This window comes from Camelus bactrianus, chromosome 8, assembly GCF_048773025.1.
Source record: "Camelus bactrianus isolate YW-2024 breed Bactrian camel chromosome 8, ASM4877302v1, whole genome shotgun sequence".
Taxonomy (NCBI): domain Eukaryota; kingdom Metazoa; phylum Chordata; class Mammalia; order Artiodactyla; family Camelidae; genus Camelus; species Camelus bactrianus.
Window position 1 is genome coordinate 54,980,541 of NC_133546.1, and position 144,179 is coordinate 55,124,719.

Below are 144,179 nucleotides of genomic sequence, written 5' to 3' on the forward strand. Positions count from 1 at the left end.
AACTTTATAAAAAACTGCCAAATGGTTTTTGAAAGGTGAAATATTTTATACTACCCCTAGAAAAGTATGAGAGTTTTAGCATTGTCGGTAATTGTAATTTTAGCCATTTGTGTGACTGTGTAGTAGTACCGATTGTGGGTTTTTAAAAAATACATAGAAAATTCATCTGTTCTTTGTGTGTGCGTGTTGGCGGGGGAGTTGTATGGCTCTGTCAATTTTGGCAGATGAGCAGACTCAGGTAATCACTACCTTAGTCAGGGCACAGAATAGTTCCCTCATCTTCCAAATTACCTTGTGCTGCTCCTTTGTAGTCAACCTCCGTGCCTCCAACTCCTAAACCGTGATGACTACTAATCTATTCTGGCTGGAGTTTTGTCTTTTCCAGAATGTAGTGTAAATAGAATCATAAAATACAAAATCCTTGGAGGCTGACTTCTGTTACATAACATAATGCATTTGAGATTCATCCATGTGGTTGTATGTAGCAGTGTTTAGTTACTTATCATTGCCAAGCAATATTCTATTGTATGAATGTACCAGAGTTCATTTATCCTTTTACCCACAGCAGGACATTCGGGTTGTTCCCATTTTGTTGTATAAAGTGACAATAATGGCCAACGTTTGTTAAACATTACCATCTTCTAGGACTGTTGTAGGTACTTGCTTTGTATTAATATATTTAATATCCACAACAGTGTAATTTGAAAGGAAAAGACTTGAGTTATGAAACATTGAGTAGATGACAAATGTTAGTTTTAAGGTTGGTATGGTTTTATAGAATTCTTCCCCGCCCCCAGGCAGATTTTACATCTTAATTATAGAAATGCAGATGTTTCTTTCTCTTTTTTTGATGCTGTTGATAACATTAACAGATAAACATTAACAGATAAATAGTGCTGATTACCAGTCTTAGCCATCATCCAACCCAACCCCCTTATTTTAGATATGGAAACTGGGCAGATCAGTTTTTGGTAAACATTTTGGTTTATTTTTTATTAATGGTGAGTTATGGTTATTACCAATTCAGCAAATAGAAATCTTTATATAAAATTCTAAGCTATATAACTAATTTCATTTTTCTTCCTGGAACTAATATATATTTAACTGACTCAAGTCCCTTTCATTTTGATTACTTATGAGAAAGGCTCTGTCATGGGTATAGCTGATTAGATACAAGGAATCAAGAAGTATAAACTGCATCACCTAAAACTTAATGCTTTATCAGTTAAAAACTAAGCATCTTGAAAGAAGAAAGCAACTTACTTAAGTGTATATCGCCTTCACCACTACATTATCTGGAAGAAAGTCAAGAAATATTTAATTAATGAATACCCAAAAAGAAATCAAGGGAGAACTGCTTGAGGGCCATCCTGCATATAGATGGACGGACAGATGGATAGATAGATGTATGACTGCTTTTAGTAAATGGTGCTTTGGCATGATTCTGTAATCACATACTATAAAGGTATTTATTAAAAAGTCTTATGAACTTTGATCTTGATGCATTATAGGGAAGGTGCTGATAAAGATATTGTTGTAGTATAGTATCCCCTTTATGAGAATCCTCAGAAGAAATTCCTCTTAACAGCAAAGCAGCTATCTTTTTCTTGAGAAATTTACTTGTGTCTTACACTATGGGCACTGCACAATGTGTACATGATTAGATGTCCTTTTTCACACTGGCTACTCAAAAGCTTAAATTTGTGGCCACCAGTATAGCAGTATATTTACCACATTATTCAGTTTTCATTTAGTGCTGGGCTCAGTAAGTGTATTTTTATTCCTGCTCTCCTTTTGAGACTGTATTGTCACATATTATGTATCCTAACAAATCATTAATATCCTTTTTGAAATAAAGCTGGTAAGAAGCCAGGTGAGTTGAGGCTCAGACAGACAGGAAGGCTGAACAGCAGGTAGGTGGGCAGAGGCAGGCAGGAGGCAAAAGGACAGAAAACAGGTTGCAGAAGTGGACACCAGAATTAAATGCAATTACCTATAGTTTTTTCCTACCTACTTGCTAGGCTTCAACAATGGATCCGTATCTAAAAAGCAACAGAATAAAAGCATTTCAGGTCCTTCTCAATAAATATAAATGAACTCAAATCAGCTACTCAACAGTAAATTCAGGAGGAATAATAGAGAAGACTGGCTAAGAGATATGCACCTAACTCACTTGTCTGGTGGTTTAATTTCTGATCGGACAAGACCTGGAGAAAGCTATCACATGATCAGAGCCACATGGATTAACTTTTACTGACTTGTCTTTTACTGTTATATACTTGGAATATATCCAATAATAATCACAATAACTAGTCATCTGAAATCCCTGTGAATGTTATAAAATGTTGAGGACATTTTTCGTAATACAGTTTTACATTCTTTACATCAGAGGTCAAAAACTAGTGACCAATGAGCTGGATCCAGCAAGCAAATATTTAAAAACTCTTTTGCAACATTTGCCAACAAATTTTAATTAGAAAAATTTACACACACGCAGGCATACATACTTCCTCATTTTAGGGACCCATAGCTGCAAAGGGGGCAACACTGACAAGAGCTGTTAGCAACTACTCCTATTAGGTGACAGTCGTCCACAGTCCCTAGGACTCTACAGGGTTTAAACCTAATGCATTTATTAATGTTGCCTGACAGTTTTGACCTTAGGTATAGTGCCTGTTTAAGATATGTATTTTAAAATGTATCGACAAGGTGAAGTTTGCCTTGCATAGGAACGGAGGTGCTTCTTTTCTGACAAGAGCCATATAACACCTTGTGTTTCAGTTCAGTACCAATGCAGTCGTCAGCCATACATGCTAGTACCGTATATGTACATCCTTTGTTAAATTCCGTTCTTATTTATATATTCATTGTTAATTATTTCTTATAAAAATGTCAAATCTTTTTTGCAGAGTCAGAGTACACATATTGTAAGAGGAAACATTACCTAAATTTTATTTTAAAATAACTCAAGTAAAAAAAATGACATGAGAAACATGTGCACTAAGGAAATATTTTATTTGAGGATTAAATTAAGACTTCAGCTACAAACCCATAATACTCATATAAGGAAAAATAAAATAGAATTTGAACTCAACTACTGTTTATATGATTGTCACCAACTATTTTGCTTATAAAAACGCCTCAAAAGTCAAGAGCATAATTTTCAAGAATGCACATTAAAGTATAACAGCAAATTTTCAAGTAAGAATTTAGCAATCAGATTTGCTGTTGACTTTACAGGAGTCAGATTAGACTGCTTCATTTTAATAATGGCTTAGTCTGCCACATGGATGTTTAGGTATTAAAAAATGATATATATAATGGCAGTACTCAATAAATATAAATTTAGTACATATAAACAAAAAAGTGGCTGCTAGTCATAAGTGACTGTGTTCAGAGATGTACATTTCTAAAATGTACTACATGTACTACAATTGAATTTCTTCTAAATATTTTTCTCTTTTTCATTTGATATTTTCAAGGTAAGGATAAAGTTTACATTGTTAGCCACTATAATCAAATTAACATGGTGCTATACAGTATTTTGAAAACGGCTTTTGTAAAACTGACTCAAAAATACTTTTGTGCACAGACATAATGTATTTTAGATGCCACTGAGTAGCTGAAGACTGCCCCTTTATTTTGTGTTGTTTAAAATGATTGTTTAGCTTTTTAACCTATTCTTTTAAAAAGTCAAATAAAAACACAAAAGCATGATGATATAATCATATACCATTAGCTGACTTGTTCACAGAATTATAGCTACCATGGTATATCATTCAGTATCATGAAATATTTATTTCAGTGGAATAGACTCAAAGGCTTTTTAAATTTATATAAAAAATTAACCATAAACAGAGAAATTTGAAGTACAATACATAAGATGCTTTAAATGAAGCCTAGAACATATAAAAAGTGCCAGTATGTTTCAACTTTAAGCAAATAATCATAGATCTAAAATTTACTAATTAATCTTAAATTATTTTATCTTTTGATATTATAAATACTAATTTTATAATAACAAAAGCTAATCACACTGAAATGTGTTCCCCCCTTCATTGATACCTGGAATATAACAGCACTGCGACTACATTCTTTGATTTGACTTAGGATGAATTGAGTCTCTGTATGTAAAGCAACGTAGTATACCTGAATTCTTAAGAATAATAATCATACATTCAGCATACAATAACATTTAGCCTTTATGTGGATATATAACAAAGTCAGTATAAAATTTAAAGTATATTAAAAAAAAAAAAGAATATCTATCTAAGCCAAAAAACTTTTTGGCTTGGTGTTTCATTTTGAAATTGTAAATGTTTATGACCAGTTAAATTTCAGTTATTTTTATAAAGTATTGCTTCTACGCAGTGGGACATGAGACTGTTCAACCTTTATTTAAATCTCAAATTAAGACTTTTAAGGACTGTTTCTGTAGGCACTATATAAGGAGCAGTCACTGTGTTTAAACTGAGTAACTGATCAGTTTCAAGAAGTGTTTAGTTATGAACTTGGTAGGTTCTCTGGTGGCTTGTTACTTTTGTTTTAGGGGAAGATAAATTTCCTAAAGAATCTAAACTTTTTATGAGTCAAATGGTATAAGGCAGCTGTAATACATACCTGAGGAAGATTGTGGAAGCATTCCTCCCTATTCCTTCTAATAACTTTTATGATAGTCAAATAATTATAAATCAGTTAATTATCATGAGATGTGACTCCAAACATTCTTCCATTGAGAATAACTTTCCGAAATGAGAACCTATCTTATCTTTCTTAGAAATCTGGCTGTTTGGGGTAATGTGTTGGGAACTCCAGCAAAGCTCAGAGGCAAAGTTTGCTGTCACAGATGATCTATGTCTGCAGTGGGAGCTGGAGAGACAATGGTGTCCATATTGAGGATTTAGTTATCTTGTTTTTATGAAATAGTTCTAAGATTCAGAGAAAGTGAATAAAATTTACTGTCATGCTGGGCTCAAACATATGACATACGCAATGCCAAAAATTCCTGTGTGGTAGATATTTCTCTAACTAAACTTTAATAAAATATGGTATGTTATAAACAATTATTAGGTATGACATATTTAGAATTTATCCCTAAGATAATATATAGTGGCTCACTGGATGTAAGGAAAAAAAAATCCACAGGTTATAAATGTATGAGTGTTCCTATGAAAATGCTTGGTTATAACATTATAGTGATTTATTCTTATAATTTCCCATGGCCTGAGCATTCTGAGTAATGGCAAATTCTTAAGTTACAGATAAGTTTAACATTAATCATGCCTCTTTACAAAGCCATGATAGTGAAATCTATTTTTAAACAGTGCTTTTGAAATAAACTGATGAGTGTCTTTATACTCTGAACATTAATATATATATTGTTTAGTATTTCCCTATTGTTTACCTTTAGTGAATTAAATATCTAAATAATATTCATGTAATAGCATATTAGACTTTTTACTATAGTTCTAATTACAAATATTAACTATATGATACAGTGCTTTTTATTCTTTAGAAATTAAACATTCATTTTAGCATTCAGATGATTACTTCATCACATTATGACAACTGATCACAAATCTTTACCCTGATTGATAGGTAACATTACCATTTTTAGATGGGGATATTATTGTATATATTTCAAAGACAGTACTTTAAATTAAATTCAGGTATTATTTCCATCATTAGGTATTTAAACCCACTTAGTCAAACTTCAGGAATGAATTTAAGATGCAAAGGAATTTTCATTTCCATGTCTTTAAAATTGAAAATGCTTAGTAAGTTTTCTCCATTAATGTTAGTAAAAAATAGCTTAAAATCTTAAAAGGCAATCTAATGATAGTATCAACTTTTTCTTATCTAACAGTGGGGCTCTAATTAACATTAAATTTAAAAACATGCATAATAACAAGTTAAAGATTGACTTTAAAAACAACATTTGGGGCATTATATTTTCATAATAACAACTGTGAAATTGAGAAGTAGCTGTAAATATTAGACATGCAAAACAGCATGCTATATAGCTCACCAAAAATGTGCAGATGATTAGGTATACTGTGCTGCAGAAAGCAGGTCTTCCTCACATAATATGGTTCACAGTAAGGCAAAAGGCATATGATTTTACTTTTCTTAAGAATTATCATTGGAGAGTTATCCAAAGTCTGAACACTAACAAATTTAACATAGTTGACTGGATCATTTGGAAAAAAAGAACATGTACATTATCTTTCAGGTCTTTTTTTTCTTCAACACACACCAAATATACACACGATCCTGTTTCTTTGGGCCCAGAACACAGTAGGATTTAACTGTGTGCTACTTTAGGGAACACAAGCAATTATCTAATGTGGAATAAAAAGAGCTATCAAAGCAGGATTTCAATTTCAGTCAGAAATTCAGCAAGTTATGCTACAAGGAATGTTATTTGCACAACTTTTCTCTCAGATATTTTCTCAGTGCAACACTGTGTAAGGTGGCAATCATAATATTACTATCTCTAATAAAAATAATCTGCACATTTTTAGAGGTGATAGTAGTAGCATATTGACAGTTTTCTTTCTGTAACTCAAAACAAAAGGAATGTCTTGAAATTAGGTGATTTCCATAGTTATTAAACTTTAATCAGTGCATTAAAAAAGAGGTAGCTGGGGATCTAATGCATAAGCTGCTCTTTCCTTCCTGTATTTTTCAGACCATTTACGAGTTAGCTCTAGATAAAGGCTTGGTTTATGAGGCCGGTAATCCAGGTATACAGTATTACTAGTTCTTTTGGGAACAGCCTTTTCAATCTGAGTTCCTTCATGCCACTCATTAAAAGAGGTGATGGAAATTATACTGGGTTGGGCTTGGAGTGCAGCACTCAGAGCGGTCTCGTAGTATTTCCCATTGATTCGGTTGCGAGTATTCTGAGTGTTCCATGGACGGATGCTGGTATCTATGTATCCTGGGCCCACACTTGGGATAAATATCAGGTTGTACTGATCACAAAAATATTTTAGCTTAGCCCAGTTCTCATATGATGAGCCATAAGTAAAGCCATTTGTGGCAAAATATGTGTAAATTCCATCAAAACCACCTCGAAGAATTTCATATCTATGTTTGCTGTCCACTAGAAGTGCAATAAATAATGCATCATAAGGAGAATTGCGAATGCTCCGAGACCCTGAGCTGGTTAACAAATTGGCCCATTTTTCAGGAGTTGTGATATAGGAATCATAGACATAAAACATTGGAAGAGCTTTGCCAGTCTCAGTCTTATACCTATAAAAGGCTGGGTGATTTCCATATCTAGAATACAAACATAGGTAAAAAGCAAAGTGAATATACGTAACTCATTTGCTATAGACAATTGTTTATGTATTGAAAATGAAGGTAATCAGTACAGTTTAAGCACTTTGTTCACCTTCTTTGATGAATTAGCTCTAAGTGTAACATTACAAATGCATTTTTAATTTTACACATTGGGAAATGAGATACTGGATACATTAAGACATTACCAAACAAGGAAGTAATTATCTTATGGTTTAGAAATGATGAGTAACAATAAAAAGCCTACTTTCTACATAAAAATACCACTTTTTTTGTATAAGTGATAAATGTCCCACTGTTGATGACATGTTTGTTTGTAAGAGTATGGCATCTGTCACAGACTATTAGTGAAACCGTAGTAATAAATTCTTTCCTTGTGATCATACTAAATATAAATGAAAACATTAGATGTGGGTGCACCACTATAAAAGCAGTTCACATTTCATACGCTGAACGTCCTTTTAAAAAGATAACTAGATACTCATAAGATTTACAGAATTTCAATTTAAAATGTCAGATAACAGAATCATAGTCTAATAAAACAATAAAAACAGCAACCTTTAACTGCATTATAAGGAAATTCAGAAACGTTCCTTAAAATGATTGCAATGTTCACTATCATTCAAATCTAAATATACTTGTAATAGTAATTATAGCATAAAAGGAACTCACTTATCTATAATGTATTTGACATTTGTGTACATGTTTTGCTCATCTCGATTCTTATATGGTTCAATGTGAAAAGTAACCTACAACAAAAAAACACTGATTAGAGAAAAAATTATGGGATATGCTTTCATTTTTACATATTTTTAATAAACTGACCAATTTAATAACTTCAAGATGAATACGTACCTAATAGTAATAAGAAAGCTTTCTCTGTTAAATAATATCCTAAATATTTTATACTTTTTAACTTCAGTTAATTAACTTCAGTTAATTTTCTCAACTCTGTAAGGTAGTTACTATTAGAATCTTCATTTTCTATATGAAGCAGTAACAGTTTAGGTTCGTGACCTGTCACCTAGCCAGCTGGAGGCAATATGAGCAATCTGAATTCAAAGCTCAAATGTTCAACCCGTGTGCAATAATACTTCTTCCTATGTGCTTATTCTTTTTAAAGAATAAATAGGGATATATTCTGTTTTTAGACATAACCTTCTTTAAGGCAAAACGAAACATGGTCTAGAAAAACCTGGATTCTTTTTTCAGCTGTGAACATTAAGTTTACATTTAGATGGAATCAATAGCAAATATCACGAAGTGACAAATTCCCCAGTACCATTAAAATAGCACTTTACAAAATAATCTGCATTTACTATATACTATTATTCAAACAATTTATAACCAAATTACTTAAAAAATCTAGTACTGTTAACAATCATTTTTAGACTGCTTGTTAGTGATGTGGTTTATATATCTCTACCATAATAGTAGAAAGCCGTAACCAAAAATATTTTAAAAATACTGTACACAGAAAATTCCATTTCTTAACATAAATTATATATCAAGAAAAACTGGCTAGCAAAACCATTTTGTCATTTCTAACTAGTGGGGTAGATTGTCGTTTAAGGGAAGTATCATATACACTAAGATCTGCAAAACAAATACAAGAAACCATTAAAAATCTTTATGGCAATCTAATAAACTTATTGATATTATTTTAATTTTAGAGTTTGGTTTCTATGAAGCATGTATGGAATTACAGACTCCTATGCTACTGCAATATAAAATGCCTTTGTTTTCAACCACCCAGTTAAAGTGAAATGTATTTTACATTAATCAGTGCTACTAGGCTTCACAGAATTAATTTTAAAGTCAGACAGCATTTAGTGAGACTATCATTCCATACTTTTAATAAAATGAGATTTCAGTAATATTATGCATGAAAAGTTTTAGTAATAACAAAGGTCAATTCCATTTCTGCAGTATATTGTACGTACTGCTAGGGCAGTTAGATTTTGCAGTAGCTCTAGCATTTGCTTTTTAACTTCAATTGAAAGAAAATTTGCAAGGGTATAGGTATTTTCATACTCTTACATAATCTTGGGTAATCTTTTAGATGCAACATTATATTTTCTAAGTACGTTTCCATTTTATATATAAAGGACACCATATTTAAGCAAATATCCTATGTTGAAATAAATTTACTTTTAAAGTTGCAGAGTATAAATGGCACCCTTTTGTAAAGTGCAGTGCAATATATTTATAATAATTCAAAAGCCATTATTGATAAATACATAACATTTAAAATATATAACATTTAAAAATTTCCCTCATATATTCCTAACTTCTTAATTGTAATATTTGTAGGCTTAATTAATATGATGTAGTCACCATTTCACTATTCCATTTGGAAAAATCTATTAGACCAATACTATGACTTTAAAAATGATAGAATACTATATATAAAATCAAATGTTTGCATTATCTTTAGATGCAGGAGAGTTATATAAATGTTCCCTCATTTCATGCTTCTAATTTTGACCATGACCGTCTCTTCTTTAACCTGCACCTAAAGTGAACTGTCTGAAGTGAAAACCTGATGATACCAGAGAGAGGTATCAGCAACATGATGGCCAAAAATGTTCCTCCTATTTATTCCTTTTTAAATCAATGAATTAGACACTCATCCATGAACAAAAGTACCTCTGCGGTGTTTTGGGACCTCATATCTTACTCCAAGGAACCCGGGAGTTGTCATATCCACCATGAAGCTGGTAAGAGACAAATAAACCTGTTCTAGCTGGGGTAAACAAAAGGGCCAGGCAAAAACTGGGTGAATGAACACCCAGGCAGGCACTCACACAAAAGACAGAACTTGCAGAATTCTAGTCTTCCCAAAGAGAGACTCCAGCACATAAGTGAAGACAGAAAAAGAAAAACATCAAGTTTGGTGGAGGCAGGGGCAGTAGGAAAACTTTCCTGGCACCATGCCTCTGCCCAAGGCAACACTTAAAAGGGAGGATTTACCTGGTGGAGGAGACCTGTCCTGCAGGGGAAAAGGAAAGCAGTGACTGCCCAGCTCTCCCAGCTGGAGGAAGGGGCTGGAGGTATCTGTTCTCTCCACTAGCACTTGGACTACTAAAATGGGAGTTTTAAAGCTGGGGGGGAAGGAGAATATTAGGAAACATGCAGGTGAGAACCTCGACTGGTGGTAAAGGGATTGTTTTTTGCAGATGACCACCAAGGAGCCACTGGGCTCACCCTACTGGATCTGTGGGCACCCCAACACACCCAGTGTTAAACCCAAACTTTCCCCCACTCTATGTGGGCCCCCAGCTGCCGCTGCAAAATGAAGCTCTAGTAGACTGACACCATACTCAGAAGCCTCTCTTTTGTCTTCCCAAAGGTTACAAAGGTTCAAAATTCACCCAACAGAGGGAGCAAGAAGCTGCAGCAGGTACAAATTCACAAAAACAGGGAAAAATCAGATAACATCAACATTATGGAATATAACATACCATCTGCTGAAGGCAATAAGAGTTAAGGTATCTACTTATCTTAAAAACAATGCACATCTAAAAAGAATATGAAAAATCATATCATGGAGACATGGCATCACATAAAAATTACGTATTTCTAGTAATCAAGTGCAAAGGCACAGAATACTGCAGTTTATCTGATAAAGAATTGAAAAGAGATGTTATGAAGAAACTCAACAGGTTACAAGAAAACTCAGAAAGACAATTCAATAAAGTCAGGACTAAAATATAGGAACACAATGATTCTCTATTAACGAGAAAGAAATGATAAAAAAGAACCAAATAAAAATTGTGGAGCTGGAGAGCATGCAATAGAGAGAATATGTAGCAGAGCATATGAGGTAAGAATAACCTACTTGGAGGCTAGAAATTTTTAAGTAACACAAAAGAGGAGGGGGAACTTAAAAAAAGAGCAAAGAGAGCCTATGTGATCTATGGATATCTATCAAAAGACAAATATCAGGATAATCAGGATTCCAGACAGAGAGGAGGGAGGGGCAAGGAGATAATTTAAACAAATAATAGCTGAGAACTTTCAAAACCTAAGGAACGACTTGGACATACAAGTCTATAAAGTTAATAGATCATCCTATTATCTCAATGCAAAAAGACATCTAAGACATTAAAGGCAGACACAGGAAAAAAAAAAAAAAAAAGAGGAATCTACAAAGGACCACCATTAGGCTATCAGCAGATTTCTCTACAGATTCAGGCCAGGGGACAGTAGAATGACATATGACATAAAGAGTTGAAAGACAGAAATGGCCAACCAAGAATACTCTATCTAGCAAAGTTATCCTTCAGATATGAAGGAGCTTTCCCAAACAAAATCTGAAGGAGTTAATCATGACTAGATCTATCTGTCTTGCAAGAAATGCTGAAAGTAGTTCAGGGTGAAATGAAAACAGGCTAATAAATCACATGAATACATACAAAATTAAACAATATGCTGGTAAAGATGAGAAATATGCAGTCAGAAAACTGTAACTCTGTAGTAGGATGGTGGTTTAACTATTTAATTATAGTATAAAGGTTAAATGAATGAGTAGGAAAAATACCTGGCTACTAAAATTTGTTAATATGCAATAAAAAAGAGGTAAATTGTGACATCAATATATGAAAGGGAAGAGCAAAATGGTGGAGACTTTAGGATTAAAGGTAAGTTTCTATCAGCCTAAAATGGATTGTTTAATCTGTAAGATGTTTTATGTAGCCCTCTTTGGTAACGACAAAGCAGAAACCTGTAGCAGATCTACAAAAGACAAAAAGAGGGAAAAAGAAATCATGGAAATACAAAATCAGAATACAGTTAATAAGATTACATGTTAATGATTACTCTGAATGTAAATGGACTGAATTCACCAGTCAAAAGGCACATGGCTGGATGGGTGGAAAAAAACAAGACCAAACTAAATGGTGTTATCAAGAGATTCAGTGAAGCTTTAAGGATGCACATATACTCAACGAGAAAGGATGGGAAAGATATTACATACAGATGGAAACTTCAATAGAACATAAATTTCAGATTAAATGAGAAGTTAATTTTTTTATGGAAATGTTTCCATGTGTATAGCAGTGATGCTGTATTTTAAAATTATTTTTGTGTTTCTTCTGGTTATTTTCTTCCATATCAACAGATCTTTATAATCATTGTACTTATGCTGATTACTGTTAATTTTCTTATTGTCTAAGTGATTGTCCAATATCTTTATTTCTCTGTAGTTTTACTTTATAATTTTGTTAAAATAAATCTCTCTCTTCTATTAGGAAAAATAAAATGGCTCTGGTTCAAGAGGGTGATGTAGGAAGATCTTGAACCTACCTCCTTCCCTAGACAACCAAATCTACAGCCATAAATGGAACAATTTCCTCTGAAAAGAAACTGGTAGAGTGACCCCATCATGTCTGGCAAACAAGAGGGAAACCACATCAAAATGAAAAAAGGCTGAGACAATCTTGCTATAAACCCCATCCCTACCAGTGACACATGATCAGGAGGGAGCTCAGAACCCAGAGTTTTCCCCCTGAAGAATAAAGGGTTTGTATCCCACATTTGGCATACCAGCTTCTAAAACCAGCACCTGAAAGATGAGTCCCCAACACACCTGGCTTTGCAGACACAAAGGGCTGTAGCTCTTAAAGGGCTTGCATGCAGACTCATCCATCCCAGGGACCAGTGCAGAAGCAGTCCTTTCAAAAGTACCCAAATTTTATGTAAAAGTCACTTGCTAATTTTAAAGTAGTGGTTGAGAGGCAAGGACCTGCTGGGATATTCCATGGGGAAGGAGACTGGAGGGCTCTATTTACTCATTCACCCTCTGCTTGCAGGTGTCATTTTTTAACTTTCTTCCTTTTTATCTTTTTTTTAAGCAGGTGCCATCTTTGCACCCCATCAGCCTCACTCTGGGCAATGGGTGTCATCTTCTAGCTCTCCCTCTGTCACGCTCAAGAGCACCAGTATTTCCCAAAGAGGAGCTTTTACATGTCTGGTGACCTAGATTTTGTGGCTGCCACAAAGGGACAAATGATCATGTGGCTCTGGAGGCCAAGGGAGCTTGTGTTCCTGGGTCCCATGGGACTGTAACAGAGAGACAGTTCATGGCAGACTGCCACTCCCATGGCACTGTACAGACATCTAACTGGAACATACCCACACTCTTTCTGAGAAAGACGTCTATTGGTGCTCTGGCCTGAGGGGCAGACTTCTGGTTTTGCATACTTATAGGAGCCTATGGAGGTCCCTGTGGGGAATGGAGGCAGTGGGCACAATCTGCACTCTCTCTGCCTCACTCCAGGTCAGTTATCTTCAGGAACGTAGACAAAGGAAACATAGCCTTAGATCCTTAGCTGGTGCTCTGCTTTTTTCAGCTTGCCAGCAGATACCTCTTTATCACTTGGCACTTGTGGCCAGGGGGGCTTCAGGTTTACCACAATTCTAGAGTCTACAGAGGTGCTCAGGGCACATAGGTCAGAGAATGCCATCTTTGTGCTCTCCCTCTACCTCACTACAGCTCACTGGTATCTACCAGAAAAGAACTTACACTCAACTGGAGCCCCCAGTTTTCACCACTGCCACCCAGCAAACACCTCCAGATCACCTGGCTCTGGTGGCCAGCAGGGTTTATACTGTAATCCTACAGGACGAAATATATTTGCACTTGCTAAAATCTGCTGCCTCAGGGTCTGACTTCATATCAGCCTGAATAGAGGTGCTACCTGAGATCCTCCCCTTAAAGACACTGACTGGTCTTGGCATACCTTCAACTACTATGAGGTAGTAAAAAAAAAAAAAAAAAAAAAAAAACTAGGCTGTTTGGACAAACAGAGAGGTTTGAGACAACCAAGAGCTAGGGCAGGGTTGAATGACAAGGTTCATCTTATGCAGAAGGCCAGTGCTTCGAGACAGAAGTGTTTCATCAAATGCAAAGAAACCAAAACAGAGTCAAACAAAATGAAAAAACAGAGGAATATGTTCCAAATGAAAGAAAAGATAGTATCTCAGGAAAAAAAAAAAACTTAACAAAACAGAGATAACTAACCTGATAGAGCTGAAAGTAATGGTAATAAAAATGCTAACCAAATTCAAGAAAAGAATGGTTGAACACAGAATGTCAACAAAGATAGAAAATACAAGAAGGGGGTCACAGAGCTAAATAATACAATAACTGTACTGGAAAATGCACTAGAAGGGTTCAAAGCATACTAGAAGCAGAAGAAAAGATCACTGAACTTGAAGACAGGGCAAGAGGCACTCACCCAATCAGAGAAGCAAAAATTGAAAAACAGTGAAGATAGGTTAAGGGACTTCTGGAACACTTATAATGTGAATGCTAGTTAGCTTGATGTTGTCCTCTAAGGAGCAGAGAAAGCGGCAGAAAACTTAATTGGAGACGTACTGACTAAAAAATTCCCTATCCTGGGGAAGAAAATACATTTAGATTAAGGAAGCCCAGAGAGTTCCAAATAAAATTAACCCAAAGAGACCCACACCAAGACACATTATGATTAAAATGTCACAATTAAACGTAAGAACCCAGACATACTCAAATAAATAGGTACAATAGGTAAAGGACAGCCTCTTCAATAAATGGTGTTAGGAAAAATGGACAGCCAAGATGCAAAATAATGAAACTGGATCACTATTTTACACCATAATTTAAACAAATTCTAAAAAATTTATCAAAGACTTGAATGTAAGACTGGAAACCATAAAACTTCTAGAAGAAAACATAGGTGGTAAGTTCACTGACACAGGTCTTGGCAATGATATTTTTGGATTTGACACCAAAATCAAAGGCAACAAAAGCAAAAATAAACAAGTGGGACTATATCTAACTGAAAAGCTCTGTACAGCAGAGCAAACCATCAACAAATAAAAAGGCAATGGAAGAAAACATTTGCATATCATATATCTGATAAGGGGCTAATATCCCAAGTGTATAAAGAACTCCTCCAATTCAGTAGCAAAAAGGAAAAAAAAAAAAATCCTACTAAAAGTGGGCAGAGGATCTGGGCAGTCTCTGAATAGACATTTTTTCCAAAGAATACAAAAAAAGGCCAACAAACACATGAAAAGTTGCTCAAAATCACTACTCATCAGCGAAATGCAAATTAAAACCACAATGAACTATCATTTCATGTATATCAGAATGACTATTATCAAAAAGATAAAAAATAAGAAGTGTTGCCATACATGTAGAGAAAAGGAAACACTTTTGCATTGTTGGTGGCAATGTTAACTGGTATGGCCACTATGTAAAACAACAGGAAGGACTATCATACAATCAGGCAATTCCACTACTGTCTGTCTATTTGAAGAAGACAAAAACAGTACTTCAAGAAAATACAAACATTCTAATGGTCAGTGCATCACTATTTACACAGCCAACACATGGAAACAACCCAATGTCCATCGGCACATGAATGGATTTAAAAAATGCATTGTATGTGTGTATCTATACAGTATATTCCACCATAAAAAATAATGAAATCTTGCCATTCGCAACAGCATGAATGGACGGACCTGAGGGCATTATGCTAACTGAAATAAGTCAGAAAGAAAAAAGACAAATACCATACCATCTCACTTACATGTGGAAAAGACAACAATAAAAAAACAAGCTCTTAGAAATACACAACAAACTGGTGGTTGCCAGAAGCTGGGGGTGGGATGTGGGCAAAGGTGTTCAAAACATACAAATTTCCAGTTGTAAAATAAATATATCATGGAGGTACAATATCCATGGTGGTGTAGTTCATAATACTGCATTAGCATATTTGCAAATACTTGAGAGAACAGATCTTAAAAGTTCTTATCACAAGAAAAAAAATTCTGAAACTATGTATGGTGATGGGTGTTAAGATTTATCATGTTGGTCATTTCACAGTATACCTAAATGTCAAATCTTTACCTTATACACCTGAAACTAATATATTAGGTGTCAATTATACTTAAAAAGTGTAAAATTAAAGAATATCTCAAGTGAAAAATGGAAACATAACATACACAATCATGGGATATTGCAAAAGCAGTACTGAGAGTATGAAATGCATATATTAAGAAATAAAGACTGCAAATATGTCCACCAAGACTGAATCAAGAAGAAACTGACCATTTGAACAAACTGATCACTAGAAATGAAATCGAATTAGCAATAAAAAACCTCCCTACAAATAAAAGTCCAGGACCGGACGGCTTCACCAGGGAATTCTACCAATCATACAAAGAACTCATACCAGTCCTTCTCAAACTCTTCCAGAAATTTGAAAAGGAGGGAATACTCCCAAACTCATTCCATGAAGCCACCATCACCCTGATACCAAAACCAGGCAAAGACACTACCAAAAAAGAGAATTACAGGCCAATATCACTGATGAACACAGACGCCAAAATCCTCACCAAAATATTAGCAAATAGAATCCAACAGCACATAAAGATTATACATCATGACCGAGTGGGGTTCCTCCCAGGCACACAAGGGTGGTTTAACATACGCAAATCCATCAATGTAATACATCACGTCAACAAGAGAAAGGACAAAAACCACATGATCATCTTAATAGATGCAGAAAAAGCATTTGATAAAATTCAACACCCATTTATGATAAAAACTCTCACCAAAGTGGGTATAGAGGGAACATATCTCAACATAATAAAAGCTATATATGACACTCCTACAGCCAGCGTAGTACTCAATGGTGAAAAACTCAAAAGCTTCCCACTAAAATCTGGGACAAGACAAGGATGCCCACTATCACCACTCCTATTCAACATAGTCTTGGAAGTCCTAGCCACAGCAATCAGGCAAGAGAGGAAATAAAAGGGATCCAAATTGGAAAAGAAGAGGTAAAGGTGTCACTATATGTCGACGATACATAGAAAACCCTAAAAGGTCCACCCAAAAACTACTAGAGCTGATTGAGGAATTCTGCAAGGTAGCAGGTTACAAGATAAAAGTTAAAAAATCAGTGGCATTTCTCTACACTAATGATGAATTAACAGAAAAAGAAAGTAAAGAAACAATCCCCTTTAAAATAGCACCCAAAGTAATAAAATACCTAGGAATAAATCTAACCAAGGAGGTGAAAGAATTATACACAGAAAACTATAAACCACTGATGAAGGAAATTAAAGAAGACTTTAAAAAATGGAAAGATATCCCATGCTCTTGGATTGGAAGAATCAATATTGTTAAAATGGTCACACTGCATGAGGCAATCTACAGATTTAATGCAATCCCTATCAAATTACCCAGGACATACTTCACAGAACTAGAGCAAATCATAATAAAATTTATATGGAACCATCAAAGACCTAGAATTGCCAAAGCATTACTGAAGAGAAAGAAAGAGGCTGGAGAAATAACTCTCCCAGACTTCAGACAATACTATAGAGCTACAGTCATCAAGACAGCATGGTATTGGTACAAAAACAGACATATAGACCAATGGAACAGAATAGAGAGCCCAGAAATGAACCCACAAACTTTTGGTCAAGTAATCTTTGACAAAGGAGGCAAGAATATACAATGGAACAAAGACAGTCTCTTCAGCAAATGGTGTTGGGAAAACTGGACAGCAGCATGTAAAACAATGAAGCTAGAACACTCCCTTACACCATACACAAAAATAAACTCAAGATGGATCAAAGACACAAACATAAGACAAGATACAATAAACCTCCTGGAGGACAATATAGGCAAAACATTTCTGACATACATCTCAAAAATGTTCTCCTAGAACAGTCCACTCAAGCAATAGAAATAAAAGCAAGAATAAACAAATAGGACATAATGAAACTTACAAGCTTCTGCACAGCAAAGGAAACCATAAGTAAAACAAAAAGACAACCTACGGAATGGGAGAAAATTTTTGCAAATGAAACTGACAAAGGCTTGATCTCCAGAATATATATGCAGCTCATATGACTCAGTAAGAAAAAACTAAACAACCCAATCCAAAAATGGGCAGAAGACCTAAACAAGGAATTCTCCAAGGAAGACATACAAATGATCAAAAAGCACATGAAAAAATGCTCAATATCACTAATTATCAGAGAAATGCAAATCAAAACTACAATGAGGTATCACCTCACACCAGTCAGAATGGCCGTCATTCAAAAATCCACAAATGACAAATGCTGGAGAGGCTGTGGAGAAAGGGGAACCCTCCTACACTGCTGGTGGGAATGCAGTTTGGTGCAGCCACTGTGGAAAACAGTGTGGAGATTCCTCAAAAGACGAGGAATAGACTTACCATATGACCCAGGAATCCCACTCCTGGGCATATATCCAGAAGGAACCCTACTTCAGGATGACACCTGCATCCCAGTGTTCATAGCAGCATTATTTACAATAGCCAAGACATGAAAACAGCCTTAAGTGTCCATCAACAGATGACTGGATAAAGAAGTGGTATATTTATACAATGGAATACTACTCAGCCATAAAAACCGACAACATAACATCATTTGCGGCAACATGGATGCTCCTGAAGAATGTCATTCTAAGTGAAGTAAGCCAGAAAGAGAAAGAAAAATACCATATGAGATCACTCATATGTGGAATCTAAAAACAAACAAACAGACAAAGCATAAATACAAAACAGAAATAGACTCACAGACATAGAATATAAACTTGTGGTTGCCAAGGGGGTGGAGGGTGGGAAAGGATAGACTGGGATTTCAAAATTGTAGGATAGACAAGATTATACTGTATAGCACAGGGAAATAAATACAAGATCTTATGGTAGCTCACAGAGAAAAAAAAATTTGACAATGAATATCTATATGTTCACGTACAACTGAAAAATTGTGCTCTTCACTGGAATTAGACACAATATTATAAATCAATAAAACAATGTTAAAAAGATTCCAAATAAATAACCTAACTTTACACCTGAAGGGACTAGAAAACAAATTAAGCCCAAAGTTAGCAGAAGAAAGAAAATAAGATTCTAGCAGAAATAAATGAAATAGAGACTAGAAAAATAGAAAAGATCAATAAAGACATGTTTTTTTCAGAAAGCAAAAAAAAAAAAAAAAGGCACATCTCAAGCATAACTAAGAAAATAAGACAGAAGACTGAAATAAAGTCAGAAATGAAAGTCGAGAAAATACAACTGACAGTACAGAAATACATCTATGATGAAAAGAGACTACTATAAATAATTATTAGCCAAAAAATTAGATAACCTGCAAGTGGATAATTTCTTATAATCATTTAACCCTCCAAGACTGAACCAGGAAATGGGAAGTATGAACAGATCAACAACATTTAAGGAGACTGAATCAGTAACCAAAACCTGAAAACCCCAGGACCAGATGGCTTCACTGATGAATTCTACCAAACATTTCAGGAAGAATTAATGCCAGTCTTTTTCACTTTTCTAAAAAACTGGATAGGGGGGAACATTTCCAAACTTATTCTATGCAGACAGCATTACCCTGCTACCAAAGCCAGAGGAAAGAACCCTACAAAAATAGAAAACTATAGACCATATCCCTAAGAACATAGGTGCAAAAATGCTCAATTCTAGCAAATCAAATTCAAGAATTCATTAAAAGGCTTATATACCAAATTGGATTTATTCCTGCAATTCATGGATGGTTGGACATATGCAAATCAATAAATGTGATATACCATATTACCATAATGAAAGATTAAAATCATATGATCATCTCAATAAGTACAGAAACATCATCTGAGAAAATACAGTGTTCTTTCATGAAAACAGGTTGTGTATAGAAGGGTCACACCTAATGATACTGAATGCAACTACTATACTCAGTGAAGAAAAAGAAAGCTTTTCCTCTAAGATCAGGAACAAGACAAGGGTGCTTTTTACCACTTATTCAGGCCAGAGAAGGAAATAAAAGGCAGCCAAATAGGAAAGGAAGAAGTAAAACTGTCACTATTAGCAGATGATATGATATTATATATTGAAAATCCCAAAGACATTACTATACTAGTAGTTGAATTTAGTAAAGTTGAAGGTCATAAAATCAGTACAGAGAAATCAGTTGCATTTCTATTACACTAACAGTGAAACATCTAAAAAGTGAAAAACAAACAAACAAACAAAATCCCATTCACAGTAACTTCAAAAACAATAAAATACCTAGGAATAAATTTAACCAAGGGAGTGAAAGACCTGTATGAGAACTCTAAGACTTTGCTGAAAGAAATCAAAGATGCAATACAACGGAAAAAAATGCCATGTTCATGGATTAGAAGAGTTAATATTGTTAAAATGTCACTACTGCCCAAAGCCAATTATAGATTCAGCATAATCACTATCAAGATCCAATGGCATTTTCCACAGAAACAGACAAAAAAGATCATCAAATTCGTATGGAAACACAAAAGACCCTGCACAGCCAGAGTAATCCTAAGAAAAACAAAGCTGGAGTCATCACATTCTCTGTTTTCAAACTACATTGCAAAGCTATAGTAATCAAAACAGTAAGATATCGGCATTAAAAACAGAAACATAGATCAATGTAACAGAATAGAAAGCCCAGAAACAAACTCACACATAGACTGTCAATTACTCTATGACTAAGGAACCAACAATATACAATGAGCAAATGACAGTCTCTTCAATAAATGGTATTGAGAAAACTGGATATCCACATGCAGAAAAAGAAAATTGGACCCCTATCTAACATCACTCACAAAATTTGCCTCGAAATGTATTAAAGACTATTTTATACTGTGTGTTGGATAAGGGAATAATATCCAAAATTTATAAAGAACTCATACAACTCAATTTTTAAAAATCTGGTTAAAATAGGGGCAGAGGACATTTAGAAACATTTTTTCCAATGAAGACACCACAATGGCCAATTGATACATGATAAGGTGTTCAATATCACTAATCATCAAGGAAATGCCAATCAAAACCAAAATGAGACAGCCATAGTAACAAATGTGAAGTGCTATCATCAAAAAGGTAAGAAACAAGAAGTGCTGGGTGAAGATATGGAGAAAAGGGAACCCTTTTTCTTGTCTTGGGAATTTCTTTGAAGGAAATCACCTGCACTCTGTTCTCTGCAGCATTATTTACAATAGACAATATGTAGAAACAATGTTAAGAGTCATCAATTGGTAAATGGATAAAGAAGATGTGGCACATATATACCATGAAAAGCTATTCAGTCATGAGGAAAAAGGATATGCTGCCTTTTATTGAAAATACATCGGACCTTTAAGGTCACTATGCCAAGTGAGATAGATTAGACAATGAAAGACAAATATTGTAGATCTTTTATAGTGAAATCCCAGTAAAATTAAGTTGAAAAACAGGACTGATGGTTACTAGAAGCTGGGGGTGGGAGGATGAAAAAGATGTTGTTTAAGGATATATACTTGCAACTAGCAGATAAACAATTGAGGTCCAACACACAATACAGTGATGATATACAACAAAACTGTATTACATTCAACTTGCTAAGAGACTAGATCTTAACTGTTCCCATCACTAGAAGAAATGGTAATTGGGTGACATGATAAAAAGTATTTGCTATCAATGGCAATGGTATTGCAATATAAATGTATCAAATCAATGCTATATACCTTAAACTTACACAATTTTATATGTCAATGATACCTCAATAAAATAAAAAATTTAGTGAAAATCTGCTCATGCTTTTCTTTTCAAACTCCTCCACTCCCTCCATCTTCCCCTACAATTAGAATGAGGCAGATCTTCCTACTCCTACGTGGTGACATCATACTCTTCCTGCAATTACTTGTGTTTGTCTCTGACCTCCAGTAGATCGCAAGGATTCAAGTACAAAGATAGTATCTTATCCTTCTTAGTACTATCAGCATCTCCAATAGTACCTACCACATAGAAGGCCCTGAATGAAGGAATACATGCATGAGTGAATGAATGATTTCCATGCAATAGATAACAGTCAAACTCTAGGTCTGCCATTTATATTCCTCATTTAGGTAAGTTTCACCAAGTTTTAACCACAAATTTGTATCATTAATTTAAGAACAACGCAAAAAGGGAAAAAGAGAAGTCATAGACAATATGTTTTTCAATGGAGCTGAAAAATCATTTGGATCTTTACCACAAGCAGGTTTCACATGGTCAAAAATCTGCAGAAGCCAAAGAAGCAGATACAGTGGTAACTCTAGAGCAATAGGCCAAATAAAAAAATGGATGCTGATAAATCAGTAGTATGGTAAATGTTATCTATATATAAAGTAGAAAAAAATATGCTCTTTTACAATATGATACAAAATTTATTAAAATGCAAGAATACCACCAGTGGCTGAGTGAGTTCTTTCCCCTACAATCCTGAGCAAAGAGAAAGAATCACTGTATCTGCCTGACTTTTTTATCTAGATGGATGGTTTTACTCTGTCCGGTTTGATGGGATGATATTTTATAATAATGCAAAACTGAGTGGCTTTCAAAGGGGAACATTTGTTTATTTCACATAGGTCTATGGATTGGCTATGATGACTCTGCTCCAGACTGTGGATCAAGTTCAATTCTGCTCCTTAGGTCTGTCATTCTGGGTCCTAGGCAGAAGGAGCACCTGGGGCATGCTGTTCTCATAGAAGAGGAACACAACCATGGAAGCACATATAATACTTCTGCTCAGACATGTAATGAAGTTTTCTTACATCTCATTAGACAAAGCAAGCCATCAGGCCAAGCCCAACATCAATGAGGCAGGAGGTGAACTTGCTTGTTCCATAGAGAGAAAGGAAAACAGGAATACTGGCTAAAAATAATACAATCTACCAAAACATCTCTATCATGTTTCATACACAAGATTATTTCACTGTGGTGTTCTTAATCGTGTAAGATGGGGAAGATACAGTGGTAAATATCCAGCTCTGATTTTTATATTCTCTACAAAACCAACCTACTCAATGACAGGTAAAAGTGCTACAGTGCTTGCTCCAGTGAATATGCAGACAAGTATATAAAAGAGCAGATACCTAAATCTCTTTGAAAAATCATGATTTACATTTTAGTTGTACTCAATTACTCTTCTAAAAAATAGTCTACATTTGCTAAAGATAATGTAAAACAAGTAACCAAAGAGTCAATTTTGTTATACTTATTTGTTTAAGACTTAAAAAGCACTCACCTAAATGACTTTTAGTTGAAGTTAATAAATCAAAACTGCAATTAAAACACATTTAGTGACTAATATTAGTTAAAACATTATGTAATCAAAACTAATGAGCTATGACAAAAGCTTAGCTGCAACAAATTTATTCCTTAAAAACTCTATTCCTGAACAACAAAGAAAACAAAGACAAACATTTTCAGCTCAAAAAATACAAGAGTAAAAACAAACTCAAGTAAAGAATGAAAAACACATTAATCAAGATTGAAGTAGGATTAACATCATTAGAGTACTTATTTAAAATAAAATAAAATTGAAGGGCTGTTTTTTGGGAAACGGACTAAGCAAATCTATACTGATCAAGTTGGGGAAAAGAGCAGATTATTTCCTTGCTTTGAAGATTAGCAAGCAAAAAGGTGTTAATATTGGGCCTACTTATTTTATATTTAAAGTTTCAGGTCTGGTCAGTTATGTGTATCGTAGACCCCAGTTTATCAGCATAGAACTCACAACATTATTGTTCATCTATTTGTATCATAGTGCCTTAGAAGTATCAATAATTATAGTAAATTGTTATCATTAATTAAACATTAAGTTTTACTTGTATTAGGAAGCAAAGGAAAGTTTTCCATTATTTACAAAAACAATTTACTACACTTCATCTAATTATAAAAAATGTTGATGCTCAAAATCAATACAACAGAAAACACACAAGAATCCAATAAATAAAACCATCTTATGGCTTCATCCTGTCATTCTACAAATGAGGCAGGTAAGCCAAGAAGATGAAGTAACTAATGTAAGATTCCAGAATTACTCAACTGAGACAAAACTCCAGACTCATGGTTCCTGGTCTAATTTTTTTCTTTCTTTCTTTTCTTTTTTTTTTTTTTTTTTTTTTTTGCACTGTATAGAGTTCATTCCAAGATACAAGGTCAAGAAATTGTTCTAAAAAATTTTGGAAAATATTTGGAATCAGACAGGGTAATTTTTCTGATCATGACGTATGCAATTTGAAGAACAGAGAGTTCAAGCATGTTGGCAATTAGACCTTTCTGCCACATTCTCCTACACAGAAGCCTACACAGGAGAAAAACCAAACTGTCTTCATGCATCAGAACATTTCACTTTACCTTTTAGAAACCTCCTCAAAGTTCTAAAATTGCCAGCTCTCTTGAGTTGTGAAGGCGTCTTACTTCCCATCTCCCAGGATTACAGTAGGGCCTGGGGACAGAAGGGTGGCTTTTGGAACTGTTTTGTGGAAAATAAATCATATTTATCCAATCTCAGACCTGATGCCAGAACCAGCAGGTCTGTCTACCTGCAGATTTCAAGTACCAGTAAGAGCTCACTGAATGGAACTGAGGGACATGGCAGATGACAGCTCTTGCCAGTCAGCTAATTTAAGAGATGCTACCTTAGCTTCAGGATTGTAAAGTAGAAAGAGAAGGCTTCATTGACCAGAATTTAAAAAAAAAAAAATCTTGCCTATTTAGCTATTCTCTTTCCCTAGAGTCCCATTTCTATTCCCCCAGTAACTACTGAATCTTTAAGCTGCAAAAGGAATATTAAGACAAACGAATTTTTCACATTTTTATGTGGAAATAAATATTTCAACTGTGATCCATATTATCTCTTAAAGAGCTTATTCAATTAGGTTACTGGACAAATCAGCCTGTGTTCCATTAGGCTATATAAACTGCAAGAAGCCTCAGAGCAAACGAAAATCTTCAGCAATTTTTAAGAGTGATAGCCACCTGAGAACTCAGGGTAAATAGTCTCTAGTTAAAAGATACTCTAATTCATGTTTTCAATAAAATTTGCAAACACTGCATTGAAAAAGAATAAACTTGAAGAAAATTGAATAATCTGAGAAGAAGCAGAATTATTAGACAAGAAAATTATTGCCCAAGGACTCAGAACAGCAGGGGGGATAATGCAAAAAACTAAACCAGTATCATGAAGCTAAGATCATTAATAAACAATTCTTTTACACTTGACTCTAAATGATTCTTGAATTACATATTAGATTCCCATATTAAGTGCCTTGTTTCTAGACTCTGTATTACATTTCACTGATCTCTGTATACTGATGCTAATGCCATACTCTTAATTTCTGCCATTTTAAAATACATTTTGGTATCTGGGAACACAAGTTTTCCCTCACTAGTAACCATTTTAAAGAAGTCTTATGTTTTTCCTAACACATTTATAAACTTTAGGATTAGCCTGTCAAATTCTTCATTTAAAATCTCATTGAAACTTTTAACTGGGATTATAGTAAATTTACAAATTATATTAAAAAATAAAATACAAATGTTAGAATGGCCACTTTTGCGATTCTGAATCTTCCCATAAAATTCATGTTTCTCCATTTATGCAAGTCGTTCATATCCTTCAAAAGGCCAGAGATAACTCTGTATATCATTGCTATGTTATATTCAATGTAGTTTTGCCCATATTTTCCCCTTTAATACAGGAATCCTATTGGCTTGTGAATTTTTTTGGTTCTAGTCACCTTACTGGACTCATTAACAGTTTTTAGATGATTTTCATGGGTTTTGTAGATATTTTCCACTTGCAAAAAATGACAATTTTACTTAGAATATGTTTTACTTTTGTATTTTTTAAATTAAACCACTTTGTTCAGAATCTCTATAATAGTATTCAACAATACTGACTATAGAGGGCATTCTTGACTGATATTGGTTTAATAAGCATACTACTGTTTCTCCATTAAGCATGGTATTTGATACAGTTTACTAAAAGATACCCTTTATCAAGTTAACTTCTGTTAAGTTTTATTAGTAATTAGTTTTATTCCTCTAAAGTTTAGTATCAAGAGATCATGTTTTCTCTCTTTTAAATAATCAATGAAGTTTTATTTACTTAACTCTTAACAGTGTTTACTATGTGCCAGACACTAAGTGTTTTACATGTATTACCTCATACAATCTGTATAACCATTTTGTAAAGTATATTTTGTTACTTTTTCCATTGAGAAATGAAGAAACTGAGGCATAAAAGTTAAATATGTAGCTAGTAAGTGGTTGACCCAGGACTGAATGTAGCAGATTTGGATTCAGATTTCATACTCTTGAACCCACTCTTAAATTCTTGCTAATAAATACTTCTAATGTAAGTTTTCTTCAGGAATTTTGCATTTATTTTCACTAATGAGATCAGTCTATAAATCTCTCTCTTGAATTATCCTTGTTCAGTTTTTGAATCAGAATTGTGCTATCATTATAGAGTAAACTTGCCAATCTTCCCTGGTAGCCAGTCTCCAAGATGGCCACCAATGCCCCCCCCCCCATCTCCTGATATTCATAATCTGTGCAGTTGCCTCCCACATTATACCAGGGGTGGTTTATCAATAAACCAGTAAAATTGGGCATAAGTGATAGTCACTTCCTATATTAGGTCAAAAAAAGATTGTAGCTTCTATACTGAACTCTAATCATTCATTATGGGGAAGCCAGCTGCCATGTATTAAGGAGACTCAGGGAGTTCTGTGGCGAGGCTAACCAAGAACTAAGTCCTGTACACACTGAAACATAAATCAACTGTACTTCAGTTAAAACAGACATAGCTAGAACAAATAATCCTAAAATTTATATGAAATACAAAAGACCCAGAATTTCCAAAGCAATACTGAAGAAAAAGAATGAAGCTAGAGGACTAACCCTCCCAGACCTCAGACAATACTACAGAGCTACAGTAATCAAAATAGCATGGTATTGCTATAAGAACAGACATATAGATCAAAGGAACAGAACAGAGAGCCCAGGAATAAACCCAGAAACTTTCTGTCAATTAATCTTTGACAAAGGAGGTAAGAACGTACAATGGAATAAAGACAGTCTATTCAGAAAATGGTGTTGGGAAAACTGGAAGCTGCATGTAAATCAGTGAAGTTAGAACACTACCTCACACCATAAACAAAGATAAACTCAAAATGGCTTAAAGACTTAAATATAAGACAAGACACTATAAACTTCTTAGAAGAAAGTATAGGCAAAACATTATCTGACATACATCTCAGCAATGTTCTCCTAGGGCTGTCTACCCAGGCAATAGAAATAAAAGCAAAAATAAACAAATGGGACCTAATTAAACTTATAAGCTTTTGCACAGGAAAGGAAACCATAAGCAAAACAAAATGACAACCTACAGAATGGGAGAAAATATTTGCAAAAGATGCAACTGACAAAGGCTTGATCTCCAGAATACATAAACAGCTCATATGACTTAACACAAAAACAACCCAATCCAAAAATGGGCAGAAGACTTTAACAAGAAATTCTCCAATGAAGACATGCAAATGATCAATAGGCACATGAAAAAATGCTCAATATCACTAATTATCAGAGAAATGCAAATCAAAACTACAATGAGGTATCACCTCACACCAGTCAGAATGGCCGTCATTCAAAAATCCACAAATGACAAATGCTGGAGAGGCTGTGGAGAAAAGGGAACCCTCCTACACTGCTGGTGGGAATGTAGTTTGGTGCAGCTGTTATGGAAAGCAGTATGGAGATTCCTCAAAAGACTAAAAACAGACTTACCATGTGACCTAGCAATCCCACTCCTGGGCATATATCCAGAGGGAACCTTAATTCAAAAAGATACACGCACCCCAATGTTCATAGCAGCACTGTTTACAATAGCCAAGACGTGGAAACAACCTAAATGTCCATCAACAGATGACTGGATAAAGAAGCGGTGGTATATTTATACAATGGAATACTACTCAGTCATAAAAAATGCCATTTGCAGCAACATGGATAGACCTGGAGACACTAATTCTAAGTGAAGTAAGCCAGAAAGAGAAAAAAATACCATATGATATCACTTATATGTGGAAAAAGAAAAGACAAACTTATTTACAAAACAGAAATAGACTCACAGACATAAAAAACAAACTTATGTTTACAAGGCAGCAGGGTGGAAGGGGGTGCGAAGGGATAAACTGGGAGTCTGAGATTTACAGATACTAATATACATATAATAGGTAAACAAGTTCATACTATATAGCACAGGGAACTATACTCAATATCTTGTAGTAACTTACGGTGAAAAATAATACGAAAACAAATATACGTATGTTTATGTATGACTGAAGCATTATGCTGTACACCAGAAATTGACACAACATTGTGAACTGATTTTATATATATATTTTAAAAAGTCAGTATCTGGGTTGCAATATACACAACACACACAAAAGAACTAAGTCCCATTCCAATAGCTCAAAGAAACCGAGGACTGTCAACCACCACATAAGGCTTGGCAGTGGATCCTCTAGGCTTCAGATGACTATAGCACCAGCCAACAGCTTGACAGTAACCTTCTGAGAGGTCCTGAAACAGACCCACCAGGCTAAGCCACTTCCAGATTGCCGACCTTTAGAAATTGTGTGAGCTATCAAATGTTTGTTGTTTTAAACTGCCAAGTTTTGGGGTAGCAATAGATAATGAGTAAATTCTCCACTGTATTTAGCTGTCACAAGAATCAGCTGGTTCTTGAAGGCTGAATAGAACTGACAGGTAAGATGTGCTGCTCGGAGGAAGACATAGTTAATAAACTTGTAGAATTTTTTCTAGGATACAAGTCAGTTTAAATTTTTTAAACTTCTCTCTGCACACAAAAAAATTTTTTTTTGTATTTTCCAAGAATACGGCCCATTTTTTATATATTACAAATATGGTGCTAAAAAATCTTAAGTCTCTTCTGTCCCTATAGATATATTTCCTTTCAATTTTTAGATATTCTGTTTTCTCTTTTCTTTTTTAATCTCACCAGTGGTTTGTCTATTGTTTTCTTACCCAAAGTGGAAAAATAATTAATTTATCCTGGCTACTGATTTTGGAGGTTTTGCATTTTATTTAATTGCTTACTTCATTCTTATTAATCCCTCCTTCTACTTTCAGTTTATTTCATTATCCATGTCCTACTAGTATTGATAATTTCAGTGCTGTTTATTTGTAAATCATCCTAAATTTTCACTTTTGATCTTTACTTTTAAAAGAAGTGTTATTTTTAGTTATAATGTTATAATTAAAATTGTAGATAACTTTGTACTTCTTAAATGTTTCTTTTGGTCTTATTTTTAATGTTCAGTGGTACTGAATATTATCAGAGAATGCAGACTGTACAGTTATATTTTTATGAATTTATTAAGATTAATGTTGCCAACTACTACATAACTGATTTTTGAAAAACATCCCAGGGTTTAAAAACAATTCTTATTCTTTTGCTATTCGTTATAAAATTTTCCTTTGTAGTCCTATTCAAAATTCTTTTAATCACTACTTCTATTTGTTTCCATGATTCATTAATTTCTGAAAGAAATACAATTTTAGACTGTGAGATATTTTTCTCATTTGTTAACATACCTTACTATCTGGGTAGAATGTACTTGGCCTTGCTTAATGCTGTCTTGAGAAATTCATCTGCATTTTTTATGTACTTGGGGGTGTGTGTGTTTTATGAGGTTTAAATGAAAATCAAATTTTGACAGATTTTTGAGCAGCAGTTTGTTTTCTAACTACTTTAAAAATAAATTCACATGGTTAACAAAACTTGCTTTTAATACATCTTTGACATTCAAGATACTTAGACATGTAAATTTCACTAATTACTGTATTATCTTCATAAAAGAACACTGCAATCCTCTTTCTTTTCTGCTAAAATAAACAATAAGTATATGAATATAAAACATACATAGAAAAATAGTAAGGAACTTTAGGTTGTAATCTAGATGACTCAGAGGGACTGTAATCTAGGGACTCAAATTTTTTAATGAAAAAATGTATTAAAAAAGATTCTAAGTCATTATTTTCACATCAAGATTTTAATTAAAATGACTACTCCAAAAATTGTTATTATTATTCTCATGTCCCAAAGAATCATTCATGAGTAGCTTGGTAATAAAATAAAATACCTTTAGAGATTTAGTTCAAGATGGCAACAATGTAGGAAGATCTTTAACTTACCTCCTCCCAGGGACACAACAAATCTACAACTATATAAAGAACAATTTTCTCTGAAAGAAATTCAAAACTTAGCTGAGCAATTCCTACATATTGGCTGAACAAAAAAACACCCATGCTGAAACGGGCAGGAGAGGCTGAGACACAATCTAACCACAAAGTCCACTCCTGGCATAGAGTTTCACAATCAGGAGGGAACCCACAACTAAGAGCTCCTTCCTGAGGTGCACAGAATTTTAACTCTACATCTGGCACCCCAACTTCTAAGACCTACACCTGAGACACTAGCATCCAAAACATTTAGCTTTGAAAGTTAACAGGGCTTATGTCCATGAGACCCACTAGGCTATAGTGAACGGAGAAACATTACTTAAAGGGCTCATGAGGACTTACTGTGTCTACCTCCCAGGGCCTAGTACAATGGCAGCCAAATAAAATGCCTAATCTTTCTGTAAAAGATACCTGTAAGTTTATCTTAAAGCTTCAGCCTAAGGGGCAGACATCTAATTTAAGGCATACCTACAGGCTTACTGAATACTCTCCAAAAACCAAGGAGGCTGGCAAGAGCCATCCTGGTATTCTCCCTCTGCCTCACCCCATGTCACCAGTATTTCCTGGAAAGAAGCTTGTGCACACATCTGGTGGCCCAGTTTTACGGCTGCTACTAAGGGGACACTCTGATTAACTGGCTCTAGTGGCCAGGGTGGTTGACATTTGTGGGTCCCACAGAACTGAAACAAATGGAGAAAGAATTCATAACCAGCAACAACTCACAGGACAAAGCAGAGAGGCAACAGACAAGTGCTCAACCTTTCTGTGAAAGAGAACTATTGTCCTATTTTCCTAGCTTTGGCCTAAGGGAAAGACGTCGAATTAAACACACACCTAGGGTCCAACTACAATCTTGTGCAGAGATCAGGGAAACCAGGGGGCACCACCTTCGCAAATACCCTCTGCCCAGCCCCAGGTAGCTGGCATCTCTGTGAAAAGAGCTTCTGCCCACATTTGGTGTACTTTTGTGGTTGCTGCCCAGAAGAAATATCCCTTGGTAGCCTGGCTCTGGTTGTTAGCAAGTCTTGTGTTCACAGATTTAATAGGAGGGCACAAAGGAAAAAAGAGTTCTTAACTATCATGCAGGGCTCAGTACAGTAGGAGCAAATAGAAATGTCTGTCTCACAGGCTTCCATGGAAAGAAGTATACATGTACAACTTAAAAGCTGCTCCCAGAAGTCTGGCTTCCAATCAGCCTGAATTTAGGCGTTGAGATCCTCCCCTTTACGACACTGACATATCTTGGCAAACTCTCAATTGCTGGGAGCCACTAAGAACCAAGTGGGCTGCTTGGACAATCACAAGGGTTTGAGAGACAACCAAGAACTAGGACACAGTCGAACATTAAGGTTCACGTCCTACACAAGGCAACACTTTCAAAACTGGGAGAAGAGGATATTGGTTGTTTTATCTAATGCATAGAAACCAACAAAGAGTGTCAGGGAAACTAAAGAAACAAAGGAATATGTTCTAAACAAAAGAATTTAACAAAAACTTCAGGAAAATACTTAATGAAAAAGAGAAACGATTTACATGACAAAAAGTTCAAAATAACTAATAAAGATGCTCAGCAAGGTCAGCCGAGAATTTCAACAAATAGAAAGTATAGAAAAGTATCCCACAGAAATGATGGCATTGAAGAATACAACAGCTGTACTGACAAATATAATAGAGGAGTGCAAAAGCAGATTAGAAGAAGCAGAAGAAAAGATCAATGAACTCGAAGACAGGGCAGCTGAACTCATCCAACTAGAGCAGCAAAAAGAAAAAAAAATTTAAATGAGTGAAGATAGTTTAAGGACTTTATGGGAAAACATAGAGGACCATTATTCACATTGAAGGGTCCCAGAATGAGAAGAGAGAGAAGAGAGGGCAGAAAATTTATGTGAAGAAATAATGGCTGAATACTATCCTCATCTGGGGAAGGAAACAGACATCCAGATCCAGAAAGCCCAGAAAGTTCTGAATAAGATGAACCCTAAAAGACCCACACCAATATATATTATAAATAACATGTCAAAAATTAAAGACAAGAAGGGAAACTTTAAAGAAGCAAGAGAAAGACACCTTCTTTCATATAAGGGAACCCCCATAAGACTATCAGCATATTTTCCAGCAGACAAGTTGTACAAGAGAGTGGCATGATAAATTTAAAGTAACAAAAATAATTAAACAGCCAATTACTCTACACGGCAAAGTTATCCTTCAGAACTGAAGGAGATACAGTTTTCCAGAAAAGTAAAACATAAGAGTAATGACCAACAGGCCAGCCCTACAAGAATGTTAAAGGGACTTTTTAAGCTGAAACAAAAGTGTGCTATTAGTAACAGGAAAAAAATTAGAAGTATAAATCTCACTGGTAAAAATAAACATATAGTAAAATTTATAAAAACATAACGTTGTAAAGATGATAGATTAATTACTTATATGAAGTGCTAGTATGAAGGTTAAAAAACAAATAGTAAAAATAACTATAATAATTTGTTAACGAATATGCAAGATTAAGATGATGTCAATGGTGACTTCAAAAATATCAACAGGGAAAAGTAAAAATGTAGAGCTTTTGACTGTTACCAACTTAGATTATTATAAATATAAATTGTTTTACATAAGAATTATGGTAACAATAGACCAAAAACCTAGAGTCGGTACACAAAAGATAAGGAGAAAGGAATCTTAGACTATCACTATAGAAAATCATCAAATCACAAAGTAAGAGAGCAAGAGAAGTAGAAAGGAAAAAAGAAATTATAAAACAGCTATAAAATAATAAATAAAATGGCAGTAACTCCATACCCATCAATAATTAAGTGTAAATCAATAAAAAGTATAAAATTCTGGAAAAATAAAAAAGGAAAAACCAGAGAGTGGCTAAATGGATTTAAAAAAAAAAAAAGCCATCTATATCTTACCTACAAGAGTCTTCCTTAGATATACAAAGACACACAGTCTGAAAACAAAGGGATGGAAAAAGATGTTTCATGTTCATAGAAACCAAAAGAAAGGTGGGATGGCAATACTTACATAAAACAAAGCAGAACATAAAACAAAGATTATAATAAGAGATAAAGGACAAAGAAGGTTATTACATAATGATAAACAGATCAATACAGTAAGAGGATATATAACATTTTAAAATATTTATGCACCCAACATAGAAGCACCTAATATAAAAGCAAATATTAACAGACCTAAAGGGTGAAATAGCAATACAATTATAATAGGGGACTTTAATTCTCCACTGACATTGCAAATGGATATATTCCTAGAAAAATACAAACTAAATCATGAAGAAATTCTGAACAGACCAATTAATAGAAAGGAGATAATCAGCAATTAAAAACCTCCAACAAACAAAATCCTGGATCAGACAACTTCACTGGTAAATTCTACCAGTCAAAGAAGAGTATCTATCGTCTCAAATTCTTCCAAAAATTAGAAGAGGTGGGAACACTTCCAAACTCATTTTATGGGACAAGCATTATCCTGATACCAAAACCAGACAGGGTACCACAATAAAAGATAATTACAGGCCAATACACTGAAGAACAAAGATGCAAAAATCCTCAACAAAATTTTAATAAGCTGAATTCAACAATACAACAACAGGATCATACACCATAATCAAGCGGGATTTATTCCAGGGGTGCAAGGATGGTTTAATACCTGAAAACCAATCAATGTGATACACAACATTCACAAAATAAAGGATTTAAGTCACAATGTCATCTAAAAAATGCAAAAAATGCATTCAACAAAATTCAACACCCTCTCATGATACAAACTCTCAATGAAGTTGAGTGTAGAGAAAAAGTACTTCAAGAAAATAATGGCCATATATAACAAGACCCCAGCTAAAGTCATACCTAAAGGAGAACAGCTAAATGTTTTCCTTCATGATCAGCAACAACTCAAGGATATCTAATCTACTCTCACCACTTTTATTCAGTATGATATGGAACTTCTAGCCAGAACACTAATGCAACAACAAAAGAAAGGCATCCAAATCAGAAAAAAAGAGTAAAACTGTCTATGTTTGATGATGACATTATGTGACACACAGAAAACCCTAAACACTTCATCAAAAAACTGTTAGAATAAGCAAATTCAGTAAACTTGCAGGATACAAAATCAACACACAAGAATCACTTGCATTTCTATTCACTAATAATGAACTCACATGGGCAAATTAAGGAAACAATCCCATTGACAACTTCATCAAAAAGATTAAAATACCTAGAAATAAGCTTAACCAAGGAGGTGAAAGATCTGTACACTGAAATAAAGATGTTAATGAAAGGCATTTAGGAAACAGAAGTAAGTGTTAAGATATCCCATATTCAAGACTGGAAAAATTAATATTATTAAAATGTCCATACTACCCAAAGCAATCTATAGATTCAATGCAATCACAAAGGCATTTTTTCACAGAAATATAAGAAACAATCCTAAAATTTGTATGAAACCACAAAAGACCCTAAATAGCCAAAGCAATTTTGAGAAGAACACAGCTGAAGGCATCACATTCCCTGACTTCAAACTATATTACAAAGCTGTAGTAGTCAAATACTTTGGCACTGTCATAAAAACACATACAGATCAATGTAACAGAATAGAGGGCCCAGAAATAAACCAAGCACCTACAATTAATTTACAACAAAGTAGCTAAGAATATACAATGAGGAAAGGATAGTCTCTTCAATAAACGTTGGAAAAACTGAGCAGCCACATGCTAAAGAATGAAACTGAACCACCATCTTTCACCGTAATAAGAAATTAACTAAAAATGGATTAAAGCTTTAAGCATACAACCTGAAACCATAAAACTCTTAGAAGAAAACAAAGGCAGTAGGCTCCCTGAAATTGATATTGGCAATGATTTTTTTTGGATTTGACACCAAAGCCTCTAGGATGTGAAGTACAACTTGGTAATTATAGTTAATAATACTGCATTGTATATTTAAAAGTTGCTAAAAGAATAGAACTTAAAAATTGTCATTACAAGAAAAAAAAACCATAACTATGTGTGGTGATGGAAGTTAGCTAGACTAAACTGTGATAATCATTTCACAATATATACATATATCAAATCATTATGTTGAACACCTTAAATCAATCTAATAGATGTCAATTACATCTTAATAAAAATAAGTTAAATAAAATACCTTTAGATTATATTTATGAGCTTTATCCAAAATAGTTGGTACTAAGTCATCAGTAGGTTGTCCATTCTCATCATTTGAATTGGGTGGGTACCAAGATAGGGCTAGTACACCTAAAGCAATGACCAAAAAGAAGGGAACAGTAAGTGCAGGAACAGAAATGACTACAGGTATTGTTTTTTTTAAAAAAGGAAGAATACGGACTAAACTGTTAGCAACAAAAATAAATACATTCTCAAACAATGTTGTTTTGTTACTTTACTTACATACCACTTACGGTTATTTGATTACTTTGAATATTCAATACTTCAAAACTTTTTATTGGGCATCAGTATCTTTTAATTAATGAATATATTTTACTTCCTAGAATAAGTTTAGATTTACAGAAAAATTATACAGAAAGTACAATTCCTATTTATTCCTCTCCTTTTCACCATCCTCCCATGACACATAGTTTGTTAATATTAACATCTTGCATTAGCGTGGTAAATTAGAATTGATGACCCAATGTAGATACATCATTATTAACTAAAGACCACAGTTTACATTAGGGTTCAGTCTTTGTACTGTACAGTTCTATGGCTTTTGGCAAATGTACCATGTCATGTAACATGACCCCACCATTACAGTATCATACAGATTAGTTTTACTGTCCTCAAAATCCTTTGTACTCCACTTACTAATCCCTCCTCCACCCACTCCTCCTCAGTCCCCTAGAAAGTAACTGATCTTTCTACTGTCTCTATTTTGGCTTTTTCAGAATATTATGTAGGTGGAATAATAAAGTAACATTTTCAGAATGGCTTCTTACACTCAGAAATATGCATTTAAGTTTCATTCATGTCTTTTTATGGCTTGACGGCTCATTCTTTTTATGCTGAATAATGTTCCATTATATTGATGTACCACAGTTTATTTGTCCATTTATCTACTTAAGACATCTTGGTTTCTTACAATTTTTGCCAATTATAAAGAAAACTCATAAACAGTCATGTGCAGATTTTTGTGAGAATCAATACAACAGAAGATTCAAGAAAGTTTTTAAAATTAGTTTATCCCTGTACTACCTACTTAATTTGAACTGACAAACTACAAAAATAGTTTTAGAAACATAAGCCTGCAAAAATAAATTACTAACTGGAGAGGGAATCTTTGAAATCAACTAATTCAAAGCCTCATTACATACACAAAGAAGTGGAAGGCCACTGAAAGTATGGTCCTAATTTCTAAATCAAAGAACAGACTCTTTAAGACAGGGAGAAAAACACAATGTTACCAAAAGACAAGCATGTGGAAATACAGAAAATGCAAGGTTAGAAACTGGCAGAGAACTACACTGTAAGGCAAACTTTGTCGTCACCATGCCATGCATAGAGCAGTCCCATCTAGAGAAATAAAACAATTTCTAAGTAAGGTAACAGAAAAAAAATGTCTGTCCCCTATACACTCTGAAAATAAAAATAGTAACAAGAACACAAAGAAGTAGAAAAAAGAATCTATAATACATAGGACTTCAGGGAAGCTTTTGGCTAGCCAAGAGACCAGTCATATATAGGAAAAAAGATCGCTGATGAGTTAAGTGTTTGCAGACAACTGATCAAACATTCAAGCTGCCTACTTTCCCAGTTTATTGGAAGAACACCAATGAAGAGTGACAATAAAAATTTTCTCAACATGGGACCTATGAAAAAATCCTGAAAAAAAAAAAAAAAAGAACGGAGAAAAAGAACGTGAGAAAAAAATTATAAAGGAGAAACATACAAAAGATTATTATGCCATAGCGCTCAGGAAAATTAAGAGCAGAGCAAGGGTCCATAAAATTAAAAACAAAACAAGATTCCTGTTTCTAACAGGAGATTAGGTTACTCAGACCAAAATTCTTAATGAAAACAAATTATAAAATATGGGAACAAAAAATTTCCAAAAGCCAAAGAGCTAAAAAGAGCAAAGAATTACCTATCTAAAATGAAATGAAAATGTGAAGGCAGAGCTGAACAACGAAGTCAGTTTGCCCTAAGCATAACTGGCAGAAGTAAACCAGCCCTCAAAATCAGTGCATTAAATCCCAGGTGGACAATGCTTGGAAAGTCCTTTAGCTTTAAAGTGAATTTCAAGTGGCTAGTATTTTCTGCTGTACTGCTAAGTGCAGATATAGAATATTTTCATTATCACAGAAAGTTCTATTGGACAGCCTTGCTAGAGTATTCTAATTCATCAAGCACCTTACCCACAAACTTGTTCTTGTCCAGTGATTTTCCTTCCTATCCTTCCTGAAGGTATACTATTAGGCTTGGGGAGAATATTCATTATTGGTCCTTATCCTATCATTGTGTTTCAGTTGCTTTATTGTATCAATTATCATTTATACATGTTGAAATATATCCCCATATTGTGATCCACAATCCAATTTATCTTTGTATAACATCTTTTGGACTGTGTCACTCATGAGTTCTGAATTAGTAATGGCCTGGGAACCAGGCTAACGATGCTCTTACTCCTGAGGAGGCTCGGTGCATTTAAAATGTTAATAAATCCTTCACAGTAACCAGAAAGGTCTTTCTAAAATATGTCAACCAAGTATCATTTATACATAAAATCTACTATTGTGTTGTTCTACCATTCTAATTGCTTAGTGAAAAGGGATACACTTTAAAGTTCATTCTTAGAGTATTAGCATATTAAATATAGATCATTTCATAACGATGTCATCTCTCCACAGTGCTTATCACAGGACTTTCAATATAACTAATACTCAATAATTTTCTGTTAAGTAATGCTTCTAAACAAGGTAATAGTTAAGGCACAAGGTATGAAATCAGACAGACTTGGAGAATCCAGTCCCAATTCTGTCACTGATACATGTTTATCTTTAGGTAAGTTATTTGTACTTAAATTTTCACTTGTAAAATGGGAATAAATTCAGTTCATAACCTAAAAGTCTGTCCTAAAAAGTACACACGAGGGAATGCATTATGCAGAGTAAAACCTCCCCACAAAAGTGATTATAAAAAACATATAATAACAAGAAGACAGTAAATAAGTACATTTGCATATGTTTGCCTCCACAGAGCTTGTGATAGGTTCCCATATATATGGGGAACTTACTTAGTGCTTCTTTCAAACATCTCAAATATTCTTTCAAACTAAGACTTAATAAAAAGAAGGCAAGCCCATTTCCAGGCATAAATACTAGACAGGATGACACAATTTGAAAAAATTACAAGGCATGTAAAAAGGCAAGAAAAATAATGCACTGCCAAAGCAATCAACAGACCCACACTCAGATCTGAAACAGACACTGAATCATTAAACAAGGAATTTTAAAATTACTACGATTAAATGTTAAAAGATCTAATGAGAAATATAGTTAACATGCAGGAAATACTAGCAGAAAGATGAAAACTAAAATAAACAGAAATGCTAGAAATGGAAAAAACATTAAAAGATATGAAGAGTGCCTTCAACAGACTCATGAACAAACTCAGCAGAGCTGAGCAAAGAGTCAGGTAATTAGGCAAGTACGAGAAATTACTGTAAAATAAATATAATAAGAAAAGAAGAAAACAACACATCCAATAGCTCTGGGATAAATATCAAAGTTCTAACATACATGTAATTGGAAAATCAGAAGTAAAAGGTACATGTAGAGAAATAATAGCTAAAAATTTTGCAAAGTTAATGAGAGATACAAAGAAATTAATTCAAGAAGCTTGGAGAACACAGAAAAGGATAAAAACCAAAAAAACACAACTAAACATATCATATTTAAACTGCTAAAAATAAAAAACCAAGAAAAAAAAAACTGCATAGAAAGTTAGAGAAAAAAGACAGATACAGGAAAATCGAGATACAAAAAAGATTTTTAAAAATTACAGCATATTTCTTATCAGAAATCATGAAAGACAGAAGATAATGGAGCAACATTTTTAAAGTTCCAAAAGAAAACAAAACAAACCCCGAAAATCTGCTCAATGAGTATTCCATAGCAGATGAAACATCATTCAAAATAAAAGATACAAACAAAATGTAAAAACTTCATTGCAAGCAGATCAGTAATACAAGATATGTTAAAGTAAATTTCTGAGGCTGAATAAATGTGATAACAGAAATCCAAATGGATTTACTCTAAAAAAATGGGAAACATTGGAAATACAATAAATGAATGTAAAATTAATATCTTTAAAAAAATAATTGTTTTATAAGATGGACCTACTATTTAAAGCTGTGGTCAGCAACATATTGCTCATGAACCAGCTCTTGACCACCACAAGACAAGTCTTCTACACTCTTGTTTATGGCTACCTTTACACTACTATGGTTGCTAAGAGAGTGTAGCACATAAAACTAAAAATATTTATTATTACCTGGTCGTTCACAGAAAATGCTTGCAAACTTCTGGTGTATAATAGTAGTAATATATAGAGCCTTTTCAGATGTAAGAATTATAACGTTAGCAAACAGTATGGGAAGGAAAAATCGGGATTATACTGTCGTGAGGTCCTTACGCTACATATGAAGTATATATTATTTGCAAGTAGACTCATTACATAAAGGTATATTTGGTAAACCTTAGGTTATCAACTAAAAAAGGAAACAAATACTAAGCAATAGTAGACACTAAAGGTAATCATATATAAACTGTTCAACTAATCTGCCCAAAATACAGGAAAAAATATGAAAAAGACAAGTAATAAATGGAAGAAACAGGAAGAGATGCACAAGATAGTAGATTTCAATCAATTCAACGATATAAATAAGTCACATTAGGTGCAAATAGTCTAATTACACTGATTTAAGACAGAATTTTCAGATTAGATTTTTAAAAAGCAAGACCAAACTATATGCTGTATGTAAGAAAACCATTTTAAGCATACAAAGATAAAAGTAAAAGAATAAAAAAGATATACGAGGCAAACATTAACCAAAGATTGAGCTGGAGTTGTTATATTAATATGAGGCAAAGTGACTTCAGAACAAAGAATATTACCAGCAATAAAGAGGGATTATTTCATAATAAAGGATTCGATTACCCCCAAAGATATAGTATTCTTAAATGTTTATGTACTTTAAAAAGACCTTCAAAATATATGAAGCAAAAACTGACAAACCTGAAAGGAGAAATAGATGAATCCATGTTTTTACTGGGAGACTTCAAAATTGCTTTATTAGTAATTGATAAAACAAGAAGAAAATTGGCAAGGATAAAGACAACCTGAACAATCCTATCAAGAACTTGAACTAACTGACAGTTTTAAGATACTCTATTCAAAAGCAGCAGAATACTTTTTTTCCAGACAATAAATGAAACCAAAAGTTGGTTCACTGAAAGACTCAACAATAATAATCAAACTCTAGAAGTACTGATTAAGAAAAAAAAAAAAAAAGAAACATTATCAAAAGCAGAAATGAAAAGAGGCAACATCTATAGACTCCACATACTTTAAAAGCCTAAAACACTATAAACCTCTTAGAAGAAAACATAGGCAAAACATTATTCATTATAAATTTCAGCAGTGTTCTCCTAGGGCCGTCTACCCAGGCAATAGAAATAAAAGCAAAAATAAACAAATGGGACCTAATTAAACTCATAAGCTTTTGCACAGGAAAGGAAACCATAAGCAAAACAAAATGACAACCTACAGAATGGGAGAAAATATTTACAAAAGATGAGACTGACAAGGCCTTAATCTCCAGAATATATAAACAGCTCAAGTAGCACAGGGAACTATATTCAATATCTTGTAATAACTCATGGTGAAAAAGAATATGAAAACCAATGTATGTATGTTAATGTATGACTGAAGCATTATGCTGTACACTGGAAACTGACAAAACATTGTAAACTGACTAAACTTTAACAAATATATATACATAAAGTAAAAATAAAAACTACATTTATGTAAACAGGAAAAAAGCATAAAAAAAAAACACATATCTTTCTCCAAAAAAACCGACCAATTAGATTAAATGGACTAGTTTCTTAAAAGATAAAAAGTACCAAAACTCACTCTAGAATAGATAACATGAATTGCCTTATACCTGTTAATGAAATTTATTTTGTCATTAAAAACCAATAAAATCACCAAGCCAAGAAAATTTCATTGGTGAATTTTATCAAATAGATAAGAAAAACAAAAGCAAAAAACAAAAAACAACTCTACTCAATCTCATCCAGATATGAAAGAGAGAAGACTTAATTTTATAAGGTCATATCTAATCTAATAACAAAAGACAAAGGCATCAAAAATATAAAAACCAGACCAGTATCTTATATAAAAGGACTCAAACAAAATCCTTTAAAAAGATTAGCAAATAAGATTTAACAATAAATAAACAGGACACTAAATCATCACCAGACTGGGTTGATTGCAAGAATAAAGGATGAGATTCAACATTTGAAAAATCAATCCATGTAAGTAACTATATTAAAGATAAAACAATCAATTGACAAAAAAAAAAATCACAACGGAAATTGGAAAACACTTAAGAGATGAATAAAACAAAAACAAGACATACCAAAACTTATGGGGATGTGGCCAAGGTGATGCTAAGGGGTAAACTAATAGCTCTAAATGCTTATATTTAAAATACAAGGAAAATCTCAAATAAACAACTTAATTTTACAACTTAAGGAACCAGAACAAAAACAAATTCTAAAGCTAGCAGAAGAAAGGAGATAATAAAAGATTAGATCAGAGATAAATATATAATAGAAAAATAGAGAAATAGAAAACCAGAAAATCAAAAACCAATATTTGGTTCTTGGAAAGGATCACAAAATTAACAAAACTTTAGCTGGATTAACTAAGAGAAAAAGAGAGAAGACACAGATTACTAAAATCAAAGATGAAAGTGAGGGCATTGCTACTGATTCTACAGAAACAAAACGAATATTAAAGAGTACTATGAACAATTTTACACCAGCAAATTAGACAGCCTCAATGAAATGGACAAATTCATAGAAACACAAAACTTACCCAGACTGAATCATGAAGAAATAAATAATTTGAATAGACTTGGAACTATTAAGGAAACTGAATCAGTAAACAAAAATCTCCTGACAAAGAAGCCCTGTACCAGATGGCTTCACCAGGTGAATTCTACCAAATATTTAAAGAACTGAAACAATCCTTGGCAAATTGTTCAAAAACTGAAGAGGGGAGAACATTTCTTAGTGCTTTCTATGAGGTCTATATTACCAGGCAAAGCCAGATAAAGACACAGGAAAACCACAAACCACTATCCATTATGAACACTGATGCAAAAATCCTCAACAAAATATTAGCAAATTGAATTCAGCAGCATATTAGAAGAGTTATACAACATGATTAGGTAGGGTTTATTCCCAGAATGCCAGGATGGTACAACCAATCAATGTAATACATTGCATTAACAGAATGAAGGGAAAAACACTAAAAAAAAAACTAGGAATAAAAAAAAAATACCACAACATAACACAAGCTTTATATGAAATAGCCACAGAGAACAGTATATTCAATTGTTAAAGACTAAAAGCTTTTCCTCTAAGATCAAGAACAAGGCAAAGATGTCTACTTTCACCAGTTCCATTTAACGTAGTACCAGAAGTTCTAGATGGCAATTAAGAAAGAAAAAGAAATAAAAGGCATCCAAATTGGAAAGAAGCAAAATTATCTGTTTGCAAATGACATGATCTTATGAACAAAACTCTAAATAGGCCACACACACAAAATAAATTTTAGAACTAATAAGTGAATTCATCAAAATTGCAAAATACAAAGTCAACACACAAAAATCAGTTGCATTTCTATACAATAACAAGCAATCTGAAAAGGAAGTTACAAAAACAATTCATAATAGCATCAAAAAGAATAAAATACTTAAGTAACTTAACCAAGGAGGTGAAAGATTTGTACAATGAAATCTACAAAACATTACTAAAAGGAATTAAAGACAACATGAAAAAAGCAAACATATCCCATGTTCATGGACTGAAATGATTAATTTTATTAAAATGTCAAAAATTATTCAATTATGTGATCTATAGAGTCAATCTAATCCCTGTCAAAATTCCAATAATGTGTTTTGCATAAACAGGAAAACTCATCCATCCTGAAACTCATATGGAATTTCATGTAATCCTGAAAAGCCAAAATAATCTTGAAAAAGAACAAAACTGTAGGGTTTATACTTCTTGATTTCAAAACTTATTACAAAGCAACAGTAATCAACACAGTGTGGTACTGACATAAAGACAGACATATAGACTAACGGAATATAATGAAGACCAGAAATACACCCACACATGTATGTTCAAATCTTTTTTGACAAAGATGCCAAGACTATTCAATGGAGCAAGGACAGTTTTTTTAACAAATGGTGTTGGGAAAACTGGATGGTCACAAGCAAAAGAATTAAGCTGGGTCCTTACATAACACCATATACAAAAGTTAACTTGAATTGGACCATAGATCTAAATGTAAGACCTAAGACAATAAAAACGCTTGGAAGAAAAGCCTTTAGGGTAAAAGCCTGATGACATCAGATTTGGTGACGATGATTTAGATATGACACCAAAGGCACAGGTAACAAAATAAACAATTGGACTTAATAAATACTTTGTGCATCAAAAGACACTATCAAAAGAGTGAAAATGCAACCAACAGATTGGTAGAAAATATTTACAAATCATATCAGACACGGGATTAATAAATTCAGAGTATACACAGAACTCTTAAAACTGAACAACAGCAAAATAAACACACTAGACTAAAAACTGAGCAAAGGACTTAAATAGAAATTTCTCCAAAGAAAACATACAATGGCCAATGTGCACGTGAAAAGATGTTCAACATTACTAATCACTAAGGAAATGCAAATCTAAACTATAATGAAATACTACTTCACACCCATAAGGCTAGTAGCTCTTATCAAAAAAATCCAGAAAGCAATTGTTGGCAAGGATGTGGAAAGATTGAAATCCTTGTGCACTGTTAGTAGGTATGCAAAATGGTACAGTTGCCATGGAAAACAGTATGGCAGTTCCTCAAAATATTAAAAATACAATTACCACATAATCTAGCAATTTTAGTTCTGAGCATATAACTAAAAAAATAGAAGGCAGGTTTTTGAAGAGATATTTGTACACTCATGTTCATAGCAGCATTATTCACATACCTAAAATGTGAAAGTAACTTAAGTGTTCATCAATAGATGACTACATAAGCAAAATGTGGTGTCTACACACAGTGGAGTATTATTCAATCTTTAAAAAGAATGAAATGATGCAATATGCTACATGGGTGAACCCATATTATGCTAAGTGAGATAAACCAGTCACAAAAAGATACAGTGTACAATTCTACGTATATGAGGTGCTTAGATATAAAATCAGAGACAGAAAGTATAACAGTGGTTGCCAAAGGTGGGGTGGAGGGGGACAGAGTGTTTAATGGGTAAAGTTTCAGTTATGAAGATGGATTATGAAGATGATGGAGGTAATGATTACACAATGTTATGTATTTAATATCATTAAACTATATACTTCAATATGGTTAAAATAATAAATTTTACATGTATTTTACCTTAATAAAAATCTGAAAAGAAAAAGAACAAGCAAAAGATTGTCGAGCGATACAGAAAAAAAAGCATTTGAAAAAGCTTAGCATGAAAAAACTCTCAGGACTACTAATAGAAGTGTACTTCTTTGACTTGATAGATTACATTTACAAAAACCCTACAGCTCATACTTAATACTTAATGAATAAAGACCTCTTTCTGCTAAGATCAAAAACAAGTCAAGGCTATCCTCTCACCACTTATATCCGCATTAACACTGGAAGTCCAAACCACTGCAATAAGGGGGTAAAAAAAAGTATAAAGATAAGAAAGGACATAAACATGTCTTTATTTGCATTTGATTGTTTATAAAGACAAAGAATCCACAAAAATGCTCCTAGAGTTAATAAATTGAGCTTATCAAAATCACAAGATACATGATGGATGGATGGACTGATTGATCTACTTTTGATGGGCAAAAAATATAAATTTAAGAAATAGTATTATTTGCAATAGCACCCCCCAAAATACTTAGAAATAGATGTAAAAAAATATGTACAGGATCTGTACTGAAAATTATAAAAATCTAAGGAAATTTTTAAAAATGTAAGCCCTGTTTATGGAATAGAATATTCAATTTGTTATTGTTCAATACTGGAAACTTAATTTAATATTTTTAAAATGTCAACTTTCCCCAAGTTGACATATACATTCGTGGCAATCCCATTCTAAATTCCACCAGGGTATTTTGAAGACACAGACTAGCTGATACGGATAGGAAAAGGAATTAAATAGCCAAAGCAATTTTGATAGAGAACAAAGAGGAATGATAATACCTAACTTCGGGAAGCTAGAGCAATAAAGACAAGGTGGTACTGATGAAAGGACAGACATAAATCAACAGATCAGGATAGAGTCCTGAAATAAACCCAAACAAATATAGTAGAAGAATATGTCAATGGAGACAGTATGGTCTTCTTAATAAATTAAGTGAGAAATGCCCATATTACAGGCTTAGCAGAGAGGCACACCCATTTTCCAGAGATGAAGATTACTTGCCACAGTCTCTATGGGTCTACAAAAGATAACATGTTTTCAAGAAAAAAATCACAAGACATACCAAAAAAAAAAAAAAAAAAAAAAGGAAAAAAAGGAAAAAACCCCCAGCACAATCCCAAAAGAAAAAGCAATGAGTAGAACTAAATTCTGGTATTTACAGCAATATAAAACTATCACCAATCTACATTTATAGATATGCATTTTAAACTTAACACAAACCTAATTATTCTAAAAGGAAAATTTATGACATTGTATAGGTGTTAATAGGTTCATTTAAACTTCAAAAGTCTAATTCATCTTATTCTAAATTCTATTTCTTCTAATTTTATGTACAAATTTTAAAGGCAGGAGATACAGAAATAAAAATTGTGGTCTTTCGAAAACAGATAATTTCGACCTTCAAAAAATATTCTAATGTTAGTTTCCACCTAGCACTTCTGAAGTACCAATGAAGAAAACAAGGGAAAATCCAATAGATGTGATTTATTCATTTTCTTGTCCCTAGAATCTAGCACAAAGTTGGGACACGGTAGAAACAGTAAAGTTAGTGCTGAAAGGGAAAGGAAGATCATTTTAAATACACGGAGTGAATTATGTTTTGCTAGGTGTATTAGTTTTCTATTGCTGCCATAACAAATTAACACAAATTTAGTGGCTTAAACAATGTAAATTCATTATCTTGCAGCTTTATAAGTCAGAATTTGACATGGGTCTCACTAAGGTAATATCAAGGGATTGTACTGAACTACATATATTCCTTTCTAGAGGTGCAAAGGAATAAGTTGTTTCCTTGCTGTTTTGAGCTTTTGGAAGACACTGCATTCTTTGGCTTATAAACTGCTAGCCCCATTTTCAAAGGCAGGCATAGCAAGATGAATCCTTTTAAGAGCCCTTATCTCTGACTCTCTCTTTTCCCTCTTCTACTTTTAGGAACTGGAAATGATTAGATTAGCCCCACCCAAATAGCCCAGGATAACGCCATCTCAAGGTCAACTGATTAGCAACCTTAATTGTATCTGCAATATTAATTCCTTTTGCCTCGTAAGACAACATATTCAGAGATTCTGAGGATTAGAATGTGTATATCTTTGGGGTCATTATTCTGAATACCCCACTGAGTTTTCTGAAATTTTTATTTAAAAAAGAAAAGTTCTAATCTAGATCCTTTATAATTGTAAGATACCAATACAAAGGATGAAATATGTATAATATGTGATACTTTAAAGATTTGAAAAGGATACATATCTATCAGTGGCTTCTATCTGCTACCTGATAGATTATTGTAATAGCTGGAGTTTAAAAATAACATTAATAACTTCATTTTAATTTCATCATTCTTTCTAGGAGAAACAAAGGTTAGATCATTAGGATTTATACACATAATACTTTAATTGTAAAGCAAATAGTTGACCAATTTGTACTCTGTGATATAAAAGTGCAATTATTTCACACAGCAATTCAATTAAAAATAAAAAACAAAGCCATTTATATCACAGGAAAAATATGGATGTTAAATCAAAGCACATTCAAACATACAGCAATTTAAATAGTCTTCATTTACTGTCTTCTTCAATTCAAAAGATGCCAGAATCAGCATGACATTTCCATGGACCAAAATAGTGTTTTGTATTCAGTATTTTTACAAAAATTCTTTACCTAATAATGGTAAGTATAACAGCAAGTGACATCAGCAACATGGTGGCATAAGATGTTCCTCCTTCATATCCCCCTTTTTAATCAGTGAATTAGATATCCTTACATAAGTCAGTCACCTATATGGGTATTTTGAGACCTAACACCTTACTTCAAGGGACCTGTGAATAATCTCCCCCAACAATGCAGCAATTAAGAAACAGATTCAGCTCCCTAAGAGCTCCAGCACCAGCAGAGCCAGCAAATCTGCCTAGACCCCACTCACCACTATCAGGAAGAAATCCAATGAACACTATCCCTGGCAGGTACTCATGCATAAAAGAAAACTTGCACAAGTCCAGCCTTCACAAAAGGATCCTCCCTGAACACTACTGGAGGGAAAAAAAAGCTAAAAAAAGAAAGATCTGAATTTGGTCACACAGAAGGAAGTAAGGGAAACTTGGAGGGAGTAGGGGGTAGGGAGGGTATAGCTCAAGTGGTAGCTTGCATGCTTAGCAGGCACAAGGTCCTGGGTTCAATCCCCAGTACTTAAACTAAAAATAAACAAATAAACCTAATTACCTCCCCTCTGCCAAACAAACATACAAAACCCAAAAAACTTCGAGGAAAAAAAAAAAAAAAGAGGGGAAACTTTACTGGTGCTGCCCCTCCTCTGAGGAAACACTGGAAAAGGTTGATTTATCCAGTGGAGGCAACCACTCGCTCATGAGGAAAAAAAGCACTGTGTAATAGGGTACCCCATCCTGGCAGGATATGGCTGGAGAAACCCATTTGTCTTCATCAGCTCCTAGACTACTAAGGTGGGAGCTCTACAACTAAGGGCAGCGAGGAAGATGCAAAAGGGCAGAACAGAATTTCAAATAGCATTAAAGGGACAGTGCTGAGGAGGAAGTCCACCTATCAGCCTACTGGAACACCACCCATGGAGATCTCTCAACCAGGTCTGTGGGTACCCTCCAGGCACCTCAATGATAAAGCCCACATCTCCCCTGACTTTGCTGCTGGATCCTCATGCTTACTCCTGAGTGACCCTCTGAAAATGTGCTCTGGTAAACAAGGAGCCCACTAAGAAAATGAGCCACTATAGTCAGTGGGTAGGTGAGAATCCACAAACTTGATCTACAGTAGCCACTTTCTGGAAAACAAAAGAGGTTTCCAACAGTCAGCCTGGTGAAATATAAAAAGCCAAGGAGACATAAAAGCCTAAAAGTTTGCCCATAAGAGGTAAGAAGTACATTGGAGCAGGCACACATTCCCAGGGACAAAAACTCAAATATCAACAATATAAAGATATGTTGTATGCCGAAGATACGAGCAGAGTTAAGGAGGTATCTACTACTTCAAATATGACAGCACCAACATATATCCACAAAAACTATAAAAAATCGAGGAAATACGGCATCCCAAAAAGAAAATAGTACTTTTCAGCAATCAAGTTAGAAGGTACAGAATATACAATGTAACTAATAAAGAATTCAGAGTAGCTGTTCTGAAGGAACTCAACAAGTTACAAGAAAACTCAAAAAAGCAATTCAATGAAATCAGGAATAAAATATATGAGCAAAATGATTCTTTAGTAAAGAGAAGGAAATTATTTTTAAAAGAACTAAACAAAAACTGGAGCTGAAAATTCAATGAATGACCAGAAATATGCAATAGAGACCATGTAGCAGGGTAGACTATGTGGAAGAAAAAAATAAGTAACTTGGAGGATAGGAATTTTGAAATAATAGAAGAAAAGAGGGAATACAAGTCTACAAAGTTAATAGAACATCCTATTATCTCAATGCAAAAAGACATTAAAGGTAGGCACAGGGTTTAAAAAAAAAAAAATGGAAGCTACAAGGGACCACTTATTAGGCTATCAGTAGATTTTTTTTGTAAAAACTTTTCAGGCCAGGAGACAGTAGAAAGACATATTTGAAGAGCTGAAAAATAAAAAATGGCCAGCCAAGAATACTTTATCTAGCAAAATTATACTTTAGATATGAAGGAGCAGTAAAGGCTTTCCCAGACAGACAAAATTTGAGGGAGTTCACCATTATACCTGCCTTGCAAGAAATGCTGAAAGGACTTCTTCAAGCTGCAATGAAAACAGGCTAATCAGCTGCATGAAAATATACAAAATTACAAAATATGCTGATAAAGATAAAAAATTTACAGTCAGACTTAGAAAACTATAACTCTGTAGTAGGATGTGTTAACTATTCAATTATAGTACAAAGGTTAAATGAAAGAGTAGAATAATTCTAGCTACTGTAAGTTGTTCATGAATATACAACTAGAGGTAAATTGTTATATCAGTAATACAACGGGAGGAACAAAATGGCAGATACTTGAGGAAGTTAAAAATAAGTTGCTATCAGCCTAAATTGGACTACTTTATTTGTAAGATGTTTTATGTAACTCCCCTCGGTAACCATAAAACAAAAATCTGGAGCAGATCCACAAAAGACAAAAAGGGGGAAAAAGAACATACCACCATGGAAAATAATTTATAAATGTAGGCAGAAGGAAAGAGAAAAGGAAATAATGGAAATACAAAATCAGAATACAATTAATAAGTTGGCATTAGTAAGTCTGTAAATCCTTGCATAGTAACAAAAACTCTAAATATAAATGGATTGAATTCACCAATCAAAAGGCATATAAATGGTTGGATGGACAAAAAAGTAAGACCCAACAGTATGGTGCCAACAAGAAAGCTTTAAGGATGTATATCCACTCAAAGTGAAGGGATGAAAGGATAGTCCATGCAAGTGGAAACCAAAAGGAAGCTGGAATAGCTATGCTTAAAACAATCAAAATACCTGGAATATCTACAAATACATCGAAACTAAACAAACTCCTGAACAACTAACGGGTCAAAGAAGACATCAAAATGGGAATCAAAGATTATCTTTAAACAAATGAAAATAAAAACACATTACACCAAAACCTTTGGAATGCTGCAAAAGCAGTTCTGGGAAGGATGTTTATAGTGATAAATGTGTATATTAGAAAATGGGAAAAAACTGCAAATAACCTAACTTTATACCCCAAGAAACTAGAACAACAACAAACTTAACCCAAAGTTAGTGAAAGGAAGGAAGGAATAAAGGTTAGAGCAGAAATAAATAAAATAGAGGCCAGAAAAGCAAGAGAAAAATCAACAAAACTAACAGCTCATTTTCAGAAAGATAAATAAAACTGACAAATCTTTACCAAGACTACTAAGAAAACAAGAGATGACTCAATAAGTAAGAAATGAAAGAGAAATTACATAGAAATAAAGAGAATCATAAGAGACTACTATAAACAAATAAATGCCAACAAAATAGACATCCTAGAAAGAGATACTTTCCTAGAATCATATAACCTTGTAAGAATGAACCAGGAAGAAATAGAAAGTCTGAACAGATCAATAACAAGCCAAGACAATGAACTAGTAAACAAAATCCTCCCAATCCAGAAAACCTCAGGATCAGATGGCTTCACTGCTGAATTTTACTATACATTTAAAGAAGAATTAATGCCAATCTTTCTCAAAATTTTCCAGAAAGTTGGACAGGAGGGAACACTTTCTACTTCATTCTTTGAGGCATTACCCTGATATCAAAACCAGATAAGGACCCCACAAGAATAGAACACTATAGAGCATGAATATGGATGTAAAAATTCTCAACAAAATATTAGCAAACTAAATTCAATAACTCATTAAAGGGATTATATACCATGACTAAGTGAGATTTATCCCTGGGATTCAAGGATGGTTCAACATTAATGGCAAATCAGTAAGTGTGACACACTACGTTAATAGAATGAAAGATAAAAACCATATGTTCATCTCCACAGATGCAGAAAAAGCATTTGAAAAAATACAGCATTCTTTGATGATAAAATTTCTCAATGGACTGTGTACAGAGAGAACATACCTCAACATAATAAAGGCAATATATGACAAACCCATAGCCAACATCATACTCAATGGAGAAAAATGGAATGTTTTTCCTCTAAGACAAGGAACAAGAGTGCTGTCACCACTCTTATTTAATCAACATAATACTGGAAGTCCTAGCTAGAACAATCAATACCAAAAAAAGGCAACCAAGTAGAAATGGAAGAAGTAAAACCATCACTATTTGTAGATAATATAACCTTATATGTTGGAAATCGCAAAGACTCAACTAAAACACAGTTGGGTTTAATCAATGAATTCAGTAAAGCTGCAGGATATAAAATCAATACATAGAAATCAGTTGCATTTCTATACAATAACAATGAAACATCTGAAAAGAAATTTTAGAAAACCTATTCATTCATAAGAGCATCAAAAATGATAAAATACCTAGGAATAAATTTAACCACGAAACTGAAATGATCTTTAAAATGAAAACTACAAAACTTTGCTGAAAGAAATGAAAAGACACAAATGCAATGACATCCCATGATATGGATTAGAAGAGTTAATATTGTTAATATGTCCATATTACCCATAACCATCTATAGATTCAATGCAACCCCTATCAGAATTCCAATACATCTTCACATTAATAGGAAATCAATCCTCAAATCTGTATGGAAGCACAAAAGACCCGTAACAGCCAATGCAATGATGAGAAAGAAAAAACTGGAGGCAGCGTACTGCCTGATTTCAAGCCTTATTATGAAGCCACAGTAATTAAAACGAAGTGGGAATGTCATAAAAACAGGCACTTAGACCAATGGAACAGAATAGAGGGCCCAGAAATAAACCCCCCCCCCCCATATACAGTCAACTGATACATGACAAGGGAACCAAGAACCACCTACGGGGAAAGGACAGTCTCTTCAACAAATGGTGCTGGGAAAACTGAATAACCATTTGTGGAAAAAGAAAGTTGGACCTATCCTACCCTACTCACAAAAGTCACCTTGAAATCTTGAGAGGGATCAAAGACTTAAACATAAGACTTGGCATAAAAACTCCCTAAAGTATACATAGGAAGGCAGATCTTTGACACTGGTCTTGGCAATAGTATTTTGCATATGACACCAAAAGCACAAATAATAAAAGAAAAAATTAACATTAGTGTTAAAAGATGCTTAACAAGTTTAAAATTATAATTAAAACAATGAAGACTAAATAGTAACTAATGTTCTACAAAAAATTATTTATACATCTACTCACACACATATACATACACACTCGCATACATGCACACACATATCAAAACGCACATATAAAATAGTTACCAATTGAAGCTGAGTACATTTGTTTCATGTGAGTTTCAATGACAGAAGGATCCCGAGAGCTGTAACTTCCCAATTCAGGGTAAAAGCTAGAGCCAATGTCATCTGGGGGGTTGTGTTTCCCTTGGGAGTAATTCTTGGTTAATCTAAGGTCCCAGTGCTTCAGGATTGGATGGTTCCAATGTATGTATTTACCATCAAATTGTGGATTTCCATACCAACTATAATAAAATACATGTAAAAAATAATTCAGAGGTGGCTTTTCTTCCATGTTAGGTTCAGAGGCTTTGGAAAGTTTCACAGTGATTTCATCACTTTTTAAATTCTTGAAGTTTGTTTCACTGTTGATTGTGTCACTCTTTTGGGAATCAAAAGTTTTCACCAAATGAGGAGTTTCTTGACGAATTTCTGGGAGAAGGTCAAGTCCGAAAGGAACTCTAAAAGTAGCTTTATTTGGTCTCAGCATTTTTAAACCCATCATCAGAGAGAAAATAAATAGAATAAAGAGTGACAAAATGATGCAAGTCCTTCTTCGAAACTTTGCCATGATGTCATACTTTAAACTCCAAAATGGTAAATGTTTAGCTGCAATTTATTGAAAAATAGTAATTAGTAAGTGGCATTAACAATATTTTCCAGTGTATTCAAAATGAAAAGTAAAATCCAGTTTGTTACATTGAAAAATTTAAAAGTACATTCTATATATTTACTATATAACCAAATACAAATATCTACAAAAGAATCTATATATGTCTAGATTGAACAGCAGTATTTTTTTGGAAATATCACAACTACATTTTGTCAGATAAAGAATTTAGGAATTTTCTTTAAGAAAACGAATATACTTTTCATAATTTGGACAGATTTTGCATATACTGAATACAGAAAGAGAATATTACATACAGGGAGACTAAAATTTTCTAAATATAAAATTAAACCTTCATGTTTAATAAGGAAATACTTGAGTATATTAAAAGCCTAGTCATTAAATGATTTTCAACAAACTCATTCTTTGACTGCCTCACTTCTTTCTGTTCTTCCACCCCACTTCACCAATCAAGTGTCATACTTACAGTCTTGATCTTATTAGTGAGCTGTCCCATCAGCTTATCTTTTGGGGTCTGTGGGGATAAATGTCACTTCAGTTTTCTTGCATATCTTTGTTTTGGTTTTATTCTTTAAATGATTTCTTTTTGTGATTTCAGGAAGATTTAAACACTATACTAATGCTGTTGTGATCCCTGAACTTCTTTATGCCTTCCTAAAAATGTAGTTAATATTATAACTTTACCTCTAAATACATCTTTAGCAGTATCCCATGAGTTTTTCACTTCTGTATTTTCATGACCAGTTAGTTCAAAATGTTCTAATTTTCATTATGATTTCTCCTTCAATGAATTATTTTATAATTAAATTTATAAAAATAAATGGGAAAATATGGGGAAATCTCCCATAAATTGGGAGATTTTCTCGTTATCTTTTTGTTACTGATTTCCAGTGTAAATCAACTGAAAATATCCCCTGTGTGATTTCAATCCTTTGAAATATGTTGAGACTTGCTTTAAGGCTCAGCCTACAAACAATTCTGTTAAGTATCCCATATGCACCTGAACTGAAAATATATTCTGCAGTTTGTCATTACTGAGTTCTACATATGCCTATCAAACCAAATATGTTTAGCAAGTTGGTTGTATCTTTAAATATCCTCACTTATCTTTCTTCTACTTGTGTTAAAAATCCCTATCATTATGGCATGTCTATAACTGCTTATATTATATAATTTTCATTGAGTTAGTATGTGGAGACAGATTTAGGAATGTTGTATTTTCCTAAGTATTAAATCTTGTTTTATAGTGAAATGTTCCTTTCCTTCTCTACTAATGGGTTTTGACTTAAACTCCGCTCTAATTAATATTAATAAAGCTGTAACAGATTTTGTTTGGTTCATGTTGACATAGGACATAATTTTTATCACTTCATTGTCACCCTAAATGGCTAGTTTTTTTTGAAATATGACATTGCTTTATTGTTATTATTGGTTTTAATCTAAGCTGATAGTCTTTGTCCAATAATTATGGTATTGAGCACATTTACAATTCTACAAACACAGGTATTATAGCTTTAAATCTACTTCTTACTCTTACCGTTGAATCTACCCTTATCCTTCTACTTGCTTTCCTTTTGGTTTCCTTCTTACAGGCTCTATTTTCTCTCTTTTTGTTTCATTCTTCCCGATTTCATTATTAATCATACATTCTCTTTGCTATTAATTTAGTTAGTTATCTTAGTGATTACAGGATGCACTTGTCAAAATCTAGTATGAACTAGAACTTTACCATTTATTAAATAGTGAAAGTACACTTAGAATACTTTGATTCCTTTAACCCTACCACAACTTTTGAGCTTCTGGTTTGGTATATTTTATTTTTTTATTATCTTAAACCCCTCCAGACACTATACTGTTTTGTATAATTTTGTTAGATCAATGTTCATTATATTTACACTTTCCTTTGCCCTTCACTTCTTCCTCCATCTCCGTATTTTCTTTCAAAACAATCTCCCTTAGGGCGAAGAAATAATTGCATTTGATAGGGCCTTTAGTGCTGGTCTGCTGACAATACTCTTCTCATATTCGTTTGTTTGAAAATACATTTATTTTGCCTTCACTTTGACTTATATGTATATACTTCTATATTGGTAATTATTTTCTTTCAGCATATCACCCATTATCTTCTGCCTTTGATTATTTATGATGAAAATTCAACTATCTTTTTTTACTTGATTCCTTAATGATTCTAAAAATAATGTACTTTTTCTCTGGCTACTTTTAATATTTTTCTCTTCTTTGGTTTTCAGATGTTTTCCTATGAAATATATAGGAGTATGGTTCTCTTAATATTTATCCTGCTTTAGGTTCAAAGTGCCTCTTCAATCTGTGGGTTGGTATCTTTCCTTAGCTTTATTAAAAATTCTTGATTATCTCTTCAAATATTGCTTCTGCTCAATTACTGCTCTCTTGCTCTCTCATCACATAATACATTACACATGTCATAATTTTGTGTCCCATGTGTTGCTTAAACATTTAAAAAATTTCCCTCCTTTTGTCTCTCCATGCTTATCTGAAGACACACTTCTGAACTATCTTTCAAATTTCTAATTCTCGTCAGCTGTGACTTATTAATTTCAGTTATAATTTTAGTCTTAGAATGTCCATTTGATTCTTCTCAAAGATATCAGTTCTCTGATAAAATCTTCCATCTTCCAATTACCTGAATTTTTTATTCCCATTTGTTTAAAGTCCACCTCTAATAACCTGAATTTGGATCTTAGAAATTCTGTTTCTATTGCCTGTTTGGTTTTTGCCTTTTAATATCTGGACAATCACAATCTTTTTTCGTACATTAGTTTTTCTGTTCTTTTACTGAGTGCCAGAAATCATGTATGAAAATTTGCAGAGACAATGTGAGGCTCTATATACTATTTTCTTTCAGAGAAGGCTTATTTTTGCTTTGTGAAGACTATCTTAATATAATCACAGATTGAAATCTTTAAAACTGGGTTTAAGTCCTTGTGAATACTTGGCCTATTTCTGATTCATCTTTACTCCTTTTTACCCATGAGTTCTAAAATCAAAGCCGCAGGTATTTATCAAGTTCCCTCCTCTAGGATAGGACTTGGAAGGGCCCTGAATTTTGGTCCCCATGGAGCCATGAAACTACAAAAAGCTGTTTATTTTCTTCCCTACTACTTTCTACTTATATTCTAGGCTTCTCTGCTGCTACTTTTCAGTCAGGGGTTTTAAATAACTCCCCTATTACCTACCCTAAACTCTTAAAGAATAATGTAAATTGTAGGGCTCAGAATCATTCAAATACTTATATAATCCCACCTGAATTGCCTTATACTCTTAATGTAGCAAAAGGCTTTCTATACCTATGACTCAAAATTCAGAAGCAGTAAATAAAAAGACTAATTTAGAAAAAAATATATATCAAAAAACACTATATGATAAAGTAAAAGGACAACTGAAAAACTGAATGAAAATATTTGCAAGATTTTCTGTCACTCAAAATTAGAAAAATGTAAATTAAAACCACACAAAGATATCATTTCTTACCTATGAGATAGGCAAAAAATAAAAAGTATGAAAATACATCCTGTTGGCAAGACAGTGAAAAAACAAGCACTACCATACACTACTAGTGAATGCAAATTTGTACAATCTTTTTGAGAATTTGGCAGTATCTAACAAAATTATACATCCATTTACCTTTTGACTCAGAAATCCTACTTCATGAAATTTACCTTGAAAATACACAACCAATAGTAAGTACGTAAATTTACATATAGCATTGTTTATAATTGTAAAATGTTGAGTATCCTGTTGAAAAATAAGGAAGAGCTCTTTGAGATGACAAAGTGATTTTCTAGATACTCTGCTAAGTGAAAAAAGCAAAATACAAATAAGAAAAAATACATTTTCTCAAGTGAGTAAAAGAAACACAGAAAACAAGAATCTAATAAGGTTCATTATCTACAGGGGGTAAAGAGAAATTGGGTGGAAAACATGGGGAGATGAAAATGGGACAGAAGGATAGGGAAGCAACTGAGTATACCTTTTTATGTAGTTTTGTCTTTTGGAGCCATGTTATATTTCACATAGTTAAAAATAGTTAAATTTCAGTAAATAAGTAATTATTTTTTGCAATGATACAGGTTAGCAATTTTTTAAATTTAATGTATACTGTAAAAACAAGCAATATATGCTGGGAAGTAAGGCCCAGGTTTTTCACTGACCCAAAAAAGAGCGAGTTACAAATGTAGAAAGTGGGAAGCTAAAATGAAACTTGGGTTGTCAGGTTATAATTGGCAGAATCAGTATGGATGTATGGCTTTTAAAAGATCAATAAACAGGTGTGTTGGGGGAGTGGGTGTATGTATATATAAATATATTCCAATTATTTCCCAGCTCTGTCCACTGAGATTCTAGAACCAAAGAAACACATCTGATGCAAAGATTTTTATTTTTATGTACCCTTCTCTACCAGATTCCTTGGAGAAATGCTGATTCCAAAAATGTGGCTGGGAAAGTACAAGATAAGCCTGGGACATCTTGCCTGAAATCAGGAAGGACTCAAAAAATGTAGAGACATGTTCTTAAGACACAGGAGCCAGCTTGAGGGGGCAACAACTGACTAAATCTGGAATAATTTGTCATCAAAATAACAAATAAGAATAAATGACAGACATTAAAATAAAAATTCATAAATCTATATTGATTTTTTAATGTAAAAATAAATGGAATAAAGAAAACTCAGAATGCCAACTAATAAGTGTAGATGGAATGATGGAATTAGATGATCACAATTTTGTTACCATCACAGTAACTATATCAAGCAAGAATCATTAATGGATATTAAATTAGGGATTAAAAGTTTATGAGAAACAGGATATCTACATATTGACAAAGTATCTTGCCAAAAGATAACCAATTAACTACAAAGGGAGACAACAGTGCAGAACCTAACAGACATCACCTTTAACAAGTAACCAAAATTACTTTGTCCGTTAATTTTGAGTAAGTAGATATCATGTGTCTACAGAGAGGATGCCCTAAGAAGAAAACAGAATCACTGCTATGGCATTTCTGTCAAAATTAATCTGGATCTAATCATGAGGAAACATCAGACAATATATTAAGATACATATATACGTACATATGTACACATATTACAATATGTATGTAAAATCATACACAATGTAACATATAAGAGAGTGTGTGTGTGTAATGATAAAGCAAATGTGGCAAAATATTACCATTTCGTGAATCTGTAGGAAAAATATACAGAGAGTTGTTAAGTTGTATTATTTTTGAAACTTTTAAGTCTAAAATTATTTGAAAATTGAAAGAAAAAATTAAAAAAAGACTATCACCAGCAAACTGGAAGATATGAACTGTCTTCTGAGAAGTTTATTCCCAGGAAGAGCCAACTCATACAGTCCTTTAAACTCTGCACTGCAGGGCTCCAGGGACTGATATTCCTGTGTATGGAATGTGACAGTCCTGTGCACAGGAGTAAAGGGATGATATAACCATTTCAGCCTGCCTCTATGATTTATTGTCCCAAAATTTTCAAGTTGTCAAGATAAAAATAAATCCTTCCCTTTCCCTAAAGAAAGTGAGAATTTTGACAAGCCATGAAGTAGGGGGAAAAAAAAAAACCTATGGACGTAATATGATCTCAACTATATTAAAGATATATACAGAAGAAGAAAGAGTACTGAAACATGTATGATTTCCTCTGGGCAATCATTTACTTAGTGATATTTTCTTATGCTGCCTTCTAAAATTAGAACAGAGTATTTCACAAGGAAGAAAAGTTTGTTTGGGGTAGGTATTTTATAATCAATGGTACTGAATATTGACAAATCACAGAGAATGGAATAAACAACTACTGGATTTAGAAATTTGTAAGACACTGATTTTTGTAATGTTGATCAGCTGAATGGCGTGAAATGCATGGAGGAGTCGGGATATATAATAGGAAAAATACTGATCTTGGAATTGGAAAATCTAAGTTCAAATCAGCTATTCTGACCTACTTGTGTGACACTGAGTTTTAACATCACCTTAAAAAAATTAATTCTTCTATTTTTGGACAAAGTTGATCTGTAAATCATGCAAGATACGTATACGAAATAAAATGTAAAAGAGCAATGTTTTAATCAAATGTAAATATTAATTGGATTTTAAAAAAAGAAAAGTGAAGAAATATATGAAGCAAAGAGTGGAGACTTTTTATATTTGTTAAATTCATTTCTCAGAGCTATAGATGAACACAAAATACACTGTATTTATGAAAGCTGCCCTTTGTTCCCCCTCTTGCCTGTAAATCTAATTTCTTAAGCTGGTCTCTCTTTTCCTTTCACATTACTTATTCAATTCATTCACTTAAAATGTTTATCACCTAATTATAGGTGATCCACTGGCTCTATCCCAACCTCCTGATCTCAATGAACAATAAGTCATCTCAACCTAAATAAAGGCAGTAGACCATTGTGATTAGAAGTATGGGTTCTGCAGCTCAAATGCTTGAGATCAAATTCTAGCTGGGACATTTTTTAGCTAGTTCACCTACGCAGGTGACATGATCTTTCCCTGCTTCTTTTTCTCATCTTTACAATGAGTTACTATTACCTCACTCACAGGATTTTTGTGAGAATGAAGTAAGTTAATATTATAAAACTCACAGAATCATTTCAGACTTAGTGTAACACTGAATAAATATGAACAATTACTTATTCTGATGATGATTATTAGTAAAGATGGGTGTCTGGCAAGCAATCAATGACCAACACATAGTGTTCTCTCTCTACATACCTATTCCCCATATGGCTAACTTTTGAAATACTACTCTCATCCTTCAGGACAAAGCTGAAATGCTCCCTCTTCTTCACACCTCTAATGAATGATTCCAGAGTGCAAAGTGCTCACTTTCCCATACAGTCCATTGTTACAGCATTACCTACTTTTTTAAACTGACATTTCTTTATGCATTGCATCATGCTATTTATTTACATGTATTATATCCTCTACTAGATTGCTCATAAGGTCCAGAAATGGAGTCCTTACCTTTATATTCTAGTAGAACCCAACAAATCTTATATTTAGTCAAGGAACATTAAATGTTCAGCTTAAAAAAATTTAATTTCAGGCCCTTTTTTTGACATTGGTATCTGATCGGGCAGTATGTATATAAATAGATTCTACTCACTATACATACATTTGACATGTCTGTAGTTTATACTGAACACATTATATACGAAGAATCATAAATAGATAATTCAATAATTTAAAAAATCCATTTAAATAAAATTTATCATGTCCAACTTAGCAAAACAATGAAACTTGAGAATCCTAACAGGTCTAATGATGTTCAGGAAAGGAGTAGAGAATACTTATTCAGTTTCAACAAAATGAAGTTTCAGAAGTCACCTGAGAGAAAAAAATTCCAAAAAAACAATCTGGTATCTTTAAAGTGAAGTTTGAATGGGATAATAATACACAGAAGTAATACACAGTAGGTTCTTTTGAAACTAGTTTTGTGTTTTATGACTTGAAGGTCTTCTAATCTTTGAAATGTTTGTTTTTGACATGAAGGTCTAGTGAGGTACAAGAGCTCTAGAATCAGTACGGTATCAATTATTATCTCAGAAAGTATTTGCTGAGATCCTGTTACTCAGAAAAGCCAGAAAGATTTCCCTTTTTAATTATTTATTGTTATATTCTATAGATTTCTGGTGCTTTTTTCTTCTTCTAGCTCTTTTCCTAGTATTTTCTAAGAAGCCACTGAAGATAAACATAACTAGTACTAGAAGACACACCTGGAACTTTCAAAATCAGTTTCTGTTCCAAGGGTTCCTTGCCCAGGTCAGCATTAATGTAAACACCTGTACCCTTTCGTTAACAGAAATTCAGTTAATTCTCATCATTCCATTTTCAATCTTTGCATCAACCTATGAAGTAGAAATTCTCTTTAACACCATTTTACAGATGATTGAAGTAAGGCACAAGAGCAGTTGGTAACTTTTTCCAAGCCTCTGGGCTAATAAATGGCTAAGTAACCTGTCTGAGGTTAAGCAACGAGCCAGGAGCAGAGCAGAGGTCGAGCGCTTGCCCTCACGTTACTCCACCTTCCGCAACATTTTAAGACAAACCAAGTTCACACAACAGAAGATCGCAAATTTTGTGACACATGAAAATTGCTGACATATGGTCATGTTTTCATTTAAAGACTAAGAATTTAGAAACAATGACTATCTACTACCTACCCATAAACTGTAGTCCAAATTTAATCTGAAGAAAGCTTACTTTCTTACCATACGCTTACTACTCATGAGTAACAGCAACAACTCTGGTGATGTTTCACGCAGAGTCTGAAAATCCACAAGATTCACTGAATAACTATTTTTTCAAGGTTTACGTACAGCTAAATATTGAATGAAGTAACACTGTTATGAAAAGCTGTGCAAAGAATGTGACTTAATATTACCAATACCTAGATTTTATTTGTTTATATTTTTCTTCAAACGGTTGTCTAAATACTGTACCATAAACAACCCATTCCAGTACTATTTACCTTTTTTTTAAAAGTCATATAATTAACAGTATCCTCCATTGTTTTACTTTTTTAAGCACTTCCACGTTTTCCCTTAACTCTTACCCATAGGGTCTTGCAATAATGAAATGAAAACAAACTATCCTAACTGCCTAAATTTCAATTTGCTCCTTTGGTAACGGGGAAAGATACTACTGCAGCCTGGTTGCATCCTGAGACTTAGCAAAGGCTAACAGTCCAGAATGATGGAGCCAAAAGTGTTAACAGGTGAACGTGAAAACAGGTGAAAGTAATTTCTCTGCGAGGCCTCGCCATCCTCGCTCTCCTCTCCCGACGCCGTCCGCAGACCAGCGACCGCTACCTTCCTGCTGCAGCCCCAGCCCGGAAGGCCACCACCTTCCCACTAGCCCCGAAGGCTCAAGGCAGAGTTTGAGGACAAAAGTGCAGGGCGCTGAAAGGCTCCCGTCACTCCCCGAAATTCCCAACTTGCTGGGGAAAGGAAAACTGACGCGACCGGGAGTTCTGCTCCAAAGAAGCGGCGGAGACAAGGCCAGCAAGGAGGGGATACAGCAGGACAGAGCGCAGCAAAGCTAACCAGGGCAAAATAAGGGGCAAGAGTGTCAACGTGGGGCGTCCCGAGGCCCCAAGGCTAGCAGCTCGACGCCACCGGCCGCCGGGGCGCAGGGCCAAAGGCCCTCCGGCAGGCGAGCAGATTGACTGGCAGGTGAGCGCGCAGGCGCTGAGGATGGGCCCCGAGCCGGCCGCAACCGCGTCTGGAGAGCCCTGAATCCTCCAGCTACTCACCAGAGTCTGGGAATCCAGCCACCAACAGCACAAACTCGGCCGCCGGAGATGTTGACGCCGGGAGGAGAGGGCGCCCACGGCCGCAACGCTTCGAGCTCAAACAGCCCCGCCTCCCAAGGGCGCGCGCAAAGCGTCCCGGGAGCCCCGGGGGCGGGGCCTGGGAGGAGCGAAGGTCGTGAGTGGGCGGGGCTATGGCCTCCCGTGGCAGCCTCCTCCTTGCCGGTGAGGGACGGGAGGGGTGTGGGTGAAAGAGGGAGCAGCTTTTTTTTTTTTCTGGGCGTCCAGTTAAGAGAGGAGCAAAGGGGCGAAGTAGAATTGCGCTGGATTCCCATCCTCTTTCCCCAACTGGGGAGGGCCCTTTCCTCTCTTAGAAACTGGTCTTTAAGATCCGCTGGGATGGGAAGCTTTCACTAATAGAGGACAGCTGCTTTTGATGTGAAGCGTTCAAAAGTTGCTTTTAACTCGAGTACACTGGCAGTTTTCAAACTTTTAAAATTAAGGAACTGTTTGCCTATTTTAAAAAAAATGCAACTTTACTTGGAAGCTAAAAGTAGACAAAGATGACATTTTAAATTTGCAAATTTATAAAATCACATTCCTGTTGAAGTACTTATAGAAATAATTGAGAACAATGAGGCAGCTGTGAAGAACAAGAACTTTTGAGATAGAGGTTACAGCTGAAGACTTTCACCTTACATCAGCCTCAGGGCCAAGAGAATTCTCTATTTTGTTGGTTACATAGTAACAAGGAAATCTTGACTCACAGCCTAGAAGTTGCTTTTGTGAACAAGAGTGATGGGCTCTCCTTAAAAATCTCACTGGGTTTCTTAAACAAATTTTAATTGTGAAATATACATATATGAATGTATCCCAGATGTGCACATTTTAAAGGATAATGGTAAAAAGAACACCAAGTACCCACTACAAAGCTGAAGACACCAAAAAACAGCATTATTGAAGCCTTCTAAGAAGACCTCTTTTAAAATGTTTCCCTTGCAGTCACAGATAATCATGCTAAATTTTATATTACTCATTTCCTTGCTTTTTTGAAAATAGTTATATATATGTACAATTCCCTAAAACATAGTTATCCTGTTATTGTATTTTATATAATGAGTTATACTGAATTTTTCCTCTTAACTTCTTTTTCACTACACATTCACATTTTGAGATTCCTCTATATACAAATTATTTCATATGGATTAGGCTGGCACATCATTATAACACTCGTTAGATTTTTAAATGTTTGCGTGGTGGTAGCATCTGATTGCTGTTTCAATTTGCATCCCCTCCCTACCTTGCTAATAGAGTTGTGCATCTTTATATGCTTAGTGGCTATTAAGGTTTCTGTGGGATGTCTGTTCTTAGTTTTGGCTTATTTTTTATTGGCTTGATCATTCCTGAAAATTAATTTGTAGATAATCTTGTCTATATATATATTTAGAATTTTATTTTTTTACGTTTTTTTAGAATTTTATTTTTTAAATCTTTATATATTTTAGAGTTCAAATACTTTTCTCTGGTCATTCATATGGGTTGTAAATGACTTCTCTTAGTTTGTCAATTGTCTTTTTACATTTTATAGTGTCTTTTGATGACCAAAAGCTATATATTTTAAAGTACCATTAGTTGAATTTAATATATTTTTTAGATTATAAATTTGTGCTTTTTTCTTTCTTATTTACAAGTCTTCCCAACCAGAGACTATAAGCTATTCTATTTTCTTCTAAAAGTTTTAAAGTTTAATTTTGACGTGTTTTAGATGCAGAAAAGTACAGATAATAACATAGTAACATAATGAACACCCATGCACTCAACTCTATGTATCCAAACATTATGCAAGCCCCTTTTCACGATGATTCTTCTCTAAATTGCCTTAGCTATTCTTGGCTCTTTGCTTTTTCATGTAAACTTTAATATGAGCCAGCTAAGATCCATTAAAAAAAAAACCTATTTGGATTTAATTGGAATGGAATTGACAGAGGTCTGCTGAGGCCTATGTAGATACTGACTGGAATGTGTCACCAGATTCTCCCAGAGTTCTTAGTTTAGAGAGGCTAGTGAGGGTTGGTTCTGCCTAGTGCTTCCCATCCTTGTTCACATTTTGTCAAACAATAATATTTTCATAAAACATTGAAGCAAACATCCTACTTGCAGTGAACATGATGGATCTGTGGCTCTGACTATCCCAGACCCTACATGGTAAATCCTAGGATTAAGGAGATTGATAGCTTGGCATACCTGTAGCACATTAGTGGCACCCTGGATGAGAAGCTCTTCCCTAGCTAATTGATTTCACTTCACCACAACACACTATTATACAAAGGGTCTTCAGGAAACTGGGTTTCCAGCAGTTATCCTGGGAGGTGACTGAAGACCACAGCATATGCCACTATGGCTTGTGGATAGATTGGGAAACTGCCCATCTGTGACATCCACCTATGAGTTGAGGACTAGGTTTGGACAATCTCATCAGTGGTCTATATAAATAAGCCCTTGTGAATCTTCCATGCACTGGTGTTCTCACCCAGCTCTGCGTCTTGTAATTTTGTTTTATAGCCTAGTGCATATCTTTCTAGTTCTTTTCTTCTCTTGCAGTAATGGGAGATTTGGAAAAAGGTGGAGACATCACTGTCCTTTTGGTCATGAGAGAGAGAATTTTAACCCAGGCCTGTGTATTCCAGGAAGAAGGGTTTTCTGAGACTACAAGTTGATACTTGCCTAGGGGCAGCTGAGTCAAGCAATTGTTGGCAATGATAAAACAATAAAAAACTAGGAGGTTACTTAGTCATTGTTATTTAACCCTACTTCCTGAAACGTACTGTTTGTTCTAGTCCTAGAACTGTCCTTACTGTCTGTCTCCTGAATACAGTTGTCCCTGGGTATCTGCAGGAGATTGGTTCCAGCCCCCCACCCCTCACCAAAATCCATGGATGATCAAGTCCTTTATATAAAATGCCATAGTATCATTTGCAAATAATTCATGAATACCATCCCTTATACTTTAAATCATGTCTGGATTACTTATACTTAATTCAATATAAATGTTGTATAAATAGTTGTAAATACAATGTAAGTGCTATGAAAATAGTTGCCAGAGTGTGGCAAATTCAAGTTTTGCTTTCTAGAACTTTCTAGAATTTTAATTGTTTTTAAAAAATATTTTCCACCGAGGTTGGTTGAATTTGCCATGTGGAACCTGCAGATACAGAGGACTAGCTGTATTTCAAGTCTTTTTTCCCCCCTGCAGTCCTGGACGTTTTATTAGAGTCTTCTAGATAAATCATGCCATTGTATCTCCACTCACCTGAGGTCTCTTCTCAGTTCCTGTCCACATCCTCTTCACTCCCATTAGTCAGTTATTTTTTTTTTTAACAGAAATAGAAACTGAATATGGCAAACTAAAACACAGATAGACTTTCTGTGAAAAGGTATAGAGAAAAGCACAAAGGTGAAGGCTAGTCCTTTAGGAAGTGGCAATGGACAGGAACCCAGAAGGGCTGGGCATTGGGAACACAGCCTCATACAACAGTCCAGATTAGGGTACTGTTCCTTTCAGGGATGTACTGAACTCTCAAAGTTGTTGATACTACCAGAATTTCTCAATTCTGTTTGCATTGTTTGCCTCATTTCTTCAAGATTCAAATTTTGGGCTGAAGTAATCTGCTTAGCTATGCCTAGGTTACATGTTTGTATCTTCTTAGCTTCCTTGAAGTGGAAATCAGTCCCTTTGGCTTTCTTAATGGGAAGTGGGCACAAGACACTCACTATGGTGTTCCTCCAAAACCAGAAGGGTTTTCAGATTCTAAATAGCTAAAAGAAACAAATAAAATAAATCCCAGAACAAAAGTTCAATTACCCACTACACTATGCTTTAATGTCCCATGTCAAGTCTACCTTCTTTATGGCTATTGTATTACATCCTGATTGCTCCAGTCTTTGGATCCCTAGTACATTTATAGGGAGTAATATAAAATGCAGCAATAATTTCTTCATTAAGTAAATTGTCATTCCATTCACAATATTGTATCTGGCTTTACGGAGTTTAACTGGTATACCTCTTGACACATTTTTGAGATGCAGAGAATGTAACTCCAAGTGCCCTGCGTAGAACACCAAAACTTCCACCAGCTGATAGCAGACAATTGAGATACAAACTCTTACCTGTTTCCCTAATGTTCTAATCCTTTCACCATTTAAGTACCCAGAGACCCCGAGTACCTACCAGCATTGTGACAGCAAAGAATCCAATCTAACATAAACTCATGAATTGTGACACAGGTCAAAGAAGAAGCTGGCCTTGGCAGATCACGTATCAAACCGAGCTGTGTAAATTCCCTGGCCTTGCAGTGGCCACAGGGACTAGAGTGCATTCTTTAACCACTAGTAGAGGCTCTTCTGGGATTGACTCACAGCCCAGAATTAAACTCAGTGTTGGTAATTCTCAATTGCTATGCTCTCAACGTTTGTATCCCTCTAAAATCATATGAAGAAATAACCCCTCCACCCACCACTCTAGGTGTTAGCATTAGAAGGTGGGCCTTTGGGAAATTATTAGGTAATGCAACCAGAGCCCTTATGAATGGAATTAATGCCCTTATAAAAGAGGGTTCAGATAGATCCCTTGTTTCCCTTTCTGCCATGTGAGGATGAAACAAGGTCTATGACCCAGAAAAGAGCTCACACCAGACCATACTGGAACTCTAATCTTGGACTTTCAGCCTCCAGAACTGAGAAATAAATGAAATTTATAAGCCATCTAGTCTATGCTATGTGGTTATAGCACCCCTGAACAAATTAAGATACCAACTAAAGGGGCCAAATCCCTTGACAAAAGCTCTTTCATTCTCTGATTCAAGCACTTGCCCAGGTCATAGCACTCTTGAGTGATGGAGATGGGAGAGCGTTTCAGTGTCACTAGCTTCCCTTACAGAGGTGGCAGGAAGTTCACCTCTGGTTGGTTGGTGCTGTGAGATGTGAATGCGCCAATGACTGAGTGTGGGCCATCTCTCCTGAGGGAGACCCTGTTCTGTTCACAGGCATGGTGGTAGTTGAGACAGACGCATGCCTTTAGTTGAAAGCTGGACCAACAAGGAGATGCAACACTTCCTGAGTGAGGAAACTACTCCACAGGTTAATTCAGAGCCTCTTGGTGATTTGAGGGAAGGAATTTTCATGTATTGTGACAGTACATTAGTTTCATACCCTAATCAGCCGTGCCCCAAATGTTACCTCACTTAAAGTTCATGTTTGACAGAATCATTTCCAAAGGCATTAGGGTCTGGGTTTCTTCCTTTCCAGGATGCCTTAGGTTCCTTTACCAAATTGACCTAATCTTTCTTCTGCCATAAACCACCCTCTCCTGACATAAAAAAGGAATAGTTTGCAAAGTCACTAAAAGAAAAAAAGGCTTGCTACTTCCTAAGCTAGGTAAGCCCACTCATTCTCTATTTATATACAAGTAATTCTTCTCAACAGTATTGGCTACAAAGTGATTTTCTGTGCTGGCTCGTTCTAAAAAGTAACTGGTAATTTCTCACTAAAAGAGAAAAAGGAAAACATGCATTTATTCTTTGAGACAACATTTCTTCTGTTAGAGAACCCAATCAAAAAGGAAGTCTGTGCCTTGTACATCTTTTCTACCTTCCATAATTTTGAGCTCCATGAGTACAGATACAGAGAAGTCTGATTCGCAGCTGCATCTCCTATATCCAGCACATAGTAAGTGCTTGTGGTAGGCTCGATAATGGCCCCCAAAGATATCTAAGTCCTAATCCTCTGAACCTGTGAAATGTTGCTTTACAAGGCAAAGGAGACTTTGCAGATGTGATGAAGGATTACCCGGGTGAGTCCTGTCATCACAACTGTCCTTACAAAAGGCAGACAGAGAGAAATTTGATAGAGCAAAAGGCAGTCTGATCACTGAATCAAAATGCTATACTGATGACTTTTAAGATTGGGGAAGGGGCCACAAGTAAAGAAATGCAAGGAATGCTGCTCTGGACACTGGAAAAGGCAAGAAAACAGATTCTTCCCTAAGCCTCCGAAGGCAGTGACCATGCCAGCACCTTGATTTCAGCCCAGTGAAATTGACTTCAGACTTCTAAGTTCCAGAACTGCAAGAAAATAAAGGTATGTTTTTTAAGCTACCACGTTTGTAATTTGTTCCAGCAGCCATAGGAAACTAATGTAATGTTTAATAAATGTGTTAGCTGAATGAAGCAATGAACAGTAGGGGTTCAGTAATGACAACATTAATTACAAGATGCCAGGTTTGTCTAAAAATTGCATGTGAAGAGACAGTAGACGTACTGTATGGTTTTTTTTTTTTTTAATAGACCTGGAAAGTTTCTTGGGGTGTGAGAGAAACACCATCCTTCCAATATATCCATGGTGTTAAAACTAATTACATTGACTTAACCTGGGGTTTTTATTTATTTAATCTTTTTTAAATTTATTTTTATTTTTATTTGGAGTGGGTAATTTGATTTATTATAATTTTAATGGAGGTACTGGGGATTGAACCCAGGACCCCATACATGTGAAGGATGCACTCTACCACTGAGCTATATCCTCCCCTCATTTATTTACCAAATCTTGTTCTGGTTGTTTTAGTTGGTTTTGGTTTGTTGAGATTGTTCAGTATGTTAGTTTTATGATAATTGGTTTTATTTGATTATGCATTTATTTACAATTTGAAGGCAGGGTTGCCTACTGTCAAAATACTTCAGTTCAATAAGAAATCTCTGCCTTCTAGGAGCTTGCCATCTACCAAGGGATACAGAGATATACACTGTAAATGATTATGTTAATTATCTACCTACCACTGGGTTACTTCAATAATATTTTATGGTCTATATCTTCAAGAGTTTGTGCTCCTGTAAAGGGAGGCTTTTTTTCCCACTCACTTGTGTACTTTTATATCAACTAGCTTAATACATTTCATGTACCAAGTCCTCAAATATGTTTAATTAATTAAATATATCTATTGGCCAAAAATTCATACTTTATTGACTGAATAAGAAACAAAACACTGTGTGTGTCTGTGTGTGTGTTTATTCATGTGTGTGATGCCTTTGTGGTAACATACTTCTATTACTGCTTCTTTCAGAATAAATTCTCTCAGTATGATTTTAATCATCTTTTCAAATAAAGAAAGTACAATAGTAAAGGCAGAACTTACCAAATTACCATTTATGATTTCACAGCAGAGAAAAGAAATACATATATATTCTGTAAATCACTCTTTCAATATTTTATAAATCATTAGAAAAATATGTGCACCCCAAAAGATGTAATAAAAATACTGTTTTATACACACATTTTAACTGCTTTTGTAGGTTTAGAATTTCTTGCAGGATATGAAATATTTTCAATCTGCAACATTAACTTTTACATTTTGTACAACTTGTTCAGGAAAAGTATAAAGAGAAACATCCAAATAAGAAAACACTGACTTCAAAATTATTTTTCAGGTGAGTACCAATGATATTATTCCATTAAAAAAGCAAGATGAGGAAACTTTAGATTGAGTTTGCCAAGGAATAGAAGATTTTGGCTTCTCCCAAACTTTTCTACAAAGTTCCTTTTGATTTTGATTTCTTCTTACACATATTCAAAGGCCCCACACAATTTTTGTCTTCATAGCTCTCTCTGTGGTTATCGTTACCCCCAGACCTGAGATTTTTTTTCCCTCCAGTTCTTACTGTGGTCAGCTCAGTGATAGCTCCTACCTACAAGCACCTGCAAGTCAAATCCTGACTGGAGGTACCTGGCTTAGGCACATTAACTCCCCCTTGATTGCATCAGGCTTGGATCTGCTGGGACTTTGTTGGAGTTATGGCCACTCATAGGATTTAAGGTGTTCAGATGGTCATTTCTCTTAGCAGAACAACACTTCTTCCAAACAGGTGGTTGCCATACTTTCCTCTGAAACATCCAAGAGTAGGCAAATGGATCTGACAAGTCAGGACAAATTGCTGCAAAATTTTCCTCAAGCTGCAACAAATGAGTTTCTCTACCTCTTCCACACACTGGTCCTAGCAATTCGTGGAGCTACAGAAAGCACTATAATCCCTCTCCTGCAAGAAAGCCCTAAAAATAAAGGAATACGTTTCTGATTTTCTTTCCAAGTTTTTAGAAAGGAGTATTTTGACCTATTTAAAAAGTCTCTGTGTGACTTTGCAGCCAGAATAAAGGACTGAGTTGCCAGTGCAGAATACACTCTGTTTTGGAAAGCGTTCTTCTGTCAATGCAGCCTGACATGCCAGTATCAGGAGGAAAGGAAAAGCACCAATTCTTCACATCAACCTTACTTTAAATTTCAAGTGAAAACTTCTAGTGAATGTAACACGGGGTGAACTAACTGATGTGGATAGCCCCTCTTCCCACCCACCTAAAAATGCTGAATAAAATGTACTTGCAGACAGTTTGGTTTCAATATGTGACAGAGTTGGAAGAAAGAAAGAACTTTAAGTGTCAAAACCAGATAATTTAAAGCTAAACCACAAAGGCAACAATATAAATAATAATAGTAACAACCTGTTAAGTGCAGGCAGTTTTAGAAGTGGTACTAAAAAATATTCACATAAACAAGAAAAAAATTCTCCGGCAAATTTGACTACATTTTAACTGGACTGTGGGTATATGTATTTCCTATTTTTCAAGAATATTTCAAAAGTAAAATTTAAAGTAGATTTCAAAATATTTCATGGTTTAAAAAAAACTAAGAATCTAGGAGAAATTTGGGGACACTTGGTAAGCAAGTATAATTTTAAATAAAGTCTTCTCTGATAAAGTTTATCTCTTCTTTGTGTAAGCTGTTCTGTTTTTGTGTGAGTCCCCTACTGATTGAGGACTTCCCTTAATTCACTGCAATATTAGTTGTTACGTGTTCATAAAATACCCCAAGACCACTCTTATGTTTTTATTTAGGTTACTTAAGAACTAATTCTTTTGGAACTTGGGGTGGGAAGGGTAGCGATAGTAGGAAGAGACTGGAGAGTGGCAGAGGAATCAGGGTAAGTGTAGGCGACATCATCAACTGTGGTACACGATGTAGCCAACAGAGTGTGGACAGTCAGCTGTCCCATCAGTTGAGTCCAAGCACAAAGCTATGGGACTCAGAATATGGACCTTTTATTCAAAATTATCCTTCAATATTTTCTGAGTTAATAACTAATATTATCCTGCTAATTCATCACAGACACTAAGAAAATCTACTAGGTGAAGAGGATATTCTCATAAAATCACGTGTAGCCCTCTAATGTGTCACACTAGACATGTGAGATTCAGACAAAGAAGGAACAATGGCACTGTGTAGTCATAAAAGCAATTTCGATTCCTGGAAGAGGTAAATGCCATGGCATTCAAATGACTGAGCACATCCAGTTTGGTCTAGGATGTGGATTATGGACACTCTCATGTATTACTTGTGGAAATAATAGTTGAAAGAAACTTTTTGAAGGGCAAATTGGCTACATCTGATAAAGTGATATACCTATTCTTTGTGTGAACTACTCTATGTTTAGCAATTTATTCTACAGAATTACACCCATAATGTGCAAAGCTGTGCACATAAATGAGCCCTCTTTGTAAATGACATGAAAAGGTGTCCATGTATATTTTAATGTATATATATTATTTTTAATATATATATTATATTTGGAAATATAAAGAGAAAAATATAACTCAAAAAGACACACATATCCCAATGTTCATAGCAGCACAGTTTACAATAGCCAAGACATGGAAACAACCCAAATGTCTTTAACAGATGACTGGATAAAGAAGACGTGGTATATACGTGTGTGTGTGTGTATATATATGTATATACATATACACTTATATACATATACATATATATACACACACACACACAGACATATATATATACACACACATACACATACACACATACATACATACATACAGATGACTGGATAAAGAAGATGTGGTATATATATATACCCACACATGCACACAATGGAATGCTACTCAGCCATTAAAAAGAATAAAATAATGCCAAATGATGCCATTTGAAGCAACATGGATGGACCTGGAGATCATCATTCTAAGTGAAGTTAGCCAGGAAGAGAAAAAAAATGCCATATGATATCGCTTATATTGGAATCTTAAAAAAAGGACACAAACTTATCTGCAAAACAGAAACAGAATCACAGACACAGAGAACAAACTTTTGGTTACCAGGGGTTAAAGGGAGTGGGAAGAGATAAATTGGGAATTTGAAAATTGCACCTCTTGAGGAATGATGTAAATGTTAGCTATCTTGATTGTGGTAGTGGTTTCACTGGTGTATATACATCTATCTAAACTCACTAAAGTGTACATCTGAAATATGTGTAGTTCATTGTACAGGCACCATACCATAATAAAAGTGCTTTAAAAAGGAAAAATTAAGTAGCAAAACCATGTAGATAACTATAAAAATATACTTATATCTGTATGTCCTCTATTAAATTATCCTGTCAAATTATCACAAATCTATTGTCTTAAGCAACACAACTCTATTATCTGACAGTTCTGTAGGAGGCATTCTCGGGTCTCCATAGACTAGAGTTAAGGTGTCAGCAGAGCTGCCTTCCTTACTGGAGGCTCTGGGTTGGGTGGGGAGGTATTCCGTTTCCCTGCTTACTCAGTTTGTTGGCAGAATTCAGGGCCTCACAATTGCATGACTGAGATCTGCATTTTCCTGCTGGATGTAACCTGAGCGCAGGCTCCAATTTCTAGAGCCCATGGCATCATTGATTCATGGCCCCCTCCTTTGTTGCTGAAGCCAGCATGACATGTCAAATCCTTCTCATGTCATATTTATCTAACCCACTTTCTAAAAAAATTGAAGTATAGTTGATTTATAATATGGTGTTAGTTTCAGATGTTCAGCAGTGATTCAGTTACATTTTTTCAGATTTTTTCCATATAGTTTATTACAAGATATTTAATATAGTTCCCTGTGCTATATGATAAATCCTTGTTGTTTATCTATTTTATATATAGTAGTGTGTGTATCTGCTATTCCCATACTTCTAATTTATCCCTCCCTTCTTTCCCCTTTGGTAACCAAAAGTTTGTTTTCTACATCTGTGAGTCTGTTTCTGTTTTGTAAATAAATTCATTTTTATTACTTTTTAGATTCTACAAGACCCACTTTTCTGCTTTCCTCTTCCACTTTTAAAGACTCATGAGATTGTATTAGGCCCAAGGAAATAATTGAGGATAATCTCCCATCTCAAGATCCTTAAACTTAATTGCATGTGCAAAGTTCCTTATGTCATGTAAGGTATCATAGTCACAGGTTCTGGAAAATATGGTGTGGACATCACTGGGGACTCATTATTCTACCAACCACAATATATATATGTACATTTAATGTATATACATACATATAAATACACATATGTAGTGTGTATATACATGCACACATACACATATAGACACAACCACAGGGGTGAGGAAAGAGAGAGATGGAGAAAAGCATTGACAATAATACAAAACAAATATGTGTGCATGAGAACAAATGTTTAGAAATAAACATTCCAAACACTTTAAACAGTGGTTATTTCTAGGAATTGGGGTTTCAGTTTTTACATATATAGTTAAGAATGGTTTGTACAATAAGCACACATTAATTTTGCACTTAAGAAAGTAAAAGAACAATAAATTGATGAATGAAGCTCAAGATACTTGATCTAAATCACTGGTTAGGTCTCAATATAAACACCTAAGAAAAGAAATGGTCTCTGAGTGAAATATATGTTTCTTGAATTATTCATCAAAATAAATTGGCAGACATTTAATCACAGGTGTTATACACTCTGAATTGAAGAAATTAACCTTTAAACTAATAACTGACTGAATTGCTGCATATCTAAACAGACTAGCAATTTTTAGCATCGAATAATCACATTAGTATCACTACTATAATAATAACATGAATAACATTATTACACTGTGATGGTAATAACAGTGTAAATAATAAATTGTTTTCTATCTTAGTGTATGCTACCATTTTCAAAGCATTTCAAAAACACTCCTTTTTTAAAATTCAGAAAACCATTCTATAATATTAAGTAGGCAGAACAGATAATATTATCAATCACTTTTTGGAAGGAGTAACATTCAGAATAACTAGATAGGAGTTGCCCAAGGTCTAAGAGTTCAAAATCATACAGAAACAAAATAAATACTCCCATGTTCTGTTTTAGGAACTATTTACAATATAAAAACAAATATGAGTTTTGCGCTAATGAAGTTAACAGTGTAGAAAGGGAGATGAGACTTGAATATGGGTGGTCATACTCAAGGCAGAAAGTTATAATTATAAAGAGTATAAAAAGGGTACCAATAAAGTGTTATAAGAGTTTAGAGAAAAGTAGATTGCTTGAGTATGAAATTATTGAGAGACTTAATAAAATAAGCCACACTGGAACTGGGCATTAAGTAACAGGTATAGCATGATTTTCCCTAAATAGGAACTGGAGTAGAAGTATGGAAGTATGATCCCAGGATCGAACAAGAGTGGCCCCTTCGAGGCAATGATAAGAAGAAGCCAGAGAGAAGAAACAGTCATTTTGCAATCAGAATTAACATCAGAAGACAAATGAAAGAAACAAATCAAAGACAACTCCAAGTTTTCACTTCTGGATACATGGAATAGTGGAATGCCTAGCAAAAGTCACGAGAAACATTTCCCTGCCTTCCATTACTTCCTAGACCTACTGTAGGATGGCTACCATTTCCCATACCCCTCAGAAATTGCTTTTCTCAAGTTTTCCAGTGGCTTCCTTACACTAAATACAATAAACACATTTCAGTCTCTACCATATTTAACGTCTTGGCTGCATTCAGCTCTATAGTTGGTTCCATCTGTCTTGAACACTTTCTTCCTCCAACTTTTTTGATTCCACAATCTTTGGTTTTACATAAACCAATCCACTCAAAGTGCATACTACACTCAATGCTCAGTACACACACATGCCCACAATATATTAGCTTAGTGCTGTGATTCTTCCAATTACTTTTCTGATAACTCCTTTGTAGTCTTCTCTTTCTTGGTTGGACCCTTAAATAGACATCTGGGTCCTCTCACCTCTCGTGCAATGTGCTCACTGTTGGCAGACTCCGTCCGGCATTATGGTTTCAATAACCATTAGTGTTTTAAGGATCAATAAGGTAAAATTTCCAGTTCAGATTTTTCTCTTAAACTCCAGACCCATTAACTTTCTACTTATTATTTATGCTTATAAATACTTTAGGCAACTCAAATGCAACATGTCCAAGATTGAACTCCAAGTTTTCTCCCTAACCTACTCCTCTTCTTCTATTCCATTTCTCAGTAGAAGGCTGTAGTATAACTAAAAATAAATGTTTGGTCTTTGTTCCCCATTCCTGACATACAGCCCCTAAAATCCTTGAAATTTCTTGAGGGATAAGGGTTATATGAGCATTTTTATTCTAATGAAGTGATGCTGATGAAACCTCCATAAAACCCACAGGATTTGGAGAGCTACTGGGATGGTGAACATGTTGAGGTGCTGGAGGGTGGCATGGAAGTTCTGTGTCCCTTTCCCTATTCCTTGCCTTATGCATTTCTTCCATTGGCTATTCCTGAGTTGTATCCTTTATAATAAAGCAGTCATAAAATCATAATAAAATTTATATGGAACCATCAAAGACCTAGAATTGCCAAAGCATTACTGAAGAGAAAGAAAGAGGCTGGAGAAATAACTCTCCCAGACTTCAGACAGTACTATAGAGTTACAGTCATCAAGACAGCATGGTATTGGTACAAAAACAGACATATAGACCAATGGAACAGAATAGAGAGCCCAGAAATGAACTCACAAACTTTTGGTCAACTAATCTTCAACAAAGGAGGCAAGAATATACAATGGAATAAAGACAGTCTCTTCAGCAAATGGTGTTGGGAAAACTGGACAGCAGCATGTAAAACAATGAAGCTAGAACACTCCCTTACACCATACACAAAAATAAACTCAAAATGGATCAAAGACTTAAACATAAGACAAAATAAACCTCCTAGAAGAAAATACAGGCAAAACATTATCTGACATACATCTCAAAAATGTTCTCCTAGAACAGTCCACTTAAGCAATACAAATAAAAGCAAGAATCAACAAATGGGACCTAATGAAACTTACAAGCTTCTGCACAGCAAAGGAAACCATAAGTAAAACAAAAAGACAACCTACGGAATGGGAGAAAATTTTTGCAAATTAAACCAACAAAGGCTTGATCTCCGGAATATATAAGCAGCTCATACAACTTAATAAGAAACAACCAAACAACCCAATCCAAAAATGGGCAAGATACCTAAACAAGCAATTCTCCAAGGAAGACATACAAATGATCAATAGGCACATGAAAAAAATGCTCAATATCACTAATTTGGATGACACTTGCACCCCAATGTTCATAGCAGCATTATTTACAATAGCCAAGACATAGAGACAGCCTAAATGTCCATCAACAGACGACTGGATAAAGATGACATGGTATATTTATACAATGGAATACTAGTCAGCCATAAAAACTGACAACGTAATGCCATTTGCAGCAACATGGATGCTCCTGGAGAATGTCATTCTAAGTGAAGTAAGCCAGAAAGAGAAAGAAAAATACCATATGAGATTGCTCATATGTGGAATCTAAAAAACAAAAACAAAAACAAAACCCCCAAAACAAAAAAACAACAAAGCGTAAATACAAAACAGAAATAGACTCATAGACATAGAATACAAACTTGTGGTTGCCAAGGGGGTGGAGGGTGGGAAGGGATAGACAGGATTTCAAAATTGTAGAATAGATAAACAAGATTATACTGCATAGCACAGGGAAATACACACAAGATCTTATCGTAGCTCACAAAGAAAAAAATGTGACAATGAATATATATATGTTCATGTATGACTGAAAAATTGTGCTGAACACTGGAATTTGACACAACATTGTAAAATGATTATAATTCAATAAAAAATTAAAAAAATAAAGCAGTCATAGTATGTAAAGTGTTTTCTCATCCATATGAGTCATTCTAGCCAATTATTGAGCCTGGAAAATGAGGGTAGGGGAGTGTTGTGGAAACTCCCAATATTCTAGCTTAGTGGGACAGAATTGCAGATAACCTGGTGACTCAGTTCTTACAACTGGCATCTGAAGTGAGGGCAGTCTTGTGGACTGAGCCCTTAAACCGGTGGAGTCTGATGTTAATTTGAGGGTAGTTAGAGTCAGAACTTAGCTGAATTGTAGGACATTCAGTGGTGTCAGAGTTGGTTGGTGTTAAAAGAAAGACACACATCAAGATACCCTTATACATCACATTACTCGAGCCAGAAGTCTTTGTTTTTTATTTGCTAAGGCCTCAAAGAAGTTACCAAGTATTTCAAAATAAATTTTAAGATTCTTAGCTTTTCTCCGTCTCTAATGTCATACTTCAATCAAAGATTTCATCACCTCTCATTTGATTCCAATTGTTCTTCCCCCTGCCTTTGGCCTCTCAATATAACTTTCATCCTGCAGTTGAAATGATATGTCTGAATTCAATTGAACATGTCATTCCCTTCCTTATAATCCTCCAATATTTTCTGTCCCTCAGGATAAAGTGCAAATTCTTTAAAATAACTTAAAAAGCTCTTAAGGATTTGGCTGTTAACTACCTCTGCAGTGTGAAAGCTCACTACTTCATACCTCCTTCTCTCTAGCTATAATGAACTATTTTCTATTCCTAGGTTTGCTGGTGTGCCATCTTTCTTACTTCCATGTTTACTGTCTACCTGGAACAAGCTCTCCTTCTCCCCTTTACATGGATAAACTACTACACAAGTCTTCACACACAACTTAGAGGTTACTTCCTTTAAGAAGTTTTTCCTTCATCCAAGTCAGGATTCCATGCCCTCTTTGTTCTTTCATCCAAACTCATCACTACTTGGCACTTATTATGCCATCACACACTTGCCTGCTAACTTGTGTATATGCATCTCTCAAATTCTGTGCAAACCCTTTCAAAGGAGTGACCTTGTCCACTATTTTCACTAATATACACCCAGCAACAAGACCTGGTAGAAAGTATTCAATAAATACAATGATAAATGAATATATAAACAAACAGATGGATGAACGAGTAGATAAATAGATCTGGGAAGGCAGAAGATTATGAGCTTCAGTGCGGGACATGTTGCTCTGACTTAAAGGCATCCTCAAAACATCCAAGGCAGGAGCAGACATTCATCTGAATGCTTGAACCAGAGTCTATGGGAAATGCAAAAGGAGGTAGTAAGTTCTGGGAGTTATCCAAAAAGAAGAGATGATTGAAGCCAGAAAACTGGATGAAACTGTATATAGAAAATATAAAGAAAAAGAGAGGAGAACGGAAAATACAACAGTAGGGAATACCTATGTCTCTTTTAGGTGGAAGCATGGCGCACCTGAAATCAGGTGAGTAAAGACTCCATTAAGGACTTCAGACATATAAAAATTGATGAGGGTTTGTGTTTGTGAATGAGAAGCTATTGATGATGACTTCCATTAAGTAAATGACTCAAGTACTGGTATACCTAGCTCCTGTGCCAACCCAACATTCTCAATCAGCTAGTAATTAATAACGAAATGCCCAAAGAACACAAAATGGTGAAAAGCCTACATAGTATTAGGTATCATTACTAATCAGTGTATTTCAAACTGAGTTAATTTACTTGGGAACAAATCAAGGAAAGACTCATTGCTTCTTACTGAGATTGTAGTGTGACATTACAGAAAAGAAATCTAGGAGATTCTGGCACTTTAGAATTTTCAGCAGAGAGAGAGATACTGGCAGTGCCATGGCATGGGATAAGCTGGAGGCACCTCTCTTGAATTCCTTTTTCCTCTCCTTGCTCTGATCAGCAGCATTCTGAATTATCTGCCCTGGGAGACATATAAGAATGTAAGCTGCTCAAGGAGGATGCCAGCAGGTCATGTTTTCTCCCTGATCCGCTAAAATTTTTCTCAGTGGTTTGGACAGTAACACAGGAGAGGCAGCATGCATGGTACCTATCGACTGAAGATGACCAAATGGAAAATGAGACACACAGAGCTGGTCCTTGGAATAGAAGCCTCCTAAATTAGAGAAGAAATTATGCACAGATTAAATCATCCCACCAGGCCTGCCCCTACCTTAGTCTCTTTCTACTTTTTAGAATGCTGAATTACTAAATTTATGCTAACTGACTTTTTAGTGTAAATCATTAAAGAAATATTCCAAAAAATACATTCAGGTGTATAATGAAGACATCAAAAATGTACCTTCCCATGTGCTTCTTGGACAAATACCAAGTCATACATGACCTTTCCACATTCAAGAATGAGGAAACAAAGCAAAGACTAAAACAAGGAATAGTTTGCTCTAATAAAAGGAATAGAACACAACTCTCTAAAGGTTGTTCTTGAAAGAAAGCTTCCCTGAGAAACAAAAATTGTTTTAAAAGTGTCTGTCTCAGAAAAAGATAAATACCATAGGATCTGACTTAAATGTGGAATGTAAAAACACACAAAAAAAACAGAAAACCCCCTGAGCTCTTGAGACATGGACTAGTGGCTGCCTGAGGAAGAGGATGAGGTGGGCAAAAGTAACGAAGGAGGTCAAAAGGTACAAACTTCCAGTTATAAAATGAATGAATGAAGGGGATGTAATACACAACACGGTGACTATAGTTAATAATACTGTATTGCATATTTGAAAGTAGCGAGGAGAGAGGGTCTTGGACGTTCTCACCACAAGAAGAAGAAATTCTGTTTAATGTTTTTAGTTGGTGACAGATGTTAACTGGACTGACTGTGGTGATCACTTTGCAATATATACAAGTAGCAAATCATGATGTTATGCAGCTGGAACTGATATAATACATCACTTTACCTCAGTAAAATAAATAGCTACATAAATAGATAAATAAATATAAATACATTCATGACTAGAACCCAGTGATACATTAAAAAATAATATACCACAACACATTTAGACTCATCTTCACAGTGGAATAACAGTTTGATATTAGAGAATTAATTAAAATAGTATGCCCAACTAAGTGGTCAAATGAGATTAAAAAAAATAACAAAGTGTCTGTCTTATGCTGTCAAAACAACTCAGATGGACTCCTGAAGTAGAAAAATATAAAACAAAATGATAGTCTACTAACTTCCAATCCTATAATCCTTTATTTACTATCTCTTAGTTTCAATCATTTCCAATGCAGACGTGTGTGAGAACTGAGGCCTCACCCCCTGCCACAGGTCAACAGTAAGAGAGCACTGACTGTAGACAGTTAAGAGGAGCTACATAGGCAAGTACCCAGAGGGACACTCTGTCATGCTTCTCTGACCTGGCAGTTGGCCAGCAGCAAGGCGCGTCATTAGAAGAGGGCTGTGTAAAGCCTGGGTGCAAGAGTACACCCAAATGCTTAGACCAGAGTCTGTAACTGGAGGCCTATTGGTAAAAAGGTTCCAGTGCAGAGAAAACACGCATCTATGCAAAGCCAGCATAGAGGCTGCTTTTTTAAAAAAATCTTTCCAAAATTCTTACCAATGTGGCAAGTTCACAGCATAACGGAAGAGCAATCTATATTACACGTTTCTGCGATAGGTGGTGGATACAGTACAGATGAAATAATTTTTAAAATAAAATTCCTAGGCTCTGGTGATCTGAAAGGGTAATTCTCACTCCCCTCTCTTCAGGCAGTTAAATGATTGAACGGGTAATAAAACCTTGCACTCCATCAATTCCTTAAACTTAAGTTCTAAGTCAATGATCAAACAGGGCCCACTAAATAGAATAAGACTTAAGGAGAATTCAACCAAATTCTTGCAGCAGAGAAGCCACTTAGCTGCAAATGTAAATGACATTCTCTCTGGGCTGACAAAGTTCTTAAAGCTATCCTTTCCTTACAAACTCGGCTGAATACAAGGGAACCTGATTGATTCAGTCCACAGTGGACTTTCCCCTTCAGCACAGTGTGGGGAAAGGTGAAAAACAGACCTCCAGGAGCAAACACCATGGTGGCCACTAACAAAATTATTATACCAGATAATCAGCTTTTTGTTTTCCTTTAAAAAGATTAAATCTAAATGCAGAATAAACTTTAAAATGTGCAGGGCCTATAAGAAGAGAGAGATTATTTTACTGAGGTACATGAATAAAGTCTTGGATAAATGCAGGGCCATATCTTGTCTTCATGAATGCTAAAACACAATGACTTCTTCAGTTGGATCACCATATTCATTGTTTTGCCATCAAAACCCCAAGGGTTCCACTTCCCAACTTGATAAAACAACAACAACAAAAAAAACCGGTTAGAAAATAAACTAGTAAGAAAATAACAGAAAATTTTTGAAGGAAGAAGAATGAAAAGAATCATAGAGTTACAGTAATTAAAATAGTATGGTTTGGTGGAAAGAGCAGTCAGATCAACGAAACCAAAGAGAAAATCTAGAAATTTGTTTCTACATTCCTGTTGGCACATGAAAAATGTGGCCTAATTACTGGGGAAAATATCAATGACAAGATAAATGACATCGCAATTGAACAACCAGTTTGATGAAAAGAAAATAAAGATCTGAACTGAAGTAAACAACAGTATAAGAAGATTAAATATTTAAATGTAATTTAAGCATAAACTTAAAAATCACAGATATACAAGAAAAATTAGACAACGCTTCAATAATTTGAGTATGAGTCTATCTAAAAAGTGCTTATAAATTAATAAAAAAGATTAAAATTTTTAAAACTGGGTGAAAACCACATAAACAGTAGTCAGAAATTAAATTAACAAGGCTAATATGCATTTAAAAACCTAAGCCTGGGGCCAGATTTATGAGTGTGAAACTTTTAGAGTCATACAGAGCCCCAAGCTTATAAAGACCCCATGTTTAGTATAACAGTCTGTGTCAAAGTCTTGAAATTCTTAATATTTCTTGAACAAAGGCCCTGGAAGTTCATGTTGCCCTAGGTCCTGCACATTATGTAGCCAGTCCTGATGAATCTTCATATACAGTCCATAAAATACATATCAAACCCTGAATTTTAAAATTGTTCTCAGATTGAAAAAGATTAAAAAATTTGTATCATATGATATCCATAGTGTAGATAAAGCACTCATACATTTTTTGTTCAACCATTTGCAAACATTCTAGAACCATATACTAAAATTTAAAATGAATACTCTTGATCCAATTTTTTTTTCCAGAATTAGATCTACAGGAATTAATTGGACCAATATGTAAAAACAAGAATATTTATCAAGGTATTATTTATAATAGCAAAAATCATCAAGAAATTTAAATGTCCATAAAATTATTGCTTGTAAATAGAAAGGTACATTTAAATAGTTGCATATTAGGTTTTAGCGTGAAATGTTATATATATTGTATATACACATAAAGACATTCATATATAATGATATGGAAAGATATCTATGATCCATTGCTAAGTGAAAAGCAGCCTATGTAACAACAAAGAGAGTGAAATGCTATAGGTACCTGCAGAAAACTTTTTTACATATATATATATATATATAAAGTCTGAAAAGACAAACACAAAGATTCTTTTTCTTTGGATTACAGAAGATTTTCATTTTGTTGTTGAGTTTTTTGCTTTTTTAAACAATGAAATTTTCTTTCTATTAAAATCAAGAAAAAACATTTTATTTTAAATGAATAAGAATTAGGCCATTTAACTGTGTCTGTGATCATTAAATACTTAAATATATAATGGCAAAAATAATTCCAGTTTGGTATAAAACAAGGAAAATAACATTAAATGTTCTGAAAGAAAAGATAAACAATGTTTAAAAGTTACAGTAACTTGTTTCAAACATGCAGATTATACAATTAAAAATTAGAAGGTGACACCAAAAGTATACTGATTTCCTCATCTTAAAAGGAGGTAAATAAATATATATCACTTCAGTTTTGACATAGATAATTAAATTAAAGAAAGATAGCTTTAATTTTGTTTTCACAAAGCATAAAGGTAGTAGAATTTATGTTTCTTTAGAAGTATGAAAAATTGTACCAGACAGTGCACGATTATGAGATAGAACATAAAACTGTACGTCTCGAGTTGGAGTAAAGCATAGTACTTAATGTGAAAAATAATTGATTCTGATTCAGATTTAATTAAAAAGAGAAGAAACTGTACCATACTTAATGAACTGGAGAAAATTTCAGTCTTTCTTCTAAGAAGAAAACACACAGAATGTAGCTGAATCTAGATGATGTATTACAGTCTTACAGTCATTGAGTTAATTCATTATGTTGATTAAAATAAAGACATAATCTCCAACAAATTGCTTCCTGACATTCCTTTAAGTTGTTTTGCCTAAAAGAGATTTCAAATGGAGAAAAGTAGCAGACATCTAAAGTAAATTTTGGACCACCTGCAGTTTGACTCTTACAAGTCTGATGAGTAAATATATTTTAGTCAAGTGTCTGTGTAAAACCACATTTCTATTATCATTTTTGACTGAAAAGGAGATTCTTGGAGGGAATTCAGCACAATATGGTCATGAAACTATAAGATAACACCAATTTTATCTGTATATTTGAGCTGTTAAAACAACTTTAAAGAACAAATTAATGGACATGTACTAATGATTTTAAATGAATCCTTGCCAAATTCATGTAAAGTTTATTAAGTCATGTTTTCTTTTCATTCTTTGGAAACATTTTAACCAGAAGTTACTAGTTCCCCAGAAGTTAAAGTTCTCCAGAAGTAATACTAAATTAATGAATGTAACTTTGTGGAAAACATTGTTTCTTTTAAATAAGACTGACCCTATACAGAGGCAACTACTTCAATGACAAAAGTAAGTGACCTTAGGCCAGAAAATGCTTGTGCCAACTTCAGACAATAGATGACCAGAGGAAAAGCAATGAAAGTAGCTGACAACTTTTCAGTGTGTTTCCTGTAGACCACCATCAGCATAAGCAGGGCTTGTTGTGCTTTTTTAAGAATTCAGATGTTCAGGCCCTGGTTCAGAATGACCAAATCCAAATTGCTGAGGTAAGACCCAGAAATTTGCATTTTTGGTCCCAAACTTTACCAACACAACATCTTCAAGGAGTCTCCAAACCACTGCTTACAGGATGAGAGGCAAGAATCTCCAGGAGGGGAAAAGTAAAAGCACAGGAAACTAAACATGGGTCACTGGTTGGTTCTCTGAGAGCAGCTGCCTTCACAGGTCTCATGTGCCGTTAGGCAAAGCCCATAGATTCTTCAGGAACTGCACGAGGAAGACAGGTGTCAGGAGAGTCAGGGTGAGGTGAACAGGGTGAGGGTGGAGGGTGTGGGAACCTGCTTTGTCACCAGTTTTGCAGTTAAGACAAAACTTAGGACTATAAGTTAAGAAATGTACTTATCTTCCTACATGCTATATGAATTTTAGAAAAAAAATTATGTTTTTATATCTATTTCACCATCAAGTATAAAGGAATAAAAATAATGTTTGTACCCTTCCAACCACAGGTAAACATTTATATGAACAATTAAATATTTCAAGGAGCTTTAATTATGTCTAAGAACTGATCCCGTCTTAACTCGGCCCACTACTTGTCATTAAATCCTTTCACTAAACTACAATTGTTTCCTTTGGTAAACTACTTCCCACCCCCTATACGCTCCTGCTTTTTTTTCTGTGAAGAAAAAAATATGAAGAGGATATTGATAGACTTGGGGACTAACATTTTAACACAATATCTAGCATTGTCACTAAGTATATAATTTATCAATGAGAAATAGTTAATGTTATTGGTAAATTGCTAACATTTCCTTTATGTTTCATGTTTACCTATTTTTCCTCATTCATTGATCAAACATGTTTTGAGTCTCTTCTTGTACAAGACAATGCTAGGCCCCAGTCAGGAAGTGATGGACCAAATAGACACCATCATGAAGTTTACAGGATAATGAAGGAGCCAAGTATTAGGCAAGTATTCAAATGAATACATTTCTTTTTAAAGTTAGAAATGCTACCAACAAAAAAGCACAAGGTGCTCACAAAGAATATACCAGCAATCTAACAGGGAGGTTAGCAAGGATGTGCCAGGGGGTGTCCTATTTGTGGAGGTGCTGGTGCCTAAAGGGAAAATTCATTACCATTTGAACATTAGAGTGAAGGTGAAAGGGTTGCAGACAGAGGAGAATATAAATCTGCCTTCAAAATCCAGAAAGCAGCGCAGGATGGCTGGAACTTAATGAGAGAGGGAGAGTCTGCTGGGAGAGAGGCTGAAGCTGAAGTCATGAGTCAAAGCAAAGGCTGAAAAGCCTCTGCGGTAACATTGGGAAACCCTTGAAGGGTCTGAAGTAGGGGAGTGACTGGATCCTCTTGGCTTCTCCATAGAGAAGAGATAGCGGTACAGATATTAGTAAACTTGGGGAGCACATTGGAGGCTATTTAATTCTAGGTAAAAGATAATGGTGACTTGATTTAAAGTCTTCTACTGAAATCACACATTTTGGATGTGCGACCACGTAAATCGGGCATGGGTCAGCTGTGGAGCTGGCTGGGTGAGACAGGAGGAACCAGCAAGCACAACCCAGGGATAAGAATGTCTTGCTTATGTGACATGTTCTCATTTTTCAGTATGACCAAGTATGGCCCAGGAAATAGATTTGGATGATCCTGGAGAAATCTTGACCTCGACCCTGGTCTAATCATAATTTTGAAATAGAGCTTGCTGCCAGGAGTTAGGAAAAGTACATTTTGGGAAGCAGAGTACACTGTGGAAAAGAAATCGTAATAGGCGGTAGCTTTATGACACGATGGCGTCAGAGGAAGCCTACTGAGAGGGTCAGGGTTAGAAATCCCAGCAGGAAGGCAGAGGCCAAGAGGCAGCCAGGCAGCTGCTAAAGTGTCCTCCTCAGACCGAGAAGCAGCCTTTGAACAAGGCAGGATTACAGTCCCTCCCTTTGTTTCAGGAGACAAGAAAGCCCAGAGGATTTAAAGTACTGGGTACGTAACCAAGAGAGGGATTTGAACCCACAGAGGAAAAGGCAGAGCCCAGTTGTCGTAACTCACATGTGAGAATGAAACCAAGGCAAAATTCTCAAAACTATACCAAGACTGGAGGCACAGGTGACAATGCTTAGTGTCAGACGGTAGGTTAGAAGTTGTTAGATAGGGCTCATCCTAGAATCTGCGGTGCTGTGGGCGGGGGTTAGGAAACATCAGCTGTGGGACGACAGGGAACAGAGGCTGGCAGGCACCTAGAGCTAGAAAGTACATTCTGTTTTAGGCCAGGGAATGATGCTAGTGCAATGTGAGTTACAGAATAAATGTTACCACAAAAGCTAAACTGTGCTGAGGATTTGCACTGCACATTTAAAGTGATGGGTACAAGCATCAGAATCACGTCTATCAGCAGTGTTTAGTCAAGTCTTCCCAACTTCCAAGTACAATACCTATAAAAATATAAATATATGAACATTCACAACCCCCCAATCAAGACAATCAGTATTATCTACACAAATTACAAGTTTCTTTGAACTGAAAGAAGCACAATTAACAAGTAGTATGTTGCCTTTTGAAGGAAATATTCTCCAGGAAACAGAACCAATAGGTTAGAAGCTGATAGCCATAGATAAAGGTACATATACAGACACAGATTTATAGATTTATTGTAAGGGATTGGCTTGTGACATAACGAAGGCTGAGAAATCTCACAATCTGCCGTCTACAAGGTGGATACCCAGGAAAGTAAGTTGTGTAATTCAGTCGAAGTCTGAAGTCTTGAGGCCCAAGGGAAGCTGGTGATGTAAATCCCTGTCCCAGAGTAGCAGAAGATGAGATGAGGTGTCCCAGTGCGAGCACTGAGGTGGAAAAGAAGGGGCACATTTCTCTTTTCTCTTTTATGTTCTAGTCAGGCCTTCGATGGCCTGGCTGATGCTCACCCACTTTGGGAAGTCCATCTGCTCTACTGAGTTCATAGATTCAAACGCTAATCACTTCCGCAAACCACCTCACTAACACACTCCAAAATAAATGGGTATCCCCTGATCCAGGCAGGTTGACACATGTGATTAACGATCACAAGGGGTAACCAATGTGTCAGCCTGAAGGTCATTAGCCTTCACTGTCTGCCACAGATAGCCTCTTGGCCTCAAGGCCCAATGTCTGTACCAAATACAACACTAAACTTCTTTTCCTCCAATGTGAAGGAATCAGCTTTGCTCTCTAAAACATACAAGACCATTCAGTCCTCTAATGGCTCCTATTTTCTCTTGGTTCATTCTGGGAACAGCATTATCGTTACTCTGTGTCAGCCAGGGGCAGACACGGAAGGTGCCGGTGCTCCTCAGGGATGTGGAAGGACCCGGGCCGAGGGACTGCGACCGGAAGCCGCGGAGCACTGGCTGTTGTGTGGGGCTGCTGCTGCTGTTTCCACTGTGTCTAGCGAGGGAGCACCGAAAGAATATTTTCAATTATCAAGGTATAAAATGATCCTTTTTGAAAGACAACCAGATAGCCACAAAAGATAAACGTCTTCTGGACGTAAGGAATTTTGACAGAGGCTCTGCACATTCATAAATCCTCTGCCTCAAAATCCATCTGAGGGAAGATTGTAATAGAGTCGGATGGTTCATAAATTTACCCACAATGTGGACAAACATCGTGTTTGGATACATTTTCCTTATCAGAATAAGCAGATGTTAAAGATAGGTGGGTTTTGGAACAAATGCTGCATAAAAGACCAATAACAGTATTTAAGCTTCAAGGACATATTTTTGGAAAAAGATTGTCAGAAATTTAAAGCACCTTTTTTTTTTAAGCATTTGCTTTGTGCCCTTAATGCGACTTAAGAGAAATATTGACTTTGGTGCAAAAGAAAAAACATGAGGTGAAAATTGAACAGATTGACAAGGAAAAGACACTAATTGAGAGGCAGGTAGAAATTAAAACAAAAAAATGCAATATCAATGACTCTCCATGAAAAAAAGTTACTCATTAAAAATACTGAATCACTATGCTATACACCTGAAACTAATATGATATTGTAAATCAACTATACTTCAATTAAAAATATAAATAAATAAAGTAAAATGGAAAAAAAAAGTTACTCAAAATATGTATCAATCCAGCTAAGAGATGAATTCAAATAAAAGACTAAAGAATACCTGGTATGAAGCATTAAAACCAGTGATACAGAATAAGTTGAATTAAATGTTATAAATAGATTATGAGACAAAATACAAAAGTAATTGTTGAAATAAAATATATAACATGGTAAAAAAAAAATAACATTCTGGGCCTAAAATTCCAGATTATAACAATCCCCTATTTTCCAACTGAGAAGTGAATGGGGGATGAAGGAAGCAAAGTAAAGTACACTAAGATCCAGAATTACGCTGTGCAGTATCAAAACACAACTGAAATTGATAACTGGAATTTACTTTTTTGACTTGTATGTATCTGTTCAATTTTAAAATAAGATGTGCACTTTGTAGAACACTAATAAAAAGGGATATAAAATTATAGTCAGTGAAGAATCAGAGAGAGAGAAAAAAGAAAAATAACTAATTGAAACTGAAAGAGCACATGGACAAGCTTTTCAGGCAAAATTGGCTTAAAAGTTTTTAAGTTGGTGGGTTAACTTCTCCTATTAAAGACAAAGTCAAAAGTCCAATTATATGTTATTTCCCAAAGACATACCTCAGGGAATATGACTTAGGAAAGTAAAAACAGTAATAATTAATAAAAGACAAGAACTGAGGGGAAAAATGCATGCCAATGATATATTGTATTAAGGCAAACAAAGAGTATAATGGTAAAATCAGTTATATTAGATTTTGAGGCAAATAAATCATCAGAGAATCAGAAAAAAATGACTGTCATTTTATATTGGAAAATGATACATTCACCACGAAGATATTAGAGGCATAAACCTTTATACGACAAATAACATAGCTACAAAATATTTAAAATAAAAACTATGCTATAAAACTTTACAAGAAAAAATTGGAAAAGAAAAAAATAATGCAGCTTTGGAGATATATCTTCCAGGTTTTGAACAACCATGTAGAAAACGAAAAATATAAAGGCTATATAATACTTTAATTTATAATTTATTTAAAAGACAGAGTATGCTCCAAATAAGCAGCATTACACTTTCTTCTAAAAGCTAATGGATCATTTACAAAAACTGCACATAGAATAGGACACAAAATAGTTAAATAAGTTGCAGAAAAGCTGAACTTGTGCATGTTATGATATTAAATCACAATATAATAATAGCCATTAATAAGAAATGTTGAAAATTAATTATTTGGAAATAAACAATGCATGGCTCATTAACATGGATCAAGAGGGACTACTGATTATTTACAAAGCAATAAAAATAAGAAAATGTTTTTAAATGCTTGATGGAAGCTCTATGCCCATCAACACTTCGGCTGAAAATCAGAAGATGGGATGTTGCTAATACAGTCAGTCACACTCGGGCAATTTACCTATAATGTTTGTGGCTAAATATCAGGTGTGAATACATTTCTATTATGGACAAAAAGCACATTTTAAAAGACAAAAACGTGCATGAGTGTATTTAAAAAGTGTTACACTGAGTCTGTAGCCAAAGCCAAGTTATTTTATAAATGCTTTCAATACAAATAATAATAAAAAAAATAAGCCCAAAAAACTGAATAAAATACATCATCATTCTTACCACCTGCTTGTTTTAAAATGTAGGGTTTATTCTTTAGTTATGGTGAGGCCAACAGAAAAGGAGATGATTAACATGGAAAAGATGATTTGTTACTCACAAGAGGTGGGTGCATGCCATGATGTACATGGGGAAGCACCAGGGAGGGTTGGTCTGGAAGCAGAGGTTACATGGGGAAAAACTTGGCAAGAGCCTTTACTGTAGTGTCTGTGGGAAGGAGTGGGTGCGGCAGAGTAAGGAGGTTTAGGATTGGCTAGTTTGAATAATTTCAGCAGGCCAGGGTTTAGGGGCTATCTAAAACTGTCGGTACCTAACTCTGGGGAGATTAGGGTAGGGAATAGTGGTCCTGAGAGAGGAGGTGGTGAGGTGTGAGAGCTCTGGATGGGTCAGTTTGCATATGAAAGGTGCACTCCTGGACTAATTATTTACTGTCTCTAGGAATTGGCTAGCACCTGCAAAGTGCAATCTCTCCAGGGTCAGCAAGACTCTAAGATGTCAAAGTGTTGGAACTACAGAAAATAGGCAGGCATGATTAATACCCTGTCGACCCCAGCAGGTGGTCAACAACAGGCTTCCTTATCTCTCTTCCCTAGCCATGGCAGATGCTGCAATGCACTGCTGTGTTCCTAGCTAGAAATAAACGACTTATTCCAGCTGCTGAAAGTGCTGTCAACAGACACCTCTTAGCTGACGGGTTTTCTCACCTGCATCACCCTCGACTTATAAGCAGGCCCACATCCGATCACTGATCTGTGCTCTAAGATAGGTTTTTTTTGTGTGTTTTTTTTTAACCGTGATATGTATTAATGACATTTTGGACAGGATAATTCTTTGTCGCAGTCTGTTCTGCACACTGTAGGATGTTAGTAGCATCCCTGATCTCTGCCCACTAGTCACCCAGTAGTACCCACCTTAAGTCATGGCAATCAAAAATCTCTCCAGATACTGCCAAATGTCCTGGGAGAGGGTAGGGAGGGAAAATCTCCTCGGGCTAAGGACCACTGGCCTAAGAGTATAAAGGCTCACGCACTCATCCTAATTCTGGACAGCTCTAACATGTCACTCTTTCTTCCTCATATCCTACTGAGCTCCGTACAAAGCCCACAACAGTGGTCACCCCACCCACTCCTCTGGGGTTAACTCATCCATGTCCATGCATTCATGGGCATGGATATACTGACAGCTTTCATATTCATATTTCCAGCCCAGATCTCTTGCCTATGCATCAGATCTGTATAATTAACTGCCTATTGGCTGTATCTTTTTATCAGGAGACATTATTTTTCTGTGCTCAAGAACATGAGCTCCGGAAGCAGCTGCTTATATAAGTATTTTGACTCACTGAGTCTCTCCCTTTGCTTAAGTTTTCTCATCGATATAATGGATACAAGAATAAGATCTACTTCATAGGTTTGTGTCAGAATCAAATGAGTTACTGCATGTAGAGAATTTAGAACAGTGCCTGGCGTACTGTAAATTCTCAATAAATGTTAGCTGTTACAGTTAGTCACTAGGTTATCTTGCCTGCACCAAAGGGAGTAGTTCAAGTCCAGACTACATGGTGCTATCACTGATTTTTCCATCTCCTACAGTGACTACTTCAAATTAATCACCAAGTCATAGTGAATCTCTGTTCTTAGAATTGGTTGAATGTGCCTAATTTGTTCATCTCAGTTGCTACTACCTGAGTTTAATCCCATATCTCTTATTACAAGATCCTAGTTAAGAAATAAAGAACATAAACTATGGGATCCCAGAGAGCTGGGCTGAAGCTCAATTCTCCCAGTTGAATATTATTGGGTAAATTACATTTCCTCTTTCCACTTTTTGATCATGCTTAGAGGATTGCAAAGAATATTACAAGAGAATCATTGTTTGTATTTTACCCTCAACTTAAAATAATACAAATGATCATTCATAAGAGTTTGAATTAAGTAAATTGTAATAGTTCCACATAACAGAATACTATATAGCACTGAAAATAAACTATCACTGTATACTTCAGCCTGATTGAATCTTAGAAAGATAATATGGAGCTCCTTCACAAAAAAAAGGCAAGACATAACATACATATAGTATTTATATATTTATATTAAAGTTAAAACAGGAAAATGTTTATTGTCTAGTGGTGCTATACCTAGTGGTAAAATTGTAGGAAAACACATGGTTATAATTTTTATGAGATCAAACACAGGAATGAGGGGGCCAGGAAATACTAAGAAGGGTGGTTCGGGAAGTGATGATTTAGAGGCTTTTGAGGTGCTGACAATGTTTGTTTTCTCAGTCTAGCAGGTGGTTGCATGGGTTTTAGATATAAATACTATTTATTATACTATGGATCATTATTTTATGTATTTTTGTGTGATAGTTGTATTTTACAAATTAGGAAAGTTTAAGTAAAAGGAATGTAATAGATGAAAACTAAATATAGGCATGGAAATAAGAAAATGTGAATAATACATTGATAATATATTATATATGTGTATTATATATATGTACATATATATATATATATAATTTTGTGAATAAAGGCATACTGGCAGGCCTGTTTCAGAAGGTCTCTGATTCTCATAGCACTGTTTCCTTGGAAACAATAGCATTAAGATTAATGAGGAATATTTAGCCTGCCTCATTTGCTGTGTGGAACACACATCTGCCTCGGGCTAGGGAGGCTGTGAGTCAGCACAGGACCTATGTGATAACCATGACCTACAGCTTGGTGGGAATAGAGGCTGAGGTTTCCACGTGTCAAGGTGACCCACATGTACCTTGTTTCTCATCTGTGGCAGCCATGTGTGTCCATGTTGTTGAGGCTGCAAATGAAAGCTCTTCCTGTGTATACTTGAGTAGCGGCTGAGATGAGGATGAGAAAAAGATGATGACCTTACGGCAGCTGCATGGTGCTATGTCATATCCTCCCTGTGTCTCTTGAGTCCGGTTGCCAACTCATCCCCACAACCATAACTGTGGTGCTAGAGTGGTGTCAGAAGTAGGCTTAGCTTTCAGATCCTTGAGTCAAAACCCTGTGGTGCAGGAAACAGAACTGGACAGGGGTAGGGAACAGATTCTGTTGAGAATTTGATGCTGAGGTAGCTGCATTATATAGATTTATCTCCTGGATGCCTTGTGAAAAAGTGAAGGAAAGGCAAAGTGGGACAGGTGAGGAGAGTGACAGCTAAAGAATTAAAGAAAGGATGAATTGGACAGACCTATTATTAGGTGGCAGGTAGGAGAAGGGATAAAAAGGGAAGAAATGTAATGAATTCTTTCAAAAGATTTACTAGCTCATTAACAGGAGTTGGAAAGAAGAAGATCTGCTCTACATCTGGCAGCTGCCTTCCTTAATAAATCCCACGAGATCTGCTCCCCTTTTCCCAGCCTGGATATATTTAAATTCAATAATACCGTTAGGGAACAATGCCAAAAGGTGTTGACTCAGGCCGCTAAATGGTACTCTGAAGGCTAAGGCAGTAAAAACCAAAGAGGACTGATTTGAAGCCTAGGATAGTTTGCCCTACCCCCAGGGGAATTTCCAAGGCCATGTGCTTTGGTTTAAATAGAAGAGCCTAGGGTTGGTAAAACTTTTTGAGATGAGTGGTATTGACATGTAATATTCTATAAATCTCCAGGGAGCAAGATGACAATATCGAGGCCCGAAAAGAAACCAAGTGGGGATAGAGATGCTGTGACAGGAGGTACCATGGTCCCAGTAAGATTCCAGATAGGAACATGATAAAGGAAGAGATATCCAGTAGTGCTGTCCCCTTTGCTTAAATGTATAAATGGAAAGGATGTGATACAGGAACAGAGGTCTTGCACTTACTGGTCTGTAGGTGAATGTTTGGGATGTCTTCCCTTTGCCAGGTTTTAACTGGATCCACTAAATGGGAATCCTTACAATTTCCCTAACTTTCTTTTGTAGTAAAGACTAAACTCTCCCACCTTCCAGGAGGGCAAGAGGAAATCTCAGTCCTGGTTAAAGAAGTCTCAGAATCAAGTGTCCTGATTGAACACCAGTTCTCTCCATCTTAGTCCTATCTGGCCTGTGAGAAAATCCAGAAATAAACAAAACAATTTTCCCCAAAGCTTCTACCGTGCCAGACATGGTAAAAATGATCAGGAGGTTAAACAGGCCAATGTTGATGGCATGTGGTCATAGACTCATTATCTCCAAAAAATGTCAAGCACTGTGTGTATCTACACCAGAGAGCTTCCATTGCATAGATTTTTACTGTCTTCCTTTAAGGTTACTCACATTCTGCAGGATTCAGTTACTGCCCTGTCTATTGACTCATGAAGCTGATAATATAATATTCTTTCCTTCTCAGAAAGGAAGCTGGGACTAGAGGGAGGGTAATTTAAAAGCCGTCATTGCACTAAGACAAGCCAAGGATGACTGAATAATCTGGCTAATATTCAAGGCCCTGCCCAGTCAGCCCTTTTTCCATGAATAATCTGGACTAGAACTACCAGAGCCATTTAATAAACAGTAAAGGGCAAACTGCTATCCTTCCTGGTCAATATTAGTAAGAGACAGTTGCACAAAGACTCAAAGGGCTGTTTGAGTTCTGGAGGACACATATACCATATCTGAGCATCCTCTTGGCCCTCATATACAAAGAGACTAGTAAAAGAAATGTGAAAAGGGTGTGAATGTGGTCCGGAGCAGCAGGTCACCCCAAGCTGCCCCTCTGGGATTTATAATCGTGACATGGGTGCTTTTAGAGATGTCCACTACTAAGAGACACATAGACACGAGTCCCTGGCCAGAGACTCGGAATGCTGCTTGAAGGTGATCGCTAGACTTCTGGACTGAAAAACTCCCTGATCCTATGCTGAAGAACAGCTCATGTGAGAGACAGTTATTGGCACTCTTTGGCTCTAGTAGAGATAGCCCTGATATCTGAAGAGCATCAGATTATATTGAGGCTTGAGTTATCCCTGATGTCATGAGTGATATCAGAAAGAGATTCCAATAAGGAAAGAGTTATACAAGTCGTCTGATAAGATATAAGTGGTATACTTGGGAACATGCTAGAGACCAGCTCTGAGGGAGTGCGTCACATCCGCACATCCACCCCCAGGCCTGTCTAACTTAGACCTCAGATCATAAGAGGGACAGATCATCTTTTTCTTTGTTTATTTGAGTAAAAGTTGATTTACTTAGAGATACATCAAGAGGCAAGGGAAAGGCCATGATGTGTGTGAGCTGGGTGCTCAGATTAGAGTAAAAGTAGGTACAAACTCCATAGTCAGAGTGTGGGCTGTCTCTGAAGAGGGAGAGAGAGGGGGCGGTGGCCGTGAAGCGCTGTGTTGAAACTTTTTATGGGCTCGGAAGCTTTATATATTAATAAGTGGAAGGACCAGTCTAACTAGCCTGGGGAAGGGGCCAGGATTCCCAGGAAACTGGCCATTTCCCACTCTTTGACCTTTTGTGGCTAGCCTTGGGACTGCCATGGTGCCTGTGGGCGTGTTATTCACCATGCTAATATATTACAATGGGCGTATAATGAAGCCCACGGTCTGCTAGAAGTCTGAGTTACATTGAGTTGCTTTTTTTGCTGACAAATTTGTAAAAGATATAATTGTAACAGAAGTATTCTACTTAACATTGATGTCTCTAAAGACATGTTTATATTAAATAAACCAACGCACTTAAGCTAGCTTCAATACCAATACCAGTACTGAATACTTTTTAGACAACTGAACCTGAAATTTATTTTGGCCAGTTTTCTCTCTGTTTGAGTATTTATATAAGTACTTAATTTCCTTTCAGCCAATTAAAGAGTTCTTTTATCATTTAATTGTGCCACTACCATACATCTATGATATACAAACAAGACACCTTATAGTTTTTATTTTAAAATTTTAGTCATGAATCATATATAACAAAGTAAAACCCACTGGCTAAAAAAGAGGTTGGATATTAAACTGGGGTTTTTAGCAGATAGAACAAATCAAAGTTGCCTATCTAGGTGGTTAAGCCTTTTTACTAATATTTATGAAAAAGAGATAAAATTTTTTACTTGTCCTTAGCAAATTATGGTCCAAATTATTTATAACCCCCAACTTTTTTTTTTTTTTTTGAGATTTGCATTTTAAAAAGATGGTGAGATCAGAGTTCCCAAGAAGACAAGGTAGAATTTTGTATCTCAAAGGCATAGGAAGGCAAGTTTCTCCTAGAAAGACTTTGTTTTTTAAGGCCAGGAAAAGGGTCTTTTTTTTTTTAAAACACTTGTCTCTTAAGATAAATAAATAGGGGAGGTTTGGGGAGTGGTAGAAAGATTGGTGGGCTTTGTATCATTTTTGGAGCCACACCTCTGGTCCTGTAAAGACTAGATTTGTAAAGCAAAGACAGTTTTGTCTTTTCTCATTTAGCTTAGGGGAGACTTTTTCAAAAAATTTTTATTAGGCTCCAAATATCAACTATGGTCAGTTTAGTCCAACCAGTGGCCTCCCATTTGGCCATCTATGTAGGAACACTTTTGAGGAGCCTTCCTGGGTTTGAGAATTTTTTAATTAAGGCTCTTGGTTTGGCCTTTGATCTGAAGAGGCTTGCCTGTAGCCTCACGTGGTCTCATTTCTGATGATAACCTGACAATAGGTACTATTGTACCTCTGTCAGGGACCTTAGTTTCCCAGACAGCAGGGTTTACTTGAGAAACAATATGGGGTGGAAGGGAGACCTCTTCTGGCCTGGAACTGAGGCAGGCTTCCAAAGCCCAGAGCAGACACTTTTTTTGGTGTGTGTCTTTCATATAAACGTCTTTGAATTGGATTATTTACTGGGATTTACTGAGCAAGTAGGTCCCTTCCCAACAGGGGGGATGGGGCACTCAGTCACCAGCAAAAACTCATGTGTAAAAGTAAATTTTTAGTAAGCACCTTGTTTGGGGCCTTCTGTTGATCCCTGTTATTACACAGGATTGGGAGGGCAAGGGTCCAGGGAAAGCAGTCAGCACAGAGTAGGTGGCTCCCTTACCTAATAAGAAGACAACTTTTCTACCTGCCACATCAAGGGTTCCCCAAGGCTCCTCCAGAGAAATGACCAGGTGTCCTGTGGGAGCCAGGAAGGGTCCCAGGCCCCATCAGTCTTTAGTCATCTCAGCCATCATTGGTTTGGGAGCCCCAAGCCCCCTTTGGTACAGGGGGCAGTCCCACTTCCAGTGGCCTTTTCGTTTGCATAGGGGGCAGGGTCCCAGTGAACTTTCCCCATACATGGGGCGTTTGTTTTTCTAGTGGCCCTCCTAGCTGTACTTAAAACAGATCCCTTTTCAGTGAGACAGTGGCCCTGAACCAAGCATCCTGGATCTTGTCCTCGTCACGGGTCTTTGTGGAGGATAACGCTGAGGTGGTGCAGGGATTAAGTCTGCCGCTAAGAACTGTGACTTTTGCTGTTGTCCCTGAATCTTTTTTCCCTCTTTAGCCCTGTCTCTATTGTTAAACACTTTAAATGTCAGATCCATGAGCTGATTCATGGGGGTCTGGGGTCCCTAGCTGCCCAGAAGGGGCCTTAGGGGTAGCTGATTGGGAAGACTATCCCCCCTCAGAGTTGAAGGAGTTAAAAGTTCCTGGCTGTGGACCTTGGGGAGGTGGACCCATAAAGAGTCATCTAAAACATTGAGCTCCTGTTGGGGGAGATGCTTTGAAGGGCACGTGAGCCAAGCATACCTGGTAGGAGTTCCCTAGACCTGGGTCTTGGGATAGGGTCAGAAACATTTGGAAGTATAGGACTCCCCATGGCTTACCTCCTCTTTTACAAAACAGGTCTAGCTGTAAGATGGTATTGTAATTTAATGACTGATTCTTTGGTCAGACCTCTTGGTCCCCTAGTTTGTATAGGGGCCATGCAGTATTACAAAGGAAAATTAACTCCTTTTTCCTCAAATTATCCTGTTTAACTTTTCCCAGTTTATGAATGTGTCCTAATGGGGAGTTCTTTGAAATATTTGTTGTCCCATCTTGGTTAGGATATCCTGCCTGTGAACCTGAGATGGCTCCTTTGGAGTAAGGGCCAGTGGGAGAAAAGGTGACTAGAGTCTAGGGTCTAAATCCCTTAGAGGGAAGGAGAAGACCTAGGTCCTGAGTCAATTAAGCCAATTACCTTCTTCAAAAGGGGAAACAAAATAGCTTCGAAAGGTAGAAATCTAGGATGAAACAGGAATGCTACAGCCACAATGCTTCGTAGAATAGAGATCCTCAGCCCACTGAAGGAGTGCCCACCTGCGATGCCCACTCAGCGGTGTAACAAAACCATGACCCCAGCAGGGGTGCCAAAACCATGTCCCATGAAGGGAGTGTCCGCCTGCGACTCCCACTCAGGGGTACTAAAGCCTGCGACCCCACCAAGGGGTGCTAGCAACTGCGATCCGCAAGGGGAGTGCCTGCCTGCGATTCCCGCCTACGGATGCAATGAGGCTGTGCGCTCCGAGGGCACTCTGGGAGGGCCACACTGCAAATTTTTAAGGGGGAGCTCCCGGAGTCTCCTAATTTGGGCCCCCTTTCGCAGTTCCATCATCCTGGAACCGGACCAAGACTGTATAGAGAAGAGGAATTGGACTCAAGGAACCACGGAAGGGAATCTCACCCAGTCAGGTTGCCAATTACTTGCTACATGGTCTTAGTTTGGATGTCGGAGTGGTCTCCTTGGTGGATCTTCTCAAGTCCGAACAGATAGAGCGATAGAGGAGAGACTGAGAAAAGATCGAGGGGAGAAAAGCCTTGGGCTCCGTGGGCTCCTTCATGGCTAGAGAGCTGGTCTCTGCCAGATCCTGCAGGCAGCGTCAGCCACCACCTAAAGGGCTACTTGAATCTGCACGACACGGGAGAAACCCCCTGCCGCCCTCCGAAGAGCAGGGAGCCACAGCCCAATAGGCGGGTTGAGATTATGCCCTTTGAGCCCTGTTTCTTTATGTAAATGCCCCACATTGGGCGCCAAAGATATGATGCTGGGAAAACGGATGTGGGGCTTGAGGACGGCCATGTCCCAGGCCTCGGCTGAGTCCCTGGGATGTGCCCCGCCAAGTGTGGGTCCTTGGCTTTGTGCAGGAAAGAATTCAAGAGTGAGCCACAGTTGAGTAAAGGTAGATTTATTTAGATACATCAAGAGGCAAGAGAAAGGCCACGAGGTATGGGGGTTGGATGCTCAGATTAGAGTTAAATGTAGGTATAGACAGAATGAGGGCCGTCTCCAAAGAGGGAAAGAGAAGGGGCGGTGGCCACAGATCATCTCAAAGGATAAATTTCTTACCCAATCTGCTCCTGATAGTAGACAAAACTCCAAAAGGCAACCCAGGAACCCAGAGTAACCCTTGATAAATGCTAACCATTGCTGCCACAAGTTGTTTTTTTGGTTGGTTTCTTTTTAAAACTGAGGTCAGGTACAAGAGGCCAAGGCTCAAAAGAAGGAAAGAAGAGGCCAGGCATTCCCAATGATTACAGCCCTTCAGGGGCAGCCACCATCCCTCAATCCTCCACCCCCAGCAGCCTGAGACAAATCTGATGATAAATACAACATCTGCCGCTGACCTGATCAATGGGCCAAGAAATGTCCCCATCAGGACAAACATTCAAGATCTGCCTGTTTTGGGTATAACAAGCAAGGTCACTGGGTGGCCTGTGGGGGAGAACCGGCCTGTGACCTGCAAATGGTTGTCCAGGACTAAAGAAGCCCCCTCCAGTCAGCCCCAGTGCAAGAGACCTTCATCACTGGGCTGGAGCCACGGGTACAAATGGATGTTTCAGGTAGGACAATAACTTTTTTGGGGGTACCGGGACCACCTACTCTGTCCTAACTTCCTTCTCCGGACCCTTCTCCTCTAGATTCTGTACCGTCATGGGAGTCACAGGCAAACTGACCTTAAGGTTCTTTACTCACCCCCTCTGTTGTTTATGGGATGAACGCTCATTGGCACATTCTTTCTTATGCATGTCAGAATGTCCTAGTCCCGTTAAGGCCAAGATCTTCTTTACCAGTTGGGAACCCGAGTTATCCTGGGAGAAAATCCCCAAACTTTCACCTTTTTACAACTCTTATTGCTCTCTGGGGAAGGAGAAAAACCTCTGGACCCAGAGGCCTGGGAGAATAAAATTAATCCTGCTGTCCGGGATCAAGGCATCCCAGGGCGAGCAAAGACGGCTGCTCCGGTTGTCATCTCCCTCAGAGATCCTACCTGGTTCCCTAATCGAAACAATATATGACTTACTTATCTACTTCCTTACTCAAGAACAGGCCATCCAACATGTAATCCAAACTCTTCACTTCTTGGCAGAGCGGGGATATAAAGCTTCCAGATCCAAGACCAAAATGGTCAAACGAGAGGTAACTTATCTAGGACTTGTTCTGACTCCTGGAAACCGTAGCCTTTCCCCTGAATGAATTCAGGGAATCTTACAACTCCCTAATCCCACTACTCAAAAACAGCTCAGAGCATTTCTCAGACTAACAGGTTACTGTAGGCTATGGATCCCCCACTACGGGTCTACAGCCCAACCTCTATATGATAGCTTAAAGGGTAAGGATGACTCAGTACCTCTCCAGTGGGGTCCTTCCCAACAGGAAGCAATGGAAGAATGAAAAGAAAATCTCCTGGTAAGATCCCTGGCCTTGGAGCTTCCAGATCCCACAAGGCTCTTCCTGAGAGAGGAGGAATTGCCTTGGGGGTCCTCACCCAGTGGCTGGGTCCTACCCTACAGCCCAGGGGATACCTCTCCACGTGGCTAGATCCCATTGCTCGAGGCTGGCCTTCCTGCCTAAGAGTGTTAGGAGTCCTCTCCACTCTCCTGAAGGAAGATTTAAGCTAACTCTGGGGGCCCCTATACAAGCATACGCTAACCATCATGTTTCCGGTCTTTTAAAAGGCAAAGGACATTTCTGGCTCTCAGATGCTGGGCTTCTTAAATATCAGGCATTATTATTGGAAAACCTAGATGTCACTATCTCCGTTTGTGGGGCACTCAATCTTGCTACACTATTACCATCACCAGACAAGTCTCTTCCCTTTCACCTATGTCATGAGACCCTATCCATTTCTCTAGGAGCTAGAACAGATCTCACCAACCAACCCCTGGAAAACCCTGTTGAGATCTGGTTCACCGATGGGAGCCACATATTCTTGTGAACCTCTTGGCAATCTGCAACTGCTTTTCAAGCAACACTCCGGTGAGACTGTCCCATCGCCCTAGGGGCCTATGGATCCCTGTTAGATAAACCTTTTCTTAAATATCTCCTGGCTCAAATCTTTTCTCTTTTAGGGCCCCCACCAAGCTGTTTTAATACTAATTTAAAATGTCTCTGACATTAGGGTCCCTCTTTTTACTTCTCCTTTAGTTCACCTGGACTAACACTCCAACATCTGCTTTCTAAAACCTAAACCAACAGAAAGTACAGAAATCAAATTTTTTTAAGACCTTTGTTTGCCCCCTTCTATCCCTTGGCTAGGATTAGCTCTATATATTTGACCTCTATCTTTTCAACCTTCTTATGAAGTGTATTTTTTCTCATCTAGAGATGAACTTCAAATGGCTATACAACAAGGTAATCAACCAATCAGCCAAGACCACTAATAAACAAGCCTCTTGATGGACACTGATCCTTTGCTCACATTCCGCCCAGTGACAGCCAGCTAGCCTGGGACCCTAATGAGCTCCATGGTCACCCCAGATCAGCAAGAAGTAGCTAGAGTGGTTGTCGCCCTCTATGTCCCAAAGATTTGTGGTCCTATGACTAGAGGGGGGAATGTTAGGTGATTTAGATAGAAATGAACACTGGGCAGGGGGAGAGGAAGGGGAAAGGAAAAACCCAGAACACAAGGAACCTGAGAGGTCAATCAACCAGAGCTCAGGGAATCTGAGTTGTCAATCAATCAATCAATCAACTCCCAGGTCTGAGGGTGGAGGCGCACCCTGTGTCATGTGTCACGTGTCTATGAGACAGGGTGCCCCGCCACCCCCAGGCTTGGGGGTGGAGGCACACATCGTGTCATGTGTCTACGCCTCTACCATGGAGTGCCTGAAGATCTACCCACTTTTATTGTCAGAGGCCCAGAAACCTGCTGAGGCAAGACACCTGCCAGATTCACCAATGGGAGTGTTCCTTTGGAAGGGTGGGACTTAGTATGGGAGGCTGCTGCTGGCTGAGACTGGTCTGTAAAAGTCCCAGCAGCAGAAGGCAGTAAGTATGCATAGCAGGCTGAACTGAGATCAGTACATGTGACAGCGCAGGAAAAACTTCACGGAAATGTCTGAATATACAGAGGCTGCTGGAGCATGCCCAGAGCCAGGCTGCATGAACAGACAGGCATTAAATGGTTCCTTGATGAACACGTACATAAGCACAGCCTGGTGTGAAAGGGCGAAAGCGTGGACTTCCCTACAGAAATTCCTAGCGGAAACTGCATTGTACATGCCCACCAAGAGAACCCACTTAGGGCCCAGAGGGTCACTGGAAAGCCAAGGCAGGTGCCCTTGTCTGCCCCTGGAGAAAAACAGTTCGGTACATGAGGTGAGCTGGCACCATAGAGCGCAAGCCATTCCATTGTGGATGAAACAACGGCATATACCAGTGTCACCCAGAAATGCCACTAGTTTGGTGACCGACTATTCTAAATGCTATTAAGAGGGAAAAAATGCCCCAGAATGGCATTGGGAGAATTCTATGGGGTCAAGGACCAGCATATCACTGAACAGATGGGTTACACAGAACACTGCTCGTGGCTCCTGAAGTATCCCAATGGGTTTCTTTTAGAAATAGGTAAGTGTCTGGGGTCCCCTTCGTGTGTCTCAGAGGGAAGACATTTCACCATAGCCAGTTTAGCAAAATGGGACAAAAAGCACATTATACAATAGACATGTATTCCTACCAGTTACACAGAAGTAGCTGCACTGAAAACTGGAATGGGTGATTGAAACCTTCAGTTTTGAATGCCAGAGGGTACAAAGGATGAGAAGGATGAGAAAGCCTGCCTGGCAGCTCAGTGGGTGTGTGTGTCACCTGAAGGTGAGCGGTGCTGAGGGAGGAACAGCCTCAGGGAAGGTCTCCCTGTCCTGGGAGTAAGTGGGTGGGAAATGAAGCTGTGGCCCTGAGCTGTGTCTTTTACAACTCACAAGGCTCCTCTTTCTTTTGGGTTAGTGGTTTAGATTAGGATTACATCTGCCCCTCTTTCAGCTGAAGAGAGCATTACTCTCTAAGATTGTATTTCTTTGAATTTGATAATGTTTATTGCTGAGGTAATCCTAGATGAGATGGTCACTGGGCCTAATGTGACCAAGGTAAGACACCCTATGTAGCCTTATCACTGGTCGAGACTGACCTGTGATCTTTTATGCCTGCAATTCTCCCATCTATTTCTAGGAATGAGGAAAGAAGGACCTGGTGAGGCTCTGTGGTTACTTAGAGGGAAGGAGAAGCCACTTGGGACTTTATGCCCTGCGACCACTCTGGAAAGGGGCTGTATCTTCAACTGGGAAGGGTTCTCTACTGGGCTTGATTGCTACTGTGTTTAACGCACAATGCTGGGCTGTCTTAGAGCCCAAGCCAGAGAGCTGCACCTATGGAAATGCTAAGGACCATCGAAATTACAGCAGGATGTCATGGGAACTCGTGCTCATTATCATTCTCTTATTGCAAGTGCGCCATGACTTTAAAAGGTTGTGCCATTTCTTTCTCTAGAGTTGGTGGGTACTGAGCAGAGAAAAGACCAAAACTGTGTTCTCTCTACAGCGTAAATGAGTTGTACTCTACATTAATATGTGGGAACCAGTGTCAATAAAACCTCTTCCTTCATAGCTGAGTAGGATTGGGCCTCCAGGTCAGAAGGAATCCTGAATTTATTGAATACTCTAATGACCATCCCTGTCACTGAAAATAATATCATCTATCGGTAAGAGATGATTCTGCTGGGAAGGCTGGGGAAATTACACTGCAATACAAACAAACGTTTTTTGTGCTCAATATTACTGTAATATCCTATCTACTGCTATTTGGTGTAATATGAACAAGTGTGTGCACTAAGCATTACTTTAATGTTTCGTCTGCTGCTCTTTGGCATAATGAAGTATGTTATGGGCTTACATAAGGAAATTAAATAAAATGAAATATACACTAATGATGGCCCCCAGAGTGAAAAGATATTTTGGGAAACTGATTTAAACCTTCCAATTGACAAGACCTTCTTGGAAGCTGATTGTCCAGACACAATGGGAAATTAAGCCTTAGAGAAACTAAATACACATATAAATGTCTCTAACAATTTTGAAAGATACAAGTGACAGTGAATGAGAGAGAGACATGCAAGTGCCAAGAAAGCATCAAAAGATTTATGAAGCTCATTGCTCAAGGTTAACCTGTTTTAGGAAAATGATACCTACACTTTATTGGGTGGCACAAACCTTGGTGGTTACAGATGTGCTAACTGGCTTTTTCCTGCCTATAAAATATTAGATGTGCCTGTCAGAAAAAAATATCACAGAACATTTAAGGAATATGTTTTGTGAAAATATTGACTTGAGGTCACGGGGGGGAAACTGTGCGAAACAACTGAACATCAGCCTGGTCTGATGTAGCCTCTCAGAGAATGACCTCAGCTTCCCACAGCACTCTTTTCTTGGAAGGAGTGGAGCTATGAAAAATGAGAACTGGTGTTGTTGTGTGAACTCTGCACTGGCAAGCAGGTTTGGGGCCTATGAATTAAATAGTATAAGGAATTAGCAGAAAATACAGCTTGTACCTTTTGTGCGACAAGGTGACTACCACACACCCTGGCTCTCATTCACGGAACCCAAACATCTTGTGGTGAGATAGACAAAACCACATATGTTCTTGGAGTTGCTGAGAGAAAAGAAGATGAACTGAAGATGCTACAGCTCTCTGTTTCCTGGCCTGTATTCTGTCATAAAGCTAAATAAATGTAAAACCTATTGATGTTTTCAGGAAAACATCTGGACTCCTTAGTAAGACATCCATTTATTACCTGACCCTGCTTTATCCTCTCCCAGAATTCTCCCTCCTAATCTCTGTATACCTATTGGTTAACCATAGATAGACAGATATTTTAAAATACTTGTACTTTCAAGAAATAATTTTCTCTTATCCCTGACCACTTGCCACACTTTCCCCTTTGTTTACAGTTACCCACTTGCTCCATAAACCTGACCCTACCCCGGCTCACCTCAGTCTTAAAGGATGTGCTTCATTATAAGGCAATGATAATTATTTAGGTTCTATCATGGCATCCCAAGACCCTTTATTGTTCTGGGGACTAGGCTAGTATATTAGTGTCCATGTATTAACATTTCAAGTTAAAACATCAGTGTTTTGTGACTTTATTAATGTCAGTCGGTACCTGAGAACCTTATAAATATGGAAGAACTGAGAAATTCAAGTTTTTTTAATCCATAAATCTAAGGACTATGCCACCAACACTAAAGCACTGCAGGTAGTGAGGTTGCCTTTCCGGTGCTATCTCCCTTTAACTGCAATTGTTAACATATCTCTCATAATCACAATAATCTTTTCTATAAAACCAAATTAATAATATTTTATCCAATTAACCTAGGTCAAAGTAAACTTTGTAAGTTGGTATACATAACTTGATGCTAAATATGTAATTACTCAAGGGAATGAGAAGGTAAGTCACAGATGGGGAGAAAACATTTGCAAAAACATATCTGATAAAGGACCGTCAGCCAAAATATACAAAGAATTCTAACACTCATGAACAGGAAGACAAACAGCACCATTAAAAAATACACCCAAAGACCTTAACAAAGAAGAATATATAGAGATGGCAAATAAGCATACGGAAAGTTGCTTCCCGTTGTAGTCATCAGGGAAATGCAAACGGATACAATGAGATACCATGGCACATCACATGATTTTGACCAAAATCCAAAACACTGACAATACCAAATGCTGATGAGGATGTGGAGCAACAAGAACTCTCATACATTGTTGGTGGGATTGCAAATGGTACAGCCAATAATTGCCAAACCTTGGAAGCAACCAAGGTCCTTCAACTCATGAATGAATAAATAAATTGTGGTATACCCAGACAATGGAATATTATTCAGCACTAAAATGAAATGAGTTATCAAGACATGAAAAGACATGGGGGAAACTTAAATGCATATTGTTAAATGAAAAAAGCTCATTTGAAAAGACTAAATGCTGTATGATTCCGACTATATGACATTCTGGAAAAAGAGACATGGAGACAATAAAAAGATCAAAGTTTGCCAGGGCTTAGGGGGAGGGAAGGATGAATAAGAGGACCAGAGAGGATTTTTAAGATTGTGAAGCTATGTATGATACTAATGGTGGATACACTTTATTACGTTTGTCCAAACCTATAGAATGTCCAATGCCAAGAGTAAACTGAGGTAAACTATGGACTTTAATTAGGACAAGCCAATGTGAGTTTATCAGTTGTAACAAGTGTACCACTCTTGCTGGGGGTGTTGATAATGGAGGAGTGTATGCATTGGTAGGGGCAGAAGGGTGCATTGTAAAACTCTGTACTTTCCCTTCAATTTTCTTGTGAACCTAAAACTAAATATTCTTTAAAAATAAACACACATAAACACAAACATCAATTATTGCTCCTACATGGAAGTGCTGTAGTGTAGCTGTTAAAACTACAGACTCTGGAGTCATAAAAATCTAACTTCGTATCTTAGATCCACCTTAATACCCATGTGACCTGGCACACATGAATCTGTGTTCCACTTGCCTTCACTGATACTTCACTGGAGGGAAGGGGTAGAAACTCAGTATAATAGCGAAAGTTAAATGTTGAAAAGTGTGCCTGGATCATAAAAAGCACCCAATATATACTAGCCATAACATGTTTTGAACTCTTTCTTTTCATATAGGACTCAGGTTACTAACAGCACAAAATAGTCTTGTAAAAAAGGTCCTCAATGGGAAGGGAAGATTCAGTGCTTCAGTGATCAGGAATTGTGCTCAGAAAATGAAAAGATTTTATGAGTCATACATGTTAAGGAAATACTTCTGATACTGACTTTCATTAGGCTGATCAGTCAAGGTTAATTAGCAGAATATTAGCTTTCTTTGTACAATAAGTTAAAGATGTTCTGTGACGTCAACCAAGCATTTTAAACATATCCTTTTGCTGGGGCACGCAACAAGAATGTTGCTGTGTGTCAGAGCATTGCTTTGTGTAAGGCTGTAAATGATTTTGTTTAAATCTCTATCAGAGAATGAAATATAAATTTAAAACTTTTTTTTAAAAATGTGACTAAAAGAACAGCTAAGCAGTAGTTAATATAATTTAATAATCCCAAGAGTGTTGCCGAAGACTTCCAGCATTTCAAAGGAACAAGGAAGCAAAAAGCCACTTGCCAAAGTAAGAGCAGTTGTTCCCTTAGTTCCGGATTCCTTCCTTCACTAGACCTCTCATTGTCTCTTACTTGTCTGACTACAATATCACAATTGTCTCTGTGCCTCTAAAATGCCAGCTCTCTGATGTGCACTTCCCACTGCAACCTGAATAATCTTCCCCAAATACAAGTTTGCCCATTTTGTTCCCCTTCTGAAAATTCTCCTGGTTGTCTCTGTTTCTCATAAAATAAAGTTACAAGCCATCGTGGCAATGGCTTAAACTTTCTTGGCTCTTGGAACCCTTCATATCAGTTATTTTCTTCAAAACACCCTTCAAGCAAAATAAACCTCCAACAGTTTGATTTATTACATAGTTAGTTCTGACAACTTAATCGTGGTAATGTATATGGTATGACACAGATACCGCAGTGTTTCCTTCTAAAACTGAAAGCATCCCATGGCATTCCTGTGAGTTCTCCATGGCCCCCTGGGATGCACTGCCGCACAGTTTGGGTACTATGACACAATGGTATATTTTTTTCCTTGCTCATCTACTTCTATTTGCTTAACTTAAAAACTGTCTCCCATCCCTTTGAGTCTCCATCCCATTCAGGGACTCTGTTCTTCCACGTTCATTTCTCAGATATGTTGGAGAATTTTATGTCTCTGCACTTTTTCTCATTCTGATTCGTCTACATGCACTACTTCTTCTGTTCCTGTCTGCCTGAAGAGCATCTTCCTCATCATCAGTGTTCACCTCTAATATCATCTCTTTTATTAAGAGTCATTGTCCAGGCAGAGTTGACTTCTCACTCTTCACATCTGCAGTATGCCTTGTACACACTCCTATCATAGCAGCTACAGTAGTTTAACTATTTCTCTGTGGCTTTACTTTCCTTCCGACTGTAGGCTCCTTGATCAAGAAGCAAAACCATATCTAAAAGCTCAAGGCTGCATCCATACAGTGACTCTAATCGTCCTTAAGGTGCCTGCCTGAGAAAAGTCAAGGTTGCCAAAATAATTTAACTGTTTCAGCCAACCTCTGAAGATGGGGCTCCTATCTCCCAATCTCTGAGGGGATGTTAGGAGCCCAACTTCAGTAAACATCAGCTAGAAAACCCAGAGAGGTTTCATGTGAGCCAATACCCCCTTGTTTTTCATTTACCTAACTCTGCTGAGTTTCTGTTCAAGCCCTTTCCTATCCTCCCTTTAGAACATCCTGTACAAACAGTAGTTGAATCCAGTTCCTGTTGTACACTTTTCCCCACTGAAGTAGTTATTACTCATTAAAATCTGTCCTTATCATTTTTAACTAATATCCAGCTTTTTAAAAATTTACAACACCATGAAGAATTTTTAAGGATCATTTGTAATTAATGCATTCAGTATTTCCACTAAAACCCGCTATAAAGATAATAAACTTCATTCTCTTTCCAGTAAGTATTGATCTTATTTAAAACATTAATTTTCATATCAAAAGTTGCTGTATCCTAGACGAAAAGTTCATCTCTTCACAAGCTGAAATTTTACAGCTTACAAAAGGAAGCTTGTACATGTTGGAAAGCTTGTGTTCAATATTCATTTGACCACATGTATATTTTAAAACATTTATTGATTACATAAGTTATCAATGTATAAAATATGCATGCAACAAATGAATTAGGATGTGGGCAAAGAGCTTGAGTTTCCAAACACCAAATTCAATGCTTTTTAAAAATATATACTTTGACAGTGTATTGCTCAAAAAAGGCAATGTCTTGGCTATGTCCCAGTGAAGAGCTTCTCTCTTATAGACATGGCCAAAAGCATGAGATCATATCTAGATTCCTTTGCAGGGTTATAGGTGTTCTTCTAAGGTGCAGTATCAGAGCTTCTTTCTCTCTAGGGATACTCAGTTTTCTCAATAATTTTTTTTCAATTTCACAGGTAATTCAATTGCCATTACACAGTTTATTCTGGCCAAGAGTCTCAAGGGAGTCTTTGCTTCCTAAAGCTACTGACTCTTACAACATCACAGACTATTAATTATCAACAATTCATCACATATTAAATAACAGTACTTTCATTTCGTGTGCTTTAAAAAGGTTCTTTTTTTTTTTTTTCAGGAACGCTAAAAGCACCCTTGTGAAGGAGAGATGTTTTCCAATATTATATCTAATTGACAAACGGAGGAGCTCTGGCCTGGAGGTTCAATTAAGGCCACATTTACAACTGTTTTCTGTGTACTAAGCGGAGTGAACTGGTATTTGGTGGCAGCTTCCATGTGCTTGTCACTGTGTTAGGCATTTTACAATAGTATCCTGTCAGATCTAGCTAAAGGCCATGTAAGGTGGCTGTTACCATCTCTACTGTACGAGAGAGAACTAAGTCATTCACTTAAGGTCACATAGCTATTAAAAGTCAGATCTGGTCACAAGCAGCCTGAGCTTCAAAGCCCACGAATCCCTTATCTGAAGATCCTCATTTGAATATTTCTACATAAGAGTTGAGAAGTGTATAGAATTACCAGATGTATCTAATTTTGAGGTTATATACCATAACTTAAAATTATAGTTATAGAATATTAAATATAGAATTACTTTTAAATAATAAGCTCAATTAAAGTGCTTAATCTGATCCACATTACAGTTGATCAAGACAGTCTTAATATTTCTCTCAGTTTGATTTAAGTTTAGACAGGGTTCTAACTGACTATACAGTCCTGACCCCCTTTTCCTTAGAGCAATGACTTCAGAAAACTTGCAACTGTAAATTCTTTCTCTGCCCTTTTGAAATGTATATAAATCTTCTCCCAGACTCTTGCCAGTTTTATAACTCAGAAACCTCTTCCTCAAGGACCTAGGAGCCATTCCTTTGAAATGTAATCATCAAGGAAGAGAGAGCCCCTATCTCCCAGCCTCTGTGAAAAAAAAGGAACCTAACTTCCATGAACACCAATTAGCAAACACAAATGGCCTAACCCTCTCTGCTCAACATTTGTAAACTTGAGAATAACTCAATGCACTCATTATATCCTATTTATCAGCCTCCCATCTAACAACCTCTGTTCTCTAACACTTTTCTACTGGCTCACTCCAAAGCTCAGAAACCCTCCAGGCCTTTGTCTCAGGATGAATCTGGCTATCCAGGCTTGATCTGTGTACTCTCTCCTCTTGTTGTCAATGTAGCAAATAAAATCAGATTCTGTCTGCATGTCTTGTTCAGTGTGATTTTGTTTTCTTTAATCAAACACTTCCAATTTTAGGCAATTTTTGAGAAATTTGCCTTTGATGAAAACTCATATTAAATAACATAAAATTATATTTTGCTTTTTTATGCCTATTAATCATTTGTAAAGAAATTGTATCTATCTATTTCTATGAAAATGCCATTCCATAGGTTTAAAAAATGTACTATTTAAGAAAGATTGTTCATAATTCTCTGGTAGTAATTTCAAATGCTTAACACCTGCTGAGTATAAGATGATTACCTAGTTTAGGATCACCTAAATTAAATGGAAATGTCTTAAAAATATGCATACAAAATATGTATGAAGGTAATGCTTTTAATGACTTTGCCTTTTTCTTTTCTTTTTTTCCTTTCCTCTCCTTTCCTTTCCTTTTCTGTCTTTTCCTTTCTGTTCCTTTTCCTTTCCTTCCTTCCTTCTTCTTCCTTCCTTCTTTCCAACTTAATTACCTTTTCAAGACTATTGCCAAAAACAATTACATTTTATGGTAGTAGGGGTCAATATATGGATTTTGGAGGATACATTCAGCCCATAACACTTCTGATTCCCTAAATTCTGTCTATTTCACTTACCTCTGGCTAGCCTACAGTTCTTGGTCTTGAAAAATGCTACCTTAAGACTTTTGCTGTTTCTCTTCTTGCAAGGAATGCTATTCGCCCAGACTGGCCTAATATACACTATTACTTCAATCAGAAATGTCTTCCCTGACATCCAAGCTGAAGCAACCCTCCTTATGTGAACACAGATTGCTTCATCACATATACACTCTCAAGCTTTCTTCATAGCAGGTATCACCACCTGACACACTGTCGTATATGTGTTAGTTTGTTACTTGTTTGCCCACCTTGCTTTACCACCTTAGAATGTAACATTCATGATATCCCTATTGGTGACATTTACTGCTAGCATGCCTTGTATCTGTTAGGTACTAACTATATGAACCAGGGTTCTCCAGAGAAACAGAAGCAACAGGAGATATAGAGACAGAGATGAAGATAGAGATAGATACAGATTTATTATGAGAGATTGGCTCACATAATTACAGAAAGCTGAGACTACATGGGCTGAGAAGCCCCATGGTCTGTCATCCAGAAGCTGGGGGCCCAGGAAAACAGGTGACGTTGTTTCAGCTGAAACCCAAAGGCCTGAGAGCCAGGGGAGCCAATGTTGTAAGTCTCTGTCTGAGTCTGAAGGCCCAGGAACCAGGAATGTTGATGTCTGAGGCGGGAGAAGATGGATGGCCCAGCTCAAGCCAAGAGAGCAAGCTCATCCATACTTCTCTTTTTGTTGTATTCAAGCTCTCAACAGATTGGGTGAGGCCAGATCACATTGGTGAGGTTGATCTTTCTTTCTTAGTTTACCTATTCAAATGCTAATCTCTTCTGAGAAACACCTGCACAGATCAGAAATAATGTTTTATCAGCTATCTGGACATTACTTAACCCCATCAAGTTGACACATACAATTAACCATCACAGGTGGTTACTTTTGTTGTTGTTGTTGAAAGAATGGATTTCTTCTAAGAGTGCATGAAATTATGGATAAAGATGAAGACCACCTAAGAATGTAGACACAGAAGAAAGGGTGAGTCCTGGATAGACTGGATATAGAACACTCAATTAAAGTCTAGTTATTAACAAGCTGAATTTATCATCATTTAAAGATCCATGAAATATACCTATCATGACTCCTTAAGAATTATGAGTCCCAAAGTTTACTTTGGTGAGAAGTACCAATATCAAGACAGCTGTACATTCTTCTGACTGTAAAATCCAGCAAAGTACACACATCTCTGTACTTTTAAAACTCTAGGTCAGATCATAAATAATTATATGTTTTTTTTTTTATTTTGGCAAAGATTCAGAATATATCTATTTAAGAAAAAAGAGTTATATACAATCTTTTGAAAATATTACAATCCTATATTGGTTTTCTCCTTTAATTGATTTGATTTCTAAAAGTTGTAAAGTGCAGTTAAATTTGGGAGCCCAGTTATGAATAATTAGAGATTGATTTACTTTTGACAAAGAGTTTAAAATGATTGATTTAATTAGTATGAAATCCAGGATTTTATGTAGTAATTTCATAAAATTTAGGATATGGAATGACAGATTTAGAGAAGTCAAACTGTCTCCTCACCAAAGTACTTATATTAGTTCAGCATATTTTCTGCCTACTGTTTCTATTAGGTGGATTTGAACCGAGTCTCAAAAAACTATAGACCATGATTCATATTTTTAAATCATGAACTATATTTTCTTTACTTTAGAATGAGGTTTTACTACAGATAAGAAGTTGTATTTTTTCCTAATAGAAGTATATAATCGCTGCTTGATAAGATTATCAACACACTAAAAAATAAGATCTATTTAGTGTAACAGAGGAAAGATAACATCATAATAACTTCTTTGTCAGAGCAGCTATTTCCAAGTACACTGACAATTGGATGGGAAGGTTGTATGTGAAATGAGATAACTGAGAACATGAGATTTGTTTTTGGAGACTTCTACATATATGATATCAAAAAAATTATCTGAGAAGTATGGTCCTACAGGCCAATTATAAAATGTTAACAATCTCCATTAAAAGACATTTTTAAAGTACCTCATGTCTTAGTATAATAAAGTTACTTTAATATGATCAGAAGACAAAGTTTTATGTAAAGATTGCCTACATGTACCCACAAAAATGTTCTTTGGTTTCAAATAAAAGACCAACAAACTTGGATAAAGCTGTTTAGGATCAATCTGAGCAGATGTTTCACCGGTGGGCGATTTTAGCATTAGCTTCTCAGGAAACAAGCTAGAGTAAAATGAGTAGTTTTAATGTTGCCTTGACTTTGCTTCCAAGGCTGAGATTTTCCTGTTTACAAAACTTTAGGGATGACTTAATATTCAGTGCTCTTATCATGTTGTTTTTTCAAACAGCATTTTTCAGATACAATTCACAGACCATACAATTCACCCATTTACAGTGTACAATTCAATGGATTTTAGTACATTCACAGATAGGTGCAACCATCACCACAGTCAATTTTAGAACAGTTTCATCATCTCAAAACGGAACCTGATGGGTTTTCATGTGTTTTAATGGTTAATTTAACTCAAGTAATTTTTGATTATACATTATGTATAATAAATACATTATTAATAACTTATTTAATTAATGATTCACTAATACAAAAATTATTAATTTTATGTGTTCTAATGATACTGCAGCCTTTCTCCTGCAACTACCTTAAAAATGGATAAAGGAGGAATCTTTGTGGTTTGATATGTCCCCTATTCCAGTGATTTACCTCCTCCTCAATCTGAGATAAAGTGGGTTTGTAATTGAGACAAAAACAAAAAGATAAGACTAACTCTAGGTCATTATCACAATGTGAAAGCATGACTGCCAATTAATGAGTCTGGACTCATGAACAAGTTGAGAATCAGTCTTTTCACATTCACTCCAGAACACATGATTCTTTGCATCTATTTAAATATGAAATAACTTACATATTCTCTCCTGGAGGGGACTAAATTATAGTAAATTTTATATATCTTGATGCTAAAGAAATATCAAGTCATTTTCATTATAGTACATTGACATCCTTAGTGAAAGTCAATTATTTTCTACCTTATGAAGGAATCAAAATAATTGATATGTCAGGATCAGGAAAATATATGTCATCCTTTACCTAGCTCATATATGTATATGAATATATTTTACATTCTATCTCTTGCACACCTATGTACACACACATAATACATACACACACGCACACACACACACACATATATACAGAAAATAGTGCAAATTAACATCCTATCACTTGGTATGTTTTTTCAGCTGTTTCCAGAATTAAGATTATATTCAGGGGCTATTTTAGTATTAATTAATATTTTAAAAGTTAAAATTATTAATATTTTATTTTTAATATTTTCTATTAAAATTAGTAATAAAGGCTTATTTTTATTTATTGCTTTTGGAACTGAGCAGAACCCTGTGTGCTCCCCCCCAAGTACAAAGGCCCTCTAAGTCCCCTGCCTCTTGTTTGTAGAAAAGCTGGTCTCCCAGGCCTCCCCAAGTCCCAGAAGAGCAGGCTTAAGCAGCTAATGACGAGGACAATAAAGTCACAGACTCAATGTCTGATGCGCAGTCTTGAGTTGTTTTATAGATACTAAAACTGCCACCAGAGGGAAAAGGCTAACTGTGTGATGACCTGACTGCAGCCACGACATACGTGGGCTGACCCATCCTGAGCAGCACTGAATCTACGGCCAGCACAGTTCCAAGAGCTGGCCTTGAGAGAATGAGATTAACACTACTGTCCATAATAATCTGTATCTATGTGGGCATCAAATTAACTGCAGCTTGTTCTGCCCATGTATATAAGTGGGCAACAAATTGGCAGCAAAGAGAAATTTCAAATCCATGTCGGTATCTTTCATCTTAAAATCTCCATGCCCTTTCTTAGCATGAAGCAGTTACAGAAGACGGACCTTCGTCCTTAATCCCACAGAAATGGAGTATTTTAAGAGGGTAGGAGGGAATCTGTAAATTGTTCTTTTCAGGAAACCATCCTCAGCAGGAAACCCCCTTTGCCTTGTCACTAATTTAGCAAAGTTACATTCTAATTAATTTTTAATTCAGAAGCCCTTGTGCTCTACTCACAACTCTGGCCCAAGCACATTTTTCAAATCTTCCGATCACACAATATCTTGCCTAACCTGTTGGTTCTCTCTGCAGATCAAAGAAGTAGAAATGAAGAATAAGTAATTAACAGATGACCAGATCTCCTCCCTAGCTTCCCCTTCAGTAATCTTGCAATCTCCTCCCTAGCTTCCCCTTCAGTAATCTTGCAAACAAACTGTGTGAACAATAGCATCTAAAGAAAAACCATGAAGAGGGGACAAGCCTGCATGCAGTGGGAGATGGCTATGAATTTGATCCCTTATCTCAATGATTAACTGAGATTACTTCCCCTTTCCCCTTTAAACACTTTCATGGCTGAGCAGAATCTTTGGAGTTGGTTTTTTGGGGACACAAGCTCGTCTTCTCCCCATATTGCCTACATTCTGATTTAAAGCAACTTTCCTTTCTACCAATTGCCTCTTGGTAATGATTTCTGAGCAGCGAGCAGCCAGACCTGAGTTCAGTAACACCTTCACATGAGGTTTTTGTAAACACACTACAGAAGGTCCAAAAAACAGAAAAAAAAAACCATTATTTTGCCATCAAAACAACATTCCTGTTTTACCTTTAACAGCTCTTTCCAACTCCTTACCATCCCTTCTTCCAATGTAAAATGAATTATAAGCAATTTCCACAGAATTAGTTATTCTTCATACACATCATCTTTTAATGCCCTAAGGATAAGGTTTTTGAGGAAATGTCTCTCTTGGGAACTTACAGTGCATATTAGCATTTAATGTTTGAGAAGGTTTAGAATGAAGATTCCCATTTAAAAGAATCTGTTAAATATTCTTAGTCACAGAACCCTTTATTCAAATAACATTAATTAACATACTATGGAATACACTTTGGGATGAGATTAGTTAATTGTTTTCTTATTGATGGTCTCTATATTGTTTGGGGGATGAATATACTTGGGAATGCAGCTTTTTCATGTTATTCTTAAGATAGGATATTCTTAAGGTAGATTTCTTACAATGGAAGTAATGGGTTGAAATTATAGACATTTTTAAAGGATCTGTGTAGGAGTTGTTCACTTGCTTCCAAAAAGGCTTTTGCTGGTTATAGTATACTTGAGTATGTTTCTTTCCTTGAACATATGTCTGCATTTGTATTATCATATTTTAAATCTTCGCTAACGTAATAGGAAAAAAGGGCATTTTACTTGATTTAATTCATTCTATGAAATATCTAAGTTTAGACATCTGTCTGAGATGTTTGAAAAGCCCATATATTCATATCTTCTATTAATCCTAACATTTTAATATTTTCAGTTCAACTTGAAAACAAATGTACTATCTGTTTAAGTTTTAGTTACTGTGGCCTAACAAATGTTAATACAGTCAATCCTTGGAATCTGTGGGGGACTGATTATAGGATTCCTAAGGATACCAGAACCCAAGGATGCTGAAGTCTCTCATAGAAAATGGCACAGTATTTGCATATAACCTACACACATTCTCCCATGTACTTTAAATTATCTCTAGATTACTTATAATACCTAATACAACATAAAGGCTATTAAATAGTTGCTGGCACATGGCAAGTTCAACTTTTGCCTTTTGAAATTTCCTGGATTTTTTTCCCCAAATATTTTTGATCTGTGTGTGGTTGGTTGAATTTGCAAATGCAGAACCTGTGGATGTGGAGGCCTGATTGTATTGAGTTGTGCAACATTAAAGATGATAAATCATGCTATTTCCCTTTTTGGTTACTAATAAATTTTAAAGCCATTATTAAGGTAAAAAAACCATTCAACTGAGAATTCTATTTTAGCAGTTATTCTTTGGTTCCAAGGAACAAAAGCTGATACGAGTTATCTTAAGAAAAAACAGGAATTTCATAGAAAAAAAGGATGTTTATAATTTGATTGTTTAGTAGAGAATCTCTCAGAATTCAGTGTTTTGGACAACAACCTCAAGACATTGAGACTTGCCATTCTGAAAGTAAGCCAAAACTTTAATGAGACTTTGCCTCAACCACCTTGTGGCTCATGGCTGATTCCAATTTTCAGATTCCCAGATGAGATGTAGTATTAGTGAGACTTTTTGGACCATAAGTTGTTGGGTTCCCCAGGAAAACTCCTGGCCCTAGAAAGGTCAAAGGATCAGATCTCAGGTCATCAGAAAAAGTGGAAAGAAGTGACATGCCAACTACAGCAGCACTGCCTTGTGTTGGAGGCCCATCCTCTTATGGTTTCATTTCCCATCCCTGCACACACTGAGGCTTTTATCAGAAGTTAGAGCCTGGTCCATAGATTGGATCCCCATTTCCCTCGAGGGAGAATATTCATAAGCTCAAGATTGTTATATCAGAGTTAGGAGCTAATTCTGAACTAATTTAACTGTTTCATTAGTGATCTGATAATACGAGGGAATCAATTTTTATAAACACTTATTGAATTCTTTAAAAGAAGCAGATTTTCTATAAAGAAAATGCTTCATATATTTGGTATGTGCCAATTTGGTTCCTTATGTCCTCATTATTCATTCTGTTTAATTCTCCACAGACAATTATGCTAAATCTTCTAGATTGTTGTATGCTAAATCTTTTAGAACAATTCTCTAAAAAGAACAGACCCTAGACCAAATCCAGCAGCAGATGTGTTTTGTTAGGTACACATAGCTTTTTCTGTGTGGTAAAATACACAAAACAACATACAGTTTACCATTTAAATCAATTTAAAAAGTACAATTCACTGGTATTAAGTACATTCACACTTTTGTGCAACCATCACCACTATCCATCTCCAAAACTTTTTCATTTTCCCATACTGAAAGTCTACCCATTAAACAGTAATTCCACATTATGCCATTAGAGCCCCTGAAGAGACCGTTCTACTTTCTGTCTCTACAGAATCTGAATACTCTAGGCACCTCGTGTAAGTAGAATCCTATAATATTTGTCCTTTTGTATTTGGAGTATTTCATTAAGCATATATAACGTTTTCAAGGTTCATCCATGTAGTAGCATGTATCAGAATTTCATTCCTATTTAAGGCTGAATAATATTCCATTGTATGTATATACCACTTGTTATTTTCTGTAATTTTTTTTATAACAGACATCCTAATGAGTGTGAAGTTGTATCTAATCGTCGTTTTGACTTGCATTCCCATAAAATGTTTTGAAACATTTTAAAAAGTAGCCAATAATGAAAAAGCTAATAATTTTACATAGAAACCTAGACTTGTAACTTCTTTTGAAAAACTAGGTGTGATAATACACAGTTTTTCCTGGCAGCTATGAGCTGGAGCTGAGACATGGTGACCCCTTTAGATAGGACATATGCTTTCCTACATCAAGTAGACCACTTTTTCCCAGGCCACCCCACATGGCCCAATAATTTATAATATTTGCACAGCCTCTATAAACAGTTAAGTTTCCTTCCTTGTCATCAAGTTGTACTAGATAATGTATGCTTTCATCTGGATTTGGTCCATAAAATTCTGATGTTCAATTGCCACTGGGTTCAGATGACAATAATTGACATAGGACATAAAGAGAAATTTAGTAGGCTGAGTGAAATGACTATATTTCAGTTGTTATGACCATCTTAGATCTATAAACATGGAGTTTGTGGGCAGCTTTTAATTCAGAATGTGTACTAAATTGAAATTATCTCCACGTATGTTGCTATTTGGAGTGTTTTAAAAATCTAATTAAATTCAAGAAAGATTTGGAAATTGCCTTAAGGTACTTATGAAAGCAGTATTTGTAAAAACAAGAAAAAGTAAATAGCTATTTTAATCGGAAAAACATTCAGCCATGAAGACTATTTTTCTAATTTTTGATTGTAACGGCATGTTTGGCTGGGGTCTATTCACATCTACTACAGTCAACACCTCCAGCATCAGCACCTTTACCCTCCTCATGGTGTCTGCCTGAATCCACTGCAACTTTTCCCTTTTAATAGGGAAGGCAGAGGGGCGAGAGCATGACAGCAGTGGCGTGATGCATGTGATGCATTCTGTTTCCCTACATGGCCAACTTTCCAGCCCTGACTGAGGGAGGAGTTAAAGGAAGAAACATGTAGAACAATTTTGGGCAAAAGCAGAACTACATGGGAAAAAGGAAACCGAGTATGATACAGAATTGAAGAGGAAAATGATTTTTTTTTGCATCTCTGCACAGAAAGCATCATGCAGCTGGAGGACTGAAAACTTTGGCAATGTTCAGTGATTGCAAGCTTTGTGTGAATATTGCTGATTTCCTGATGGGCACCATCAATGCTAATGCTTCTGTGTGTAGCTTAGCAGGAAGAGGAGTTGGGCAAGCAGAACAAGGAGCAGAAGAACAAATTCTGAGCAGAGGCTGTGCAGTGACAGTAGTTGAAAGAATGATGTGTTACTTCATCATGCAAGAGACTGACTTGGGCACAAAGAGAAAGAAATAGGGAGACTTTGAAAAGTTCTAAATTTTCAAAAATTAGGTTCCTGGGGATTCTTCCTATGTTGATTTGGCTAAGAATGAAAAACCCTGCACATTTACTATATAGATTTAGAATTATTGGGTTATTCTTTTGTATCAGTTAAAATGCCCTTCACTGCTTGTAAAAGATGAAAATCACATTTCCAAAATGATCTCAAGAGTGAGAAGGATGGTCTTTTGTATAGCAGCAGTCCAGAGGAAGTGTGGTAGCCAAGCATGGCGGTTTCCATTTCTGTAGTCCTTTTGGTCCTGCTCTTCACCAGAGGGTGGCTGTTCTCAGGCTGTATTAGGGAACTTGCAGCCCTTGCATGTTCCATATTCAGATATGTGTCCAGAGAGAAAAATAGCAGGAACTATTCCCAGAGTTCCTCATTGACTGGACTTTGCATGCCATTGGCCAGAATTTGGTAAAATATCCAACTGTAAGAATACAGTGGTTAAGGAAATGAGATGTTTAGGATTAGCTTTGATTTCTGAGAAAAAGCTCCTTGAGGTTAGGAATGGAGACCACTTTCCCCTTAAGTCTTATGGGGTAGACATTTAACTTAAAATAGAAAAAGGATTGCAAATGTGTCAGAGGAAGGATGAAACAGAGCTTATGTAGATAATCAAGAGTGTCGGTCTTTTGAGTCTGTCTCTGAAACATTCAAGTTGACAGCTGAGGCAGTGCATGCTCTGTCTATCTCCCACAGGAAACCTGTGTTTGATCTCAAAGCAAGCTTGTCTTGTTTCCTGAATGATGAGCCACACACAAAGGAAAGATGAAACCATGGGGACAATGTAAAGAGAATAATTCCCTGAATGAATGTGTAAACAGAATTAGCTTCCACAAGAAAACTTACCTGAACAACCTCATCTCTAGACCAGGGAAGAGCAATGGAGAAACACTAGCAAGAACGAAAGGAGAAGAAAGCAAATTTTGAGAGCTCAAAAGGGGCTCATTATGGCTGCAGATTAATTTTTTTAAATGTCTTTTCTTGTTTCAATATTATGTTTTTTCTCACACCTTTTCCATTCCATCTCTCCCATTCTTTGTACATTTTATCCATTTTGGGGGGGTATATTAACTTTTGTAAGCTCTATTTACCACTGCTTGGTATTAAAAAATATGCTGAGGACACATATGCCAAACAAAACAGAAAAAGTATGAATGCAAGAAGAGTTTGGGAGGGTAGAAAAGAATTATATGACTTTGCTGGAATACATTAAAAATTTATACAATTATGCCATGAAATACTACTCTAGATATTGAATTGGATCAAGTGGAAAAATCAAATAACTGTCAATACTTCCATTCTTTATTTTTTCAGTTCAAAGCATCCACATGTATAGCACTACTAATCTTTTAAAAACAGATTATATAGCACCTAGCTTTCTTTTGTATCACTTCTGACATGATAAATTTGATACAAATTCACATTTAATGATTGTTAATGTCATTTAGAGGGAGCATCATTTTCTGAAATTTACCTTAAACATACATGTACATGCACTATATATTTATGCTAACTTTCTGTGCTCCATTATTGAAAGAATGAATCTACATTTATTAGAGAAGTTTACAAAAGATAGTAAGATGTAACATCTGCACTCTAATCTGAAATAATTGGCTCAACCTAGATGCAAATAGAATTGAGAGCATATGTAAATAAGATGATTTTTTTAAACTTTCTACCACAATTTATTTCAACAAATATTTGGAATGTCCACAAAGTAATACAGTTTAAGTAGTAAATGCTACCAGAGGAAAGAGATTCTGAGATTCAAAACAAAGAACATGTCAGGACTTAGGTTAAAAGCAATGTGGAAAGAAGGCCTCCAAAGGTAGAAAATGACCTGCAATTATATGAAGGCAAAGGCAACTGATATTTACTGTCAAGAGGAATGCAGGAAAATTTATTTGATGCATTATAGAAATAGTGGTTTTTGAGATGATAAGAAAGGGCACTTCGAAGAAACACTGTATTGAATGCCTCAGAATCCTAGGGGCAAACGTGGCCACTTAGCTCATTTGCTTGACAACAGCAATTCTTTGGGGGAAATGTACAAAATGCTATTCTATTAACTCTAATCGCTATAGAAAATCTGCAGAAAGTAACGAGTATCTGTGTTAACTGTGAGTGTTTGGATAAAAGCACAGACTTAAGAATTTTACAGGTAATTTGAGATATTGTAGTTGATGCCTTAGTTCTGAGGAGGCTTGACTGCACTTTATTGGAGGACTTGAAAAAAAAGTTTTCTGCAAATTATTTAAATTACATAGTTTAGCATTTTCAATTAACTAGGCTTTATTGATTTATAAGCTTCTTCAAATCAGTGACACATGTTTTTATAACTTTATTTTTACACTAACCATATTTCTTATTAGCTTATAGACCCATATAATTTCTTGAAAACATGATAAACTCCTTTCAAATCCTAAAGGTACATTCAACTAAATCTTTATTAGGACTGACAAGCTGCAATTCTATCTGACAATGATATTTTAAATGTTACATGAAAATAAACTAATTATCTTTTCCTCAAAAAGATTTAAAATGGTCATTAATTTGTACACTTGTTTTTTTTTCATCATCTCTCATTATTCCGTCAAGGAAGGAAATACACATTTACAATTCTCTCTGGGTAGAATGAGCCCCTAAGTTTGCAATACTTGGATTTGAAATTTGAATTCCAAGTGACACAACTCTCATTAGAAATATTTGTAGAACTTGCATCTCATTTAAAAATTCCATAAGTTTAAAATGTGCTTAGCCAGAAAGATATGATCATTGGGAGAAATTTTCTACAGAGATGTAAGTGTCCTACAAATGCCTCCACATCTTCCATGCTAATGTGGGTGCTGCTATAAAAATGGAAAGTACACTGCAGTGATTTTTATCTAATTTTCAGTCCTCTGCCTGTAACACTGGTTAATACATTGAATGCACATAAGGCTTGCCTTGCTCATCTTATTAAAACATCCCCATATCTAGGTCCCAAACTGTTCAATTCAAATGTGTGCCCTAGCATTTTATAGTAAAGTTGTTTCTTAGATCATAGAGGCATAGAAGAGAATAGAAAACTGCTTAGTTTTTTAACTCATAATCAACTTTACATATTTCAAATTTATTTATTATTAATCCAACAAACATTTATTTCCTTTTCACTATATGACAGATACTCTTCTGTCTGGTTGAAAAGATGAAAAAGACATGAATCCTACAATTAAGTTTGCATATGGGAGAAAGAAATGTGCCTTGTGGCTTTTCCTAATTTCTGTAATACTTTGGTTAATGATTTTCCTCTCTAGTTGCATGAAAATTATTTTTGGAAATATTTTTTTGTGTCTGGAAGTTGCCAGCAATATGATGGTCTCTGTGATAGATTATGATGACCGCAGTATTTTGTAGTTTGTCCCATCAAGAGATAGAATCTAAATATATATATTGAGAGAGAGAGGGAGGGAGGGAGGGAGAGGGAGAGAGGGAGTGTGCGCAAGTGAGAGCAAAAGAGATGGAATCTATTCTCCCACGCACTGAATTTCAGTTGGCCTTAGGGACTTCATTTAACCAACAGTACGTGGCAAAAGTGAAAGTTGCATGAGTTCTGGAGCTTAGCCCTTAGGACACTTTGCAGTTTCTGCATTTGCCCTTTTGAAACATTGTCCTAAAAATGCCATGTCAGAAATTCAATTTGGCTTACATCAGGCCAAGGGGACAGTAAGAGGAAAACTGAAGTACACAAGCTTTGAGCACACACTGTCAGAAACGTGAGTGAGGCCATGTTGCTTCATCTGCTTCAAAGTGGGGCCGTCAGATAACTGTAGCCACATCAGTGATCCTAGCCGGGATCAGAACAGAAAGCCACCTGAGCCCAGATCAAGTTGTTATTTTATAGGCTCTCCAGCTAATAGATGGTTTGTTTTAATCCATCAAGTTTTGAAGTGGCTGATCTTTAAAATTCTGCCTCTTTTGTTCACTTAAAAGTATTGTTATATTATTCAATTTATTAAAATTAGCTAGCCTGTTACTACAAATTAAATGGGTTAAACACGTATTACTTAATAATTTTCATACTCTAGAAAGTGTTAAGGATAGTTGAATTTATATTTTTATAATAATTACTTTGCAAATCTTAATACAAAACACACATGAAGCCCTTTAAGATTGTAAAGGCTCTGAATGGGCAAGTCAGTCGAGGATGATGAGAATGGTGGACTGGTGGAGCCATACTTTCGGTAGAAACAAACAAAAATCTATGTGTGATGTACTTTACTGTTTAATGTTCTTGGAAAAATAGTTCACTTCAACAACGTATTTTCAAGTCCCTGGCTTTAGCCCTTTCAAATGTTAAGAGTTAGCTCACATTTGAAACTTTAAAAGAAAATAAAAACAAAAAAGAAAAAATCCAAAATGGTAGAAGGTAAAAGGGGGAAATAAGAGGAAAAGCAGAATGAAAAGAATAGAAAAATGCCTTATCTCTTTCTAGTATTGCAGTACGATACGCACTTTAGTGTGGGAATATTGTGGACTACGACGCATTTTAGAAGAAAAAATAGATCCTAAGTACCAGTGTTAAAATGAATTCAAGGTACATGTATGCAATTCAGCAATTCACATGACTAAAAGCAAGAGATTTGATATGAGAAACAGTACTTATTTCCGAAAAGTTTAATTAGTGAAAGGAGAATAGAACCCCTGGGGAAATTCAATGGCATTGTCACTTAACAGGAAAAGGCTTAAGTATTAATTGCTTAACTTTAAATAAATGAAATGCTGTATACAAAAGACATCTTGACAATGATTGTGATACTTTTTTTCCTAGAAAAAGTTGCATCTGAGTTGTTTTTATACTCAAGCATGAAATTAGACAATGATAAGGAAAAGTTGAATTTGTACACCATCTTACCTTAGCATAATGGGCCACGAGGAAAGTGTTTTAAGTATAGCAAAATAACACTGCAATGCCTCCTACAAAAATAGGATCCCTGTAATATTCTTTTTAAATGTTTTTTTAAAATTAATTAATTTTACTTGTCGGGGAGGGAGGTAATTAGGTTCATTTACTTATTCATTTTTAGAGGAGGTACTGGGAATTGAATCCAGGACCTTGTGCGTGCCAAGCATGCACTCTACCACTTGAGCTATACCCTCCCCCTTGCGATATTCTTACAAGGAAAGAAAGGCCTATATTTTAAGCCAAGCATGTGTCATAAAATAAATAATCTTAAAGGGCTGGGTAACTTCTGGCACACCAAATTTAAAAAAGAATAAAATAATTTATTTGGCTAAATCTTGTGGATTTTTCATAAAAGCTATTTCTCAGTATCCTACTTATTAACTCCCTAAGAAGAGGGAAAAGGTAAAAAGAAATCTTGGAGAAAAATGAGCAAGAATGAGGGTATAATTCAGAATTTAGATAGGAGAGGCGGGGGGAACTGAAGTAGCAACAAATTACTCAAAATTGTAGCAAGGAACAGAGGAAAGTTTTTCCTGCTGAGACGCTTAAGTAAGACGGCTTAGTTCTTCGCAAATGTCTTGCCAGATGTCTTGTTACGAGTCCCTCACAATGCTTCCAAATTTAAGATGCCTAAAACCAACTCAGCACCATTCTACCTAAATTAGCTCCCGGTTTAGAACTGGAATTTTATTTTTGTCAGCAGTGACATCAATGTCCAGTTATTTATAAATTACAGAAAGAGGTGATGTGGTTTGGACAAGGATGATAGCTGCAGAGCTGGTAAGAAATAGTCAGAATTTGAAGATACACACAGACATACACTATATTTTAGATTTAGTAAAATTTGCTCTTCTTAGTATAAACTTCTAAGAGTTTTGACCAATATATTACAGTCTTGTAACTAACCTGCACAAAGAGGGTGTCCACTACTCCTCCCACCTCAAAATTTTCTTATATCCCATTGTAGTCAAGGCTGAGTCTACTGACAAGCCTGCCAAAGACATTATTCATTTATGTCAGTGTTTCTACAATGATTATTTCTACCACTTCCATTCGACTCCTTTTTATAATTCAATACCAGGATAAAATTAAAAGAAGGAAGAAACACGATGGCAAATGTCCTAGCTCAAGAAGTAAACAGCAGGGTCATAAGATGAATTTTATAGGACTTCTCCATTCTTGGGTTATCCCAGGTTTAACCTGAATTTGTCCTTAGGCCAACCACGTGCACTCCTTACATAGTACTTCATTCCCTAATCACCAAATCTAGACTACTAGTCATATTAATATAACTGTTAATTGAATGCAACTTCCTGTATTCAGCTCTCTTTCTCTTACTGAGTCTATGACCATCCAGGATACAAAACTAGGTAGGTTACTTTCTAAATGCCAGAAGAACACACTTAAGGTATATTAACTAGAAGATAAAAATACAGGAAAATGTATTTAATTATTTTTAGAATATAAGGGCTCTCTATCTCTCAGCAAGCACCTCTCAGCAAAGATCCCTAAACTGACAGAGGAATAAAACAAGAGTGTAGAAAAGAGGAAGCAAAATATTCAAATATGTTTTTGAACAATCAGTTTATGTGACTGTACTCTAGAACAGTTTCAGGGAATTTTTTTTTTTCTATTCCTTGGTGAATAGTAAAGAACATTTACTTTTCTTAATTCAATCTTTACAGTCCATAGCTTTAATCTCAACTTGTCACATGCATTTTCAGTAACAATAAAGAGAATATAAAATTCCAGTGATTTAAATACTTTTATAATATTATTGAGAGGAAGAATGACCAGCAGATATTTCCTATTTCTAAAGAACTTATAAACCCACTAAAATCTGGGACAAGACAAGGATGCCCACTATCACCACTCCTATTCAACATATTCCTGGAAGTCCTAGCCACAGCAGACAGGCAAGAGAAAGAAATAAAAGGGATCCAAATTGGAAAAGAAGAGGTAAAAGTGTCATTATATGCTGATGACATGTTACTATATATAGAAAACCCTAAAAGGTCCACACAAAAGCTACTAGAGCTGATTGAAGAATTCAGCAAGGTAGCAGGTTACAAAATTAATGTTCAAAAATCAGTTGCATTTCTTTACACTAATTATAAATCAACAGAAAAAGAAAGTAAAGAAACAATCTCCTTTAAAATAGCACCCAAAGTAATAAAATATCTGGGAATAAATCTAACCAAGGAGGTGAAAGAATTATACATAGAAAACTATAAACCATTGATGAAGTAAATTAAAGAAGACTTTAAAAAGTGGAAAGATATTCCATGCTCTTGGATTGGAAGAATCAATATTGTTAAAATGGTCACAATGCCCAAGGCAATCTACAGATTTAATGCAATCCCTATCAAATTACCAGGACATATTTCACAGAACTAGAACAAATCGTAATAAAATTCATATGGAACCATCAAAGACCTAGAATTGCCAAAGCATTACTGAAGAGAAAGAAAGAGACTGGAGGAATAACTCTCCCAGACTTCAAACAATACTATAGAGCTACAGTCATCAAGACAGCATGGTATTGGTACCAAAACAGACATATAGACCAATGGAACAGAATAGAGAGCCCAGCAATGAACCCACAAACTTTTGGTCAACTCATCTTCGACAAAGGAGGCAAGAATATACAATGAAACAAAGACAGTCTCTTCAGCAAATGGTGTTGGGAAAACTGGACAGCAGCATGTAAAACAATGAAGCTAGAACAGTCCCTTACACCATATACAAAAATCAACTCAAAATGGATCAAAGACTTAAACATAAGACAAGATACAATAAACCTCCTAGAGGAAAACATAGGCAAAACATTATCTGACATACATTTCAAAAATTTTCTCCTAGAAGAAATAAAAGCAAGAAAAAACAAATGGGACCTAATGAAACTTACAAGCTTCTGCACAGCAAAGGAAACCAGAAGTAAAACAAGAAGACAACCTACGGAATGGGAGAAAATTTTTGCAAGTGAAACTGACAAAGGCTTGATCTCCTGAATATATAAGCAGCTCTTATGACTCAGTAAGAAAAAACTAAACAACCCAATCCAAAAATGGGCAGAAGACCTAAACAAGCAATTCTCCAAGGAAGACATACAAATAATCAAAAAGCACATGAAAAAATGCTCAATATCACTAATTATCAGAGAAATGCAAATCAAAACTACAATGAGGTATCACCTCACACCAGTCAGAATGGCCGTCATTCAAAAATCCACAAATGACAAATGCTGGAGAGGCTGTGGAGAAAGGGGAACCCTCCTACACTGCTGGTGGGAATGCAGTTTGGTGCAGCCACTGTGGAAAACAGTGTGGAGATTACTCAAAAGACTAGGAATAGACTTACCATATGGCCCAGGAATCCCACTCCTGGGCTTGTATCCAGAAGGAAATCTACTTCAGGATGACACCTGCACCCCAATGTTCATAGCAGCACTATTTACGATAGCCAAAACATGGAAACAGCCTAAATGTCCATCAACAGGTGACTGGATAAAGAAGAGGTGGTATATTTATACAATGGAATACTACCCAGCCGTAAAAACCGACAACATAATGCCATTTGCAGCAACATGGATGCTCCTGGAGAATGTCATTCTAAGTGAAGTAAGCCAGAAAGAGAACGAAAAATACCATATGAGATCGCTCATAAGTGGAATCTAAAAAACAAAAACAAAAACAAACAAACAAACAAAAACAAAGCGTAAATAAAGGACAGAAATAGACTCACAGACAGAGAATACAGACTTGTGGTTACCAGGGGGGTGGAGGGTGGGAAGGGATAGACTGGGATTTCAAAATTGTAGAAAAGATAAACAAGATTACACTGTATAGCACAGGGAAATATACACAAAATGTTATGATAACTCACAGAGAAAAAAATGTGACAATGAGTGTGTATATGTCCATGAATGACTGAAAAATTGTGCTGAACACTGGAATTTGACACAACATTGTAAAATGATTATAAATCAATAAAAAATGTTAAAAAAAAAAAGAACTGATAAAATACAATAAACAAGTCAAAGAACTATCACAAGTGGAAATTTCTTCTCATATGGTATGGTCTTATTGGTACACAAATTATATCATTTTTCCCATCTATGCATTTTCAACACATTGTCATATTTTGACAAAGTGTAGGTAGTCACTTTATGATTGCTGTTCTAAATATCACTATACCCTTTTAAGCAAATATGAACTTTCCTAATTGAGGTTTTTGAATTGAATAATAATTATGAAATAAAACAAATGAGAGAATAAATTTTAAATAAACTTGGACAAGAAACCAAACTTCAACTCAACTGTGTAACTACTGAATATATCAAAATGCTGCCATAACTACCTGACCAGGGAAAAAGAGAAAAAGCCCACTGTGTGGTCAGATCTACTGAGACAAATTTCTCAGGTAACTTGGAGAGAAGCAGACAATTTTCATCCAATTTGAAAAGAAAAATGTCATACGAAAAACGAGAAAAGTGCCCAAATATGTATCAGAAGGAAAATGGCTAGATGTATTGCACATTAATCATCTATTAGTCATCTACCACAAAGCAGTCAGAATTATTGAGCCAGATCTTCAGGTTTAGTTAATAGACATGGATAAAGATTAAACAAAATGTTAAGTGAAAAAAGCAAGTTGTAGAAAAACGTATCATATGATAGGTTATGCAGTTTATAGATAAACATGTGCAATTATACATATTATGCATATAAATACATATATGTTCTCTCTCTATATATAGATATATAATGTATTGTGTGTGTGCATGTGTGTTTGTGTGTCTGTCTACACACCTATATAGTAAAATTATAAAAACATGCTTCGGGATAATACACAAAAAATTTAAGATAGCTGTCACTTTAAAGTAAGGAAACAAGACTGAAGATGCTAGCAGGAATGATTTAATATGTATCTGTAATATCATATTCTTATTATTTTTAGTAATCTAAATTTAAGACCCAAACATAGTAAGAATTAACAAAACTGAAGGGAAGAAATATAACTTCTTGTTATAGCATTCTCTGTATTCATTTAGACCTGAAATAAATACTAATTTAAAAAAATAAAGAAGGGATCACTGAACACACCCTTAAATCCTTTGGTATTTTCCTTGCATTCTAACAATGCTCCTGTGTGCCCCTGTTATCACCTTTATGGCTTAGCAATTGTGTGTTGTCTCCCAAGCTAACCTGAAAACCCTCTAACTCAGGCACAGTGTCAAAGAAGTTTTGTATCCTAAATGAGGTAATAAAAATTTGGGGAGAAATGTACTGCTTTCTTAGCAGCCATAATTTGGGTTGTCCAACTACTGAACTGCACCTTCTTGGACAACAAGCAAAAATAAAAAAAAATACATCATAATCATAAAAGAACTGAGACACGTGAAAATATTTGTTACTGAGCCAAACACATTTTGCATGTATTTATCACACAGCATTTTTAGAAGAGTAAGGATCATTTTAAGAACAATTCTCCCTTGTAGATTTGTAGAATGGGTGCCAACCATCTGTATAAAATGTGTTTAAAAATTTAGTCTCTTGCAGACTTTTCTTTTTATTTTAGTAAGGTGGAATCAAAAACACATCTATAAATATGGCATCCATTTAGAAACAAAAACTAGATCATTCTTTCTGTGATCTGGGAGACAGACCTCTGTAAGTGGAACTTAAAGTGAGAAAAAGGAAAAATGATGGCTGAAGCCATTAAGGGAACTGCCTTATATATGAACCAGAGGAAACACTTTGGGAAATGTGAAGTGTCAACTGAAAGAAACACATGATGTGAGAGCTGTGAGTTCAGTTTTCTTTGGGGACTTACTGAGGACGATAGCCTGGGAGATAGCCTGTCAGCTCAGAGGAATTACTTTGAAGAGGTAGCAGGGAAGGTCAGTATATATATATATATATGATTTGGCAAAGAGGGTACATGCAATCAAACTCCTTTTGGTAGAAGGTTACTGTTAGTCCTGGGGAGCAGATATCTCCATTAATGATTTTAGTGCTTTTCTAGGTACGAAAAGATGCAAGAAGTTGGGTTCACAAAATTTTCTCCTGAAAGTATCTATCTGAAGGCCTGTTCTGCCAGTTTTTCCCAGAGCACAGAGTGCCTCATTCCTGATCACCACCCTGAACTTCTTTCACAATGTGCTGGAGGTCAGCAAGTGCAATGGCTAGTGACGTAATCCTTGCAGAGTCAGATGGTGAGTGACATTCTTTAGTTGTCAGAAGCATATGGAATAGAAATATGGTATCAAAGGCTATTAATCAGTTTCTCTTTCTTTTGTCTCCATTTGTTAATAGTGCTCCCTTACTCAGCCAGGGAACTTCAAGGTGTAAATTGTCTTCATATTAAAGAGAAATAGTCCACTGATTAGATCAAGTCCATATTCCTCTGGGTACTATTTACTTCTCCCTTGCTTATGAAGTTTCGTTTGCTTCCCGGAGAATTTTAATATTCTGGTAATATCTTTTGCTATGTTCCTTTTGGAATTATTAAATAAAAGCACTTTTTCCTCTTCTTTCCCTTTAATCACATTTATCTCTGAGTTTAATTGTCTCCTGCCTTGGACCTTCCAGAGTGTTGATGATTGTAAATCAAAAGATAGTAGCTATTCAGAAACACAACTTTAAATGAGCTTAGAATCTTAAGGGAATCACATATTTTTTTCTGTTTTACTAACAATAAAAGTATATTATTTCAAGTTTACACCTTGAAATATGCCTAATTGAGATCTTCAAACTTTTAAAACATACCTCACCAATGGGAAAATGCTTTCATATGTATTTTCATAGTAGTGCTTTTATGAGGCTTATATGTTATTCCTGAACTTTGAAAATTCATTTCAAAAATATGCTGAAAACTGTGTTTTTCTTTAACCAAATTAAAATATTTATCTTTGGGGTTTCTTTATGCAGAATAGAATTTCAATGCAAATTCTAATATATTAACTTTATTTCACATACTTGAATATCCTCAAAACTAAGTATTATTATTATACTTGAGAAATAATAGAAGTCTTTAAAAATTTCCTATTACTCGAGAAAAACAATTTGTGCTATCTGTGATTGTTGTGTAATTCAACACATTTTACAGTGATTTTTAAATAGGATAATTTCATGTTTGAGAATTACATCTGAGTGTAAATGTAAATTGGTCTTATTCAAACAATAAGCCCTTCAAAAGTAACACAAATTAATTGTATGTATGTATTAGGATGATTCAGTGCTAATTAACTGAAAATGCTAATGCAAACCAGCTTAAACAGTATTTTCTTGATAAAGTATAAATCCAAAGATAGGGTAAGTTCCAGGGATGGTATGAACATATTCCAAACATTCCTTCAAGAGTTTAGGTCCCTTCCATATCTACTTGGCCAGCATCAATTTTACCCTGGCCAGTTTCTCCATGGTTGCAAATTCTGTTCACACTGTCATGAAAAAGGTAGAGAGAATTTTTTCCAATGAATGTAAAGTAATACTTCTCTTCACTCTGTTTGCTCAGCTCAGACAGTAGACTGTCTGCCCAAACCTGGGCCAGATACAATCACCAGAAAGAGTTGGGTTTAATGTCAAGATAATGAACTGATAGGCCCATCAATTGTATAACCCTCTTCTAAGGCCCAGAGAGAGACTCTAGCAATGTGTTCATATGTTCATATTGTCTTTTTTTTTAAATTTGAGAAATAAAATCATTTAATATAAATTAGTTAAGGCAGCTGTGTCTGAATTTTGACTTACTCTCTATCACACGACCCTTCATTTCAGGTGATGTTCAAGTTTTGAATATTTAGGGAGATCCTGCTGAGGAGAATTTGAGTGGGAGTTCACTTATTTTAGGGTTAATGGTATGTATTCTTGTGGTTTGTAATCACCTTTATCTTTACTTGGTATAGTTAACATTTTGCCAGCCTTCCAGTTTAACTGCCCATTGTGCTTAGATCAAATTGTAATATAAATGTATTTTAGGGTACCTGGTGCAGGAAGGGTGTGAATAACAGTGAGGAAAAAATAATTTAAAATGTTGAAAACAAGAAATAGTCGGTGAAATATTAGTAGAGTAAAATTAGAAGAGTAAAAGAGTAAAATTGTTAGCTGAGGAATCAATTCTCTTTAATTTACTAACATGGAGGATTGTTCTTATCTGGAATATATTTCATATTGTAGAACATACAAATATAAATAATATACTTTTTCCTTATTTGATGGAAACTACATGAAATGCAATTTATCAGAATTTCTTTATTTGTAGGGCACATGCCAGTAGCAAAACTAAAAACAGCAAATGATTATCAGTAGTAAAATGAAAGTTGTTTGATTTTAACATTTCTGGATGAAAGTCTGAAGTCTATTTTTATTCTCACTACAGAAAATGAAACTAAAAAATTATTTCATAGGAAGTGGAGATCAAGGGCTATGCATTTTGAAAAGGAAGGAAAATGTATTGTAGAGATGTCAAGTAGGTCATTAAAATTATATTATTTTTCTGCTTTAAATTTTAGCTAGCTTTAAATTTTTAAATTGGTCATTAATTTTCTTATTTTTAACAGATATTAAATCATTCATATTTTTATATTTTTAATTAGTATTTTTTTTTCAGTTTCAGAGTGCAAAAAAATCTTGATCCTCCTGACCAAAGAGTGCTATCTAGACCAATCAGGATTCCACTTTGGAGTAAAAAATAAGGTTAATGACTGGATATGATTTGAGTTTTTCTAGGACAGTGAAGACAGAGATTGGAGAAGCCAAGTCAAGACAAATGATGTAATATACATTAATGTAAAAGTTAATTTGTAGTTTAAGAAAATATTGGTAAATATTAAGAAGAATCACCTGTGTATGCAACATATATTTTTTTCTCCAGATAAACATACTATAAGTCTGAATTTATAAATAAAGGAAAGCATTAGTTACTCATCTAAATATTTTGCTTTAAAAAGAATGCATATCAAGATAGTTGATAAAGATATCTCTTTCTGTATCAATCTCATCTTGATAGAAAATATGTAACCCACTGAAAACAGGATAATTTTGATGTGTTTATTGACATAGATAAAGGAGTGGGTCTAGGATGATCAAAAGGACTATTGCAACGAAGTGGCTTTGGCAGCAGATGAGCTGGTACCACTTTGGGTCTAAGGAGATCAAGAGAGGTAATTGGAACCCAGAGGGAGAGAGTAAGGTGTTACCTGCTGCCTAGAGTCTTTTGAGTGATGCTGGTTCAGGGATTAGCAGTTCAAGGTCACTTTGAAAGTGGAGGGAGAACCCAGGAAAATAAATACCCTTATCTCACTCTTCTCTCCCTTCAAACTATTGCTAGATTTCTCCACTGGCTGAACCTAACTGGAAGTCAGAAAAATGAGAAACAATAGCTATGATTCACACAGGTCAACCTTCTTGGGTTAGAAAGCAGGATACAGAATAGACATGGAGGAGCAAAATGGTACTAGATGCTGATGAATAAATGATGTCAGAACAAAGTCAATCTAACTTAATTTGTGTGTCCTTGAACTGACTGGCTATTTAGTGACATGGATAATAGACAGTTAACCATTTTATACATATATGTGTATAAACATATATATATGGGATAGAATATCCATCATGCATGCATCATGCATGTCTATATATACATATATTTAGTTACTCATGGAATAGAATTTTTTTTCTGTGTTAGGCCACTCACTCCTAAGAAATATCTATCATTATTCAGCTTTGTCTCCTATTCATAATTTGTGACATAATTATTTTTCCCATTGACACTTTCAATCTCCTAAATAATTATATTTGAAGAGTCTAAATAATTCATTTTACAATTGCACTCATAACAAAATAATAAATAGAAGAAAAGTACTTTGAAGAGAAAAGGTTGAGTTCTGTTATTTCTAATAGATTTTTCCTGCTCAGCTTTTGGAAGAGATCATGAAAGTGTACACTGAAATTTGAATACATAGTGTTATTGCAAAGAATTTACTATAAAATTATTCCATTCACCAATGTTACAGAACATAGACTTTTTCTGGGGAAATTTTCATCTGTTTGAATTTCTCAAAATGAAAAGCTCAGTATGAATCCCAAGGTGAGACTTCATATTCCCCCCAATAAGAGAAATCTCCCTTGGGCTTCACTTCACTTCATCCAATTATTGAGTGATAGATTGTATGATAAATGGGATTTGGTTTTAACCCTCAGTTTTCACATATATATATATAAAATGTATATAATATACATATAATTATGTGTGTGTGTGTATATATATATATAAAACATATAACATATAAATAATAGGTATAGTCACATCTGAAAGATTAAGATGATCTGCTTTCTGTTTCTTTACTAGTATTCATTGGAAAAAAAGCTTTCTCAAAAGAAACAAAGATAATACTGCCAATGTGCTGATTAATTATCACTGTATTGCTTCTGCATATAGCTTTTTTCCCACATTATTTCAGAGAGATTAAATTTTTTAAGGATATTTTCACCTTCAGGCTTGAAAATACTCTGGCAAACAAAGAAAGCCAATACAAGAAATTTCTTTTCCTAGCTTTGCCTTGAAAAAAAGATGCAATGCTAAATTCAGGTAGGTGTAAGGGAAGATGCTTGAACGGACCTTATGGACTAACATAAAGATGTTCCCTAACTTTGTGCCACAACTGAGTCTGGGATCTCATGACACCTTGTTTTCGAGAATTCTGGCAGCTTTGCCATCTTTGAAGTAAAGGAGTTACTACTTGTCCATCTTCCTGACTCCATTCCTATTCTCCCTTCCCTCACTACTTTTCCTTAACAAATATTTACTGAGCACTGACCCAGGGATGTCTCTGGCAGTGTGATTATAAACAATACGTGAATTATATTTTGCTTCAAATAATTTCTAAATAAAATTAATAAATTATAATAAAATTATAACTTTCATTTTATATGTATTTTGTACATGAAGAAACTGAGATCCAAGAAGTTAACCACCTCACTTAAATTCAAACTTAGGCTGCAAATGCAGGCAGCCTGACTCTAGGATTTGTACCCTTAACCATGTACTACATTGTCTCTCAGAGGGGAAACAGGGAGAGTAAGTGATTCTGATGACAATCAAAATTGCAATCACGATACAGATAAATAATTTTTAGATTATGATTCCTGAGAGTTGTTTATTAAGCCTGAGGAATAACTAAAACACTAATTTACCTTCCGTGTATCAGTATCATTTGATTGGATACTGACATTGTATTTTTTATTTGTATCTTTTGAAATGGGAAATGGAAGTCTTTGGAAATGTAGGTCTTTCCTTTGTCTTATTATCAAAAGAGTTTTGGGCATAGGCGACTCCACCTTTAAAGTATTCAAGAAGCTTGAGTAGCATCATAAATATAATCATCTAATAAATAATATTCTGGAATCCATTTATGGAATCAATTTAGAGCTGTGAACACTAATTTTGAAGTGTTTTCATTTCTGGAAAATGATGATTTTATTTTGGATACTTATGCATGAAATACTTTATGACTGTATAGCTCTATTAGTAAATGTACTCCTTCCATCTTGCCAACATTTATCACAGATAAAGGTGCTTATCATTTTGGCATTTCTTGTTACTCAATATTTATTATGATTATTGCTATTGATTTTATTAATGCAGCAGCATTCTCTTTTAATACAATTTTTGAAACATATTCAGAAATGTTGTTTAAAATATAAATGGACAAAATGCACAAATCCCTTTAAGTGTTTCATTTGCTACAGCAATATACTTTTACTGAGACTTTTTTTTTGGTAGATAATGCATTTGGTGCTTTGGAGATAATTAGAGTAAGAAAAATTATTTCAGGCATAAGCAGAACTTGACTTTATTATTCTCATATTTAATTTTTAAGGCTTTCATATTGCCCTTTCTAAAGCCAATTATTGATCTGTTGATTTTTGGCATCCAGCACTACATCTATAAGGTTGACTCTCCTTTTCTGCTTAAGAGAATTCCTTCTCTTCTGCTTTTATTATATTAGCTCTTCTCTTTTATTTCTTACCAGCTACTTTTCATATCAGAAAATTTCAGATATATAAATTGCTAATGGTTTAATGAGTTATATGCCACTACACCTTGTAAGGTGCTTCTGCTCTTTAACACAGAGCTTTTGGAAATGGAAATATTATTTTTTTTCTAATTTATAAGAACAAATATGTAAATGTGCTTTATGGCTAATATCAGAAGTGTGGCATAACAGTGGCTACCGATGTTTCTGTAGTATCTTCTTATATAATTATTCACAGTTATATGATTTTCATTATCCCTAAATAAGGATATCATGTGATCAAGAGCTTAGAGAATTATCTCAAGCAAGACTGGAGCAAGGTTGAGGCAAGTGAGGCACTTGACTTGGGCACAATATTTAAAGGGACACCAAAATACTCATTAATACAGATAAAAAAATTTCAAAGTAATTTTTAATCAATATTAATGCAAGAACATCCATGATGAATAAAATATATAATACAACTTTAAGAGGATAGAAATTACGTCAAGGGGTATAAAGCTAGAAATCAGCTACAGAAGGACAGATGAGAAAAGCACAAAAACACGGAGACTAAAAAACCTGCTACTAAAATACCAATTAGGTCAATGAAGAAATCAAAGTGGCAATAAGGAAAGATCTTGAGACAAATGAAAATAAAAACACAACTTTTGAAAATTTATGGGGTGTAATATGGCAGTTCTAAGAGGGAAGTTCAGAGTGATACAGGCTTTCCTCAAGAAACAAGAAAAATCTCAAATAAACAACCTAATCTATCACCTAAAAATTTTTGAAAAAGAAAGAAAAACAAAGCCCAAAGTCAGCAGAAGGAAGGAAATAATAAAGATCAGAGAGGAAGTAAATGAAATACAGAACTAAAAATAATAGAAAATATCAATGAAACCAAGAGCTATTTTTTAAAAGATAAACAAAATTGATAAGTCTATAGCCAGGCTCACTAAGAGAAAAAGAGAGAGAACCCAAATAAACAAAATTAGAAATGAAAGAGGAGAACTTAAAACTAGTATCAGAGAGATACAAAAAATCATGAGAATACCATGAACAGTAATATACCAACAAATTAGACAGCTTAGAAGAAATAGATAAATTCCTAGAAACATACAATCTTCTAAGACTGAATTAGGAACAAATATATAATCTGAACAGACCAATCTTTGTAGTGAAATCGAATCAATAATCAAAAAACTCCAATCAAACAGAAGTCCAGGACCTGACAGCTTTACAAGGGAATTCTACCAAATGTGAAAAGGAGGACTAATACCTATCCTTCTCAGACTATTCCAAAAACTGAAGAGGAGGTAATCAAATTCATTCTGTGAAGCTACAATTACCCTGATACCAAAACCAGACAAAAGCCACTACATAAAAGAAGAATAACAGGCCAATATCTCTGATGAATATAGATGCAAACATCCTCAACAAAATATTAGCAAATCAAATTCAATGACATAGGAAAAGGTTTTATACCATGATCACTTGGGATTTATCCCAGGGATGTAAGAATGGTTCAATACCTGCAAATCAAACAATGTGGTACAGCACATTAACAAAAGGACAGATAAAAAAATCACATGATTATCTGAATAAACACAGAAAGAGTATTTGAAAAAATTTAACATTCATTCATGATACAAATTCATCAAAGTTGTTATAGAGGGAATTTACTAAAACATAATAAAGGCCATACATGGCACACCCACAGCTAACATGATACTCAATGGCGAAATGCTGAGAACTTTTCCTCTAGAATCAGGAACAAGACACAGATGCCTACTCTTGCCATTTCCATTTAACACAGTATTTGAAGTTCTAACCATAGCAATTAGACAAGCAAAAGAAATAAAATTCATCCAAATTGGTAGGGAAGAAATAAAACTCTTTGTTTCAGATGACATGATATTATATATAGAAAACCCTAAAGTCTCCACCAAAAAAAATATTAAGACTAATAAATGAATTCAGCAAAATTATATGACACAAGATTAATACACTGAAATCTGTTGCATTTATATACAGTGATAACGAATTATTAGAAAGAGAAAACAAGAAAACAATCCTGTTTAAAATTGCATCAAAAAGAATAAAATACCTAGGTGTAAACATAACCAGGGATGTAAAGACCTATACTCTGAAATATTATTTAGCCATAAAAAAGAATGAAATTTTGCCATTTCTAACAACATGGATGTACCTGGAGGGTACTATGCTTATTGATATAAGTCAGACAGAGAAAGACAAATACTGTATGTAATCACTTATATGTGGAAGCTAAAAAAATAAAACAAATGAGTAGATATAACAAAACAAAACAGGCTCACAGATATAGATAACAGACTAGTGGTTACCACTGGGAAGAGGTATGGGAGGAGGGGGAGGCTATTAAAAAGCATAAACTATTATGTATGAAATAAATAAGATACCAGATACTATATAACATAGGAAATGTAGCCAATATTTTATAATAACTTTACCTTTAAATTGAGTATAATCTATAAAATATTTAATCACTGTGTTGTACACCTGAAACTAACATTATGTAAATCAACTATACTTTATAAAAAAATGAGAACACTGTATTGTCTTTCAAATCAAAATGGCAGATTAAGCACACGCTACTTCCTAGGGCTGTTGTACCACATTGAAATGGAGCAGATGAATTATAACAGTACAGTACAGGTTAATCAGAGGAGAGCACTTCTCCAGAGGGAGAAGGCTGATGGAAATGTGCGACAGGTATTGAAATGGGGTGGAGGAAACAAGTATGAGGATGCTCTAGGGGATCCCAGAAACTGGAAATTGGATTCAGAGTAGCTTAGGACAAAAAGAAAGGCCAAAAGCAAATGTATGTGGGGCATCTTTGGATATTTTGCAACCCAACGATGCTCATCATAGTCCTATACAGGTGTATACAGAAAGGCAGCCGGGCATTTATTCCAAGACCCAAAAACCCAAGGCACGTCTCCAAAGAGAGTAATTCTAGTATACAAGATTCTGTTTCTAAATTTTGGCATGTGGGGACCTAAAGCCTCATGGACTCTTCTGCTCAGCAATAGGAAGCTATTCCTAAATTAATGCTGCTTACACAGACAGACCAACTAGTGGTTAAGGGTCTGGATTCTGCAGCCAGAGTGCCTGAAGTTCAATGGTGTTGATAAGAGTAAGACTACATTTAAAGTTCTAAAAAGTTCTCAATGGTAAGTGTGCAATTAAATTAGCTGCTGATATTGTTATAAATTCCCACTCAGGATATGTCTAAAGGAAATTAGCCCTAACTGTACAACCACAGAGGAAGCACAATAGCTTTCTAGATCAAGGTTCAGCAAACTCTTTCTGTAAAGAGTCAGATGGCAAATATTTGTGGCTTTGTGGGTCATAAGGTCTTTGTTGCAGTTGCTCAACTCTGTCTATGGCAAAAAAGAAGCCATAGTCAATACAAAAATAAATGGGCGTGGTTTTGTGAATACATCTTTATTAGATTAAAAAAATTCTCTGGTCATTTACTGAATTTACTTAATTCCTATGATTTACAAATTTATTGCCAAGTTACATATATATGATTCCTCCCAAAATCAAGTTTTAAGAAAACTTGGCACTATGTTCAGAGAATTTCATTGCACTAAAGTATTATCTGCTACCTAAGTGTTTTCTCAAATGCAAGCAAATACAAAGCATTTTAAATGTGGTTAACAAAGGTCAGGCCAGATTTGGCTTTGCGTTGTAGTTTGATGACACCAGTTGTAAAATCAATGACTTGGATTTAAATATAAGAGTAAAACAAAGGCTCACTAGATACATGAGATGTGGAGGACACTGTGAAGAACCTCCCAGACATTCCTCCTTCAATGAAGGACTCGTGGATTCAGATGCTGGGAGTGTTGTAGGCAGATGGACTTTAGCTGCCAGACTCTCCAGTGATTGTCTCAGCTGCAGAGTGTCTCTCCTGGGATGATCCAAATCCAGGAACTGTGGATGTGAGAGTATGTATGTCTGACCATCTTCAACTCTCTGGGTGTATTCAAAACTGTCATTCAATTCCAGAACTGTTCTTAGGGCAGCGGAGGCTGTCTTTGAGTCTGCACTGCAGATCAACTTCCTCCTTTGCTCAACCCTACTTTCTTCCCCTCTCTTCCGCTGGTGTTGATCCCAAAGGCACTTGTTAAGTTTGCAAACTAAATTCAGCCTCATGGTCTGCTTTACTAGGAAACTATGATTTGAGGAAAACAGGTATTCTGAAAGAGAAAGACCCACAGAGAGGGTGGGTCTTGCAAGAAAGAGAGAATTGAGAGAAAAGAATGGAAAATAAAAGAAATGTAATAAATATGAAAGCAATGTACACAGGTTAAAGAAAGTATTACAGCTATAAAATCATGAGATCCAAAAATAAATTGAATAAACTGTATAGAATAAAGACATAAAAGAATTGAACATAAAACATCTAGGATATAGAGGAAGTCAGAGAGGACCTATCTAAGCAAGGATAATTTTTTTGCAATGGAAGTTTTGAAAAAGAAAAGAGAAAATAGAGGGAACTAAAATATTAAATAAATATTACCATGTCCATAAAATGAATCCCCAAACTAAACTGTGGAAGATATTTAATTTTCAACAACAACTTAACTTTCCTTTCAAGCTTCATTTTGTGGAAAAACTTAATGGGGTATGAAATGGAAAATTCTTGTGGTTTTAATTAGCACTTCCTAATTACTGATGAGATAGAGTCCCTTGTCATATGGTTATTGGCCATTTAGAAATCTTCCATTGTAGACTGTCAGTTTGAATTTCCTGTCCGTTTTTTTGTCACCTGTCTTCTATTGATTTAAGTGCTGTTTATTTATCTCGTATATAACTTCTTTGTTGGTTATGTATATTGCAAATGGCTTATATCATTCTGTGATTTACCTTTCCATTCCTTAGTGGTTTATTTTGATGAATAATCCAATTTATCCATCTTTTTCTTTATGCTTAATGCTACTGTGTGTGCAATATTTAAGAAATTTTGCTTACCCAAAGTCTTGAAAATATTATTATTATGTTTTCTTTTAGAAGCTTTATTATTTTATTTTTTATATTCCCATCTAGAATTGGTTTTATACTTTATGAGAAATTATATGGGTATGTAAATGACCCAAAGCTATTTATTTATTTATAAGTCCGTTTATTCTCCCATTGTTCTCTAGTGCCACTTTTGTCATAAATCAAGTGTTCAAACACATGTTAGTTTCTTTTTGGACCTCCTATTTTATTATGTGCAATTAGAGTAATTACCCATCATGCCTATGACATACTGCTCATGTCCTTTGAATTTCTTTCTCTTCCTCAAGATTGTCTCAGTTATTCTTAACCTTTGGAATAAGCTTGTAAATTTGCTCACGCACACACACACACAAAACTACAGGAATTTTTATTGATATTTCTTTAATCTATAGGTCACTTCAAAAAGAGTTGTCATCTTTATATTTATAAACTAAGGTACACTTACAACTAAGGTACATCCCTCTATTTAATTTATCTCACTAATGTTTTGCTTTTGTTTTTATCTGCAGGGATAGTTAATGTTTCTTGATACTGATACAAGTGATACATTTTAGAGTGCGTTTTCTAATTTCAATCGCTAATATATTGAGCTATATTTTATCTTTTTTTAAAGAATACAGTGACCTTGCTAAATCCATAACTGTATTCTTCTGTACATTTTTTGCATTTCTGTGTACAAAATTATGACTTTTATGATTAATTTTAGTTTTTTTCTCTTTCTTTACAATAATTATGCCTTTCACTCCCGTGTCTTGTTATGCTTAAAGTGATCCTCAGAACAATATTGAATAGAAGGGGAAAATCATCTTTATTTCATTCTTCATTTCAGGGGAAAATTGTTCAGTATTTCACCATTTCATTGTCTATCATGATGTTAGCTGATTTAGCTGAATTCTGGGTTTTTTTTTTTTTTTTGGTCTAGGTATTCTTTATCTGATTAAGAAATTTTATTTATTTCATAGTTTATTATCAAATGGCTTTTTTGCATTCACTGAAATCATATTTTCCCAGCATTCTTTCTCTATATTGAATTCTATTGATTTTTAAATATTAAATGCCCTTGACTATCTAAATTCCATTTTTTATATATTATCTTTTGTATTTACTGGTGATTTAGTTTGCTAATTTTTTTTTTTTTTTGATTTTCATACTATATCCAGGTAAGGGGTAAGTTATTTTCATTTAACTTCATTTCCTATTAGAATTTTGCATTCTGTAATATTTGGGCTTTGATCTTGATTTCTATCCTGCTGTTATTAATATTTGTTTTCCTAATACTTGGTTCATTTTTATCCTTTTGCATGTCTGATGCCAGACACTGTTTATGAAAACTTTCAGAAAAAAACTGAAGCACTGGATTATATAATTTTCTTCCAGAAAAGAAATATGCTTTACTTCATGAAACTAGTTAGGTTAAGGCCAGGTTACTTTTATTCCATCATGAGCTGAGCTTCTTTAATTGGGATTTAGTTCTGTGAGAGCTGGTTTGATTCTTTTATTCTTACTCTGATCATGTAGCCCTTTTCTAAGCCTAGCCTGTTTACCAGACACTTTCCTCAGACATGCAATTTGATCTTTGATTTCTAGCCTGTTGCTCCCATAAAAGAGGTGTGAATATTTGAGAAGACAGAAGATAAAATGGTGTGGATAGTGCGTGAGGGTGTGTTTAAGACAAGCAATAGGACTGTTGATCTTTGAAGGCTCATTTAAAATCTGTGGTCATGGCTCTGGTGGGTGACCAGTCAGGACATTTGTGAGTCTTCTCTAGCCGTTGCCAGATGCTCA

General features: G+C 35.6%; 1 protein-coding gene and 1 non-coding gene across 3 annotated transcripts; both read right to left on the reverse strand.

Moving 5' to 3' along the window:
• Positions 1-2,996: 2,996 nt before the first annotated feature.
• MANEA (mannosidase endo-alpha) lies at positions 2,997-63,135 on the reverse strand. Of its 2 annotated transcripts, none has more exons than XM_074368608.1 (5): positions 62,986-63,135; positions 53,066-53,647; positions 35,606-35,715; positions 7,981-8,057; positions 2,997-7,287 (listed from the first exon to the last, which is right to left on the reverse strand). In XM_074368608.1, exons 2-5 carry the CDS (start codon positions 53,607-53,609, stop codon positions 6,630-6,632), a joined length of 1,389 nt encoding a protein of 462 aa, XP_074224709.1. In that variant the 5' UTR covers positions 53,610-53,647; positions 62,986-63,135; the 3' UTR covers positions 2,997-6,629. The 2 variants fall into 2 exon arrangements, with proteins under 2 accessions (XP_074224709.1, XP_074224708.1); XM_074368607.1 differs by having other exon boundaries at positions 53,051-53,647.
• A 6,354-nt stretch (positions 63,136-69,489) lies between these two features.
• TRNAV-CAC (transfer RNA valine (anticodon CAC)) lies at positions 69,490-69,562 on the reverse strand. Its single transcript has one exon. It is a non-coding gene; the product is annotated as a tRNA-Val (tRNA).
• Positions 69,563-144,179: the final 74,617 nt, after the last annotated feature.

What these genes read in the sequence shown, in the direction of transcription:
- MANEA (XM_074368607.1), bottom strand. Translation starts at nt 53,609, where the DNA reads ATGGCAAAGTTTCGAAGAAGGACTTGCATCATTTTGTCACTCTTTATT. An exon ending in AATTGGTAACTATTTTATAT is followed by an intron (nt 35,716 to 53,050) that starts GTGCGTTTTGAT and finishes TCATTGCTTTAG; the next exon opens with GTGTACTAGCCCTATCTTGG. An exon ending in GTCAAATACATTATAGATAA is followed by an intron (nt 7,288 to 7,980) that starts GTGAGTTCCTTT and finishes TTTGTATTCTAG; the next exon opens with ATATGGAAATCACCCAGCCT.